Source organism: Physella acuta, unplaced genomic scaffold, assembly GCF_028476545.2.
Source record: "Physella acuta isolate Inbredline_101_S28 unplaced genomic scaffold, ASM2847654v3 ptg000248l, whole genome shotgun sequence".
NCBI lineage: Eukaryota > Metazoa > Mollusca > Gastropoda > Physidae > Physella > Physella acuta.
Genome location: NW_026731767.1, coordinates 1 through 132,500, shown reverse-complemented (window position 1 = coordinate 132,500; position 132,500 = coordinate 1). Strand labels below are relative to the sequence as shown.

At 39.7% G+C, this 132,500-nt stretch overlaps 8 protein-coding genes across 18 annotated transcripts; 5 read left to right on the top strand and 3 right to left on the bottom strand.

Annotated features, from left to right (window-relative positions):
* Positions 1-40,224: 40,224 nt before the first annotated feature.
* Positions 40,225-51,518, top strand: LOC131938572 (uncharacterized). 3 transcript variants are annotated; one of them, XM_059296660.1, is made up of 4 exons: positions 40,225-40,322; positions 45,851-46,076; positions 47,972-48,181; positions 48,959-51,518. In XM_059296660.1, exons 3-4 carry the CDS (start codon positions 48,032-48,034, stop codon positions 50,294-50,296), a joined length of 1,488 nt encoding a protein of 495 aa, XP_059152643.1. In that variant the 5' UTR covers positions 40,225-40,322; positions 45,851-46,076; positions 47,972-48,031; the 3' UTR covers positions 50,297-51,518. The 3 variants fall into 3 exon arrangements, with proteins under 3 accessions (XP_059152643.1, XP_059152641.1, XP_059152642.1); XM_059296658.1 differs by having other exon boundaries at positions 48,956-51,518; XM_059296659.1 differs by lacking the exon at positions 45,851-46,076 and having other exon boundaries at positions 40,249-40,322; positions 48,030-48,181; positions 48,956-51,518.
* Positions 51,519-54,473: 2,955 nt separating this feature from the next.
* Positions 54,474-54,992, bottom strand: LOC131938568 (tetra-peptide repeat homeobox protein 1-like). Its single transcript, XM_059296654.1, has one exon. It carries the CDS (start codon positions 54,990-54,992, stop codon positions 54,474-54,476), a length of 519 nt encoding a protein of 172 aa, XP_059152637.1.
* Positions 54,993-78,085: 23,093 nt separating this feature from the next.
* LOC131938567 (neurofilament heavy polypeptide-like) lies at positions 78,086-83,291 on the top strand. The gene is made up of 6 exons (XM_059296652.1): positions 78,086-78,090; positions 78,388-79,123; positions 79,173-79,453; positions 79,498-80,078; positions 80,126-80,251; positions 83,200-83,291. The coding sequence occupies exons 1-6, from the start codon at positions 78,086-78,088 to the stop codon at positions 83,289-83,291; spliced, it is 1,821 nt and encodes a 606-aa protein (XP_059152635.1).
* A 15,162-nt stretch (positions 83,292-98,453) lies between these two features.
* LOC131938566 (uncharacterized) lies at positions 98,454-99,893 on the bottom strand (the record flags this gene model as incomplete). The annotated part of the gene is made up of 3 exons (XM_059296651.1): positions 98,454-98,563; positions 99,654-99,721; positions 99,817-99,893. Coding segments are annotated over 3 exons (255 nt in total), but the record flags the coding sequence as incomplete, so codon positions are not given.
* A 9,369-nt stretch (positions 99,894-109,262) lies between these two features.
* On the top strand, positions 109,263-113,431 carry LOC131938560 (uncharacterized). Its single transcript, XM_059296635.1, has 3 exons — positions 109,263-109,402; positions 110,270-110,961; positions 111,164-113,431. Exons 2-3 carry the CDS (start codon positions 110,281-110,283, stop codon positions 112,964-112,966), a joined length of 2,484 nt encoding a protein of 827 aa, XP_059152618.1. The 5' UTR covers positions 109,263-109,402; positions 110,270-110,280; the 3' UTR covers positions 112,967-113,431.
* Positions 113,432-115,411: 1,980 nt separating this feature from the next.
* On the top strand, positions 115,412-119,880 carry LOC131938562 (uncharacterized). The gene is made up of 3 exons (XM_059296647.1): positions 115,412-115,470; positions 117,702-117,850; positions 118,268-119,880. Exons 2-3 carry the CDS (start codon positions 117,719-117,721, stop codon positions 119,498-119,500), a joined length of 1,365 nt encoding a protein of 454 aa, XP_059152630.1. The 5' UTR covers positions 115,412-115,470; positions 117,702-117,718; the 3' UTR covers positions 119,501-119,880.
* Positions 119,881-120,973: 1,093 nt separating this feature from the next.
* Positions 120,974-126,407, top strand: LOC131938561 (uncharacterized). Of its 9 annotated transcripts, none has more exons than XM_059296640.1 (3): positions 120,974-121,071; positions 124,065-124,228; positions 124,474-126,407. In XM_059296640.1, the coding sequence occupies exons 2-3, from the start codon at positions 124,100-124,102 to the stop codon at positions 125,851-125,853; spliced, it is 1,509 nt and encodes a 502-aa protein (XP_059152623.1). In that variant the 5' UTR covers positions 120,974-121,071; positions 124,065-124,099; the 3' UTR covers positions 125,854-126,407. The 9 variants fall into 9 exon arrangements, with proteins under 9 accessions (XP_059152623.1, XP_059152628.1, XP_059152625.1 ...); XM_059296645.1 differs by lacking the exon at positions 120,974-121,071 and adding an exon at positions 121,810-121,883; XM_059296642.1 differs by lacking the exon at positions 120,974-121,071 and adding an exon at positions 122,381-122,438.
* An 862-nt stretch (positions 126,408-127,269) lies between these two features.
* LOC131938563 (uncharacterized) lies at positions 127,270-131,595 on the bottom strand. Its single transcript, XM_059296648.1, has 3 exons — positions 131,511-131,595; positions 129,203-129,357; positions 127,270-128,942 (listed from the first exon to the last, which is right to left on the bottom strand). The coding sequence occupies exons 2-3, from the start codon at positions 129,350-129,352 to the stop codon at positions 127,977-127,979; spliced, it is 1,116 nt and encodes a 371-aa protein (XP_059152631.1). The 5' UTR covers positions 129,353-129,357; positions 131,511-131,595; the 3' UTR covers positions 127,270-127,976.
* Positions 131,596-132,500: the final 905 nt, after the last annotated feature.

Here is a 132,500-nt window from a genome sequence, read left to right as displayed (position 1 = left end):
CTCCCATGTCTTGTAGGTATATCTGTCTACCAGTAAGGTAATTCTCCATAATCAAATAATTAGAAACCTGCCACTTATACCTTGTCTGGCACCTATTTAAGCAGAGAACATCAGCACCTGATCCCGTTCAGCAATCACGTGATGGGGGTCTGTGTTGGGGTGGGGGTTACCTTATTATTTTCTCCCAACGATCGCCCCGCGGGTCTACCCGTTAGTGTCGTGTTCGTCTGTCACCGACGTATAACGAGTCAGCCCGGGTTTGATCCCCTCAGATAAACCTCGTTTAGCGCTGACCTCCCGCGACCTCTAATAGAGCCTCGTGCGGGCGTGTTGTCAGGCTCTCGTCACTGACGTGTCAGGGGGGAGGGGGTGAGAGGGACGTGTGCGGGTCTACCTGATCTGTCAGTGAGTAGGTCAAAGGTCACGAATAGATTAAGTGCGTTCGTTCTGTTTGTAACTTAGAGAACCAATCAAAGAAAGTATTTAAACTACCGCATTAAAACTTCTTCTTTAAAAACTTCCACCAATTTAAGCGTTGATTACCCCCCCCCCCCACTCTTTAAATCTGTTCTGACGCGATGATACATAAAAACCTACCTTATATTTCTTGACCCCCCCCCCCCCCATCTTCACAAATACTGTACCCCCAGTAAAAAGTGATCCATCTAGTTGACTAACGTGGGACGCTATTTATTTCCTATGGTCAACTTTTTAATTGGTTTCGAATACCATGAAGCGCCCAAAGACATGCGCTGACCACTAACATGGCGCCCCTTCTAGCACAGGTCACCTACCAACGTTGGTCGCTTTATGGCTTGAATTTGCCTAATGAAATCTATTTGTTATTTTAAACATTAATGAATCCCTAATAGTTTGGCGAAAAGCTTTCCATACTTATTTGTTTGTTGTTTTTTTGTGTCGAATTCGCTATAAAAGCGATCGTAAAAACAATTAATTTAAAAACTTGGGCTTGAAAAATCATTGTTGCAAAAGTTGCAAATCCAGAGAATTTAAATTAGTTTTTTTGCGTTTAAGGCTACATTTCTATTTATTTTCATCAAGACTAATTTGTAACCTGAATTTTTCTTTCGTATGACAAGCATTAATAGGCTGTACAAGAACTCCGTGGTTGATCCCACTTGGTAATTTGCAATCAGAACTTTGCCGATACAAATTTTTAATAAAATTATACTTTTGTTAATCCACATTACCTATTTATTCCATATTTATTCATATTTATTTATTCCATATTTATTTATATTTTCAGTGAGAAAAAAATGATTTTGGTTTTTTAAATTTTTATTTGTTAAGTTACCGAAAATACTAAAAACATCCAATGCATTAAATATATAGCAAAAACCGACAAAAACATCACCATACAATTTTTATAGCCACATTCATCATTTTAAGCACCGTAGAACATAAAAAAAAATACAAATGAAACATTCGAGACTATTTACATTTGGATTTTTTACTTAAAGTTATACTGCTCCATTTAGAAGGTCTACGGCTCTATCTATTGCTGGCAGCATTATTTAGTGGCTACCAGCTAGCAAATTCAGCATTAACTAGCTACCTACTCATTCAGTCGAATTCTATCCATCTAACTACCACCTCGCATACGGTGTGGTCGAATGGTAGAGCATTTGACTCCCAACTCGAAAGTCTCGAGTTCGGGTCCCTTGCTAGAGTTGTAGCAAGTCCATGAGTCCACTCCGCTCTATTTGAATTACGTAAAGGAAAGTAAATGCAGCTAGGCATTGTGCTGACCACACTATACCTTCATAAGCCGAGGTCACAGAAACAGGCGAACTCTACCTCACCTGCTCCGTGGGTCACCAGGTTAGAAAGGGAACTTTACTTAAACACCAACCCCTTCTGGCTAAATAGGCCTATTCTGTTTGGCTATGTGTTTTCTCAAAATGACTTCATCATTGCTTCAGCCTCCAGCTATGCATTAATTACTACTTCAAACGTCCGCACAAATCAGCACCGCACCAAAATGCGCATCAAAGCTGCGCGCCGTGTTTATGAAGACCATCCGCACGAAATAACGCACTCAAAGCAACAATAAATTCCTGTTATCTGGCATAACGGTACAAGGCGCTGACCATTAACCTGGCCAGTCTGCAAGCAATCAGGTCAAATTAATCCCGGCCAGCGTGGCCATCTTGACCCACACATCTTCATGTGTCCGTCACCACCCCAGCCATCATGCCCGTTACTTCAGTGGAGTTGTTTCCCATCATCGTCTGCTTTTAATAGAAAATGGGCATTAGCTCCCCTGTCTGATTATCGTTTGATCTCCGCGCGCTTGACTAGCAACACGGGCTTTCACCTGGCCAGACTGGGGTCAGCTGGGTTGCCAGGTTGGACAAAGAAATGTCAGTGAGAAAAACCAAGCCAAACCAAATTATTTTGGGCTGGTTTGTAATTTCTTTCAATACGTGCATGTGACATAGTTAATTACAATCCGCATATTCAGAAAACATTTAGAACTTTAACATTTACTTTTTCATGGCATCAAACTTATAACAATACGATCAATTTTTATTTTTGAAAACATAAAAAAGGAAAGTATAGGTTACTTTTTAGAACCAGACGGTCCATGGGGCAAGTGAATTAGAATTCACCTGTTTCTGTGACCCCGGCATATGAAGGAATAGAGTGGTCAGCACTATGCTCAGCCGCCTTTAATTCGTTAAATTGAGTTAGGTACCCTTCAGAGCTGGGTGGACTCATTCTACTGACTTGAACGCGGCGTCGAACCCGAGACTTTCTCGAGTTAGCAGTCTAGCGCTCTACCGCTAGACCACGCGAAACAAAACCGCATTTCACGATCTTTATCTAGAATCAACTTTGAATATGTTTTACTTCAATAAAATCACAAACAGGTAGGTATTTAGGCCGAAAACATGCACACTCCTACAATGCTGGGTACCGTGGGTTCAAAACCATCTGGGTATCGTCCAGCGCTATGCTTTTAGTCTCTTTGATAGTAAACCATTTCTAGAATATCTTGAACTCACGCCAGACCCGGAGCGTACAGATTTCCCAAGGTCACGCAGTATCCACAGGTAAAAATAATAACCCGTTATTGTACTGCACGGAAATGACCTTTCGGCTAATGAAATAATATCTGATATCAGAGATACGTGACCTTGACATTGCTACCTCAACCACTCAGGGGCTAGGCGGATGACTATGTTAAGTAGATCACTCTAGGGTCAAAGTGCAACAGTGAGTCCTGTATGGAGTTCACGTCAATCAACACTTGTTTGAATGGGATTTGAACACACGGCTTCCAGTCGTTAAGATATTGATGCTACAAACGTGAATTTTAGTATGGCTATCCTTCTTACATTGATGCATACACAAACAACAATACAATATGAAAAATGCAAAGGTTTCCTTCTACTAAAAATAAAAAATAAACAGAACACTCTTTTAATTTAAAGAACACTAATTCGTATAAATTAGACACAATTGTTACTGTTCTTAGATAGTGTATATTGTCAACTAATCAGCAAACAATAGCAAACACATTTCTCATGTAAAGCACAAACAAAAGTAACTTTCACAATATTACAATATTTGTTACAAGATTTAATTTTTAAAAAAAAAGTAAAAAAAAGAAAATAAAACAAAATATTGGAAATTGTTTATAATTTAAATGGGCAGAAAAACGGAGTGTTTTTTTTTAAAATGCATTTAAAATGCTCGTATACAAAAGAAAAACAGCTTTGGTCTTTTAAAGATTGTTTAGATAACATTTTCATTTATAATCAATGCTTCTCGTTCGAAGATCAATTTATTTTTAGTTTTAAGTTTATATTAAGAGTTAAATATAGTGTTTTTAAAGTTTTACCAAGCTATATTATTTTCGAGGCTATACAAGGGCGACTTGGCTGAAACCGAACTAACTCGAACCTAACCCTAACCTTAAACCTAACGCTAGAAGTAAATAGCAATTGACGGACCGTAACCGACTGTGTCGCGAATCCCCGCTTACGCCCCTTGTTGCCAAGGGCGACAATCTAATTTATGAGTAGCCGGTGTTGGCTTGGGTTGATTCCCACGAAGATAAGACCACGGGCTGACCACGGGGAACTCAGGGCTCAAATTTGTTGCTGCGGTAAATTTAAGGTCCATCTCGCGGTGTTGGTCAACTTGGGGGGAGATGGTTCCAGAGATTTGAGACCAGTGCCCAGTCAGAATGTAGAGTCACCGGGGTTATTTAGGTGCACGGGTATATCAGATGGCGTTTGCTGACGTGTGGGAGGTATATTTGACAGGATATACTGCATGATAGTTGAGGGACATTAACGGGGAGAGGATTCCCACGGAGTAATTTTAATTGTGGGAGGAGGGTGTGCGTTGGATGGGGGGGGGGGGGAGGTGGACTAAAAAAATAAAAATATCGAGGGTATATCGAGGACAAATGCAGTATGTCCACTTTTTTGTGAAATTGATGTATAATCATACTGGTTATGTCAATAATACAAACTACAAGAACACTCATGTATTATGTCAGAAAATTAGAATGCCAATATTTTATGAATATTTAAAAATAATATCTTGCACTATTTAAATATTGGAATGAGATTTATAAACTCATTTTTCTCGAGGTTGTGTTTTTTTTTGGACATACTGCGTTTTTCCTCTATACCCTCGATATATATACTTATATACTAGTGCGTTAGCATTATTGGTCGGCGTGGCCTAGCGGTACATAACTAGACTGCTAACCTGAAAATTTCGAGTTTGAATCTGGGTTCAAGTCAGTAGAACGTCCCTGTGTCCACCCAGCTCTGATGGGGACCTTACTCACGTTAGGGAAAGTAAAGGCGACTCGCGTATTGCTGACGACACTATCCATTTATATGCTGAGGTCACTGAAACAGGGGAACTTTACTTCATCTGCTCCATGTGTCTTGGTATTCCCGAAAGTGAGACAAAATGATGGAATATTTGGTATGAAACGAATTCTAAATGTCGAGGTGAGATGTGGGCTGAAATAGAATGTTCAAACCAGTCTAATAAAATACTTCCTTGTAGAATAACCGAAGCTTTGACCATCGAAATATAATGCACCCTTACAACCCAACATTGCTCAATGTAATAAAATACCTCCTTATAGAATAAACGAGTTTTGACCGCTCCAATAACTTACTAACTTGTAACAAAATATATTGAACAATCTGAAAAAGTACTCCCTTATAGACCAACCCAACATTGATCTATTTGATAAAACCCTTCCTTATATACAAACCAACATTGACTTATCTGATAAAAACCTTCCGTATAGACCAACCCAACAATGATCTATCTGATAAAACCCTTGCTTATAAACCCACCGACATTGATTATTCAAATAAAACCCTTCCCTATAGACCAAACACCATTGTCCTCTACAATAAAACCTTTCCGTATACAACAACCGAACATTGACAACTGTGATACAACCCTTCTTTATACAACAACCCAACATTGACAACTGTGATACAACCCTTCTTTATACAACAACCGAACATTGACAACTAGGATAAAACCCTTCTTTATACAACAACCGAACATTGAAAACTAGGATAAAACCCTTCTTTATACAACAACCCAACATTGACAACTAGGATAAAACACTTTTTTATACAACAACCGAACATTGGCAACTGTGATAAAACCCTTCTTTATACAACAACCGAACATTGACACCTGTGATAAAACCCTTCCTTTTTAGACCAAGCAACATTGACCACTGTGATAAAACCCCTCTTTATATACCAAACACCATTGTCCTCTACAATAAAACCTTTCCGTATACAACAACCGAACATTGACAACTGTGATACAACCCTTCTTTATACAACAACCCAACATTGACAACTGTGATACAACCCTTCTTTATACAACAACCGAACATTGACAACTAGGATAAAACCCTTCTTTATACAACAACCGAACATTGAAAACTAGGATAAAACCCTTCTTTATACAACAACCCAACATTGACAACTAGGATAAAACACTTTTTTATACAACAACCGAACATTGGCAACTGTGATAAAACCCTTCTTTATACAACAACCGAACATTGACAACTGTGATAAAACCCTTCTTTATACAACAACCGAACATTGACAACTGTGATAAAACCCTTCTTTATACAACAACCCAACATTGACAACTAGGATAAAACACTTTTTTATACAACAACCGAACATTGGCAACTGTGATAAAACCCTTCTTTATACAACAACCGAACATTGACAACTGTGATAAAACCCTTCTTTATACAACAACCGAACATTGACAACTGTGATAAAACCCTTCTTTATACAACAACCCAACATTGACAACTGTGATAAAACCCTTCCTTTTTAGACCAAGCAACATTGACCACTGTGATAAAACCCCTCTTTATATACCATACACCATTGTCCTCTACAATAAAACCTTTCCATATACAACAACCGAACATTGACAACTGTAATAAAACCCTTCCTTATATAAGAACCCAACATTAACCATTTCATAAAACCCTTCCTCATAGACTAACCACCATTGACCACTCCACCACAACACATCCCCACCCCTACACTGCAACAATGACTGGCAGCTTGGAATGGAATGTAGATGTCTAGCGAGACGTTGTTCTTTATTGTGAGTAATAGAGTGACAAACAACACCGACCCCGGCATCTCGGCTGGCACAACATAGAGGAAGACATTTGCCAGGGTGCGAGCAGTGGCAGCGGATCCTGGAATTCCTAAAGTGAGAATGATTGATTATTGTATCGCCTTGGATTACGTGCTTCATTTATAAGAAAAGTGGATTAAGTTTTATGTGTTATAACGTGTGACAAATTCATACCAGCCCCATTCGTTAGCATGATGAATGTTGCTGTTTTACATTTATTCTCGTTGATGTTCTTTTCTACCTTTTTTTTTATTTTGTTCTTGGTCACGTTGCATGATGTTCTATGACGCGTGTTCTAGTCACGTTTAATAACCTTTCTAAAATATGATACTTATGAAAAAGGTATAGGGGAAGCTGGACTTTCGTGGCGTGAATTATAAAGATACCACAAATAGTGTTGGTTGGCGAATGTCGTCCCGAATGTACGATCCTCAGGGAGCCTAACCCCTAAGGGGATACTAAGTTATGTCTGATGCTTGTGTGGGTATAAGCATTATAACTTCATTTATCAAGAACCAACAGTCGTCAAATTTTTTTCTTCTCAATCTGTAATGGAAATAAAAAGTTAAGGTAAATTTGGTCTTATATTTTACTTAAAATGACGTGTAGATTTGTTTTATTCAAATAAAATCTTTAGGCTGTAGCCTAGTCTTTTATTATTGTTTCCTAAAAGATAATGTCAAGGCGTCAGAGGCAATGTTGCATACGGTGACACAGTAAAATAAAGACACTCCACGATTGAGGAAGTTTGACACTTTGCGACACTCTAAGCCTAATCAATGGACACTCTATAAACGATGGAGATCAATGGACACTATGAAAGATGGAGTCCGATATTTATCAACATAGAGATTTGGACGCTCATCCAGAGATATGTAAAATTGACAATGTATTAGAGAGTGAATATGACAACCTATGACATACGAAAATGTGACATTAGGACACGCTATGGAAAAGTGAATGAGACACTTGACTACAAAAGGATTGTGACACTATGAATTTAGGCAAACCTGATGTGGTTTGTCTTCAAAACGGCGTTAAACATTTCAGAAGTTAACAGATTTTTGTCAATGTCTAATTGAGTCCACTCAGCATCCATTAGTTAAGGAATCTATAGAGACTGTACACACAACCTAACAAGGAAAGCCTTCATTCGTATTCATTACAAAACAAATAAACTCTACTTCATCTGTCCTGTTTTGTTTAGTATTTATCCGCGTTTTATTTTTTAGAATTAAACGTATGTCTGAAATTTAAATTTTAGGTGGGTTTGTTTTTTTGTAAGCTATCAAAGCATATAACTATATTATATATATTATATTATTATTAGTGTACTAGTCATTATGGAATTCTTATTTTTTAGATACATTACTATTAAACTTAACAATCGCTGTGTGAGTTCGCACAATCAGGCAAAGCCGAACGGCCCACGGTCGAAATATCCGGCTTGGAGAAAGTCGAACGGCCCACGGTCGAAATATCCGGCTTGGAGAAAGTCAAACGGCCCACGGTCGAAATATCCGGCTTGGAGAAAGTCAAACGGCCCACGGTCGAAATATCCGGCTTGGAGAAAGTCAAACGGCCCACGGTCGAAATATCCGGCTTGGAGAAAGTCAAACGGCCCACGGTCGAAATATCCGGCTTGGAGAAAGTCAAACGGCGTCCGGTGGCACCATCCGGCAAGGAGGAGGCAGCACGAGCAGCGTGATGGATAGAAGCTCTCATGACAGGCTGGCATCAGATGGAATGTCGCCAAGTATAGAGCTGCTTGCTCGGAAAATTGCCATGGGAGATCACTCTACCGTGTTTTGGCATCAATAGCATAAAGGGAAGGCAGCGAGGAGTAGGTAAAAAAAGGGGAGTTAACCAAAGCATAAAACAAGGGGAGGGGGTGAGGTAGAGGTGTAACTGATATACTATGGGATTGGGGGAGGGGTGGGGGTAGAAAACAAAGCCCAGAATGACGTTTTTACGGCTCAATTTCGCATGATAGATTCATCATGTTCTACAACTCTTGGGGAACAGGGGAAAGAACTCGAGTCTGTGACGTGAATCCTGGAAACAAGAAGAGATAATAGGGTAGGGGGCGGGGGGAGTACATTTAAAACATGACCGGGGGGTGGGGGAGAGTTTTGAATTTTTTTTTCTCCTTGACATCGTGGCGATGACTGGGTAGGTATTTCACGGTTTGCATACGACAGAAAAGATAGCGCGGCGCGGCATAGCGGGCCATCAAAAGTTGTTTCCCTTGGTCTATTCTATACGGAGGTGTCATAGGTCGCTCCGGTGCACACGTCACTAGGAGTGAGTAGAGACGTCGGGCACCCCCACCCTTCCACCCCCACCCTTCCAACCCCACTCCTCGACTCTGCGCTTCCACCCAGCCTTCCGACCCACACTCTTCCAACCCCACCGTCCACCCCACCCTTCGCCTCTACACTTACATCCCCACCCTTCCAACCCCACCCTTCCAACCTCACCCTTCCCACCCCACCCTTTCAACCCAACCCTTCCAACCCTACGCTTCCAACCCCACCCTTCCAACCCCACCCTTTCAACCCCACCCTTTCAACCCAACCCTTCCAACCCAACCCTTCCAACCCCACCCTTCCAACTCACCCTTCCAACCCCACCCTTCCAACCCCACCCTTCCAACCCCTTTCTTCAAACCCCACCCTTCCAACCCCAACCTTCCAACCCTCACTTCCAACCCACACTTCCAATCCCACCCTTCCAACCCCAACCTTTCACCAGCCCCCCCCCCCTCGACTCTACACTTACGCCCACCCTTCCACTCCATCTTTTTACTTCACGCCACTCCACTCTCCTCCACCCATCCACTTCTCAACTTTCACCCTCACTTCTTAGAAACAAGAGAGAAGAGGGGGTCGGGTAGATATCCTGCAGTCCATATTTTATTGGTGGTAGTGGTAGTGGTAGTGGTAGTGGTAGTGGTAGTGGTAGTGGTAGTGGTAGTGGTAGTGGTAGTGGTAGTGGTAATGGTAGTGGTAGTGGTAGTGGTAGTGGTCACATAGGAGACGTGTAACTAAATACATCACTCAACACACCACATCAAGTACCGGGTCCCCTATCTCTCAACAATATATGATCACGTGACAGTTAATCTACTTCTCATTCTTCGATATCAGTACATTCTATTTTAAAAAGAAGAAAATTGATTCCTCTATAGAACTAGCGATCCATAGAGTAGATGAAGGAGAGTGCATGTTTGACCTTTGCATTTGAAAAGAGTATGTTGTCAGCACTATGCCCAGCTGTCTTTATTTTCCCACGTAAGCTAGGTATCCATCATTGCTTGGTGGACTCATGGACGTTCTATGGACTTATATCCGGATTCGAATTCGAGACATTCGAGTTAGCAGTCTAGCGCTCTATCACTAGGCCATACCATCCCTTCACCTTATGTCTTATCCTCCATTCAAAATAATTCAATCACCACTCAACTTAATTGTGATGGAGGCGTGGTCGAGTCGGCAAAAAGCTCATTGTTGATAAATTCGAAAAAGTGTCGAGTTCAAAACCTCTGGGAGATAAGGCTCGGTCCCTTCCAACACTAAAAATTAAGAACGAAGAAGAAGACCACTCAACACTGTGTTCATGTTACTATAAATAAAAGCACGTTGACCCGCCACACTTAGAATACTGAACCTCGTTCTCAAGTTGAGTGCTGGATTGTTACCCGAAAATCTTTGAGTCCACTCAGCTCTAAATTGTACCCGATCCGAACCAGCTAGATATCTAAACATAATAATGCTGACCTTACAATCTTCGTTTTCAGCTCTAATGGGTACCCGATTCACGTTGGGGAAAGTAGAGGCGGTTTGGCATAGCGCTGACCACACTATCCCTTCATATGCCAAGTGCTCAAAAAGAGGTGAGCTCTACTTCACCTGCACAGTGGGCTGCCAGGTTCGACAGGGAACTGTACGATCTTTGTTTGGAGTTTCGCCATCTCTTGTCTTGTTAACTAGCACGTACTGAATACCTTTCATGCGCTGATGGATTGTTTTACACAAGGAACCTTCTTTGTCCTGATCGACTTTTTATATTTATATTTCTTTGAAATTACTTTTAACTAGTTTAACTTTCTAAAATGGAGGTTTAATTTTAGGGGAAGAGAAATTGAACCCAACACGTAGGCAAATAAAATCCAGAACTTCGTGGAAAAACATTTGTTACGCTGAAGTTTTACGTTTGGGTTATTGAACTCTGTCGTCTATCTTCAACTTGAATGTTTTTAGCACTAACGCTAACAAAAAGGAAAGATTGTTGTGTTCTTACTTTAATCTGGAAAGATCTTTTACTTAATCAATCAGCCGGGCGTTTAGACATGTGACTGAGACTCATTTTTGTTTTACTTCCATAAAATACATATCATTTAAGGGGATGGCGTGGTCGAGTCGGTAAAGCTCATGGTTGTTATTCCGAAAAGTCTCGAGTTTGAATCCTCGGACAGATGAGACTCGTTAGCTGGAGACAGCCACTCTTCTAGGAGAGACAACTCCAAAATCAAACAACTGCTGCCTTGTAGTGTGGTCTTGGTTGGACAAAGGCTATGGAAGCAAATCCAAAAAGAAAATTAGGCTGAAATTGGCGTCAACAAGTTTACTTATTATGTTGGAGGGAATCTCCTCCGCACTAGAATTAATAACGAAGAAGAAGAAGAAGATATCATTTAAGCATATTTAAAAATATTTGTTTATATTACTTACAAGTATGTTCCACATACGGGGCCACCAATCTGATGAGTGACATGCCTCCAATCGATCCAATCCTGAGACCTGCACTTTCAGCTAAAAAACTTGAAAGAGAAAAAAAAAATGGTATTATTTACCTTTAGTTCAAGTCATCTCCCTTTATCTCACCAGTTATCTCCCCTTGTAAACGAAAAAAAAAAAACCCTCGCCAAACGATAATGATCGCGGGGTATTGGGTTTCTTTGAGAGATGCGTTTTCACACTAATCGTTTAACTCGCATTCTACGGTTTGAAAAAAAAAAACTTAAAAAAAAACCCGGCGGTTTGATGGTTTCCATAAGAGTTGTGGTTCTTGAAAAAAAAAATCTCAGTGCTTCCCCTTTGATCGTTTATCTTTTGTTTGTTCTGATCAAGTTCCGATACAGCCTGTCGCCGGCTTTATTACACGCGTTGTTGAACATTGATACCCGGAAACGAGTTCCGACTACACCGGATATGATCTGTTTGTGTTTCCTAGTGATTAAAAACTGCCTTAGAAAACAAACAGTTTTTCAAAGACTGAAAACGTTAGTTATGATTTTATCAGTTTCTTGAAAATCATAATTCATTTTGAAATATAATTTACAATTATAACTACAACTAAAGGTTTAAATTTGTTTTAACTATTACTTTGATTTATTTCACGTAAATTGCTTGTTATTTATATAAAAACTTGTTGCTCCTAGCTAACAAATTATGTTCATGATTTCTTTATTGGTTATTTATTTACAAATTTGTATAACCATAAGCATAGTTCAAACTTCACATTGAGGGAGTGTTTCAATGTTTACATGGTTTTAACATATTATAGACCTATGCAGAGCCGGCGTTAGGGGTACGCGGGGCCTATGGCCAACCATCCGCGCGGGGCCTTATAATTTTTTCATTGGTGTATAATTAAAACATGTACAGTGAGGCGTTTTTTTTCTTCTTCTCAACGCGAATTAATATTTATAACGATATATATGGTATTTTTAAGCTGCTTATCAATGTCGTATTAACATTAAGACACTGATTAACAAATAATTTGTTTACTTAGAAGTGCTTTTGAAACGTTGCTTGTTTCTGTTAAGGCTTTTTTGTTTCAAAAGTAAAAAATAAAACAGATATAAGTTTGAGACACGCATTAAACAGACGATGAACGTCAGCTTCAAACCTGATTTTTTTTACATTTATGTTTATTTATGAAAATCTTACCAGTACGTTCACAAACGAAGATCTAATTTTCTTGCCTTTCGTGAGGAAAATTCCATTATTATATCATCATAGTCCAAACTGGAGGCTATGTCTTTTTCTATTTTTCTATCCTCGCTTTTGATGCACCTGATTCATACTTGCGAAATCTATCTCTGTCTCTTGTAGCCATGGTGTAGAGGAAAAATGGTGAAATCACTTTGAAGCAAAGTTAAATCGGTCCACAGTGGCGGGTGATAGTATCGATATTTTCTCAATTTATCGAGTGTTAGCAGTGGCATTCAAAGTGTGTGGATGCCGGGGAAAATAGCAAAACATTGATAGATTTCGGAATAAGCTCGAATCGTGAAAAACACTGTTTACGGCTATAGATATCCAAATGAAATGACTCTCAAATGTAATCACGGACGCTCAGTAAGGTGGAACACTGGGGGGGGGGGGGGGGGGGGTGACAGTTGGTGGGGTGAGGTAAAGGATAACTGTACATTTAAATCTATGGGATGCCAAACCCTACAAAAAATCAGTTCGGGTACTACGTTACTGGATCTCTGACCGCAGCCATTCAAGAGAAGGTGCGTGTTTATAGAGCGTCCGCGTATTATTACATTACAGATTAAGACCGCGTTCTCACAAGAGAAGGTCCGTGTCTATAATTAGAAAGTGAACTATGTGACAGCCAGCTTCATCTTATTTATGAGTTTCGCGACGGCATGCCCGGACTGCCGGTAATTTAGACGTTTTAGAAATCAGGAGAACTTTACCATAAAACAGTCTCGGCCCGATGTATCAAACAGTATAGACTTTATAATTTGTTTAGTGTGCCTACACTATTTTAAAACAAAAATCACTATGGCCTTAATTATTATACTAAATATCCCTGCACAGAGGCGTAGCGAGGGGAGGGGTGCGGACCGCACCGGGTGACACCATTTAGGGGGGTGACACCAAGGCAAAAAATAGCAAAATATATAGAAAAAAACTTGAGGGGGGTGCAAATTGAAAGTTTGAGGGTGGGGGGGGTGCAAATCGAAAATTTGAAAGTTTTTTCCCGGGAAGGGGCATGTCCCCATCCGCTCCCCCCTCCTCCTCTGCAAGCCATCATCAGGTCACTGACTGTTTACTACAGGCACCCCCGCCTGCTCACTAAAAAAAACGTCTTCAACGGTCCGCAAACAATAGGGTATCTGTTTACTTTTTTCCCGATTTTACCTCCAATGTCAGGTCGGGGGCTAATTCGCGACCGCCATCTCCAGTCACCTCAGGACAATAGCGAGTCGACCGTGTCAGCGATGTGTGACACTAATGTCTTTCTTTAGAATAACGGTCTGTCCCAGTCCATGTAGAGGATAACTCACTAACATCAGCCGTGGCCTCAGTTTTAACATCCAACAATTTCGGCCATTTAGTTGGGTTTTTTTTTTTAAATTTAATTCAGCAAAGATTATTTAAGTTTACAAACTAATTCAGGCAACAATGGCGTTGCTGAAGCGAGGAGCCCCTTCAAGCGCGGGGCCTGGGGCGACCGCCCCGTTTGCCACCCCTTAACGCCGGCTCTGGACCTATGCAACAGTATACAGTTTATTTAGTAATCGAAGCTATAGCTTCATCATACTATAACAAAATACGCAGTACTTAAACAAAATTGATATACACATTTTTCAAAAGTGAAACTGTTGCCTAAAACATTGCAATATAATCTAACAGTAGGTCAAAGTGGACTATGACAACGTACGTTTTTCGGGTTGTTCGTAACTCGGGTCGCTCGTAACTTAGCGTATTCGTCACTCGAGACGCTCATACTTTGGTGTATTCGTAACTCGGGACGCTCATAACTTAGTGTTAGATGGTGTTGAAAATCCGAATGCCAAATTTTCAGGATTGTAAGAATGAAAAGCAATGACCATCAAATACCTAATTCTCTCAACATCCTTCAACCCTCACCTCACTTACCCCTCCCCCTTGCTCTCACCTCAGTCTCTCTCTCTATCCCCTCCCAGTTTTTCGTTTCAGTAACTAAGGCAAACAGAAAGATTTAGACAGCATTTTCTTACCTCTATGATGCCGACGATTAAACAGAACGAAAATTAGATTAGCATAGCTATTATCTAAAAAAAAAACCTAATTAATTTGCGTCATTAATTTTCGTCCACAGACCCCCCTCAAAATATTTACAGCTTATTACCCACGCTTCGTTAACTCTATCACGTCTCGCATAATCACGTCTTCTACCCCCACAGAAAACGGACAGCGCGAGAAAAGCCGTCACGTGTTTGATATTCGTTCGCCGGAAGTGGGATCTCTTGACGGAGACGAATCGAGTGCGAGCCGACTGATGGGATACTCAGATGTGCTCCGTAATTCAATTCCGCCTTCTTAGAGCCCCGGGTATTTTTTTAAGGGCGGTGAGCTGAATATTACACCGCTTCTTCGCTTTTGTTTTCACTCCCAGTATTAATTGCTTGTCGCGGCGAAAGTTGTCGGGCGACGATAGCTTTTCAAGAGAGTGTCTTCCTCGCGGGCTATAACCAAACCGGGCCGACCGGCTCAAATTTTAGATTACAAGCGGTGTAGGGTTGAGGGTAATACACCCGTCTATGGCACTTACTCTGTCATAAAATGCAGATCTGAAAAAAGTGAGAGGGTGGGGGGGGGGGGGGGGGGTGAACTGAGAAAGGCGCCTCAGTCAGTGCGGCCCGTTTTAATGATGTTGTGTCTAAAGAACGTATTTGTTGTTCCACGCTTGGATGAACGGGCGGAGTGGTGGTTGTATCAAAGATGGTGTGTGGATGTAGGGGAATGACACAGTTTCTAGTGGTAGGGAATCTGTTTACATGGCTAAGTTAGGGAATCAGAGTTTTCATGGCTAAGTGTGTTAGGGAATCGCAAATATCGTGGCTAAGTTAGGAAATAACAATTTTCATGGTGATCTTAAAATCACAGTTTTCATAGCCAATTTAAGGAATCGCAGTTTTCAAAGCTTTTGTAAACTTTTAACTTTAAAATTCCTCTGTGGAGAAAGAACGTTCATTGGTAAGAATAGTTGTTTCTCAAATAGATACATCACTTGAAACCTTGTATTCTTGTTTAGATATTGATTTCTCCAAGCTTGTGGCTTGTATCCATACCCGTGACTGTAGGTCTACTTGACACTAAGTTGCTGACTCGGGTAGGTCAACTATTTGGATTGTGTGTGAGTTTATTTCGTCTCAAGCTCAAAGTCGTATCAGAAGTTTTCTGTATTATACTCTATTTCAGGACTGAACTTATTTTTTTCTTACTATCCACTTACACTTTGGCTAAGTAAAGGCGGCTGTTCATAGTGTTGACCACACTATTTCTTCATAAGACGAGGTCATAGGAACAAATTAACTCTACTTCATCTGTCCAATTGACCGCCATTTCTAAAATATAACAAAATACACTTTTTTTTCCAAATAACATTTTTCCAAGTCTAGAGAGAGAAAAAAAAATTAAGAGGTTTTATATACCCCATTCTATTTTAATCGCAGTTACGCGAACCAAGGTAGGAAAAAAAACAAATGTAAGATTACCTTGGCGATAAATTTCCTAAAAATTTTGTATTTTATCGTCTGCGTAAAAATGCCTGGCCACCGCCATGGTAGCATTGTTCCATCAACGCGGGGTCGGTGCTCATCGCTCAGGCGTCGCCTGGGACAGGCATTCCATCCATAGGCCTGCCAAGTTCAAGGTTGTCAGCAGTCGTTCCCGACGTCAGCATAAATTAGTCAGGGGAGGGAACCGAACTGTGACGTACTCCGGCGTGGAAACGACGCCTGCACTGGATGAGTGAAACATGACATTATCCTGTGGCAACTAGTGAAGTTCCCGTACCAAGGGACGGGACATTATCCAGTGGCAACTAGTAAACTTCACTTAGTAAGCCAAGTGGCAACTAGTAAAGTTCCCGTACCAAGGGACGGGACATTACCCAGTGGCAAGTAGTAGAGTTCCCGTACCAAGGGACGGGACATTACCCAGTGGCAACTAGTGAAGTTCCCGTACCAAGGGATGTTACATTGTCCATAGGTAACTAGTGAAGTTCCCGTTAAAAGGGACGGGACATTACCCAGTGGCAACTAGTGAAGTTCCCGTACCAAGGGACGGGACATTACCCAGTGGCAACTAGTGAAGTTCCCGTACCAAGGGATGTTACATTGTCCATACGTTACTAGTGAAGTTCCCGTTAAAAGGGACGGGACATTACCCAGTGGCAACTAGTAAAGTTCCCGTACCAAGGGATGTTACATTGTCCATAGGTAACTAGTGAAGTTCCCGTTAAAAGGGACGGGACATTACCCAGTGGCAACTAGTAAAGTTTCCGTACCAAGTACGGGACATTACCCAGTGGCAACTAGTAAAGTTCCCGTATCAAGGAACGGGACATTACCCAGTGGCAACTAGTGAAGTTCCCGTACCAAGAAACGAGACATTACCCAGTGGCAACTAGTAAGTTCCCGTATCAATTGACGGGATATTTCGCAGTAAGAACTAGTAAAGTTCCCGTAGCAAAAGGGGGCATTACCCAGTCGCAACTATTAAAGGTCTAAAGATCTAGTTATAAGGGATGCAAGAATCAAAACACTATGCTTTCAATATATACTTTTAATAAGACGAACGCACCAATTAGCCTCTACGCTAAAATTAGCATCTGCTGTTGTAACGAATATCTTAAAATTTTTCCAGGTTGTTCATAAAAAACTGACCGGTTCAACCCATGAACATTTTCACTGTAAAGTGTCCAGTTTCTCAACTATGAATCCAGTTTTTTAGAATGTTTAAAAATTAAAACACAATAGCGTGTCGAAAATCCCAATCTTCTTAATTTATTTAGCGTACTCCAGCAGAAAACTACTCCATTCAGGTAAACTAAGTTTTGAAACGCGCTACATCCCACCACAAGCTGGTCCTAGTTCTTGTACCCTAACCATCACAGCCAGTCACGTGATAGCAGCAACCCGCGCGCATCAACAAACTCCCCCGGCCCGGTGAGTCCACTAGGTGACGGAACAAATAAATCGACCAGAAAATCAAACAAAGCAAGCCCCACCCCCCTGGCCGGACACCTGGACACTGGTCAACGGCTGGACAGGTCAGGAGTGAGCACGGTATCCGCTTACACGCACGTGAGGCTGGAGCCGGCCCCGTGTGATATTTAGACGGCGCGCATTGTTTGGATCAAAATTAATTGGACGCGCGTGTGGCCGAAAACGTGTAGGTTCGAATCTCGGGGGGAAGTAGCATCGTCACATTTGTGATTTGTGAATGACATTAAAAATGTGTGAACATTTGATTCATACATTCTCTAGTGAGACCTTCTTATATCGTGGTGTAAATATATTTACTGAACATATACAAATATTGGACCGTCTTTTATGTAGACCGTATTTCACACATTGGCCGCTCCCTTAAATAGATACATAAAAGAGGTGAATCTTTCTTATTTTATTTCCATTGTGGTTTCGCTGACACCTTGACCCTGACATCTTGACCCTGATACAATGACACTGAAATCTTGACCCTGACACGTTGACCTTGAAAACTTGACCCTGACATCTTGACCTTGAAAACTTGACCTTGACACCTTGATCCAATGTGTAGGTGCCTATGTTCACTACACGTGAAGTGACGCGTCCTATTTAGCTAATGGTCAATGCAAACCTTTAAAGAACATCCTGCAACAAAAGTCATCTTATGGGGTAAAAATAATACAATATGCTTGTTGTACCTAACTGACGTTAATCTATTTAATCCACCTGACGACATTCGCAAAAAAAAAACAAAAAAAAACAGACCTTCTCCATTATCTCGTTCATGATACCATTACAGATTATCCCGCATGCCCCTGTACCAACTGTCGTAGTAAAATTGTATACGTTGTTGTCCCTCGTCCCTTCTTCTCAAAAGTTTACCCCCCTCCCCCCCCCCCCCCCCCCACCAATATCGGTATGTGCAAAACACCATTAAGGAACCACCCCTTGTGCATTTTATCAATGAAGCCGATTGAATTCCTTGAATTTCATTAGTCAATTAGTCGACGAGGCCTATACTGTACTGAAACTGATTTTTTTTATCTCTTCTCTTTTTTGCCTCAGTCATGTAATTTACAGCGTCAGTTGTGTGTGTTCGCTTTAGTATTACAGTTTTGTACTGAAACTGATTATTGCTGTTTAATAATTTGCATTTTCGGAATTAAGGGGAAACTTGTTAAAATCAGATATTTCAGTTCGACATTTAAATTTTAAATTGTGGTTTCGGTGACGGAGGTTATGGTCTGAGAACTATTCTGTTCAGGTTTTAACGCTGAGTCGAAAGTTCCAATCAGTTGTTGAGGGGAAGTAAACGCTGTGAGAAAACTCCCGTCTTTTTATGGCCCCTCGCCTGCTCTCTGGCGCCTCTCGTTCCGGTGACTTGCCGAATTGTGGTTCCTTGTTTTTATTCCCGCAGTCACGTCCCCTGATTTACGGCGACTCGACTTTGTAACACGTCAAAAACTAGCTAGGAAAATAAGCGAATCACGACCAAATTTTTTTTTTAAAAAGTACCTCGGTGGTAGGTGGAATATGGACACGAGGGATTTAATGAAAGACCAAGGGAGACAACCTCGAAATGTGATGACAACATAACTGCGGTTATTTCCCTTGTGTGAACAGTTTTAACTACGGGGAGATAACTCCGGCTAACTGGCCTTGTTGCCGCCCCGTCTTTCAGCTTGCGAGTTCTAACACAGCACGATCCCACATTTGGTTTCCTCGGCCACCCAAGGCCACTCCGGCCACCCCTTACGATTTTGGCCACCCCTACCATTTAGGCCATTCCTAACAATATGGCCATTCATCCAGTAAATTCGGCACGCAAGATATTTTGGCCACCAATGATATTTTATTTTATTTTCACATGTCCGTCCCAACTATTCACAACACCATCAGAGATCTTATAAGTCGAACTCAATTATTTTGTCTTGAGACATATTCTACAATATGTTCACAGACATATTCTACAATATTTTCAAAATTTAAAGTTCAGTTTAAAATGTTGTCAACGTTATGGTTAGGGTAGTCAAAAAATCCGGGGCGCTTACTTGTGCTATGAGAAACGAGTACAAGTAATATGATAGGCGTCAATTGGTGACATGAAAGACGTGTACCGGTGCGAAAAAAAAACATTAAAGGAGATGTTCAATATAAATGTATACAGATATAAGTAAAATATATTTTTAAATATATTATACAGTAATATTGAAACTTTAATTGTTTTATATTAATTGTGTCATATTGATTGTTCAATTATGTTAGTTACTATCAGTGGCGTAGCTAGGATTTTTGGGCCCCTATGCAAAAAGTGCTAGTGGGCCCCTCAGAGGCGTAGCGACCCTTCTCGGCGATCGGGGACACACTTTCAATTTGCACCCCCCCCCCCCCCCTCAAACTTTTGATTTGCACCCCCCTCAGACTTTCGATTTGCACCCCCCCCCCCCTCAAACTTTTGAAAAAGGGCCCCTATTTTACTTGGGCCCCTATGCCTTGCTTACGCTAGCTTTACGGTAGCTACGCCACAGGTTACTATTCACTTAAAACAATTGAACCGGAATCGTGTTTTACGCTTACTAACTTATGTATTTTAATATCACCAACAATGTAGATACTAGACGACCCATTTATCCAATGGATAACAGTCGGCAAAAAAGGTAAACTTGATATCCCTTTATCTGCTAAGCACGAAGGAAATGTTTTACCGTTTAGCTGAAAAAGATTATCTTCTTTTAATTCAATTTTATTATCGTGGATAAAGTTTTAACCAGCTAATTAAGCGGTCATATGAGTTCTCGTAAAACGGCTTAATTATAGAAGGACATAAGGTATTCACTAAAACAAATGTGACACTTTAATTTAGCGCCACTTACTGAGTTAACCAAAATTTCCTTTTCAGGAAAGTTTGTACAGAATGTTTTTTTTTTAATGAAATAATTAGAGTTGTGTCAGAATTGAGGACTTCAAATCTTGGGCCTCCCACTCCATCTTCTGCTCCCAAAAATGTTTCCTAACACCCACACACCACTAAACTACCCCTAGCTACACTACCCACACACCCACCAATCCTTCCCTAACTACCAAACCCACACACCACCAAACCTCACCTAGCGACCTTACACACACCCACACACCACCAAACCTCTCCTAACTACACTACCCACACAACAAACTATACCACAGCAGTAAAAAATAACTTGAGATGGCTATCGTGACGCCACTTGTTTTGTCTAGACTCTGCTCTCTATTACCCCAAGTTTTATGACTCCTTTCATCCTCTACCACATAGTTCAACTAACAAGCAGATAAAAGGTTTTGTAAAAGTTTTAAAGATGAAACAATTGCTAGACTAGTAGCCACTGTTTGTTCTCTACGATAATATGTTTCATTACGGCTTGAACATTAATAGTGTAGATGCAGTAGAGTTCATGTGTGATACTTTTTGTCTGGTATTGCCATTAGAATATGGTAGTTGTCACAGTGACGTTGTTAAATTGTCAGGAACTAGTGTCAGTGGTCGGGACCCGTGGTAGAGGGATGATTCCCCCCCCCCCTTTTCCCATCTCTGTAACAGTTAATTACATCATATTTAATTAGGTTATGTAAAAGATGTTTCATTTAATTTTTAATTTCCTTCTAGATTGTAATGATAACTGATTAATTAATTAGCTAAGTCTATATATCGTCAATGGCAAAGTGACATTGTTTGCTGCATCGATGTAGATAACTCATTACACCCCAGCTTACATGGTGACCAGAGAAGTAGAAACAGACGAACTAGAAACAGACGAACTAGAAACAGACGAACTAGAAACAGACGAACTACAAACAGACGAACTAGAAACAGGCGAACTAGAAACAGACGAACTAGAAACAGGCGAACTAGAAACAGACGAACTAGAAACAGGCGAACTTGCAACAGACGAACTAGAAACAGACGAACTAACAACAGGTGAAGAAGCAACAACCAAATTATCAATAAACAAACTAGCATTTGACATGACGAACAAGCAAATGACGAACTTTCATCAGACGAACTATCCACTGACGAATATGCAACAGACGAGCCACTAGCTGTAACCTGCCAATCATACCAGCGTCCAGCTTATCAAGGCGTGGAGTGGGATACATGGCTCCACGCATGCCGATGTCAGCAATTAATGGCTAAACGTCTCACGGCTCGGTGACCTCGTAACCTTGACATCCCTGTCAGACCAGCCAGTCACGCATGAGCAGACGACGGCAGCTCCTGAGGGAAAACTGCTCACATTTTTCTCACACACCGTATCGGAGATTACCGATAATGAGAACGGAAATTACCGATAATGAAATCGAATCAATTGTATCATTTTCACACTTCTTGCAATCTTAAAAGAACAGGTTTCTACATTATTCAAACCAGTGTTTCTTTCAGATATTTTTCTCCGGGTTGGGGGTGGAGGAGGGGTGGGGACACTGGTAAAAGTATATATTTTCTATATAAACTATATTTCGTTCGGAAAAGGGGGGGTGGGGATGGGGGGGGGCGGTAGATTCCCGAACAGATATTTCAAGATTAACGTATTTCATGGAAGTAATTAAGAGCCATGTGAAAAATAGATTTTTAAACAATTTTTTTGTTGTTGATTTTCGGAAAATAACAATTAATAGCTTAAAATTATACCCCTCTTCGCGCAATAAAACAAAAAAAAAATCCAGTTGGTTAAATCGACAAAGAATACTTTTTCAATTTTTATCATGCTTATGAAACTTTCTGAAGCAAAACTAATCAGTGATTAAAAAAATAAACAGGTAAAGAGAATTACAGGTATAATAAACGTTTCGACCAAAGGTCCTCGTCAGCACACAATAGTGTTTAACAAAACTAGTTTGGTACACTATTGTAACCAAATGACTATGATATTTAAGTCCCTAGCCAGCGGGAAAGTCCGTTACTTCTAAGTAGATCAAGTTCTACAACTCTTTTACTCTAAACTACTAAATAAAGCGTCGCCTCCCCTTAGCTGCCCCTTGGCCGGTAGACTCAAGACTAGACATATTGGCGCAACTGTCTGGAATAAATCACCCGTCCGCTGTGACGTCACGTCAACACTCCCCACTGACCAGACCGCTAAACGGAATAAATTATCGCCCCTTCTCGTCTGACACGTTTGGTAAAACGATCAAGTTGGCAAAAACTGACCGGAAAACACCGGGAAAAAAATCATCTAGTTGGACTATGGCTTGACCTTTCACTCACACCATTAATCAAATGTGAGTAGACGTTTTGTAGGGGAAAATAACAAAGAAAAAACAAGGAATCATCGATGAAATGCATCAGGCACAACTTCTGCACTAAATATTAACCAATGTACAAGATAGGTTAGTTTTGACAATTTTTTTAAAAATATCAATTCAACAAGGATTGTAATATATTGTAATGTTATATGATTGTAATATTATATATATATATATATATATATATATATATATATATATATATATATATATATATATATATATATATATATATATATTGTTGAATTGATATTTTAAAAAAATTTGTCAGGAACACTTGATCAGAACAGGCAATGGAAGCTATGTTTGTCACCATTGACGTGGCGATTCACTACAACACAATGGGCGTTTCATTAGCCCCCCCCCCCCCATCCATTTTTATAGAGGTGTTCACTTTTGTCACCATGAAAAGGATCCTTCTATCCCCCCCCCCCCTTACCAAATCAAGAAAAGTCAAGAACGATTATTTACCAGTTACTGCCCTTTAACGGTGGTTTTTTTTAAGTTGTGACACAGTTGGTGTAGAAAACATGTCAATACGTCCATAAAGCCAAGTATTAATTTAATACATGTATTCTTTTCTACCCCGTTGGGCGCCCCTTGATTTTGATACCTGCCCCACCCGCCCTCCCCTCCGGGTGTAATGAACGGTGACTGTGTTGGGTTTGAACCCACGACCTCCCCAAGTCAGCCTATTCACCATGTCGCATACACCCGTCCTAAAATTACACCACACGGGAGCCGAAACATGACGCTTACATATTTAGTCAAGGTCAGGTAACTCAAGACAATCAATGTACGGGGTTGTCGCTCTTGTAACCCAACTCTTTTTTTATGGCTAAATGAACTTCAACAGATATCATATATTTCATATTAATTATCTGCGATTCAAACTAATCAAGTTTAAATTATATTTGCAAAGTAAGCAATTACAGATTTATAACTTATATGTATAAAAATATTTTGGAACACTTTTTTTAATTGAACAATTTCTTTGCAAACTCAACGCTTCATATTTACCAAAAACAGCTAATTTGTGCGATGATCAGCTATTATGTCAGCTTAATAATCGTATTTAATTAACAATTTTTTTTTATTGTGCTCATTAAAAAAACCTTTTGTTTTTTTGTTTACTGTTGTCCTAAAGAAACGCAAGTTTGCAAATCACCCTTAGCAACCAGCGAAATATCATGGAGAAACCGGACACTTCATCACAGGTTAACAGAACTGGCCCTCGGTCTTTCAAAACCCAGACCAAATTACCCAGCAGATGAAAGAAAAACTATCGGCAAGTGGAACTGACCACTGGTCACTCTACAGCCGACCTGTATCAAGTGCCGCAGCAGGCGTGAGATCTCCCGCCTCAAGTGGGCATGTAGCAGACGAGAGCAAACAGCTGCAGACGGCGTAGGGTCCGGCGGAGATGGACGCTAATTTTCCAATTAAATGCCGCCCTGGGACCAATGATATGGGCGTGTCAATTGTAAGAGGTCAGGGGTCAGGGAAGGCATCACGACCCGGGTTGAGCGAGATTTATTTATTTGTAACGATTAGATTGGGAGTGTAGCCATCTTGTGGCATGTGGCGGAGGAGGAAGTTAGGTGTGTGTGTGTGGAGGGGGGGGGGAGGAGATTGTAATACACAAATATAAGTGGTATGGGATAATACAGTTGGGCTGTTGGGATTACAACACACATACTATAAGTAGTATGGATTATAACTGGGCTATTGGGATTAAAGAACACAGCTGTAAGTTGTATGGCTTATAAGTGAACTGTTGGGATTACAATACGCAACTATAAATAGGATGAATTACACCTGGACTATATACACTACACTGACAGGGTGGTTATATGTGACAATATTCTATTGTCAATACAAATTTAACCGGTTAAATATAGATGTTAAACATAAACTGGTCAAAAATGGTCGAGTATTTGTTCGTATTCAATATATGTGCCTGTTGTCAGAATGTTATCAGAATGTTCCTGTTGTCAAAATGTTCCTGTTGTCAGAATGTTCCTGTTGTCAGAATGTTACTGTTGTCAGAATGTGCCTGTTATCAGAATGTTATCAGAATGTGCCTGTTGTCAGAATGTGGCTGTTGTCACAATGTGCCTGTTGTCAGAATGTGCCTGTTGTCACAATGTGCCTGTTGTCACAATGTGCCTGTTGTCAGAATGTTATCAGAATGTTATCAGAATGTGCCTGTTGTCAGAATGTGCCTGTTGTCACAATGTGCCTGTTGTCAGAATGTGCCTGTTGTCACAATGTGCCTGTTGTCAGAATGTTATCAGAATGTTATCAGAATGTGCCTGTTGTCAGAATGTGGCTGTTGTCAGAATGTTCCTGTTGTCAGAATGTGCCTGTTATCAGAATGTGCCTGTTGTAAGAATGTTATCAGAATGTTCCTGTTGTCAGAATGTTCCTGTTGTCAGAATGTGCCTGTTATCAGAATGTGCCTGTTGTAAGAATGTGCCTGTTGTCAGAATGTGGCTGTTGTCAGAATGTGCCTGTTGTCTGAATGTTTCTGTTGTCAGAATTTGCCTTTTGTCAGGATTTGTCTATTTTCGGAATGTTTCCGTTGTCAGAATTTGCCTGTTGTCAGAATGTGCCTGTTGTCAGAATGTGTTTAAAACACCAAAGTGTTTGATAAACCTTAGGGAACACACAAATGACACAAGTCTCAACCTCAACATTTTGTCTATAAAAAAAATCTATTTCATTCATGTAGAAACCGACCCATGAAATCCAACATTGATCTACTATCACATATAGGTGTGAATGATTCAAGAATGTAGAATAAAGGTAAAATAAAAGACAGCTATTGGAGTATTGATTGTTCTTTTGTTCGTGGCTTAGTGTGTAGAGTTTCTAAGCCTGTGTTCAACTCGTTATAAAGGGAACACGCGGATTACGTAATGAAATAATTCAGACACAATGGAAGTTGACACAGGGGGCTAAGTGATGTCTCATTGATTAACGTGTCAAACGGATGTTAACAAAGGGCTAATTTGTGTCTCATTGATAAACTAGGCAAACGGATGTTGACATATGGCTATATTGTGTCTCATTGATAAACTAGACAACCGGATGTTGACATAGGGCTATATTGTGTCTCATCGATAAAACTAGACAACCGGATGTTGACATAGGGCTATATTGTGTCTCATTGATAAACTAGACAACCGGATGTTGACATAGGGCTATATTGTGTCTCAATGATAAACTAGACAAACTGATGTTGACATAGGGCTTAATGGCGTCTCAATGATAAACTAGACAACCGGATGTTGACATAGGGCTAAATGGTTTCTCTTTGATAAAGTAAACAAACTGATGTTGACATAGGTCTAAATGAATGGCAGGTCATAAGCTCAACTGTGGTAACCCCAACGACTACGACAAGGATCTAGTGATGATGATGAAATGTCGTGAAGGTTGACGACATAATACCGGATAAAAGTGTCCAGCTGGTCGCTAAGATCTGACTGAACAGAGAGATAAGCCGTTCATTACCTGCTGCTTAAAGATACACACGAATATACACTGCAGTCTTAAGTTATGTTAATTAGAACAGGAAGGGAGGGGAACATGTGTAGTAGTTAGGGGGGAGGGAGGTGGTATGTCGTTGACAGTGTGACGTATAGCCTTTATTCCAATTTAGTTCTTGAGAGATCAACGAACTATGGTTGATCTGTTAGTGTCGTATTACACACTGTTCTCAACACTCCAAGAATTTTTTGTTATCTGATGAAGACATGTGGTGTGAGCTTTGTCTTTGCAACTCATTGACCTACATTTTAACCCTAAAAATCCATAATGTTTGGGATTAGGAAAGTAAAAAAAAATCAACCGAAAATCGTACAGGCTATAAATAAATTTCGAAGATTTTAAATCTACAACGTTTTAGCATACTCATTTACTGTTTTTTTTAAAATACTTCTCGTTTAAAGATCTATGTACTATTATTTCATTTTTTTTTCCACATGTTCTTAATCTTGATTTTTAAACAAACGTTTAAATCTATAAACTGATTGCTTTTTCAGTTTACATTTAGACTGCAGAAGTAATAACCACAATTAAAATTGTTTAATACAACCTTCTATCAACTTAAAGGTCATGACGTCATGCGACCCATAACTGTAAGATTGTAGGAAAAAAAGTCACAGGAAAAAAAAACACAGGAAAAAAAACACAGAAAAAAAGTCACAGGAAAAAAAGTCACAGGAAAAAAAGTCACAAATATATATTTGCATGATATTTGTTAATACTTTTATGTATTAAATATTTAGAGAGTGCAAATTAACTTAGGATTAATTAAATGTAATGTAATGTGTGTAGGCCTTATACGCATGGGAATTTTTATAATTCATCTAAAATTATTTATTATGAAGTATGTAGATTGTAATTATTTTAAACTTAACATTAGTAGCATTTAATAGAATGCTCTAAAGTCCACGTTTTTCATCTTGTTTTTTTTTAAATACCAATATTAAATTACCGTGAAATGGTAAGTTCATCTGACTTGCTGCCCTCAACTCATGACAACAATAGTTATGTTTAGTTAAACCACCTTTACTGCCCACATTTATCACGCTCATTACATAACAAAACAGGATCAAAACAGAAAGCCGACAAGATTCAATGGCTGTAATTCACGCATAACGTCAACAACACACAATATGTTCGGACAATGCCTACTGAGGAGAGGCCGACCAGAGAATAGCCTACGGCAAAATGTGCCTAAATTTCTTTTATAATTAACTTTTCTACCGCGTATTTAACTAAATACGTAACAAAAGTTGAGATTGTTGTGTTAATTATCTTAGAGTATTTTTACTTACAATTGTTATAAACCATAATGCTTTTAACGTCTATAAATAATTTATGCTATCAAAAAATACAGCCCACAACAATAAACATACACAATTTTACAATTCTTAACAAATTAATAAAAATATTTCTAAAAGATTTTTGTGACTTTTTTTCTGTGACTTTATTTCTGTGACTTTTTTTCCGAAAAAATTTTTCAATTGTGACTTTTTTTCAGTGACTTTTTTTCCTAGCAAAAACTGTGACTTTTTTTCTGTGTTTTTTTTTTCCTGTGACTTTTTTTCCGTTTACCAACTGTAAACCTACATCATCAACTATAGCCGGTCTATAGCATGTTTATATATTTAACAAAACTAGCAGTCTATAAAACGTCAATACATCAACAAAACTAGCAGTCTATAACACGTCTAAACATCAACAAAACTTGCAGTCTATAACACTTCTATACATCAACAAAACTATCAGTCTATAACACGTCTATACAACAACAAAACTAGCAGTCTATAAAACTATACATCAACAAAACTAGCAGTCTATAAAAAGTCTATACATCAACAAAACTAGCAGTCTATAAAACTATACATCAACAAAACTAGCAGTCTATAAAAAGTCTATACATCAACAAAACTAGCAGTCTATAAAACTATACATCAACAAAACTAGCAGTCTATAACACGTCTATACATCAACAAAACTAGCAGTCTATAAAAAGTCTATACATCAACAAAACTAGCAGTCTATAACACGTCTATACATCAACAAAACTAGCAGTCTATAACACGTTTATACATCAACAAAACTAGCAGTCTATAATACTATACATCAACAAAATTAACAGTCTATAAAATGTCTATACATCAACAAAACTAGCAGTCTATAAAAAGTCTATACATCAACAAAACTAGCAGTCTATAAAAAGTCTATACATCTCCACTTCATCAGCTTAAAAAAAAAACCACTGCACTTTGCTGCTGAAAAAAATCTATTTTCCAATCGATTTCTTCATTTGCAATGGCGGTCACGTCTGTAACACAAAATATAAACAATAACCAGATTTGAGGTTGTTGGGCCGGTTCTCATTATGTTCTCATTATGTTCTCATTATTTTCTCATTATTTTCTCATTATTTACACTTTGAAAATAAAATATTGACTTTTGTAGCTTAGTGTGCCTGTTTTGATTTTTAATTGTTCTAACCTTGACATTTAAGAATCGTCTAGTAGCAAATCTCAGGCAAGGGACAGATTCTGCACAAAGTTACTATCACTTTATGGTCAGATATTATATTCTAAAATTAGTTATGTGTAAGTTTTATTTGTGCTTGACATAATGTACAGCTTATAGAGAGACAGAGCTCTTATCAGGAAACTCAATACGTATCAACCATCTTGATGACGTCAGTTAATTTACAACTCAACAACAACTTTTAAATTAAATCCAGGAGAACATTCTCCGACAGTTATGGCATAATTTCAACTATTGTCTTCTACCATCATTGGCATCAGATGGCTTTCTTTTACTCGTGGTCTTTCATTTCTTTATCGAATGGTATTCCTCTATTTTTAACTCAGTAATTAGTATACATGTTTTTTCTCTCTTGAATCCTGCATTTTTAAACGCTAAAGTCTTTCACGCAATTAGCACACAAACACACATACACGCACACACAGACACCCATACACATAACACACACACGCACACACAAACATACACACACATGTAAATACACCAGAAACACAGCTACATACACACAAACAAACACACATTTTCTACATAGAGAATAGGACACAAACTCATACACGCTCTTATAGATACACGCAGCCATGCACACATTTACACACACAAAAAAACACAGACACACACAGACACACACAGACACAAACACATACACACACATATGCACACACACACACACACACAAACAGATACATACACACACGCAAACAATTCCACACACAATTAATTTTTAAAATACTTATAGCACTGTCAACACAGTTATTTAACCTCATCAAGATTAGAATCGATAATATAACCGGCAGGACATTATTGGCCGCCCCCTCTACACCTCAGGGCCGACGACTTGTCAAAGATCGATTTCTGCTGATCGGGCCAGAGCTGATACCTCAATCAAAGTGTTGTTCAGGTAGCTGATGAACGTGCTGGCAGGCGCTGCTCAGGTATTTTGTAGCACCTACCCCGGGCGTTGTGGGGTGTGGCGTCAAAGGGTTTCTACCTCAGTCATGTAGAGAGCTGTGTTTCAAGTTAGTCTCAGTCATGTAGAGTGGAGAGTTGTGTTTTCTTCATCAAGTCTGTCAGGTAAGTTAATTTGCTATATGTTGTATATTATATCTCCACTCTCAGTCATGTAGAGAGTGTCGTTTTTATTTAGTCAAATATGTGACTGCATGGTGTGACTTTGACTGATCTTTAAGTCATGTAGAGAGTGTTGCTGTTGTGTTCAGTCATATATGTGATTGCGTAATGTGACTTTACATAACTGCTCTCTCAGTATGTAGAGGGTAGCTCTTGTGTTCAGTCAAATAAGTGACTGCACAATGTGACTTTACATAACTAATCTCAGTTCACATCACAGGGACAAAAGTTGTGTGAAATTCACACTTCTAATTCACATTTAGCGGTAGGCGGAAAATGGCATTAATAATTGATCGAATTAGCAAAACTGGTTTAAATTGTTAAAACAATCGATGTTTACATCTAATAGGAGTAGGTTTACTTCCATACATAAAATCTAAAGTTATGCTAACTGGAACAAAAGCGTGCACTTTTCCCAACGTTTAACTTGAAGGTATTTTTTTATCGTGTTCAAAATAGTAGGTGTTGTTTATACAAGGAAGGGACATAACTAACATGTGTCGTATAAGATCCGCTGTTTCAAATAAACATCTACATGCCCTACAGCAATACTTTACCGATTCTTTTCTTATTATTGTAGTTATCAAATATTTTTTTTTAACTTTGTATTTTAAATTAAATGTTGTAAATTAAGTTGATATCAATATCCATCATCATCTTTTCCCGTTTGTGCTCAAGACACATGGGTGACAGATGAAGTAGAGTTCATCTGTTGCATCAACCTCGGCATATGAAGGGAGAATGACTGTAGTCAGTACTATGCCCAGCCGCCTTTATTTTCCCTAACGTTTGTTAGATACCCATCAGAGCTGATATTAATATTAGCGCTGTTTTATTTTTATTACGATATTTCATTCTACTCAGTTCAGATAAAGCCCTACGTTAGAAACTTTACAACTTCATTAAGTCTTGGGTTGGAATTTTCTTTCTATCATTTTTTAAAAACTATTTAAAATTGATTTCCATTGTTAAAAAACCAAATATTCCAACTCCAAATTCTCTCCATGTTTTAAGAAGAAAAAAAAACGCATACATTTAAAACAAATATCCAACACAGCAAATGTTTACAAAAATCAAATACGAACAAAGCCAATATTTGTCTACACTTAACAAAACGGCGCCACAATTTTGCAACAACTCTCCTACAACAACTTCCCCATTCATGACACAAGAGCTCTTCAGAATTTAAAAACACCCCACTGTTCCATTGTCTAGCACAACCTAGGGTTAATCCGGCAGAAACTCCAATACAAATCCCAGGCCATTTAAACTATTCGATAGTTTAGCTAACAGCGCCAGCAGTACAAAACTATGGCTGGTGTTCGGTGGTGGGCAATAGATTGACGATTGATTAGCGTCGTTGTGCAGATACCCCGCGATAGTGTCTTTGTTATTTTATCGATGTTGTCTAACGGATTCTGTCAACTTAAGCTAAATTTTACATCCGTTTTCTAAAACAAAACCGTTCCAAAATATAAACTTTCAAAACAGTAAGCCTACTTCTTCTATGTAAATGTGTTAAGAAGAATGGTTTATGCCGCTTTGCTTTATGTCAATGAAAGTTTTTATTTTACCACTAGCTCAACGGACACTTTTGGTCCGCTTGAGTCCATAATCAAACTACCCCAAGGTCAACACGTGATACTTAAAAACAAACACAATTTAAAAAAAAACGTTTTAATATATCTGTTAAACAAAATCAATAACTTAATTATTTCAAAACCTTTTTACCCCATTCACGGCCGCGCATTAAATACACGAATCACAGGTCGGTACTTAAGTGTGCTTCACACGGCGCCGTATACAATCACAGCTAGAACTGTCTCTTTGATGTTTGGTCGGCTATATCGACCATATACCCTTATTTCAACCTACAGGTTCCCGTCATACCTTATATCAACCTGCGGGTTCTCGATATACCTAATATCACCCTACATGTTCCCGGCATACCACATATCAACCTGCATGTTCCCGATTTACCTCATATCAACCTGCATGTTCCCGTCATACATTATATCAATCTATAGGTTCCTGACATACCTCCTATCAACCCTGCTATATCGACCATACACCCAAACCCCACACAAACCCTACAGGTCCCCACTTCACGCGTCATAAAGTTCAATATTTTTGATTATCATTTCTAGGAACTGAACCCGTATTTTTAGCGTTACAGTTTTCTTTATATTATTACCTGGTAAAACACCTTAACGATCATTACATGAATATGTCTAATTATAATTAAATCTCATTGCAAACTGTTCAAATAATCAATGTATTTGGTTTTGTTTATGTCAGTTAGTTTAGGAGGAATTGATTTTGTTCTTGGCATTGTAGGCGGGGTGGGGGTAGGGGTGGAGCTATTGAAACCTTCAAAGGTTCTATTTTATAAACGAAACAATGTTTGGTACTATGGTCAACTATGGCCAGGTTGATTTATTGGTGGCCAAGGTGATCCACTAATGGCCAAGATTTTAATGGCCAAACGTAGGTTAGAAGAAATTTTTTTTACTAAAATGATCGCTCAATATGTCAGTGCTATGTGCTAGTCTAATCTGAGGGTGTTTTCTTTAAAGAAATTACGGTCAATAGTTACAAATCATTTAGTCACTTATTACGTTGCGAAACTAATTTTAAGAGAATTTTACCATTCTCTCTCTCTCTCTCTCTCTCTCTAATAACAATGATAAAGATAATTCAAATTAAACACATTGTATGAGGTTTTGTAGAAATATATTGTTAATACAACTTAACCGTCCAATTACTAAACTGCATCTAAATCTCTATGCAAAGTTTTCCATCTAATTGCTAAATCTGTATGGTATGTTATACTCTATTGTAAACTTATTGCTTTTGAATCTCTATTAAACGTCATCATCTATTGTAAATATACTTTTAAATCTTCATGCAACGTTACCATCTATTGTAAATATGCTTGTAAATCCTTATGTAACGTCACCATCAATTGTATATGTACTTGTAAATATGTATTTAAAGTCACAATCTATTGTAAATGTACTTTTAAATATTCATGCAACGTTACCATGTATTGTAAATATACTTGTAAATCTTAATGTAACATCCCCATCTATATAAATGTACTTATAAATATTCATGCAACGTTACCATGTATTGTAAATATACTTGTAAATCTTAATGTAACATCCCCATCTATATAAATGTACTTATAAATATTCATGCAACCTTACCATGTATTGTAAATATACTTGTAAATCTTTATGTAACATCCCCATCTATTGTAAATGTACTTATAAATATTCATGCAACCTTACCATGTATTGTAAATATACTTGTAAATCTTTATGTAACGTCCCCATCTATTGTAAACGTACTTGTAAACCTCTATAAAACGTTGCCATCTATTGTAAATTTACTTGTAAATCTCTATGTAACATTACCATCTATTGTAAATGTACTTGCAAATCGTTATGTAAAGTTAGCACCCACCCATTAAATTAGAACTTATTGATTACTTTGTTCTGTATTAACGAACCATTCAGTGTGATCCAACCACGCCGAACATACCTAGTAATGGCCGAAAACAACACAAGTAGGAATTGATCGTGTCCTATAGATTTTTGTTTTAAATCATTGAAGTAGAAGTAATTTCTTTTCACAAGAGTTCTTTTATATTTTTATATATGAGAGTTATTAACAAGCAAATGGAGAATGTGTGTAGAGGGATGTGTTAAAAATGTTTTATTTAATTACAAAAAGCGATACAACACATACAAAGAAAAAGTTTACAAAAATGTAAACAAACACTTACATCGATTTTTTTCATTAAAGCCTGCACTATTACTCAAACAAGCGGAAATGTTATTTTCATAGAAAACAAGTAATGATTCGAATAAGCTTTCTAAACTCGAAACTTCCGTATAACAAACATGAGCTTTACCGACTCGACCACGCCGACCATTTAATTGACTTAATGTTTATTTAAAAAAAAACATGCCTGAAGAATAGAGAATCTACTTTTTCATGTATGGAGTTTGCGTCCACAAAGAGTTATAGTTACAAATAAATAAATGTATATATATATATATATATATATATATATATATATATATATATATATATATATATATATATATATATATATATATATATATTTATATATACATACATACTATTTATAGGCCTATATCCACACAAACACACACACACATATACATACATACATATATATATATATATATATACTAGCCGTCCCGGCCAGGCCCTGCTCTGGCTTCTGTGAAAAACCTTTCCGTTAAAGACCATTACCTGTGTGTTTAGTAATCATCATAAACCCGGCATTGCCCACCCAAACCACAACCAACCAAAACAACAAAACGCAAACATAACGCTAACACAATTAGAAATACAAACGAAAACAAAAACCTAACAACAAACCCAACCACAACCACAAACACCAATACAAACACAAAGAAAAAACAAACGAAAACAAAAACCTAACAACAAACCCAACCACAAACACCAATACCAAAAAAAAAACAACGAAAAAGCAAACGAAAACAAACCAAATCCAAACGCAAAACCAACCAAAAACACAAATACAAACCCAAACAAAAAAAAAACACAAACAAAAACGAAAAAAGAAAGAACAAAAACGAACCAAATCAAAACGCAACCACTAACGCAAACCCACCTAAACACAAAGAAAACACTAACGCGAACATAAACGCCCGGGGCAGAATCGCCTGTTTTAGCTTAATAAACGACTATAGTACCCCAACTTATTCATAGTTTTTGCACTCACTTAAACGAACGCGCCTGTTTCAATTTAATGAACAATTATAATACTCCAAGCTTATCCGTAAAATACCTAAAACATTTGCACTTGATCAATCCCCGCTAATTATGTAATTATTTTTTTCCCAACACCAAAACAAAGTAATTAAAAAGTAAATGCTTTTCAACTAATGCGATGATTTCATAAAGGGAAGTAATTGTGTTTTGCCTAATTTATCAAAGGGAAGTAAGCGCTATAGGACTAAATAAAAACATAATTAGAATTTTTGTAAAAGATGATATTTTTTTTAAAACTTGTGTTTAATGAACATGCCGACAATTATTACTATAATTTGAAAAATGAAAATGATTTCCCAACACTTTTAATAGTAATTTTTAACTCATAAATTTAGACAAACGCGCACGATAATTGATCTAACACTTAAATCCGTAGAAATGCCAACGACAAACATATGCGTTACAGAATTGAGCTTTATATATTAGATATATATATATATATATATATATATATATGTATATATATATATATATATATATATATATGTATATATATATATATATATATATATATATATATATATATATATATATATATAAAACAGTATGTCTACCGTACACGTATAACATGACTTTATAAGTACACCAATTTACTATTTCTTCTTCAGATGAGCTGCAACGACTGTAGCCATCCAAGGTCACGCTTGACTTCACCCGATCAGATCTATTGATTGGTGACTGTGTCGTACATCACCACTTACACGGGCGCTGAACAACAGATGACGTCACACACCTGACCCACCCGTCGTCCTGTATGGCACCTGGATGGAACAAAACCTTATCATGTGATCTGCAAGAATAAGCTTTAGTGTCGGGATTAACGATATAAAACCTTCATTATTTTGTTGTGAACGAAGTTTGTTTTTTATTTACTCGCATAACAGTCCGTTATGTGAAAACACTTTCGTTTTTGCCTGCTTTCATATATAACGATACATCATTAGAAACCTTTCGACTTGTATCCTATCTTTTGGGTTGTGTTTTAATATTTATATTAACTAGACATAGATTCACCATTATGTTTTATACATGGTTTAGTCCTTATAAATCCCCATGCGAGTCATTTACTTTTCTTCCAATACAGCAATGGAAACTGACATTTTTATTGTTGATCCAACGCTTTTAAAAATGAAAACGAAAACAGAGTTGTCTTTCTCCAAATGACGTCACACTTCAAGGGAGACCATCACTATATCCCGAATGGAGGCGCGACGTTCAAAATCGAAAATTTCGGGAATTTCCACTCCAGCTCAAAACGAAACCGAAACACGTACACTTACCCGTTCTACCCGCGGGGCGCCGCGTTTTGCCGGACCCGGGTCAAATTCTGGTTCGGCCTGGACGACCAACTGCGGGTAGGGCTTCTGGTGTCGCCCCACCCAGAGACAGGAAACGCCCGGTGGCCGCTGGCCATGTACACCACGGGCCACATTTATAACATGGCCACCAACAACTTTGACGAGCTGTGGAGCTGCCGATGTGTCTTCCCTAAACAAGCTGAGACAGGGGAACAAGAGCACAACGTTCCCGTCTGTCTCAAGACAAACGGCCGGTCCGTCTTGACCTTGACCTACGAGCACATTCACCGAGAGGGTTATGTCAAGGACGATGAGGTCATCCTTAAATGGGACGTAACTGTGGATAGCACACAGCAGCCGAATGAGCAACACGTCGCCTCGTTTTGAACTCACATGACCTCAAATATTACAATATGATATATAGATATTATATGATAATATATAGATTTTATATAGCAATCTGTAAATATCTGTGTTGATGTAAAATGTAATCTAACGCCAAAAAAGCTTCTAAATAGCAAGCTAAAATATTGCACTATAAGTAATATATATGAAAGTTGTTAATTTATTTTGTGACCACAGTTTCTATTGTGTATTTGTGTTGGTTTTTTTTTGTTCATATTAAATAGATTTGTTTAATTGAGTGATAAAGATGATCTATTGTCAGAAAATACATATTTATCTTTTCTTCTCGGCTATTTTAACCCCAAATCTAGGAATTAGAGGCCTGTCTTAGCTCCAAATCAAGGCTTTAGAGGCCTCTCTTAGCTCCAAATCTAGGCATTAGATGCCTGTCTAAGCTCCAAATCTAGGCATTAGAGGCCTGTCTTAGCTCCAAATCTAGACAGTAGAGGCCTGTCTTAGCTCCAAATCTAGACAGTAGAGGCCTGTCTAAGCTCCAAATCTAGACATTAGAGGCCTGTCTTAGCTCTACTTCTCGACATTAGAGGTGTATCTTAGCTCCACCTAATCCTAATCTTACACAGCTTACTCACAACACATCTTGTACAATAAATGACGTCACAAACCTTTACCTCCACCCCCAATAGTCACATTAAAGAACAAACAAACAAAAAAAAACATCTCAAATGATAATTGACGTCACAAAATTCTAGCGAACCCCTCCTCCTATAATTCCTACAATTAGATGTATGTCATATTGAAAAAATATAAAAAATTTACAAAAAAAAAAATTAAACGTAACATGTTGTCTATAATCGCTCAGGATATGTCCCATCCTCCCCATCAATTTTGTGATGTCAATTAATGACGACACCCCCCCCCCCCCAACCAACCTGACATCTTATCGTGTCGGATTTATTTTTCCTCCCCCCCCCCCCCCCACCGCCATAAGACGAAGCAAAGCGCTGACCATAAATACGCCCCTGTTTTACCTGACATTACACTATGATACTTGGTTTTCTGTATTTATTATTCCATTATTACAAGTTTTTATTATAATGTACCAACATATTTATATCTTTTTGTTGATAACTATTGAAATAAAATATCGATAAATATAATGACAATTTCAATATTACTTGTGTTTACAAAGTCTAAAGTCTCGGGTTTATTTCAGTTTGAACTAATGTGTGCAGAATTTATTTTTGCTTTAGTCCAGTGATATAGAAGCGACTCCTGGCTTACCTTGTAACACACAGTGGTGGTAAAAAAATAGACACACTCTACTTCACCTGCATGATCTTCAAGCTTTGGCAGTAGATTTTTTTTTGTAACAATAAGGGAAGGGTCTAGTAAAAAAAATTATATGTTTCGCTAAATACTTAGCATGAATCAAATTGTAATCTAGCTATTTATCACCATACATAGTATTGTGGTCAAATATTTAAGTCACAAAGTACACAAATTACGACACTAGGAATTTACAATGTTATCTTTTGGCTTAGCTTATCCACGGCATTAAAAGTGGTTCTAAATCTAACAAGATTACAAGGCCAGATTATCAATTACTTTATATGATAATTTTAGTACAAAAATAGACACTTAAAATCAGTCCAATATTGAAAAATATTAATGAATCTGCAAGAAACATAAAAAGTTTGAAAGTATGTTCAACCTAACGCATGGCGAGATAAGTGAGATAGGTGAGATAGGTGAGATAGGTGAGATAGGTGAGATGGACTTAATGACCCAGTTAACAATATGCACACAATTATTCACATTCAAATATGTTCAAAGTATTCACAATCTAAGTAAACAGTTGATCAGGGTAACACACCACCATGAAAAAAAAATATTGACGAGTTTATAAGCTAAATGTAGTTCAAACCTTAGAAGAACAGATTTTTAAAAGTAAAACAGATTTTTTAAAGAAAAACTTACATTTAGGAATAGTTAGTAGATTTTATACAATAAGAAACAATATTTTCTTAAACCGATGATTGTTATGTAAAAATTACTCCAATGTTGAAAACAAATTAAGTAAATAATTTAAAATTAATCAATTAAACAACCTAAAAAAAATTAATTTAATAACCTAAAACGAATTAATTTTATAACCTATCAAAACAAACATCTTTGAAGAACGCCCTAAAAATCACGAACAGAAGTGCTCCAAGGGGAGGGAGGGTGGGTGGGGGCGGCTGCCAAGGGCGACGACCCTGAGTGAGCGTTAAACGGGGAAGAAAAAAAAACTCATCATGAGCTGCATATTACACAGTTAATGTAAAAATAGACTACAGCTAGGATCTATGCGCCCCTTGAACTGTCTTATACACAGATTGTTGTGGTACAACAGGCGGTGAACAGTGTCCCTACGGTTATAAGATGGTGAGGGGGTGGGGGACCTATTCGAATAACTATTATTTTAGTGGATGGCGCAAAACTGATTGTTCTATCGGGCTACTGCATAGCAGGCGTAAACAAGGCGTAAGTGTCCTATAACCAGAGCGGCCCTTTTTTCAATATCACGATTATAAAATATCCACTTAAGTAGTGCTCTATATTTTTCGCTGATCACGGTTAACTCCCTTGAAGCCTAAGGTGCCCATTAATAAGTTTGCATAAGGGCCCAAAAATCCTAGCTACGCCACTAGTCGGAATGAGTCGTTACACCTCCGATCTTGACCGGCAAAGTAATAAAACTAACATTACTAGCAATACGAACTGGGAACTGTAATGTAGTAATGTTACTATATAATATTAATGTGTAATGTTACTGTGCAATGTTACTGTGTAATGTTACCGTGTAATGTTACTGTGTGATATTACTGTATAATGTCACTGTGTAATTTTACTGTGTAATGTTACCGTGTAATGTTACTGTGTAATGTTACCGTGTAATGTTAATGTGTAATATTACTGTGTAATGTTACTGTATAATGTTACCGTGTAATGTTACTATGTAATGTTACTGTGTAATGTTACTACGTGTAATGTTACCGTGTAATGTTATCATGTAATGTTACTGTGTAATGTTACTGTATAATGTTACTGTGTAATGTTACCATGTAATGTTACCGTGTAATCTTACTGTGTAATCTAACTGTGTAATCTTACTGTGTAATGTTACTGTGTTATGTTACCGTGTAATGTTACTGTATAATGTTACCGTGTAATGTTACCGTGTAATGTTACTGTGTAATGTTACTGTATAATGTTACCGTGTAATGTTACCGTGTAATGTTACCGTGTAATGTTACTGTGTAATGTTACCGTGTAGTGTTACTGTGTAGTGTTACTGTATAATGTTACCGTGTAATGTTACTGTATAATGTTGACGACAGCAAATTTATTTCCTGACCTCTCTCGTGGTTATCATGTCTAAAAATAAACGTCGGCTAACCACAATTTCGTGTTTACATCGCTCGGGGAATTCCCTGAAATGACATAAGGCCACCTGAATAAAACGAAGAGCTAAAAATAGAACGACCTAATTATAGCGGATCTCCACAACACTGTAGAGTATTCAATCAACACAACGATCTATCAGAGATCATGTTCGCTGTTGATTACAGTCTGAGGGTTCATTAGGAGGCGAATTACTGTAGGTATGTACAGATTTTAAGTTCATATTATCCATTTTTCATAAATTATAACCTCATTATTCCATTTTTATGTTCGTTTCTAAGAACTAATTGGTTAATGGTATCACATTTTTATTTCTATACTAAAGAGTCAATTTACTAATCACGTTTTTAACAGCTTGTGCTGTTAATTTAGCCTTTTTAAAAAATACAACAGATTGTAAATACAAACACACATACACACACACACACACACATATATATATATATATATATATATATATATATATATATATATATATATATATATATATATATATATATATAGGCTATATATGTATCCATTTTTATACGTTTAAAATTGATACTTCTAACAATTGAGATTTTACATAATTATAGGAGGTAAAAGTATGTTTACCTTAATAAATTTTCTCCAGGTGTGGGGGGGGGGGGGGGGGGGTCGATATGCAACGCTAGTTAATGGGAGTGGGGTGGGCCGGTAGACGCACTTTAATTTCCGGGGCCGGACACTGGTTAGAGTATATATTTTTTTCTTTATAAGAAGAAAACTCTGAATGAACTTTATCATAACTAATAGGTTACTCGTGTGCCGTAGAAATAAACCGGGAGTGATCTCCCCTAAACTTTCTCGAATATTCTTATATAACACTACGGGGGATGGCATCTTGGGATATCGACATGATTTTAAATCCATTTTTAATTACTTAAACTTTTAATAGAATAGAATCTCGTAGAAAAAAAAAGTATTGCGCACCAAGTGAATGGCAAACATTATAAGTATATGAGCTGACCCGCGACGTAGCATACGCCGATATCTAGTTGTTTTACTTTCTGCTTATCAACAATTCATAATTTGTGAATTCGACACTACCCCACCCCCTGTCAAATTATTTTTTTTGCACGATTACAATACTTTCTCTATACTTCTTTGGCCTTTACGAGAAAGTAAAAACAAGCCAATATCCATAATGGGGATTCCCTAAATTATACTTTCGTTTAAGAATTAACCAAGAAGTTTAATGTTTTAACGTTTTGAAATGGGGTTTACCACACCTTAAGAATGTTATAGAAATGTACTTTCAGGCTCCCCTTTTAACTTTCTCGTATACAGAGTAGGCCCTATAGAGGAAGTATTGTACAAATAGGCTCCTGTCAATTTGGCTCCCGACAAAAGAACCACTGACAATATGGTTTCCGTAGAGACTAAATCTCTAGGCAAAACGGTCTCATTAAATATGACACCTGCCAGTGGGACACCTTCATCAATATTCTTTAGAGTTAGCTTGTCCAACACTCTTAAGACGTACATACACTACTGTTATTGTAACCGCTAAAACTATTTTAAAATTATCTACGAAGATGAGCAGTTATTGTTGCAACTTTATAGCTGTAGAACTGGTAAAAACGTCTATTGTTTAAATAGTGTGTTTGTATAACAATAAAATACATATAATCATTAATTAATATTTATTCTACATCAGACGACATATTTGTGTACGTTTGCTCCTGCACCTTGTTTATTTTGTGTTATATTTTCGTCTTCGGCTAAAATTTCTGATGTATCCTAACTTTTAAAATCATGTATCTATGCATAAAACATATCATTGCGGTTTCATTTTATCAAACTAGAAATGTGAAACAATTAATTTATTTATGAATGTGTACTTTTATAAAAAAAATGATAGTAGTATAAAAAACACAGTTGCACCTGCTATCGGTACCCTATATTTAAACACGGTTTAAGCACTGACGGGGACACTTAACTCAATGATAAAACCAAAACTAGGTATTTAAGGGATGTTAATCCTAGCACTAATCCTAACAGTAACGAGCTCAACATAATAAAACAAGTCACGTTACTGTATCGCCAAGTCGTCGAAAACAGACGACCAAATAATGTTTGTGTGTGTGTGTGTGTGTGTGTGTGTGTGTGTGTGTGTGTGTGTGTGTGTGTGTGTGTGTGCGTGCGTGCGTGCGTGCGTGCGTGCGTGCGTGCGTGCGTGCGTGCGTGCGTGCGTGCGTGCGTGCGTGCGTGCGTGCGTGCGTGCGTGCGTGCGTGCGTGCGTGCGTGCGTGCGTGCGTGCGTGCGTGCGTGCGTGCGTGCGTGCGTGCGTGCGTGCGTGCGTGCGTGCGTGCGTGCGTGCGTGCGTGCGTGCGTGCGTGCGTGCGTGCGTGCGTGCGTGCGTGCGTGCGTGCGTGCGTGCGTGCGTGCGTGCGTGCGTGCGTGCGTGCGTGCGTGCGTGCGTGCGTGCGTGCGTGCGTGCGTGCGTGCGTGCGTGCGTGCGTGTGTGTGTGTGTGTGTGTGTGTGTGTGTGTGTGTGTGTGTGTGTGTGTGTGTGTGTGTGTGTGTGTGTGTGTGTGTGTGTGTGTGTGTGTGTGTGTGTGTGTGTGTGTGTGTGTGTGTGTTGTATTCTTAGGCCGTATGGTCCAGATGAGCTATAAGTATGATACACATGTAATTCATAAATATCTACTTTTTTGTATTTATTTTTAGCTGATAATACGTGCCGTGATTAAAAGTAGAATCTCTAGCGTATTGTACACGATGTCCAATCCACGGACTTGTTGTGTCAACTATGTTAAAAATAAACCGGGAGTGATCTCCCCTAAACTTCCTCGAATATTCTAATATAAAATACGAGGGATGACAACTCAGGATATAGACAATATTTGTAATCCATTTTTAATTACTTAAACGTTTTATAATAGAATGGAATCTCGTAAAAAAAAAAGAATTGCACACCAAGTGAACGCCTAATAAAATGTGTATAATAGTGCGGGATATTATTAGTACTTTATAAATTTACATGCGTTTTTTGAGAAATCGGAAATAGCGTAAATTAGTACTTCCGTTCAACGGAAATTACTTAAAATTTGACAGAAGGTAGAGAATTAAATCTTTTACTTACGTGTGAAATTTCATTTATCTATCTGAAATAGTACTCAAATTATAGGCTTTTGAAAAATTCAAAGTAGAAAAAGTACCACTTCCGGTTATCGGAAATCGCTCAAAAGTTGATCAGGGTCTGCGATTTTGATGAAATACTTATATATGAAATTTGATCAATCTAGCTGTAACGGTACTCAAGTTATCGTGTTTACACACCAACACACACACACACACACACACACACAGACATACAGACAAGATTGCAAAATTATGTTTTTCCGTATCAGTGAGGTGTAAAACGTCGAGATTTGCAAAAATCTCGATTTTTTTTTGCACGATTACCAGACTTTCTCTATTCTTCGTATATACGAGAAAGTAAAAATATGTTTATTAGTTATGATGAAGATTAAAAGGTTTTGTTACTTCCCATTTAGAAAATCTATTTATTAAAGGTAAATAACTTATAATTGTGTACAAAAGTTATCAAGAATTGAAAGTAATAAAACAGATATAATTTTTAAAAAGTTGCTTTTAATTTTTACATTACTAAAACATTATTGTTATAATTCTATAATATGTGTTAGAAATAAACTCAATATTTAATTTTTTAATGTAAGTGATTTACAACTACACAACTGTTATCTTATGAGATACCTAATTTGAAAAGTAGAGATCGTTTCCAATTGGCATTGTTAGATTGTACGACAGGCTAGCTCCCTGTCAATAATATTTCACTTTTCGACTTTTTTTTAAAACTGTTCTATGATTCAGCTTAATGCTTGCCTTTTTATAGATATAATTCAACTATTTTCTACAAACAGAAAGTGCTGATATCTGAGGCGTAGCGACCCTTCCCGGTGCCCGGGGACAAACTTTTCGAATTGCACCCCTCCCCCCTCAAGATTTCGATTTGCACCCCCCCCCCCTAAAACTTTCGATTTGTACCCCCCCCCCCCTCAACCTTTCAATTTATTTTTCCAACCCATTTTGACATCTGTCCGTCCCCCCCCCCCCCCCACCTCGCTACGCTACTGCTAGATACACGATAAAATTGTAAATAGGCCTATATAGATAAAAAAAATAAAAAAAAATTCTCTTTCATTTACCAAAACAAAACCCTTTTAAGATAAAGGTAAGCTCTCATAAATTACGGGAGAGAAAAGTAAATAATGTTTAATAGAAGGTAAAATAAGAGTGTGTAAAAATATGTTCTTTTCATAAAAGGCTTAAACAATGAGAAACTTTGGTTCCATTAAGAGAGGAAGGGGTGGAAAGGCTGTTGCTTTAAAAGTTGTGTCTAATGCGTTGTTTTTTTCTGCCGAGGAAACCAAGGGATTTAAATTCTCGTAGTGTAGAGCATGTATATTGTAGTCGTGCGGCGTCAAAACGGCCGATGACAAAACGGCCCCGTCAAAAGGGCCAGCGACATATGGACCCCGTCATATAGGCTCCTGTTGTATAGGCTCCTGACAAAAGGGCTCCAGTTAACAAGGCTCCCCGACATATAGGCTCCCGTCATTTAGTTTTTCGACAACACGGCCCCCGTCATTACGACTCCCCACAAATAGGCTCCCGCCATTTAGTTTAGCCACAAAACGGCTCCCGTCATTATTACTCCCGACAAATAGTCTACTGTCAATTTGGCTCCCGACAAAAGGACTACTGACACTTTTTATAAAAGTTTATCTATAATAAGAAATAGTATGTTTTAATGTAAGGTTCATCTATCTGTGACTTCCATTAGTGAGTCGGTTATAGGCTGTTCCAACTCAGTGTGTGGGGAGAGGGGTCCATGCTGTACATTCCTACTTGCAGTATGCGTGTAGGTTATCAAAACGAAATGTTATCCTGTTAACATCACGTGTATCATTCATTTAGACTTCAGTGCTCGCTTTTAAGCAACAGATCTTTACTTATGTAAATTAAACATAAAAAAAATAGAATTGATGGAATTTAGCTGTTAAGGGCTCGATTTGTTTGTGAATTAATGTTGGTTCATGAAAAACAATTTCATTCAGGCATTTAAAAAGTGATTATAGTGGTAGTGGAGGCAGGACAAAATGGTTACTTTTATGGCAATAGTGTTCATGAGATTCATTTGTATGGAGCCAATATGTCGAGAGTCATTTTGTCGTAAGCCAATATGTCGGGAGCCAATATCTCGGGAGACCATTAGTAAGGAGACTAAATGTAGGGAGCTCATTTGTCGGGAGCCTTTATGTCGTGAGTCTATCTGTCGGGAGTCAAAATATCGGGAGCCCATTTGTCGGGAGACTATATGTCACGAATCAATATGACGGGAGCCTATTTGACGGGGGCCAATAAGTCGGGGATTTTTTGACGGGGCTATTTTGACCGGGTCGTTTTGTCGGGGATCGATTTGACGGGGTCATATTAACGGGGCCGTTTTGACGGGGCCGATTTGTCCCAGGCTGTGTCTGTATAGCCTGATGTCATTTTAACTGTCTATCCGTCTAGTCTCTGATGTGTCCCTCAAGATTTTGTTTCATTCAACTCTCATCCAATCACGTGAGATCATCGGTCCCACGTGATCCCAAACAGATGTCACGTGGTCGCCATATGTTCACAACACAGTGCCTGATCTTTCTATTGATAATATCTTATCGATTTTACTTGACAGGATTTGGCTAATTTTCATCGGAGTCGTTGATGGTTTAAGATACCTGTACACAGGCCGTACACATACCGTACACAGGCCGTAGACAGGACGTACACATACCGTACACATACCGTACACAGGCCGTACACAGGCTGTACATAGGCCGCACACATAGCGTACACAGGACGTACACAAGACATACAGAGAGTGTACACATACAGAAGGAAGTTATCATAGAGATCTGAAGGTATTAGTTTTCTTTATTGCTATGACGCTTTTCGTTATCTTTGCCTCCCATTTTCAATAAACTAAATCCTAACACTGTCAGTTGATGGTACACACTAGCTGGTAGGGTTAAGATTATAGCTGGATGTAATAACCAGGGTACCATTAACCGTGTCGCTACTGTTATAATTATAACCAAATATAATCCTATAATCTGTATACTTTCATAATATAGCCCATCCTCCCCCTCCCCACCAGGTGAAAAAAAGTGTAACATTTAAAAATAAACATTACCAGGGACATAGCTAATTCTGTTGTTGAGGGTAGTACCATACGTGTCTGAATTGGGTTTAGAAACAACGTTTTTTATGTCTACTTATAAAGATTTTTAAAAGTTTCTCATGCAGTATGTAACACCTGTAGGATGTCCTTGAGTCCACTCAGCTTTAATGAGTACCTGACTCACGTTAAGGTAACAAATACAGCTGAGCGTAATGCTGACCACACTATCCCCATATATGACGAGGTAAATGAAAGAGATGAACTCTACTTCATCTGCCCCATGTGTCTTTGGCACGAACGGCATAAGATAATGAAGAAGAAAAAATAAATCAAGTAAAGTTTGTGCTTGGGATTTTTAACACTAACGAATACAAATTTTTATTGGGTTTTTTTCATGTTCCCCTGTTACACGAAAGAGCAAAGAAATTTTTGACGAAAATTATCCACATTTTGTTCTAGGGCTTTGCGACTTTGGGAGTAATGTCTAAAAATAAAAATTTAATTATCTTCATTCAATGGAAATAAGTCAGACAACGAGACAGACAATAATTCAGACAATACGTCAGTGTGAACAGCTTGCTGAGATATCTCATTCGGTCTTTTGATCTCATCAAGTTGCCGCACAGCACAATACGGCCATCACGTGACTGGCTGTGTGCTCACAAACGTATTTGCCAATCTAAACTTGAAGCTATAACCTGATTTTAGTTGTGTCAATGTGGGACTTATTAAGCTGGGGACAAAATCTAACGGGAGAAATATGATGGAGACAATCTCTAAATGGAGAACTTTGATGGGGACAATCGCCTACTGAATTGGTGCACACCAGTAAAAAATTATTCTCTCCTAATAGTTTTTACATCAGTGTAATTGATTTTTTAATAAATTTATTTTCTGTGTGTAATGTGTAATTTTTCTGACTAGATTGAGCACCCCTAACTCCATAAGTACAGCAATATAATCGTGTCACCATCTGAATGTGCTGTAATCGCCTATCTTGCTGGCTACAGATATAATTGTTTCACCACCCTGCTCTCTTACAGACTAGAGACATAATTGTGTCACCACCTGCTCTCTTACAGACTAGAGACATAATTGTGTCACCACTTGCTCTGTTACAGACTAGAGACATAATTGTGTCACCACTTTGCTCTCTTACAGGCTAGAGACATAATTGTGTCACCACTTTGCTCTCTTACAGGCTAGAGACATAATTGTGTCACCACTTTGCTCTCTTACAGGCTAGAGACATAATTGTGTCACCACTTGCTCTGTTACAGGCTAGAGACATAATTGTGTCACCACTTTGCTCTCTTACAGGCTAGAGACATAATTGTGTCACCACTTTGCTCTCTTACAGGCTAGAGACATAATTGTGTCACCACTTGCTCTGTTACAGGCTAGAGACATAATTGTGTCACCACCTGCTCTCTTACAGACTAGAGACATAATTGTGTCACCAACTGCTCTCTTACAGACTAGAGACATAATTGTGTCACCACCTGCTCTCTTACAGACTAGAGACATAATTGTGTCACCACCTGCTCTCTTACAGACTAGAGACATAATTGTGTCACCACTTTGCTCTCTTACAGGCTAGAGACATAATTGTGTCACCACCCTGTTCCATTGCAGGCTACAGCCATAATTGTGTCACCACCCTGTAACTGTGTCACCACCTGCTCTCTTGCAGACATGGAGTTCCTACAGCAGCTACAGATCGCTGCCAAACTTGGGATACCCCGCGAACAGTTTTTTGCCATCTGGGAGGCCGAGGCACAGAACGCCCGACTCAACGCTGAGACCCGCATCCTACAGCTGGAGAAGGAGAAACTGCTGGCTGAGGTAAGGGGGGGGGGTCGTCCTAATGACGCCACACTTCTGGGGGGGGGTCGTCCTTATGACGTCATACTCCTGTAGTGGGGTCGTCCTTATAGGACGTCACACTTCCAGGGAGGGGGGGGGGGTCGTCCTTATGACGTCATACTCATGGGGGGGGGGGGGGCGTCCTTATATGAAATCATACTCCTAGATGGGATCTGCATTATATGACGTTACACTCCTTGAGGGGGGGTCGTCCATGTTTGACGTCACATTAATTGGGAGGGGGGGTCGCCTTATATGACGTCACACTCCTAGATGGGATCTCTATTATATGACGTTACACTCCTTGAGGGGGGGGTCGTCCATGTTTGACGTCACATTAATTGGGAGGGGGGGTCTCCTTATATGACGTCACACTCCTAGATGGGATCTTCGTTATACGACGTTACACTCCTTGAGGGGGGGGGGGGGCTATATTTGACGTCACATTGCTTGGGAGGGGGGGGCTCGTTAATAAATCCCACACACCCTGGTGGGGGTCGTCATTTAAAGACGTCTCACTCCTAGGGGGATTCGATCATAAATGACGTCACACTCGTTGCCGAAGTCATTTATAAATGACGGCAAGTTCCTGCAAGTGGGCGGGGGTCAGCCATAATCAGGATTAGAGATATACCTCAAATATTGTTTAAAGTTTTATAGATGGCTAAATTGTACCTTAGTGATCACCTAGTTTGTAAAGTACTATGTATACACTTATCTAATGAAAGAATGAATTTCTCTCCTCCCAATCAGCAGTCCATTCACTACGCGGATAAGGAAAACATCAGCAAACAGCACCACCCCATCCGTGTCAACAACGAACTTGTCAACAAAAAACGCGAGGCGAGACACAACGACACAAAACACGACGAAACCGATAACTCAGTTCACGAACAGCTGATCAAACTTCAGACCCAGATCAATGAGATCAAACAGGTCAGCGACGAGAAAATCAATCACCTGCACCTAATCAATAACGAGTTGAGAGAAGAGGTTTTCAGGATACGGAACTTTCTGGTGGAAATGTTAAACCATAAGGATTTCCAGACCCATCTTCTGGCGCCGTGGAATTTACATCACCTTCAAATCAACGAAGCTCCTAAACTAAAAACATGGGACCCACACTCAACTCAGCTAAACCAAAGAGACGACGTTGAAAAATTATTCATTGAAAACGAAAGTAAAAGTCAGGTGGATGAGGAACCGGATGTGGGGAGTTTCCCGGAAATGAGCGAATACAGCTACTCGCCTTCATCCTGGGCGTCTGACGTCACTAACGATTTCGAAAGTGTTTCGTGGGAGCGTGTAGGGATCCGCGGGAACAAACCGAGACCGACCCCGGGGTCGACAGTCGCCACTGGGATCTACGCCGAAGCCATCGCTCTCCAAATGTCGAAAGAGTACCAGGAGGCAAGGGAGGTCACCGAGGTTCAACAAAAGCGCCACAAATCTGGAGAGTTACCCGCCCCTGTCGTTAACCAACGCAAAACAGATAAAAACCAGTTTCCCGATCAGTTTTCCGGCGCTGTTAAACCAGGTCGTGAGGTGGTTAAACCGGGTCGCGAGGTGGTTAAAATCGCCCCTCTGGTTCCCCAAATAACCGTCATCCCCCAGGACGGGCATAGATTCACCGTCAACAAGGTGGACAAGTTCTACGCCACCAAGAGCAAATTCTACACAAATTTCCTCTACACCCGCTCCAAGGAGTGCAAGCTCCGGCTCATGACACGCTTCAACGCCCACGGCTTGCTGGACGTCCAACTCCTGGTCTCCGTGGCACCGGACAACAAATCCGTCCGCTGGCCGCTGACCCTGCAGGGGTTCGGGAAAATCTACAATCCCGAGTCCAAGAAGCACACGTCGATCTGGTCCATCGACCCGACCGTGTGCAACAGACCGGAACCGGGGAAGGAGCTGGTCGTCCCCGCCGTCGTCTGCCTGACCACGCTGAGGGGGAACTACAATGACGTCACGTACGAGCTGCTGGAATCGAAGCACTACGTCAAAGAAAACAACTTCCGGTTTGTTTGGAATGTCTCCACGGGGGATGGGATTTTAACTGAAACATGGTCCTGCGGCGAAACCGTTGAATGAAACTATTTTAAACTAATTAGCAATTAAGATACAGTACCGCTGTACCGATGGTTTATCTAATAAATTGTATATGTAAAATAATTGATCTAAACTCAAATGTCTTTCGCGTTTTATTGCATAATGTGGACGGTTTAGTTATTCACAAAAGATTGTATTATTCAGAAATAATGATATCACAAATTATTTTACCTGATTTATTCGAGTTGTTCTTGTCTCCACTTTCTCTTTCAGTCTTCGGACTGCCCATATTTAAAAAAAATAAACTATAACGTTTTAAAGGAATTTTTTTTAATAGTGGGGTATTTTCTTTATTGAAGTACCAACTCCACTGGTATGTGAGATATTAGTAATTTAAAACTTTAATTTAACCTCGTTTTGGTGATGTCTCAAGTTATTGTTTATTATCGTAATTCTAATAAAACAGCGATTGTGTTTTTCTTCCACCAACTGTGGAGTATCTACGTCAGATATGGGCGAGGGACGGTCGCGTAAATGGTGTCATTTGACAGTCACGTCAATTGTGTCATGTGACAGTCACGTCAATTGTGTCATGTGACAGTCACGTCCATTGTGTCATGTGACAGTCACGTCAATTGTGTCATGTGACAGTCACGTCAATTGTGTCATGTGACAGTCACGTCAATTGTGTCATGTGACAGTCACGTCAATTGTGTCATGTGACAGTCACGTCCATTGTGTCATGTGGCAGTCACGTCAATTGTCTCATGTGACAGTCACGTCAATAGTGTCATGTGACAGTCACGTCAATTGTGTCATGTTACAGTCACGTCAATTGTGTCATGTGACAGTCACGTCAATTGTGTCATGTGACAGTCACGTCCATTGTGTCATTTGACAGTCACGTCACTTGTGTCATGTGACAGTCATTACGTCACTTGTGTCATGTGACAATCACGTCAATTGTGTCATGTGGCAGTCACGTCAATTGTCTCATGTGACAGTCACGTCAATAGTGTCATGTGACAGTCACGTCAATTGTGTCATGTTACAGTCACGTCAATTGTGTCATCAGACAGACATGTAAGCAGTAAAGTCACATATCTTGTTATGACTTTTCATAAAACTGCTTCACACTCAAATCTGTTTTCCCGATATTTGTAAAATTATTTTTGAAATAAAAACACATGTTAGCTATGTACATATTGCATGTGTGTACGTGTACATTAGAAAACTGTACTCCACTGCTGATTTGATGCTATTAAAAAATGACATAAAGTAGAACATTTGTTGTTTTGTCAGTTTTCTTAGTTTATGGACCATTATCGACTTGGGAGATACAACCCCACATCTTACAAAACTGACTGTGTCTAATTACAGTTAATGAATCGTCTCATCTCCATACTAATGCATGAATTTTGATAAATTAATGATTAATATACGATATATATATATATATATATATATATATATATATATATATATATATATATATATATATATATATATATGTATATATATATATATATATATATATATGTATATATTTATTTATTTATATATTTATATATTTATATATTTATTTATTTATATAGTTATATATTTATATATTTATATATATATATAGCGAGGTTAAGAGGGTAGGACATTATGTGATGCTGCGTGAAAGTGGGTAAAGATTATTTGATTGCCGAGGGTTTACTGAACGTATTATAACGTACGAGCCGGCCCGCGGCATAACATACGCCGCTATTTAGTTATTGTTTTTTCTACTTTTCAGTAATTCATAATTTGTGAATTCGACAGTACCAACGCTGCCACTGAAAATATTTCTTTAAAACACTATAAGTAGCTCGTTAAGGACCATAAACCCCCCCCCCCCTTCCTCCCCCCCCCCCCCCTACGTTTAAAATCGTTGGCTCTGCTTGTAAACATTTAGAGTGAACACAGCTCACTAAGACCATGTAGGGGTGGGGAGGTAGGGAGCGGGTTTACAGCTTGTTTTCTAGCAGCTCCCAGAAAAGAATTATATATATAGATACAAATTTTTTTCTCTCAACTTCGTCCGTACGAACCACGAACTGCTGCCATTGCAGTACAACTGTAATACTATAAATACACTGGCACTTGATTGGGGATAGGGCCTATTGGCAACTTGCCGAGTTCAAACATAGGTCTGATATAAAAAATTTTTTACTGAGACAAAGAATCAGAATGTCCAGTTATTGAAGTGTGTTAAATCATGATCAAGAAATATTTCAGGTACGGGTACTGTTATGATCTAAGCAAGTTTTTTTTCCTAGTATAAAGGCTTAAGGGAAATGTCTTCGGTTGATTTTCAAGAAAATAATTGTGTTGGCTACACTAATCGAGCTAGCCTGATCTTATAAATCAGCTGAATGCAGATTTGGACTTCGAGAGTAGGACACTGGTAGTAAGTTGTAGAGGACTTTTAGATCTAATTTGCAGATGGTTCTTCTTTCAACGTTTAAAAATTAGTTAGCAATTGTTACTTTTAATAGAATATTTTTCGTTCTACATTTACAAATCAGGGTAGCAAGACTTTGATCTACTCTCTACATTCAAAGAAAAATAAATTTCTTATACCTACTTAGTGAACAGTTTTGATTAAAATAATTATATACTTGGTTTAAGTATATTTCTGTAATTTTAGGTGTTTACACCGATTTGAAGAAAAGATTCATTCATTCCATCATCGTTCTATACAGTGTTGTGTGAGTTCGAGTCTTCAGTCATGGAGTTTTTAAACGGTCTCCAGCAGGCGACGGAACGTGGTCTGACAAAAAATGAGTATCAAATCATCTGGGAGAAAGAGAGAAAACTTTCAGAGGCCAAGACAGAGGCGGAAACTCTAAAACTAAAACTGGTGGGTAACGAACTCTGCATAGGTTTATGTTGCATATATGTACACCAGGGGCGGAACTACCATACCGCCAGACCCCGCAATGCGGGGGGGCCCAGGACGTTTAGGGGCCCAGTTCCGACCAAAAAACAATGAATTTGTTTTTCAAAAATTATGTTTTTCATGCATCTTAAAAGTGGTTTTGTAAAAAAAAAAAAAAAGGTCTACTATAGCAGAGATTGTTGCGTAGAAAAATATTTTATAATCTACAAGAGCTATAGTTTGAAATGGTAGGCAAACATTCACACTACTTCCATGACTTACTGCCCTTCTTTAAAACAGGGATGCCCACAAAGCTCATTTAAATAGTTTTGTGCTATGTATATTAAAAAGCAATTAAATTCTCTGAATTATTATTTAAATAAGACGTAATAAACAATGGTATAGCCATAAAAATCAATGTTTTCAAAATTGATATTATAAAAGCCAAAAATGAAAAGAATAAACATAACGCGAGAAACCATTCACGAATCAAGCTTACGTCTTTATATATTTTTGACCAGCATGTTTAGAAGTGACGGTGGTAATTTCTAGCTTAAGATGAGTTTGGACCAAATTTGTCTGGATTGTTCTCCCAGAATGGTTTTATATTGCAATGAAGTAGACTAAATTACTCAGTTAGGATATAGATATTATATATATATATATATATATATATATATATATATATATATATATATATATATATATATATATATATAGGGGGCCCTAATTTTTTCTTTGCGGGGGAGCCCTTTTTTTCTAGTTCCGCCACTGATGTACACAGCCTATAGGAGTTAGTTATCTTTTACTTTTTCAAAATAACATTTACTCGTAATGATTATTCTTAAAATAATAAACGATATATATATATATATATACACATAATTATATTCAGATATCAAAGGGCATTTTATTGGACGACAAAACACCGAATGCAACACTGCTGGAAATCAGACAAGAAATTGACAACCTAAAAAAACTTGTGGCAGAAACCTCTGTAAAAAATCTGGAACAAATAAAATCCTTCATTCAGAATGCTGCCGAGTGTGGAATTAACGACGGAAGGCGAGTGCACCAAGCCCCCACTGACGTCACAACCGATCATTCTGCAGCTTCGGATGAGAATCCGGAAATAAGCCCACTGCATGTGCGTCAACATCCGGCAGTCGAAAATGGTGATCGGCAACTTCAGACTACAAAGCTTTCAGACGTCAACCTCACTCAGCAAGCGGAGGGTCTGTATGCTGATGGAATCAACAAGTCTAGTTCCTCCATAGCACCCTCCCCTGGACCACAACTCGGCTCCTCCATAGATCAGTCACCTGTACTCCCACTTCGTCCCTCCTTAGGTCCATCTTTAGGTCCCTCCCCTGGACCCACTACCTCCTTAGGTCCCTCCCCTGGACCCACTCTAGGTACCTCCTTAGGTCCCTCCCCTGGACCCACTCTAGGTACCTCCTTAGGTCCCTCCCCTGGACCCACTCTAGGTACCTCCTTAGGTCCCACTCCTGGACCCACTCTAGGTGCCTCCTTAGGTCCATCTTTAGGTCCCTCCCCTGGACCCACTACCTCCTTAGGTCCCTCCCCTGGACCCACTCTAGGTACCTCCTTAGGTCCCTCCCCTGGACCCACTCTAGGTACCTCCTTAGGTCCCTCCCCTGGACCCACTCTAGGTACCTCCTTAGGTCCCTCCCCTGGACCCACTCTAGGTACCTCCTTAGGTCCCTCCCCTGGACCCACTCCAGGTGCCTCCTTAGGTCCCTCCCCTGGACCCACTACCTCCTTAGGTCCCTCCCCTGGACACCCTATCGGTACCTCCTTAGGTCCTTCCATCCTCTCCACGCCTGCAACAGGCAGCTATGCTGATGCTGTAGCCCAACAGTTTTCACAGAACCATCATCTGTCCATCCCACCTTCTAACTTTAAGATCAACGATGTATCAAAACACACCTCTAAACCAGGACTGACTAACTTTATCCAAGACATCGACATGCCAGACTCAAGTCTTGAGAACAACGAACAAGCTACAGCAGAAGTCAGACCAACAACACGTAGACAACGTAACGCCGAACTCGCTTTAATGACGGGTGGCGGGATTGGTTTTATTATAAAAAACGCGGAAAAATTCAACGAATTGGGCAAAAAGTTTTACACCCTACCAGTGTTGACTGGACCTGGCATATGTAGAGCTCGCCTTGAGATCCACTTCTACAACGCGGACCGCCTAGAAGTCAACCTGCTGATATCAACAGTACCTGACGATGACCCGACCCAGTGGCCGTTGACGTTTACCTGCGTGGGTGAAATTCTGAACCCCGAGTCACACATGTACACTAAGCTGTTTGAGGTTGATGCAGTTAGCAAACACAGGCCCAAACCTGGGAAGGAGGCGAGGATCAAAGCGAGCGTGTGTCTGCAAACTGCTCGCGCCCATCACGAGCAAGTCTCTTATGATATTCTGGAATCTAAACATTACCTGAAGGACAACAATATCCACATCCGCTGGTATCTGACTGCTGGTGGAGCAACTTTTGACGATCAATTAATGGCCGCGATCCTGGATAGCGAGGATTTGTAGGAGAGATGTGCCAATGTATGGGACAAGTTCTAGATATAGATACAAATGTACAAGGGACAAGTTCTAGAGGTAGATACAAATGTACCAATGTGTGGGACAAGTTCTAGAGATAGATACAAATGTGCCAATGTACAGGACAAGTTCTAGAGATAGATACAAATTTGCCAATGTATGGGACAAGTTTTAGAGGTAGATACAAATGTACCAATGTGTGGGACAAGTTCTAGAGATAGATACAAATGTATCAATGTGTGGGACAAGTTCTAGAGATAGATACAAATGTACCAATGTGTGGGACAAGTTCTAGAGATAGATACAAATGTGCCAATGTGTAGGACAAGTTCTAGATATAGATACAAATGTACCAGGGACAAGTCCTAGAGGTAGATACAAATGTACCAATGTGTGGGACAAGTTCTAGAGATAGATACAAATGTGCCAATGTACAGGACAAGTTCTAGAGATAGATACAAATGTGCCAATGTATAGGAAAAGTTCTAGATATAGATACAACTGTGGCAATGTGTGGAACAAGTTCTAGAGATAGATACAAATGTACCAGGGACAAGTTCTAGAGGTAGATACAAATGTGCTAATGTATGGGACAAGTTCTAGAGATAGATACAAATGTGCCAATATATGGGACAAGTTCTAGAGATAGATACAAATATGTAAATGTTTGGGACAAGTTCTAGAGATAGATACAAATGTGCCAATGTATGGGACAAGTTCTAGAGATAAAGACACATGAGACAGTGTATAAGTCAAGTTCCAAAGATGATAACAAACGAAGCAAGGAGTTGAACACATGCACACCATTCGGCAACACAGGACAATCTTACAATCACAGAGGTTCATTAGACATTAGAACAATGATAATTAAATACTTAGACAAAATAAAATCCAAAGACTAATTAAATAAGTAAATATCTATCTCGTAGTCTGGTAGACCATTAGTATACAACCACAGTCATCTTCTTCAACTGAATGTCCTCAGTCATCTTCAGCGTTAAACATGATTAATGTTATCTGCCTATATATATATATATATATATATATATATATATATATATATATATATATATATATATATATATATATATATATATATATATATATATCGTATAAGTATGGCTACTTGCCATTTAAAATATTAAGTTATTGATTAGTAGGATCAATGCCAAACAAATCTTTACACATTCAAAATTTTCTCAGGTGGCTTAATTCGTTGCTGACGTCACTCCCGGGAAGTCTGACCTTGTCTACGTCTCCCCATTCCCTAGAACCCAATTATTAAAGCGTTCAGAGACTAATTCCTGGCTCAGATAACAAGTTGAATCAGTTGAAATATGTTTATACGACACTGTTAATTTGAAATCTGATATCTGTCTTTTCTTCGTGTACATTATTTTGTTATGTTTATTATTTAAAACTTGCACAGATAAGATTATAACCATCTGTCTATGTAATCCTATATCAAGTTATAATGTCCACATACTTAATTATTTAATGCACTGTAAAAAAAAACCCAGGATCTAATGGAACAATATGTTAATGTAATATTTATATACATTTTGTTAAATTAGTGATTAGTTTCACTATTATCCTTGATAATTCTTATTACCAATTTTAAACCTTAAGCATTCGTGATTACCTTTACGTACTTTAAATTTTTAAAGATTATTTTTTTACTATTTAGTTTTGATAAATTAGTGATTAATTTCATTATTATCCTTGATAGTTGGCAGTATCACGTTTTAAAACACATACGTGATTATTTTTAGCTGCTTTAAATTTTTTTTAGATTCTTTCTCAGTATTTAGTTTTGTACCCAATGTAATATAGAAGGTGTGTTTAAACTGGTGCCTGCCTTAATTAAATAAAAATAAAGAAGAGCTATTACCAAGCGTTAGTCTTTCTATAAAATGTATGTTGTTAGCAGTTGGGGTGTTATATGTGCCACTATATTGAGGTGATGCACAATCTAACTCACGGTGACACGCACCTTTATACCCAGGTACAACACGTTCAGGTGTTCCAGCATTGGGCAAAGTGCCAAGTCCTGATAGTTGTCTACAGACAAGAATTCTTTTGATAGGAAATCACGGGAAAGTTTAATTTAGCTTATATTGATTTTTGTCTAGGGTAACTAGCAGGAAGTTAACTGTGTGGGAAAACTAGCAGGAAGTTACCTGTGTGGGTAACTAGAAGGAAGTTACCTGTGTGGGTTAACTAGCAGGAAGTTACCTGTGTGGGTAACTAGAAGGAAGTTACCTGTGTGGGTAACTAGAAGGAAGTTACCTGTGTGGGTTAACTAGCAGGAAGTTACCTGTGTGGGTTAACTAGCAGGAAGTTACCTGTGTGGGTTAACTAGCAGGAAGTTCCCTGTGTGGGTTACTGGGGTAACTAGCAGGAAGTTACCTGTGTGGGGTAACTAGCAGGAAGTTCCCTGTGTGTGGGTTAACTAGCAGTTAGTTACCTTTGTGGGTTACTGGGGTAACTAGCAGGAAGTTACCTGTGTGGGGTAACTAGCAGGAAGTTCCCTGTGTGGGGTAACTAGCAGGAAGTTCCCTGTGTGGGTTACTGGGGTAACTAGCAGGAAGTTACCTGTGTGGGGTAACTAGCAGGAAGTTACCTGTGTGGGGTAACTAGCAGGAAGTTCCCTGTGTGGTGTAACTAGCAGGAAGTTCCCTATGTGGGGTAACTAGCAGGAAGTTACCTGTGTGGGGTACTGGGGTAACTAGCAGGAAGTTACCTGTGTTGGGTAACTAGCAGGAAGTTACCAGTGTGGGGTAACTAGCAGGAAGTTACCTGTGTTGGGTAACTAGCAGGAAGTTCCCTGTGTGGGTTACTGGGGTAACTAGCAGGAAGTTACCTGTGTGGGGTAACTAGCAGGAAGTTACCTGTGTTGGGTAACTAGCAGGAAGTTCCCTGTTTGGGGTAACTAGCAGGAAGTTCCCTGTGTGGGGTACTGGGGTAACTAGCAGGAAGTTCCCTGTGTGGGGTAACTAGCAGGAAGTTCCCTGTGTGGGGTACTGGGGTAACTAGCAGGAAGTTACCTGTGTGGGGTAACTAGCAGGAAGTTCCCTGTGTGGGGTACTGGGGTAACTAGCAGGAAGTTCCCTGTGTGGGGTAACTAGCAGGAAGTTACCTGTGTGGGGTAACTAGCAGGAAGTTCCCTGTGTGGGGTAACTAGCAGGAAGTTACCTGTGTGGGGTAACTAGCAGGAAGTTACCTGTGTGTGGGTAACTAGCAGGAAGTTACCTGTGTGGTGTAACTAGCAGGAAGTTCCCTATGTGGGGTAACTAGCAGGAAGTTACCTGTGTGGGGTACTGGGGTAACTAGCAGGAAGTTCCCTATGTGGGTTAACTAGCAGGAAGTTACCTGTGTGGGGTAACTAGCAGGAAGTTCCCTGTGTGGGGTAACTAGCAGGAAGTTCCCTGTGTGGTGTAACTAGCAGGAAGTTCCCTATGTGGGTTAACTAGCAGGAAGTTCCCTGTGAGGTGTAACTAGCAGGAAGTTACCTGTGTGGGGTAACTAGCAAGAAGTTCCCTGTGTGGGGTACTGGGGTAACTAGCAGGAAGTTCCCTATGTGGGGTAACTAGCAGGAAGTTCCCTATGTGGGTTAACTAGCAGGAAGTTCCCTATGTGGGTTAACTAGAAGGAAGTTACCTGTGTGGGGTAACTAGAAGGAAGTTCCCTGTGTGGTGTAACTAGCAGGAAGTTCCCTATGTGGGTTAACTAGCAGGAAGTTCCCTATGTGGGTTAACTAGCAGGAAGTTCCCTGTGTGGTGTAACTAGCAGGAAGTTCCCTGTGTGGGGTACTGGGGTAACTAGCAGGAAGTTCCCTGTGTGGGGTAACTAGCAGGAAGTTCCCTGTGTGGGGTACTGGGGTAACTAGCAGGAAGTTACCTGTGTGGGGTAACTAGCAGGAAGTTCCCTGTGTGGGGTACTGGGGTAACTAGCAGGAAGTTCCCTGTGTGGGGTAACTAGCAGGAAGTTCCCTATGTGGGGTAACTAGCAGGAAGTTACCTGTGTGGGGTAACTAGCAGGAAGTTACCTGTGTGGGGTAACTAGCAGGAAGTTACCTGTGTTGGGTAACTAGCAGGAAGTTACCTGTGTGGGGTAACTAGCAGGAAGTTACCTGTGTGGGGTACTGGGGTAACTAGCAGGAAGTTACCTGTGTTGGGTAACTAGCAGGAAGTTACCAGTGTGGGGTAACTAGCAGGAAGTTACCTGTGTGGGGTACTGGTGTAACTAGCAGGAAGTTACCTGTGTGGGGTAACTAGCAGGAAGTTACCTGTGTGGGGTAACTAGCAGGAAGTTCCCTATGTGGGTTAACTAGCAGGAAGCTCCCTATGTGGAGTAACTAGCAGGAAGTTACCTGTGTGGGGTACTGGCAGGAAGTTGTCTGTGTGGAGTAACTAGCAGGAAGTTTCCTATGTGGGTTAACTAGCAGGAAGTTCCCTGTGTGGTGTACTGGCAGGAAGTTGTCTGTGTGGAGTAACTAGCAGGAAGTTCCCTATGTGGGTTAACTAGCAGGAAGTTCCCTGTGTGGTGTAACTAGCAGGAAGTTCCCTATGTGGGTTAACTAGCAGGAAGTTCCCTATGTGGGTTAACTAGCAGGAAGTTCCCTGTGTGGTGTAACTAGCAGGAAGTTCCCTGTGTGGGGTACTGGGGTAACTAGCAGGAAGTTCCCTGTGTGGGGTAACTAGCAGGAAGTTCCCTGTGTGGGGTACTGGGGTAACTAGCAGGAAGTTACCTGTGTGGGGTAACTAGCAGGAAGTTCCCTGTGTGGGGTACTGGGGTAACTAGCAGAAAGTTCCCTGTGTGGGGTAACTAGCAGGAAGTTCCCTATGTGGGTTAACTAGCAGGAAGTTACCTGTGTGGGGTAACTAGCAGGAAGTTACCTGTGTGGGGTAACTAGCAGGAAGTTACCTGTGTTGGGTAACTAGCAGGAAGTTACCTGTGTGGGGTACTGGTGTAACTAGCAGGAAGTTACCTGTGTGGGGTAACTAGCAGGAAGTTACCTGTGTGGGGTAACTAGCAGGAAGTTCCCTGTGTGTGGGGTAACTAGCAGGAAGTTACCTGTGTGGGGTACTGGGGTAACTAGCAGGAAGTTCCCTGTGTGGTGTAATTAGCAGGAAGTTCCCTGTGTGGGGTACTGGGGTAACTAGCAGGAAGTTACCTGTGTGGGGTACTGGGGTAACTAGCAGGAAGTTACCTGTGTGGGGTAACTAGCAGGAAGTTCCCTGTGTGGGGTACTGGGGTAACTAGCAGGAAGTTCCCTGTGTGGGGTAACTAGCAGGAAGTTCCCTATGTGGGTTAACTAGCAGGAAGTTACCTGTGTGGGGTAACTAGCAGGAAGTTACCTGTGTGGGGTAACTAGCAGGAAGTTACCTGTGTTGGGTAACTAGCAGGAAGTTACCTGTGTGGGGTACTGGTGTAACTAGCAGGAAGTTACCTGTGTGGGGTAACTAGCAGGAAGTTACCTGTGTGGGGTAACTAGCAGGAAGTTCCCTGTGTGTGGGGTAACTAGCAGGAAGTTACCTGTGTGGGGTACTGGGGTAACTAGCAGGAAGTTCCCTGTGTGGTGTAATTAGCAGGAAGTTCCCTGTGTGGGGTACTGGGGTAACTATCAGCTCATTATAGTGTGGCAAGGAAAAAACATACTTTCTTTAAGCTACATATGAATTATACCTTTCCTGTATGATTTTTATTGTTTCTGAGGAAGGTGGGGGGGGGGGGGGTATGGGGTTCTTGCACACATCTGTAGTTGTTTTTTTTTTGTTCTATACTAATAAAAATTGATTATAATTAACCGAATTGATTACTTACTTGGGCATGTCACTTTACATGCAGCTGAATCCAGACAACTGCTTTCCCAATAAGGTTTTTTCGCTTGTGTTGTATCTTAGGGTATTTCTTATACCAGCGTACGATAATAGAATATTCTTTAAATAGGGTGTTATGTTACTGGAAGATAACTAAACACTACATACGACTTTCTAATGTCAATGCTAACCGTATAAGTAGTCCTAACTCAACCCTACCCCTACCATATGCCTAACCCTCATTTCTAACGATAAAACTAAACAAGATCACAACACTACTAACGGTGGCCGGAAAGAACCGCAACGGAAAAAAGCGCAACGGAAAAAAGCGCAAAACAAAAAGCGCAACGGAAAAAAGCGCACACGGAAAAAAGCGCAAAGAGAAAAAAGCGCACACAGAAAAAAGCGCAAAGAGAAAAAAGCGCAAACAGAAAAAAGCGCAAACAGAAAAAAGCGCACACAGAAAAAAGCGCAAACAGAAAAAAGCGCAAACGGAAAAAAGCGCAAAGAGAAAAAAGCGCACACGGAAAAAAGCGCAAAGAGAAAAAAGCGCACACTGAAAAAAGCGCAAAGAGAAAAAAGCGCACACAGAAAAAAGCGCAAAGAGAAAAAAGCGCACACAGAAAAAAGCGCAAACAGAAAACATGATTGTTAGGGCTGCTGTTGTGTTTGACCTGACGCGATATACTACCACTTAAAGCATACCACTACCATGTGCATTCACATCACCGCGATTCAGACAATAATAGCTTGACACAACGTCTATTTTTTTCTTGTTCACTATTTATTCAACGAATATTCTCGAATAAATAAACATAAAACTATCCTTGATATTGGCATTACACGGAGTATCTCGTACTTGCTCCCTAGTCCCAAGCTTGCATTCTTTAACAACCCGTTTCTATCGCAAAATTTCACTCTCTTTCTTACGAGTCATCAAACATGCATTCGCTATATCTCTCGCACCAACATTCATTCGCACAAAAATACCCTGATAAAACACACATCATAATCATTATGTATTTAATAGTATTTCATCATGATGTACCTATATCTACCTACCTACCTACCTACGTATCTTCCTACCTACCTACCTACCTACCTACCTACCTACCTACCTACCTACCTACCTACCTACCTACCTACCTACCTACCAACCTACCTACCTACCTACCTACCTACCTACCTACCTACCTACCTACCTACCTACCTACCTACCTACCTACCTACCTACCAACATATCTCCCCGGGCGCCGAGCTTAGGGGGCGCCAAAATGGGTTGGAAAAATAAATAGAAAGGTTGAGGGGGGTGGAAATTGAAAGTTTGAGGGGTGGGGGGGGGTGCAAATCAAAATCTCGAGGGGGAGGGGTGCAAATCGAAAAGTTTGTCCCGGGGCGCCCGGAAGGGTCGCTACGCCTCTGATATATATATATATATATATATATATATATATATATATATATATATATATATATATATATATATATATATATATATATATATATATTTAAATATATATATACACGGGTAGGTAGGTAGGTTAGTTGGTGGGTTCGTGGGTAGGTAGATTTTTTGGTGGGTGTGTGGGAAGATGTGTTTGTGTGGGTAATTAGGTGGTTGGGTGTTTGCGTAGAAGAGAGTTTTATCCAGACATCAGTTCGGGGTTGGGGGGGGGGGGGTCTCGGCCCGAAGAGAGTCTACCGTCTACCCCCCTTCCCCCCGAACGAAATGGAATTTATTTTTTTAGATTATGCACATTTCCTACTGAGCCAATAGAGCACTACATCAAATAGTTAATCAGTTTAACAATGTAGACACCATTGAATTAGGTCCGAGTCAAAGCCTGGTGTTATAATAAAACTACATCTCTCTTTGTCCATTATGCTGTTCAATACATGCTTTGGTTGGTGTTAGGATTGTTACATATAAGTATTTGCGTAGATTTAGAGTAGCGTCCTATTTGTTTACATGTTTTCATTACCCTTCAAACTATAGTCTATTTTAGTTATATTGAGATTAAAGAATGTAAATAAATAGTACAAACAATTATGTAGCATAGAAATGATTGGTATGGAAGTGACATAAAGCGCAGAAAACTTAGAGGTTAGGTAGGGAATAAAAGGTGGGGTTAGGAAAGTTTGGGGGTCCATTCTCTAATAGGCAGTCTATGTCTCGTTCGTACTTTCAAACAATAAAGACGTTAATTGTATACAGAATTCGTGTTGGTTAATTGTCGACCCTGTCCTCACCTCACAGCACAACAGTTGGGTGACGCTTACCTTGTCATGTTAAAATAAGTAGCATGTAATTGATTTAGTTCGAAGTGATGTTTCATACAAGCCCAACGCACTAATTAAGGCTGTCGCAAAAGATGTAACATATGTCAATGAATTTTCATGTTTTTATACCATTCTATATGATCATTCTCTTTTATTCTAATAGTAAAAGATTATTAAAATTCATACTTAATATCTAACACAGCTTATCAACATCTCTTGTTTTGTTTTTTTAAGTATAACTACTGCAAATAAATAAGATGATTTGTGTTATAATGTGACGTCATAAGCTGACTAGTGAACAACGTAAACACGCTTTTCAATTCAATTGGACAATTTTAAGAATACAGCGTCCATAAAATGTTGAGCTAAAGAAATCTTTTCTTTTGCCGGCCAGTGCAAATATATTCTAGAGCCGATATGATAACCATATCGGATCATATTAGTTAAGTTTAAAGCATAGGCATATAGAGTCATTTCAATATCCCACTAAATCAACTTTAAAGGTTAGTAAAAGTTGCAGAATTAACAAACCAACACGAATGTTTGAACAATACGCATATAAGATGCTTGAGATTCTGTGTGCCGAAGAAATGCCTGGTTGAGAATCTGATCTACACAAACACACAACCACCTAATTACCCACCCACAAATCTTCCCACACACCCACCAACTAACCCACCTACCCGTGTATATATATATATATATATATATATATATATATATATATTGGGTAGGTAGGTATGTAGGTACGTAGATAGGTGGGTACGTAGGTAGGTACGTAGGTAGGTAGGTAGGTACTTAGGTAGGTAGGTAGGTAGGAAGGTACGTAGGTAGGTAGGTGCGTAGGTAGGTAGGTACATAGGTAGGTAGGAAGGTACATAGGTAGCTAGGTAGGTACGTAGGTAGGTACGCAGGTAGGTAGTTAGGTAGATATAGGTACATCATGATGAAATAATATTAAATACAAAATGATTATGATGTGTGTTTTATCAGGGTATTTTTGTGCGAAAATGGCTCTTTGTGCATTTTTCGGTGTGCACAGTTTTCTGTGTGCTTTTTTCTGTTTGCGTTTTTTTCTTTTTTGCGCTTTTTTCCGTTGCGCTTTTTGCGGTTTCGCTTTTTTCAGTTTGCGTTTTTCCGTTTGCGCTTTTTTCTGTGTGCGCTTTTTCCGTTTGCGCTTTTTTCTGTTTGCGCTTTTTTCTGTGTGCGCTTTTTTCTGTGTGCGCTTTTTTCTGTTTGCGCTTTTTTCCGTTTGCGCTTTTTTCTGTTTGCGCTTTTTTCCGTTTGTGCTTTTTTCCGTTTGCGCTTTTTGCCGTGTGCGCTTTTTTCTCTTTGCGCTTTTTTCCGTGTGCGCTTTTTTCCGTTGCGCTTTTTGTTTTGCGATTTTTTCCTTTGCGCTTTTTTCCGTTGCGGTTCTTTCTGGGAACCACTACTAACAACCTATTACACCAATTTTCGGAAGAGTCTATTATCGTAAATCCCCCTTTCTCTCTACTACGTAAAAGTCATCACAGTGGCCGTACAGAAGTGAACATGCTTCAGCCATTGGACTCCTACATGCTGATGGGCTGGTCTAAAGAGGAACTCATCCAATTCTACCAGCTGGATGTTCAGAGGCTGGCAGAACAGAGGCAGGTTCTAGAACTACAGGCGCAACAGGCAGGGAATGTCATTGGCCAGGTGAGAACACGTGACTCGTCACACATAGAGCTAAGTATACATTACGCCGTGATTTTCTTACAGTTTCTAATACTGTTGACTCTCTACAAGCTCCCTAATAAAAGTCAATAGTATTATCTAATCAATAGTAATATAACTTTTACTTCGGCGCCCCACGTTTTTCATCGCTTATAGTAGAGTGATCGCTTGCATTATTGTGATAATGTATAGCATTTATTTTCTACTTTTTAGTTCAACGTGGTTTTTTTTAACTTTTTACTTTCTCGTATATACGAAGTATAGAGAAAGTCTTGTAATCGTGCAAAAAAAAAAATCGAGATTTTTGCAAATCTCGACGTTTTACATCTCACTGATACGGAAAAACATAATTTTGCAATCTTGTCCGTATGTCTGTGTGTCCGTGTGTGTGTGTGTGTGTGTGTGTGTGTGTGTGTGTCCGTGTGTAAACACGATAACTTGAGTACCGTTACAGCTAGGTTGATGAAATTTCATATACAAGTATTATATCAAAATCGTAGATCCGTATCAACTTTTGAGCGATTTCGGATAACCGGAAGTGGTACTTTTTCTACTTTGAATTTTTCAAAAGCCTATAACTTGAGTACTATTTCAGATAGATAAATGAATTTTCACATGTAAGTAAAAGATCTAATTCTCTACCTTCTGTTAAATTTTGAGTAATTTCCGTTGACCGGAAGTAGTACTTTACGCTACTTCCGATTTCTCAAAAAACTAATGTAAATTTATAAAGTACTAATACTATTGCGCACTATTATACACACCTTTATTAGGCGTTCGCTTGGTGCGCAATTGTTTTTTACTGAGATTCTATTCTATTTTTAAAAGTTTCAGTATTTAAAATGGATTAAAGATCATAACTATATCCCCAGTTACCATCCCCTGTTGTTTTATATAAGAATATTCGAGAAAGTTTAGGGGAGATCACTACCGGTTTATTTTTAAAAGAATAATCCTCTTACAGACTTAGTATTTCATAATTAAAATAGACAGCTAATTTCTATAGTTTTTTGTTTTTAATTTTCTAATATATTCTCAAATAAGCTTATTAGACCGAGTTCACTTTAATTGCACCGAATTATTATTTCCGTGAAAATGTTAGTACACGAAAACTATTTGACGCAACAAATTATCGTTTTTACTTTCTCGTATATACGAAGTATAGAGAAAGTATTGTAATCGTGCAAAAAAAAAAATCGAGATTTTTACAGATCTCGACGTTTTACACCTCACTGATACGGAAAAAACATAATTTTGCAATCTTGTCCGTATGTCTGTGTGTGTGTGTGTGTGTCTGTGTGTCTGTGTGTCTGTGTGTCTGTGTGTCCGTGTGTAAACACGATAACTTGAGTACCGTTACAGCTAGGTTGATGAAATTTCATATATAAGTATTATATCAAAATCGTAGATCCGTATCAACTTTTGAGCGATTTCCGATAACCGGAAGTGGTACTTTTCCTACTTTGAATTTTTCAAAAGCCTATAACTTGAGTACTATTTCAGATAGATAAATGAAATTTCACATGTAAGTAAAAGATCTAATTCTCTACCTTCTGTTAAATTTTGAGTAATTTCCGTTGACTGGAAGTAGTAATTTACGCTACTTCCGATTTCTCAAAAAACTAATGTAAATTTTAAAAGTACTAATAATATTGCGCACTATTATGCGCTTTTTTATTGGGCGTTCACTTGGTGTGCAATTAATTTGTCTACGAGATTTTATTCTATTTTTAAAACTTTAAGTATTTAAAATGGATTAAAAATCATGTCTATAGCCCGAGTTCCCATCCCCTGTTATTTTATATAAGAATATTCGAGAAAGTTTAGGGGAGATCACTCCCGGTTTATTAATGATTATTATTACAGTCCTTCTCCAGTTATTTAGACGGGCCCACTTTTCTTTTCCCGCGTTCATCTCTTCACACCGCGTTTCTGATCCCCCCCCCCATCCCCCCTCAATTTGTGTGCTTTAATGTTCCTATATATCGGCTGTTGTTTTGTGATTCGTCACATTTGACATATCGTCGTTTGACATTTTATGCTCCCTATTTATCTGAAGGTTTCGTCATAGGCATCTACTTGTGAACGACTGTGGCCTGTTCTTTATTTGGGGTTCAAATACTGACGTTAATAGAACCGTTTAAAATTAAAAAAAAAACGTTAAAACTACCAAAAATTTTTTAACCCTTACAATCAAAATATTGTAATTATAAACAAATACTGAATATCACTTTATCAGTTGTTTATGTTTTTTTTAAATTTGTAGGCGACTCGAGGCTTTGACGCGCATGCGCAGTTCCCTACATCATGTGACGTACATCTTAGAGACGTCAGCCAACACCACTCGCCATGTCAACACAATAGCGAGGTACTGGCAGAAATGAAGAAAGAAATCGAGGGTTTAAAGTTAGCGTTAACAGAAGCTATGACCCACAACATGGAGATAATGAAAGATTTCTTCAGAAAAGAATTACAGGCGATAGTAGTTAATGTAAACAAATTACAGGTGGAAAATTTGGATGAAGTTGAACCTAAGCTAAACCAAAATATACCGTCTCGTTATGATGGGCAAGACCAACGACCTACGATCGCTACTGGATGTGATAAAACACTCACACCACCCTCAGTGTCACAAGGATCCGAACCTCGACCGACAAGTTCAAACACTGACTGGTGTTTTCCACCCCGTCTACAACCGCCTCGACCACGAATAATAAAATCAACCGAAGGACAAGAACACACTCAAAGCAGACAATTAAACAGATATATAGTAGACAACCAGACCAACCCGAAAGTACCGAACTTAGAGGACATACTTGCCAACCCGAAAGTACAACATGTAGGGGACACACATGCCAATCCGCCGATACCAAATGTAAAGGACACACATGCCAACCCGACAGTACCAAATGTAAAGGACACACATGCCAACCCGACAATACCAAATGTAAAGAACACACATGCCAACCCGCTGATACCAAATGTAAAGGACACACATGCCAACCCGACGGTACCTTTTACTTTTCTGGGACCCATAGCGGAACACATCGCCTTTCAAATGTCCCGCGAATCTAAAGAAATCCAATCCAACACATGCGTAAGTTCCAGCAGTTTAAAACCACATACAAACAAAACAGATGGCGGGGCTTATATAGGCAACTCAATCTCTCGCCAACACAAACTTACGCCCCCTGGCGTAAACCCCACCGCTAACAAGGGGTTCAGGTTCAGAATCAACGACGCAGCAACGTTTTTCCAATCCAAACAACCCATTCTATCCGACTACCGCCACATACAAGACCAATCATGCATTGTAAGGTTACAGTTCTGGGTCAATGTCAAGGGCGCTCTACAAATCCAACTGAGGGTGTCGTCCAGTCCACAGAACCCACGATCTCAGCAGACGTGGCCTCTGGCACTGAGCGGACACGTCATGGTTCATCACGCCGACTCCAAGAAACACACCCGGCTCTGGAGCATCTCGTCCATGATCTGCGACCAACCCAAGTACTCTGAAGAGGCGGTCGTAGAAGGGGACGTGTGTTTAATCACGTCTAGATCACGTGACTGTGACGTCACGTACGAGCTCTTGAAATCAAAGCGTTACGTCAGAGATGATACTTTGAAGTTTGTATGGTCAGTCTGGACTGACCAGAGCAGCTAAGGTTAATGTAGGCCTTGTTGTAAAAACTTCTGTAAAAACTGTGCTTAAATTTTACAACCTCATTATTATACAAGCTTTTAGAATTTGTTTTTATCACAGAACACTCTTGGGGATTTCCCCTTTTAACTTGAGCCTTATATTAAGAAAATATTCTCAAATTTTAACGTGAGCTGATTGGTAGAGTCTATAACGTTCCCGCTTCCGAGCACTGGATTCGAGGAACGAAACTCTCCTGCTCCGACTATCTTTAATCCACCCAATGTGTGATTAATGTGTGATTACTCTACGGTTGAAAATAATAGAACCAAAGTAATCAAATAATAATTCTTAAATATCAAATGGTGTAGCTTTATGAACATGTGTGGTTATTCCTGTGTGAATACAAGTGTATTTGGCAGTGAAAGCAAAGCACAGCCGACATTTGATATTTGTTGCCAATATAAAGGAATCTGTGGACAATTGTTTCCTCGTGCATGCAAGGTCAAATATATTGTCAACGATAACGTCTGATAGAGTCGTGACGTCACCGTTCGTTTTGACGTCGACGTCCACTCATTGTGTGATTAATGTGTGATTACTCTACAGTTGAATATAATATAACCAAAAAAATCGAAATATAATTCGTGTATTTATTTTGTCTGATTCAGATTCACGGAATTCTTCAATTCTTTGTGTAAGATAAGATACGCACTTGATTCATTTTTTTTTATAAATGATGTAGTATTATATCAAATATTATAGCTTTTTAAAAAGGTACATTGAAATAAAGCATTTTCATCTTTCATTGTTTTTTTTTATTTTTCACTTTTCTGTTTTACATTTTCATTCCACTGTAACTGACCTTCTCTGTTAAATCGGCCTTCATCACTTTTATATCGGCCTTCATCACTTTTATATCGGCCTTCATCACTTTTATATCGACCTTCATCTCTTTTATATCGGCCTTCATCACTTTTATATCGGCCTTCATCACTTTTATATCGGCATTTATCTCATATATATTTTCTTTATCTCTTATATCGACCTTCATCACTTTCATATCGACCTTCATCACTTTTATATCGGCATTTATCTCATATATATTTTCTTTATCTCTTATATCGACCTTCATCACTTTCATATCGGCCTTCATCACTTTTATATCGGCATTTATCTCATATATATTTTCTTTATCTCTTATATCGACCTTCATCACTTTCATATCGGCCTTCATCTTTGTTAACTTGACCTCTTTCTCTGTTAAATAATTTGGCCTCTGTTAAAGTGACCGTACTTGATTTGGTAGAAACTAGCAGGTCAGTGATGTGTGCGGTGCCGTCGACGTGTTTAGTGACGTCAGAGACTGTAATGACCTACTGCAACGTCATCCTAATCATTGACGTCACGTCATGCAATAGCCAATGTACACCAACTTAGATCGTCTGCTGCGGTCAGCAAACATTGCAAGCCAACAGACAGCGTCGGGTGATCAAAGAACCGACGCCCACATCACAAATGATGGTCACTGGCTTCCAGTTTTTCTTCCAGACTTTTTTCTCCGGGGGGGGGGGGGGGGGGCACTTGAAATCTTCGGGGTGGGGGGGCGGTAAACTTTCTACGGGGGGGGGGGGACAGACACTGATAAAATTAGATATTTTCTATATAAATTATATAAATGTCATTTCGTTCGGGGGGGGGGGGGGGGGTCGGCGGTAAAAACATTTCGGGGGGGGGGGCTTTGTTCCCCCCCCCCCCCCCCCCGCCCGAAGAGATGCCTGGAAGAAACTCTGCTGGCTTCAAACAGGTAGGTGAAGATCTACCTCACTCACACCAAGTAGCATACATCATTGTGGAACTTAATGCTCAGGATTGTGACCAGCCAAAATATTCGCGCTAGACTGCCACATGTGTGTAGTTTGTTTAATCGTCACATTGATACTCTGGTTCAGTGGTTTTTTTCAATACCCAACGTTATAGAAGGAACAGCGTGACCTACGGGTAGAGCGCTAGACTGCTAACCCGAAAGTTTTGAGATTGAATCCGGGTTCAAAGCAATAGACCGTCCCTGAGTCCAAACTCACCTTACGGAAAATAAAGATGGCTGGACATAGTGTTGACTACACTATCCCTTCAAATGCCGAGGTTACAGAAACAGATGAACTCTACTTTATCTGCCCCGTGTGCCTTAGATACGAAAGGAAAAGTTGATGAAAGTCAGAATGAATAACAATGCTAAAATCTTCATCATCCCAGAACTACGATGCTATAATTCAAACACCTTTTGCAACGAATAAGATGAATTTCTGCTGAAACAATTTAGTAAGATACACTGTTATGTTGCACCGTAAAGGTAGCACTATGAGACCCCAAATACCACAGCATAAGCAAATGATTTCCCATCATTTAACAATACAGCCTGTGGTTTACCTATGACCAAGTTTAAGGGGGTTGGAGAGGGGGGGGGGGAGGGGGGTCTAAATGAGAATAGATCATAACCTAGACAACTGTCCATGATTTTCTACAGTGGGTGGAGATAGCTATTATCCTCTGAACAAGTGACAACCAGTTACGTCACATCCGGGGGGGGGGCGAGATGCCAGAGCTAGTGACGTCGGAGGGAATTGGGGGGGGGGGGGGGTGAGGTTAATTTATAAGATGATGATGGGAGAAAACGTCAAGCATCATGATCATAGTTTATTTGACTCGTACATATTCATATTTCAAAGCAAAAAAAAATACACGACAATAAATTTATATTTTGATATTTACAGAAAAAATTAATAAATCAGAAAAATCAAAAGCGACAGGACAAATAATTTTTAAACACCAAGCTGTCATTTTCCTCAAACCCTCTCTTGACCACAGATTTATAAGTGAGTGGTTTGTTGTATCTGTGGGTTTTAAGTCTTACATTTGTCGGCAGTAAAACTTCACTTTCGCTTTTAAAACACCTGACTGGGCTTAACTTCCAGACGGGCGAAAGTGTCAAGTTTCCGCGGTGTCTTAAAAAACCTTGACCGGATATCGTTACAGGCCACCTCACAGTAGAAGAGTCGAGACTTTGTATCCCGACAAATATGTCCAATTCGTATTTGGCGGTGAAAGCAAAGCACAGCCGACATTTTATATTTTTTGCAAGTATAAATGAATCCGTGAAAAATTGGTTCCTCGTGCAGGCAAGGTCAAATATATTTTCTACAATAACGTCTTTCCCGTTGATAGAGTCGTAAAACTGAGGAAAAAACAGTGGTGTAGGGTTATGTGGTATATCACGTGGACCACATGCGTTCGTCTTGACGTCACCGTTGGTAGTGACGTCACCAAGCACAGTGACGTCAGCATTCGTCTTGACGTCAGCGTTCGTCATGACGTCACCGTCCGTAGTGACGTCGACGCCCACCACCTTGTTGTGGAGCCTCTCGCAGCAGAGCCGCATGTCCTGGAGCATGGCGCTGGCCTGGCTCAGACTCTCCAGGATCTGGAGCTTTCTCTTCATCTCCTCCACACCAGACTGGAGACTTTTCTGGAGCTGGTCCATCTCTTTTTCTACCCCAGCCATGGCGCTTCAAGCTGGCACCTGAAACAAATGTGATGCATCATTAGATCGGCGTAGACGGGTACATCAAGCATTAGAGGCTGAAGATATAGACGGCCAGGACCACCAGAATTGGGGCTCAAAGTTGTGTGAACATGAATTAATGCTCGTTAATAGAATAATTTAGCTGTTTAAATTAAATGGAACGCTAATTTGGACGGCCAAGACCGCCCGTGTGGACGGCCAAGACCGCCCGTAGACTGCCAAGACCGCCCGTGTGGACGGCCAAGACCGCCCGTGTGGACGGCCAAGACCGCCCGTGTGGACGGCCAAGACCGCCGGTGTGGACGGCCAAGAACACCCGTGTGGACGGCCAAGACGTTTATCTTCCCGGCCATACCGTATATGTATACGTTGCTACCAACAGTCACCTAACAGTCTCCAATGTTAACAACGCTATCTTATACTACACAACGACAGTGTGTTAAAATTGTTTGAATAACTTGGCTGTGTACATACTATTCGGCGCCACTATGGCAACAATCAACAGCTCTGTTAAGCCTCGTATGCCAACAGGAAATGGATAGTATACAATGTTAAATTACTGTAGTAAAAACATGTATATATACACTATATTATATTACTACCATATATAACATAGAACGGCATATATTTTACAGCTAACAAACAAAAATTCTAAATGTATTTAACAACCTATTATCGACGATAAATTATTTCAACATTTAAACACATTCTGAATGTGTGTGAAACGCCTTAGGTTCTCAGTACAACACATCATCTTACCTGTTTGTTTAATTGTCAAAGACGTACTCTACTTCAATGGTTTATTCAATACTCAACGTGATAGAAGGGAAAACGTGACCTACGGGTAGAGCGCTAGACTGCTCACCAGTAAGACGTGAGTTTGAATACGAGTTCAATGCAGTAGGACGTCCCTGAGTTCACCAAGCTCAGATGGGGTACCAAACTCACCTAAGTAAGGGAAAAATAAAGGCGGCTGTGCATAGTGATGACCACACTAACCCTTCAAATTCCGAGGTCACTGAAACAGATTAACTCTACTTCATCTGCCCCATATGTCTTGGGCACGAAAGGGAAAAAAAATGAAAGTCGTAGAAACGGCTTAGATTCGCAGTACAACAGATAATGTTACCTGGACCTTACAATCTATTAAAGCTGTCACCTGATTCTTGTAAATTATTTACGCTTTCACGTGGACTTGCAGGCTGTTGATCCTATCACTGGACTGTAAAGGCTGTTGATCCTGTTACCTGGACTGTACACACTGTAATGACCCAAACCGCGGACTGCTGGGAGAACTACAGAGTTTTCGTGTCGCTTGTTCCAACGTCCTTCAAGCTGTGACAGACCGGGCTTTTGGCTGGCTATTTATAGTATATAGAGGGGGGGGGCTAGACTACCCCCCCCCCCATTGTTACCTTTGTATTGTTCGAGTCATAAGTCACCCAGCGGCCACTCCCCACAAACAACCTGAGACTTACGTGCAGGAATAACCTTGAACTTTGTTAGTGAACACACGTTTCAACACGTTGGAGGGTGTGTGGGGGGAGGGGGAGGAGAAGATACAGCTTTTAATAATTTAAAATAACTGTATCAATTATGTTACCGAGTACTGTATACATCATGATAATATTATCATTAGCCCTGTATCGAGTTGTATAAATGGTCAGCTTCAGATTAGGGCTAGGTTTATTGATTAGGGTTGGAGGTTAGGAGAGAATAGAAAACATACGTTTGGGATATGTTATCCACCTTCTTCCTCATATAGTTTTCTATATAATTTCTATACATAGCTACTTGTTATATCTTATAACCACTGTACCCATCTTCCTCCAAGTCCCTCTCCGCCAGAGGCGTAGCGACCGTTCCCGGCGCCCGGGGACAAACTTTTCGATTTGCACCCCCCCCCCCTCAAACTTTCCATTTGCACCCCCCCCCCCTAAAACTTTCGATTTGCACCCCCCTCAACCTGACAATTTATTTTTCCAACCCATTTTGGCGCCCCCTAAGGTCGGCGCCCGGGGACATATGTCCCCCCCCCCGCCCGCCCCCCCCCCCTTTCGCTACGCTACTGCTCCCCGCCCCTCCCTGAAACACAAACCAAAGACAACCAAGAGAAATGCTTGATATAAATTTGAAATAGATGCACATTCTTATTCCGAAAATTTAAAAAAAGAAAAAAAAGATGCGTTACAATATATTTATATCGTCATGAACTTTTACAGTCGAGTGTAGTGTAAGCGTTCAACATTGTCCTTCAATGTTAGCTGTGCTAAAATATAGGTGTGTATCAACATGTGTATGTATGTAAAGTGTAGAATTAATGAAGCACTATTCGAGGCTTTGAGTTTAGAGTTAGTATAGTGTGTAGTGTGGTTACCTTCGATACGTGAGGATATGGGGTAGGGCCAATGGACGAGCTCCGTCATGGTCAGTTGAAGGTGACAGACCGTGTTAGCCCATACAGAAATTGTATGTTTAGTACCTGCTTGACCTTGTAGTCCGACCCCAAAATGGCGATAGGGATCTTCAACTATCGTGTACACGCGAGGTGGGGTGGGGTGCTGCAGGTAGGCAGGGTGGGGGATAGGGTGGTGGGTTGCGGATCGGAAAGTTGGTGGGGGGGTTAGTGTGAGAGATTGTTGGTAGGTAACGTGGAGTGTCGTGGAGTGTATGCTTCTATCCGAGTGGTTTAGTCCACGATCGCATGTTGTACAGATTCTGCAATAGCTCGCAACTTCAGGCGTCACGCGTACTTTGTCCACAAGCTTGACCAGTATAAATTATACCAAAATAAATTATACCAGTATAAATTATACCAACATAAATTATACCAGTATAAATTATACCAACATAAATTATACCAGTATAAATTATACCAACATAAATTATACCAGTATAAATTATACCAACATAAATTATACCAGTATAAATTATACCAGTATAAATTATACCAACATAAATTATACCAGTATAAATTATACCAACATAAATTATACCAGTATAAATTATACCAACGTAAATTATACCAGTATAAATTATACCAACGTAAATTATACGAGTATAAATTATACCAACATAAATTATACCAGTATAAATTATACCAACATAAATTATACCAGTATAAATTATACCAACATAAATTATACCAGTATAAATTATACCAACATAAATTATACCAGTATAAATTATACCAGTATAAATGCTACCAGTATAAATTATACCAACATAAATTATACCAGTATAAATTATACCAACATAAATTATACCAGTATAAATTGTACTAGTATAAATTATACCAGTATAAATTATACCAACATAAATTATACCAGTATAAATTGTACTAGTATAAATTATACCAGTATAAATTGTACTAGTATAAATGATACCAGTATAAATTATACCAACATAAATTATACCAGTATAAATTGTACTAGTATAACTGATACCAGTATAAATTATACCAACATAAATTATACCAGTATAAATTATACCAACATAAATTATACCAGTATAAATTGTACTAGTATAAATGATACCAGTATAAATTATACCAACATAAATTATACCAGTATAAATTATACCAACACAAATTATACCAGTATAAATTGTACTAGTATAAATGATACCAGTATAAATTATACATATATAAATTGTACCAGTATAAATTATACCAGCATAAATTATACCTGTATAAATTGTACTAGTATAAATTATACCCGCATAAATTATACCTGTATAAATTGTACTAGTTTAAATTATACCAGCATAAATTATACCAATATAAATTGTACTAGTATAAATTATACCAGCACAAATTATACCAGTATAAATTGTACTAGTATAAATTATACCTGTATAAATTCTGTGGGGTAGGTAAGGTGGGATGGAGTGGTGGGCCGCCGATCGGTATGGTAGGATGGTTGGAGTGTGGTGACAGGCTTCGTGTAGGTAAGTTACGCCTCTACACCAGAGGCTTAGTCCACTATAGCCTATTGTACACACACACAACAGGACGATACTACCCCCACTGGCGTTACACGTACATTTGTCCATAAGGTGGTCAGTAAGGTCATCTTGACTTTCTGATGACGTGTTCATATGACGGACGGTCAGAGGGGGGAGGGTTATATAACGGACGGTCAGAGGGGGGGGGGGGGACATATTACGGACGGTCAGAGGGGGGGGGGGGGACATATGACGGACGGTCAGAAGGGGCGTTATATAACGGACGGTCAGAGGGGGGGGGGACATATTACGGACGGTCAGAGGGGGGGGGGACATATGACGGACGGTCAGAAGGGGGGTCATATAAAGGACGGTCAGAGGGGGGGGGGGGCATATGACGGACGGTCAGAAGGGGGGGACATATGACGGACGGTCAGAGGGTGGCGGGTCATATAACGGACGGTCAGAGGGTGGGTGGCGGGTCATATAACGGACGGTCAGAGGGGGGGGGGGACATATGACGGACGGTCAGAGGGGGGGGGGTCATATAACGGACGGTCAGAGGGGGGGGGGGTCATATAACGGACGGTCAGAGGGTGGCGGGTCATATAACGGACGGTCAGAGGGGGGGGGGGTCATATAACGGACGGTCAGAGGGGGGGGGACATATTACGGACGGTCAGAGGGGGGGGGGACATATAACGGACGGTCAGAGGGTGGCGGGTCATATAACGGACGGTCAGAGTGGGGGGGGGACATATGACGGACGGTCAGAGGGGGGGTCATATAACGGACGGTCAGAGGGTGGCAGGTCATATAACGGACGGTCAGAGGGGGGGGGGGTCATATGACGGACGGTACTAAATAAGAATTAATTATAAACAATAATATATTTTAAAATGAATTGAATATTAGAAAATTAAGTAAACTTTCTTCAGTAGAAGCAGTGGACACTCATTAAATCTCTTGCTCAATATAGCAAAAAAAAAATGCTTTTATTGAAAGAAAGGCACGTTTATTTGATTTCACTACTGTATCTTTGAGCATATTACAATACGAGGCTTGCTAAACTTGTTTTACCAACAAATTCTTTTATTTTTTTTCCTCTTTAGTCTAACCTCTATTTCAAATACATTAAACATTCATGTTTTATCGTGAGCCCGTTAGCAGAGTTGATATTGTTCTGGTTAGGAAGAAAAGAACCGAGGAACGAACCTCTCCGACTCCAGAAACACTTTCCTTATTGCATTCACTGATCAGCTCTGGAAGCTCATTGAATTGATCTCAACAATCTAATATAACTTGGTAGTGTACATATGAAACAAATGTCACCACCTTGTTGTAGAGTTTCTGACAACAAATTTTCACATGATGTTAGTTGTCGGTCGAGTGGTTGCTTTTGTTTGTCTGACGTAGGAACTCTTCACGGTCTGGTTTCTGTGACGTCAGAATATAAGAATACTATATTTTAGAGCAAATGAATATTTTACTATGTTATATTTCTTACTAGATCTATATTCCTATATTTAAGTTGTTAAAACTTCATTAAAATCAAACATTTTTAAGATCACTTTGCATTTGTTTCAATTTCATTTACATCTACGCGCTGTTGACGAATTCACAATAGAGTGTGTATTTGTGAGTGTATGTGTGCGTGTGTCAATTTTTAGTTCTCTAAAGTTTAAACATGAATTAAACAAATTAGAGTGGACGTCCAATGCCGCCGGTGTTAAAGTTCCCAGTAAAGTATCCAGCCGTGCTAAAGCCTCCAGCCGTGCTAAAGTCTCCAGCCGTGCTAAAGTCTCCAGTAAAGTCTCCAGCAGTGCTAAAGCCTCCAGCCGTGCTAAAGTCTCCAGCCGTGCTAAAGTCTCCAGCCGTGCTAAAGTCTCCAGTAAAGTCTCCAGCAGTGCTAAAGTCTCCAGTAAAGTATCCAGCCGTGCTAAAGCCTCCAGCCGTGCTAAAGTCTCCAGCCGTGCTAAAGTCTCCAGCCGTGCTAAAGTTCCCAGTAAAGTCTCCAGCAGTGCTAAAGTCTCCAGTAAAGTATCCAGCCGTGCTAAAGCCTCCAGCCGTGCTAAAGTCTCCAGCCGTGCTAAAGTCTCCAGCCGTGCTAAAGTTCCCAGTAAAGTCTCCAGCAGTGCTAAAGTCTCCAGTAAAGTATCCAGCCGTGCTAAAGTCTCCAGCCGTGCTAAAGTTCCCAGTAAAGTCTCCAGCCGTGCTAAAGTCCCCAGTAAAGTATCCAGCCGTGCTAAAGTCCCCAGTAAAGTATCCAGCCGTGCTAAAGTCTCCAGCCGTGCTAAAGTTCCCAGTAAAGTCTCCAGTAGTGCGAAAGTCTCCAGCCGTGCTAAAGTCTCCAGTAAAGTCTCCAGGCGTGCTAAAGTCTCCAGTAAAGTCTCCAGCCGTGCTAAAGTCTCCAGCCGTGTTAAAGTCCCCAGTAAAGTCTCCAGCCGTGCTAAAGTCCCCAGTAAAGTCTCCAGCCGTGCTAAAGTCTCCAGCCGTGCTAAAGTCCCCAGTAAAGTCTCCAGCCGTGCTAAAGTCTCCAGCCGTGCTAAAGTCTCCAGTAAAGTCTCCAGCCGTGCTAAAGTCTCCAGCCGTGTTAAAGTCCCCAGTAAAGTCTCCAGCCGTGCTAAAGTCCCCAGTAAAGTCTCCAGCCGTGCTAAAGTCTCCAGCCGTGTTAAAGTCCCCAGTAAAGTCTCCAGCCGTGCTAAAGTCTCCAGCCGTGCTAAAGTCTCCAGCAGTGTTAAAGTCTCCAGTAAAGTATCCAGCCGTGCTAAAGTCCCCAGTAAAGTATCCAGCCGTGCTAAAGTCTCCAGCCGTGCTAAAGTCTCCAGTAAAGTCTCCAGGCGTGCTAAAGTCTCCAGTAACGTCTCCAGCCGTGCTAAAGTCTCCAGCCGTGTTAAAGTCCCCAGTAAAGTCTCCAGCCGTGCTAAAGTCCCCAGTAAAGTCTCCAGCCGTGCTAAAGTCTCCAGCCGTGTTAAAGTCCCCAGTAAAGTCTCCAGCCGTGCTAAAGTCCCCAGTAAAGTCTCCAGCCGTGCTAAAGTCTCCAGCCGTGTTAAAGTCCCCAGTAAAGTCTCCAGCCGTGCTAAAGTCTCCAGCCGTGCTAAAGTCTCCAGCCGTGCTAAAGTTCCCAGTAAAGTCTCCAGCAGTGCTAAAGTCTCCAGCCGTGCTAAAGTCTCCAGTAAAGTCTCCAGCCGTGCTAAAGTCTCCAGTAAAGTCTCCAGCCGTGCTAAAGTCTCCAGCCGTGTTAAAGTCCCCAGTAAAGTCTCCAGCCGTGCTAAAGTCCACAGTAAAGTCTCCAGCCGTGCTAAAGTCTCCAGCCGTGCTAAAGTCTCCAGTAAAGTCTCCAGCCGTGCTAAAGTCTCCGGTAAAGTCTCCAGCCGTGCTAAAGTCTCCAGCCGTGTTAGTCTCCAGCCGTGTTAAAGTCCCCCAGTAAAGTCTCCAGTCGTGCTAAAGTCCCCAGTAAAGTCTCCAGCCGTGCTAAAGTCCCCAGTAAAGTCTCCAGCCGTGCTAAAGTCTCCAGCCGTGTTAAAGTCCCCAGTAAAGTCTCCAGCCGTGCTAAAGTCTCCAATGTTTTTTTTTTTTAAACTTTCTCTCTAAATCTGTTTACTGCCGAGAACTGCAGGATTTTTGTGTCGCTTGTTCGTTTTGTCCCAACAAACAACATTGAGCATTATATTTAGTACATGCTACATAGGCATAGCTTATAGGGCAGTGCGTGCTGTGTAAGGAGGGGGGGGGGGGGTGAGGGTGGTAACAATCTGTATCCAATAAAGGCTGATAACGGATTGCGTCAGAAAATAAAGGAACTGAGTGGTTGCAAATTAATTGTGTAGATGGGGTGTGGGGTGTGGGGGGGGAAGAGCATAAATTAAAAGGTCAACGTGACATTGGTTCAAAAAGGCCGCGATGTTTGCTGTGTTGGTGGGGGGGGGGGGAAGAGAGAAGCGAGATAAACAACGGAACATGTTCATGTTCGCGTCCTAACACTACACAGTCGAGGTCACATTGAGTTCTACTCACAATCAATCACGTTTGTCGATTTTTTATTTTATTTGCATATTACGTTTCTGGGGTGTATTTTTTCTTTTAAAACTACATTACATTTTACACGATCAAATCATAACCTCAGATTTTCTATAACAAAGAAAACAATCTTATATGTATATCAAAATAGTTCATCTAACATCAAAACGCCTGTAGTTCAGTAATTCAATTCAATAGCATATTAAACTATAACTATTTCAGCTTTACTTGCATGTATGATGGGCACATAGAGGAAAAGATAATGAAACTACAGATATACATTTCACAAAAGCCAGATTTACATTTGGTCAAGCAATTGGTGTTTAGAGAAAAAGAATATACATCAAGACTCATAAGAACCTTGCTAATATGAAGGGGGATTTTAACTTTATTAAGATTAAATAGATAAATAAGTTTCAAATTTAAGACTAAGATTTGCAACATACAGTTACAAGCTATAACAGCTAGAGGACCAGTTGCATCCACTCCTGAACTCAATAGAAAGTTATTAGAAATTGTATACTTTAACCAGTTTCCAGACGTCCCCTCCCCCCGCCTCCTCTCACTGTAGAAAAATGTCTGAAAGAAACACTGGTAGCAGCAAACTCAGAAGAAACCGGCAGTAATGTAATCTGCCTTGTCAGCAAGATTTTGTTTAGTACCTGCTTGACCTTGTAGGTCAAAGTTCAGATCAACGGTAAACGTCCAGAGATATATCGGACATGGACCATTAACATTGGTATGGTGGTGTATGTTGGGGGGGGGAGGGACTGAGGGTAGGTTGTTTGTAGGGGGGAGTTGCGGGTTAACGGGTGGCGGTAGGTGACAGGTAATGTTAAATGGAGGAGTGTCGTCGGTAGGTTCAGTGAGGGTGGTGGACTGTGGGTTCGTGGGGTGGGGGGGGGGGGGATGGTGGACTGTGGGTAGGTGGGGTGGGGGTGGTGGACGTGTGTAGGTGAGGTGGGGTGGGGGTGGTGGGCTGTGGGTAGGTGAGGTGGGGGTGGTGGACGTGTGTAGGTGAGGTGGGGGTGGTGGGCTGTGGGTAGGTGAGGTGGGGGTGGTGGACGTGTGTAGGTGGGGTGGGGGTGGTGGGCTGTGGGTAGGTGAGGTGGGGGTGGTGGACGTGTGTAGGTGAGGTGGGGGTGGTGGACTGTTGGTAGATGAGGTAGGGTGGGGTGGTAGACTGCGGGTAGGTGAGTTGGGGAGGTGGACGTGTGTAGGTGGGGTGGGGGTGGTGGGCTGTGGGTTCGTGGGGTGGGGGGGGGGGATGGTGGACTGTGGGTAGGTGAGTTGGGGAGGTGGACGTGTGTAGGTGGGGTGGGGGTGGTGGGCTGTGGGTAGGTGAGGTGGGGGTGGTGGACGTGTGTAGGTGAGGTGGGGGTGGTGGACTGTTGGTAGATGAGGTGGGGTGGGGTGGTAGACTGCGGGTAGGTGAGGTGGGGGTGGTGGACTGTGGGTAGATGAGGTGGGGTGGGGTGGTAGACTGCGGGTAGGTGAGGTGGGGGTGGTGGACTGTGGGTAGATGAGGTGGGGTGGGGTGGTAGACTGCGGGTAGGTGAGGTGGGGGTGGTGGACTGTGGGTAGATGAGGTGGGGTGGGGTGGTAGACTGCGGGTAGGTGAGGTGGGGGTGGTGGGCTGTGGGTAGGTGAGGTGGGGTGGTGGACTGTGGGTTGCTGAGGTGGGTAGGGGTGGTGGACTTTGGGTAGGTCAGGTGGGGGAGGTGGGTAGGGCAATTATATTTGTCGCTAGGAATCATCCATCATACGGTCAAGGGCGGTTATCCTGGTTTTTGTCCATTTTTTTTATAGGGTCAGATGGTGGACTACAAAAAGGAAGGGGGGTAAATTACTATTTGTCCAGGGAGTTCAGTTAGGAAAACTGTAATATTCCTCATTTGTGGACTCTTCCAAAAATAGGTGCCCAAAGTTTAGTATTACAACATCAGGGTTTGTGTATAATATTTAAAATAATAGCATTGGGGTAGAAGTTTCAAATTAAATATGGGTTTGGGTTTGGGATAGAATTAGCTTTGGCCCAAGCAAGTTATATTAGATTTTTTACTGTCTGACACCCCATTTGAAAAAGGTAGGATTATTGTAGGATTTTAGTGCTAACTGTTAATACATCATTATATTAGTTCTAGCTCTCAATGTTGCTGTAAGGTGTGGTTGTTGTTGATGTAGTTGTCAGTGTTGGTACTGGCAGAGCAGAAGTTCAATTGTTTTATAGAGGGAAGGGGAGGAACTCTTTTTTTTTCGTTATGAGTGCAGGTGACTAATTACTTCTAAAGGAGGTGGGGGGGGGGTATTTATAGGAATTAGTTAAGCATATATTTTCTGTTTAAACTATGTTTTTATTAGTCCGGTAGTTAGGGGGAGTTATCAATCTTGATTTTTTAATAATCTTCCTTGTAAACAATCGTGTATGTTTACAATTAAGTATGTTTATTCTTTTGTTTTAGAATGGGTCCACAAGCTGACCCAAGCTTTTAGGCAGGTAGATGAACATCAGTATACTGAACCGTGGTGGTTTGTAGATAATGAGATAATTTGATGACCCTAACTCACACGGTGGATGGGGGAAATGGTGGGTGCGGCAAAATGTTTTAATCTTGGTGTAGCAATAGAATATTTTACTATTGTAGCATGTAGATAAGACTAATTATAAAATGTATGTCTTTCACAGCGGACTTGGGCGGGTGTATTACTAAAAGTCATGTAACAGATAATGCAATAGATGTTATAGCCAGTTATAGGTCTTGATAGTCAACATTATGTCTAATCTTATGTAGTACACATAAAGCACTCAAGATAGTAATGATTAACATATATAGATTTTAAAAATATTTTAAAGAGAGGACGGGATGTTCGTATAACACATTTACTCCAACTAATTGAAGTACAATTTAGTCAATACTAAGGGAAATAATCTAGTTGCAGCTATCTTTTGTCAAACTGGATAGATGGTACTGGATTGGCTTTAGTAGCAAAAAATTAATCAACTAAGTGAAATTGATCTGAAAATTACATACATTACTCTATTGATATAAAAGAAAAGAAAGTCAATGTGAATTTAAAGTGTGATTTATTCGTGCAGCTGACCAGGTTTAGCATGGCTTATCCCAGAATACAGGCAATGTGAATAAACTACAAATCTAGCAGAGCTAATTAACATAATTACATATATTTTATCAAATAAAATAAAAGCAACATACTTCATATTTCTAATACAATGACAGTTAACTTAACAAACAGAAGATAATGTAAACAAAGACGAAAGTAAAAAGTAAAACAAGACTGATAAAAACATTTGACACTTATAAAAATTTAAAAGAAGAATAAAAAAACATTTTTAAAAAATCTTTGACAAGGGAAACCATTCAACCAGATGATCCAAAAGTTATCTACCCATGAGGGCGTGAGCGTAACTCTTGCGAAGGGTAGGAACATTCTTGTAGATGAGGGCATTGGCATTATTGTTAGCATCGGCTGGCTTTGGGTAATTCTTGTTAGCGTCGACTGGCTTTGGGTAATTCTTGATGGCATCGACTGGCTTTGGGTAATTCTTGTTAGCGTCGACTGGCTTTGGGTAATTCTTGATGGCATCGACGGACTTTGGGTAATTCTTGTTAGCATCGACGGGCTTTGGGTAATTCTTGTTAGCGTCGACTGGCTTTGGGTAATTCTTGTTAGCATCGACGGGCTTTGGGTAATTCTTGTTAGCATCGACGGGCTTTGGGTAATTCTTGTTAGCGTCGACTGGCTTTGGGTAATTCTTGGCGCTGAAGCAGTCGAGGTACCACTTGAAGACCATCCTGTTGTCCAGGACGTACTTGCCGTCCACCAGTTTCTTGTAGTTGACCTCACGTTTCCCGCGTCTTGTCTCCAGGCACACCGGCACCGGCACGTCAACTTCCGATCCGGTTTCCGGCCTTTGACAGTCCTGAGGCTTGAGATCCCACAGGTGGGTGTAGGCCCTAGAGGCGGGGTTGAAGATAAGTCCATGGCCAAAGATTTTCACGGGCCACTGGATGTTGGACTGGGATGGTTCAGAGACCAAGATGCTGACTTGAAGCAGACCTTGGGTGTTGAAACAAAACTTGAGGCGGTATTTGAACTTTTTGGAGCAAGCGATGAAGTGTGTTGTGAAGAAGTTCTCCCTACGGCAGGCTAGCTGTGGGCAGTCTGGGACTGTGTATTCGATCTCACCCCGGCTGTTGATGTTGGGGACAGCGATTGGTTGTGGTGGCGCCGCTTTACCACTTGATGACGTCTGTCTTGATGATGCTGTTTTCTCTTTGCGACGCGATGACTTTTTCGTTGATTTCCTCGTCTTGGCCATCTCTTTAGGACGTGAAGATGTCTTCGTCGATTTCTTTGACTGTGTTGACTTTTTACGACGTGATGATGTATTTCCAGACTTGGTCTGTTTCCCTGCCTGTGATGCTGTAGGCTTCAGTGGAGAAGTCGGGGTGATTTGACTTTGTGTTTTTATTAGAGCTGCTTTAACATTTCTTGGGGCGTTTCCTTTTACTGAAACTGATTGCAGTGCTGAACCAACGTCTTTGTGGGCAGATTTCTTGTGAGTTGGCTGAGAGGTGAACATCTTAACAACATCAGCGAATGAGATTTTTGGCTTTTGTTCAAAGAGGGGAGCCGCAGTGACATCTTTTGTTTCATCAGCTATGACATCTTTTGCTTCATCAGCTATGACATCTTTTGCTTCATCAGCTATGACATCTGTTGCTTCATAAGCTATGACAGCTGTTGCTTCATCAACAATGACATGTTTTGTTTCATCAGCTATGACATCTTTTGCTTCATCAGCTATGACATCTGTTGCTTCATCAGCTGTAGTTAAGTAAGAATAGTTCACCATAAAGTCGTTGAGTAAAACTTCAGTAGGAGTTAGTTGCCAGATGCTGGGCTTAAATAAGTTTCTTGCAGCCTCAGCAGGAGATGGCTCTGGAGTTGGTGGTTGCGAAAGGTTTGTCGTGAATTCATTTGTTTGCACCTCGACATACAAAGGTGTCGCCACATCTGAGCAAAGACTGTGTGCTGCGGGGCTCGGCTGAACTGTGTCAACCTCCCCTTGTAGAGCGAGAAACTTGCGGTGGACGATACAGGCCAGTTCGTTGATCTGGTTCTCAACGAAGTACTTGAACAGCTCAGTCTTGCTGAAGGTGGGCTCCACCTCCACCAGAAGATCAAACGAGCGGCAGTAGGTCTGCACCAGACTCAACAGGACGTGACGTGTCAGACACAGCTGCGTGAGGCTATCACGTGACAATTGTTGAATTTCTCTTTCAACTTGCCGCTTGTGTTTATAGAAGTACACGGCAATCTGGTCGATGGTACTGAGGTGCTTCTGCGCTTGGTTCTGGAATAAATTCATATAAACATGAGGCAAGGGGTGGGTTGAGAGGGTTTTGGGGAGGTACTAAGATATCACTGGAGACGAAGGGATAATTTTTTAAACCAACCTTGTTTTTAAAAAACATACAGTTTTGTCAGTAACTTAGTTTAAACTATAGTAATTCTACACTAAATAAACTGATATCAAATAGTTAATAGCTCTATGACAGAGGAAAGACATTAGAAACTAAATGCTCTAGTAAGAAAAATAACGACTATTTTATAGCTAAATGGAGTACTCAGTAAACATGGTTTCCATATCAAGGTGGCGATAAAAAATAAATTAAGTACTCAGTAAACATGGTTCCCATATAAAGGTGGCTATAAAAATAACTTAAGTACTCACCTTCTTGACATAGCCAAGTACCCTGGACTCCGTGATGGGGACATATGGTACTAGTATCTCTGGTTCTGCTGGTGCGGGCGGTGGTTGTGGTTTTGGTCGTGCTATTGGTCCAACCGTTGGTCGGGCAATCGGTGGTAGTCGCTGGAACTCTTTTGGTCGTGACGGATCGTAGTCCGGCATCCAGAACCTTCTTGCTTTATCGATGGCTGTCAAGAAATCCATGACAGATTTACAGGCTGTGGATAAGTTCACGAGTTAAACATCAAATGTATAAACTGGATTTAGAATGATTGAAAACTTTTTGTAGAAAATTTCATATGTTAACAATTATTGAAGATATCAACTGAACACACAATGACAAGCTGACAGGCTTTAAAAAATGTTAACCATTATCCAATGTATAAACTGGATATATAATGATTGAATTTGTTTTGTAGAAAGTGTCTCATGTTAACAAGTATTAATGTATAAACTAAACACACAATGACAACACTACACATTCACATTATTGAATGCATAAACTAAACCGACAGCCTAAAAAATGGTTAACCATTATCAAATTTATAACCTGGATATCATATAATGATATAAAGAGTTACTTGGTGTAGAAAATTTTCCATACTAACAATTATTGAAGGTATCGACTGAACCCACAATAACAACCTAAATAATGAAGTTGACCAGCACCAAATGTATAAACTGGATATACGATGAAAACTCTACTCGCTGTGAAAAGGTTGACCATTGAATGCATCAACTGATAATACACAATGACAACTGGACAGGCTAAATTTATTTATTTGATTGAACTAGACCGACGCGAAGATTTGAACATATTCATAAGACATTCAATAAGTTCCAATACGAAATAACACAAAATCTTATTTAAATGTTAAAAAAAACTTAAAACAAATTCCGGTTCCATGCATGTACCTTTATTTAACACAAGCAAGATTCCAAATCGAGCACGCTACAATTGTCTTTACATCCAATTGTGATGTATCAAGTCACTAGCCTAGAAAACCTATGTATATTGCACAGGCCTAACACTTTTATCATAGAAACCCTTAGTTACATTAAAACCCTTTTAAAATCAACGTTACATATTTTAAAATCAAACTCCTTTTTTAAATTTAAAACACTGAAAACTTTAAATATAAAATTGGTTAATCCTTGAAATATTTATGAAACTTACTTTTCTTTAAAAATTGTTATGAAACATTACTAAATTTATATAGAACATATATGACATCAAAATAAAGGTACACATACCTAGTCTCTTAGAGAGATGACGAAGATAATGAATTTAACTTGTAGATCGGAGAGAGAATCTTTGAGTGACTGAAATCTAGCGCTGCCAACTTTATAGACGGTGAAATGTGGGGGACATCCCTGATCACGTGCCCAGAGACCGTCCATTGTTGGAGATCTTTGACGTCATAGACGTCTGAAGACAGTATGACGCGCCGGAGGCGGCTCGCGGTGTATCAATGACGTCATGTCGCATTGTTGTCGCGTGATGGGTGCCGTGAGATCACAAACAAAAAACACAAGGTGGATTCAAGAAGGTGACGCTAGGTGCATGGCGTCAGGGGACGCTAGGTGGGGGGTGTCAGGTGGGGCTGCCCAGGTGTAAAAACTGGGCTCATTAGATCAAACTTCATTCTTGGAGAATCTTTTCGTCACGGGTCATTGATGCCACCAACACAACAAAAACACAATCAGAAAAAACACCGCCTCTACCCAAGTACCCTGGAGATATGCCTGTGGTGTGAGACTAGTCAATACAAAATAAGGTGCTTTTTGTATAGATAGTTGATACAGAGATCCTTTATGTTTATTATGGTCTAGATCAGGGGTCTCCAAACGTTTCAGTCCGAGGGCCGCATTAACTATCAAATTTCAGTTCGGGGGCCAGTTTCTTCCAGGCATGTCTTTGATTTTTCTGGCCAAAGTTCCTCAGCCATCAACAACAAACGTTTTTTCCGTGGACAAAAAGATCTCCGCGGGCCGGATAAGAGGACCTCGCGGGCCGCATCCGGCCGCATCCGGCCCGCGGGCCGTAGTTTGGAGACCCCTGGTCTAGATAACTTATTTTCTCCGGCAGGGTGGGGTGGGGGAGGGGGGGGGGGAGGGGTCTCGCAGCTCTCATGGAGTGTAGGGAGCACTGGATTAAGTATACATTTTTTGTATAAATTGTAAACCTTTTTTATTTCATACCGCGGGGAAGGGGAGGGTGAATATGAACGTGCTTCAACAACCCCCCCCCCCTCTCCTCCCCCCTCCCGCCATGTTGGATTTGCCGGCCGAAAGAAAGATTGGCTTTGGTCAATAGTGACCACTATAATACTTTTGTAGCACATTCAGAAATACCACCTATCCACCTACAAACATGATGCGATGTTCACAAAACTGGATCTAAGCACTCAACAAAACTTATCCCTTTTCCACCCCTCCCCCTCTCCCCCATCAGTACACAAATGTGATCATTACTTAATTACTGTTTGGGTGCGGGGCTTTCACTTTGTGTGTCCTGTAGTTGACAGTTTGACGCTTGTAACAATAAAACAAACCTGAAACGTTCAAAGTCTAGTGTGTTTACGTAATGATTTATACCGTACAAATATTCACTGAATATTGCTACGCTAATTAGTGTGATTGTTTTCAAATTCTCACAATAAAAAAGCCACAGAAAAAAAAGTGACAAATGTATTGTTTTTTTTTAATGGACATTTTTTAAAATTGTATGTTTTCAGAAATTGAAAACAAGCTAAGATTTTAGATATATGTGCGTAAGTTATATTTGTATGGTAACGTGTAAAAATTATTTAGTCTGAAGTATGTAGGTTTTAAATTCGTTATAGAATACAATTGAGGAGAATGTTCTAGTCTACTCAGTCTTCATCGTGTTTTTTAAAATACAAACTTTGAATGAAATGTTAAGAATATATAGTTACGTGGTTAAGATGATTCATTCATTTCAACTCGTCGCAATTATAGTTAAGCCACCTTTACTGCCCACAATTATCGTACTTATTAATTCACGAAGCATGGGATCAAGCCAAAAAACCGACACGGCATAAAGGCAGTCGTTGAAGCAAAACGTTAACAATACACAATGTAGACGGACAAAAAACACACATACACACACTAAACAGCGATGTACCTACATTTCTTTTATAATTATTTTTCTACCAGGTATTCAAATAAATGAGTAACAAAATTTGAGGCTAATAAGTTTACTATTTTGAGGCTGCTATGTAAATTATCTAATAGTACTTCACACATAAGCCTCAAGTAAGCAAAATTACCTCATAGTATTTTTACTTATTGTGATGTTCAAATTTGGATTATAATTAAAAACCATAATGCTTTTACAGAATATAAATGTTACTAAAACACCACCCATATTTACAAACACCAAAAATTATACAATTCACAGTAAGTAAACCAAAATGATTCTTATTAAAAAAAAAATTCTTCGTTCTTCAATTAATGTTCTTTAGTTAGTCCGTTCATCAATTAGTGTTCCTTAGTTAGTCCGTTCATCAATTAGTGTTCCCTTTTCCGTTCCCCAATTAGTGCTCCTTTTTCCGTTCATCAATTAGTGTTCCTTATTTTAAAAATAAAAACAATCACCGACTAAACGATAAATATACTGTCTTATTAGATTGAGTTTTGGTCTAGAGATATTTGATGTTGTGTAGGACAACTGAAATATTTCCACCTACAAAAGGTGTATATATATATATATATATTATATATATATATATATATATATATATATATATATATATATATATATATATATATATATATATATATATATATATATATATATAAACATCTTTACATATATCAAAGTCAATGTGCTGTTTGTTTTTAACAATATGCGCAAAAAAAACAATTAATAATGAAGTGCTAGTGGCAAAAAAACAACAACTAAAAACCAAACTAAAGCGAGAGGGAGGGGGTTGGGGGTCACTGGGGTACTCAAGACACTCAAGACATAACCCTGAGACACACAGACATACAATGACCCACATACCCACAACGTACATACCAAAATTTATTGTGCTCATACCCGCCACACACACACATAGACACACACAACCACACACACAGACATACTCACGAGATTGTATCACTTCCGCTTACCCTACCCTAATCAACATCCCCACATCATAATCTCAATTGTACACAAACCTAACCCTACCCCAATTAACAATATCCCCACTCCATAATCTTAATTGTATACAAACCTAACCCTACCCCAATCAACAATATCCCCACTACATAATCTTAATTGTACACAAACCTAACCTTACCTCAATCAACAATATCCCCCCACTATTTTTCCTACCCCACCTCCCCTCCCCTCAGTCGTAGGGCCTACTCTCTTTGTTACATTTAGTCAGTATTTCCTCCCCACCCCCCACCCCACTTTCTTATATAAACTCTACCCCTCAAATCAGTAATCAATTGAACCTGTGACTTGCCTGATCAAGTCCTCCCCCCCCCCCCCGTCCCTCCCTCCCTTCACGGTCCGCGTCAGGCGTTTACCTGAGGAAACAAGGGGGGAGAACTTTTGGTCTCATTGTTATGAAAAGGGGAAACAACCGGCGAGACGTCATCGACGGGGTGACATTTTATCACGTGATCTTCACATTAGTACAATTTGTTTCCAACATCATCAACGATTCCCTCATTGAGAGGCGAATTAAACTAAAGACAAAATATGAACTAAACAACACATAAATGTGGATTAAGGTATAGGCAAACATGGATTATACTAAAGATCAAAGTGGATTATTGTGAATTCGACTAGTGACAAATGTGGATTAAACGAAAAATGAATGCAGATTAATCTAGAGTTTAAAAAAATTAATAAAAGGTTTCAGAATCTAATCGAATCAGGATCAGTTTTTGGCGGAGAGGTAAACCTAATTTTGTATATATATTTATATATATGTGGCGGGGGCCAGAATTTTTTTTTTGCGGGGTGGCTCTTTTTTTCTAGTTCCGCCACTGCACTGACTAAACGATAAATATACTGTCTTGCTATATTGAGTTTATATATATATATATATATATATATATATATATATATATATATATATATATATATATATATATATATATATATATATATATATATATATAAGTGTACTCGAGACTTTTTTTAAAAATAATTTTATTTTCAGTATATAACACGTACATCAACATCATTTGCATAACTTCAAACATTAACTGAAACCAGAAGAATTTACAACTGTACATATATCAAAGTCAATGTGCTGTTTGTTTTAACAATTTGTGCAATGATGATAATAAATAAACAAATAATAATGAATTGCTAGTGATAAAACAACTCGAAACCAATACAGAAAAAAAAAGGGGGGGGGGGGGGGTCACTAGGGTGAACGAAAAAAAGTCACAGGAAAAAAAAACACAGAAAAAAGGTCATAGTGGAAAAATTTTATCGGAAAAAAAGTCACAGAAATAAATTCACAGAAAAAAAGTCACAAAAATCTTTTTAGAAATATTTTTTATTAATTTGTTAAGAATTGTAAAATTTTGTATGTTTATTGTTGTGGGCTGTATTTTTTTATAGCATAAATTATTTATAGACGTTAAAAGTATTATGATTTACAACAATTGTAAGTAAAAACACTCCAAGATAATTAACACAACAATCTCAACTTTTGTTACGTATTTAGTTAAATACGCGGTAGAAAAGTTAATTATAAAAGAAATTTAGGTACATTTTGCCGTAGGCTATTCTCTGGTCGGCCTCTCCTCAGAGGCATTGTCCGAACATATTGTGTGTTGTTGACGTTATGCGTCAATGACAGCCTTTGAACCTTGTCGGCTTTCTGTTTTGATCCTAAGTTTTGTTATGTAATGAGCGTGATAAATGTCGGCAGTAAAGGTGGTTGAACTAAACATAACTATTGTTGCCATGAGTTGAGGGCAGCAAGTCAGATGAACTTACCATTTCACGGTAATTTAATATTGGTATTTAAAAAAAAAAAAAACAAGATGAAAAACGTGGACTTTGGAGCATTCTATTAAATGCTACTAATCTTAAGTTTAAAATAATTACAATCTACATACTTCATAATAAATAATTTTAGTTGAATTATAAAAATTCCTATGCGTATACAGCCTACACACATTACATTAAATTTAATTAAACCTAAGTTAATTTGCACTCTCTAAATATTTAATACATAAAAGTATTTACAAATATCATGCAAATATATATTTGTGACTTTTTTTTCCTGTGACTTTTTTTCCTGTGACTTTTTTTCCTGTGTTTTTTTTTTCCTGTGACTTTTTTTCCTACAATCCCGCCGCCACGGTGGTGTACACCAGACGTAAACACAATCAGCTGTTCACAATCAGCGCTGGACGTGTTCACTGTATGTAAAGAACCGCACGCGCGGAAAAGGAAAAATACGTTTAAAAACTTGAACGCTTAGGAATTGAAGATCCTTATATTGTTATTGACGGTTTCGTGGATAATATAAATATTTGGCCGAAATTTCTAAATAAAAATACTGTTAGTAATACTGTTTGCGTTTAGAGTTTAAGTAGACGAATCTGATCAAATGTAGTAATATATTATAGGTTATCTAGATCTGGTTAATGTAGATTCTAGATTCTCTGTTAAGTACAAGATTTAGTAGCAATAGATCTAGTACAACCACACTACTGTAGCAAACGTTAGACCACTTAACTCCTACAAAACTCACACTACAACGGCTAATATAATTCATGGGTAATAACCACTGCTGTTCTTAGATCTGGGTAGCGTGTTATACAATTTAAGACCCTTAAAATCCAGCAGGGAAGTGATCAGACACATTAATACTGATGTTCAACCCTCATGATGGCCAGCCCCCACCTTTTTCTAGCCCACAATAAAACCAAAGAGGAGTCAGTACCACTGCTCTCCCCTCAACATTTCTCACCTCGATGTCATGTTATGTCATTTATAGCACACATGGGTTATCAGGGGAAAGCATCCCTTTTTACATCCAAGAATCTTAACTCTGGACAGCTACACACTAGTATACAATCTACAAACTAGGTGCCTACAGTAAACTACTCGACTGTAGGCCTTATGTAGACCTGCAATTGTATCAATTGTAGACTGGGTCCATTGTTATTATTCTAAACCATCTCACTTATAAAGTTTCTAGCTTGATTTGTTTCTTTTATAAAAAGTTGATTTTTTAAAAAATTAGCCTAATCATTAACCAAATAATAATAATGTGGTTATTTGTTGTTGGCTGGTATGATCTAGATTCTACTACTAGGCTACATAAACTTATTGACTTTTGAGCGATTTCCGATTTCCAAAAATGTAATTACTTCCAGTCTCTTAAAGGCAGATAATGTAAGTACCTTTAAAGTTAGGTAGACGAAAGTTTACGTGCTAGAATTAGATTGTATGCGCAGGTTTTTCTCAACATTTGAACGATTTCCGATTCTCGGAAATGATTTTCTACTCTTTTTTCCTTTGGACCACAATAACATCCAAACTGTATTTTACTTGATATTTTATATATAAGTAAAGAAAATATCCTATACTTGGGTCACTTTCAATTTTGAGTGATTTTCGACATCCGGAAGTGATACTTAACTCTATTTCTTGTTTTCGAGAATTATATCATATCCAATCGCTTGAGAACTGTTTCAGTAAGCTAAAGGAAATTTCAGGCTTAGGCATATGATCTTATTCGCGGCTAATTGATTTCCGGTTACTGGAAGTAATATTTAAGCTTTTTCTTATTTCTAAAAAAAAAATAAAACAATGCAATTAATGTTTCCAAAAGAACGTATAAATTATTTTCCGCTCTATTATACTTACACTGGTCATTAAGTGCACAATTTTTTTTTCTGCTTTATTCTATTTTGCTTATATAAATAAGTATTAAAACTATTGCCATGGGAGAGCCACCCCTCCAACTGTAATATAAGAATATACTTGAAAGTTTAGGAGAGATCATTCCCGCTTTATATTTTTAAAACGTAAGGTATTATATTAAACTTTTAGCTTTATATTAACTTTTAAGCGATTTCCGATAACCGAAAATGGTAATTACTCCCGGTCTCTTAAAATCGGATAACTGATGCACCCTTAAGTACCCTATAGAATATAGAAACATTTTTTTAAATTAAAAACGTATAAGAAAAATATGAAAATACCAGATAAATGCCCCTTTGATGGAGAGATACAACGGTCGCTAGGTTGATAATGGTGTCTTTTTTTTTAAAAATCGAAATAAAAAAGAAAATCACCACCTCAACTCCAAATTTAACCGGAAATGTCAAGTGTCACTGAAAACGGATTTCCGACTAGTATCCCGACTAACTCTCCGCCACCTTAAAAAAATTTAGTCCACCCTCACCCCCGAAAATTTAAGACCCCCCCTCCCCTCTTGGGAGGAAAAACTCTGAAAGAAACACTGGTCGCATTTGTAGATCATACAAACTAAAGGTAGAGCCCACTTCTATAATATAGACCTGTTTCCTACTTTCGACCGATAAATTTTACTCACGCAGACAGTGTTCGTTTCAGGCTTTTTTTCCGTGGGTGGGGCACTTGAATTTTTTCAGGTATCGGCATAGACGTTCTACCGCCTATATTAAATATATTTAGTATATTTAGTATAAATGCGCGATAACTACGTGTACATCAAGCCCATCTCCCGCGTAAGAACGTCCAAGCCGCACCCCCCCCCCCCCCGAACTCAAAAGAAATGTCATCGATACTCTATAATAAAATTGCAGCCTGATTCATGTGTCTAATCTAAAGAGTGGTTTGCTTGCAGAGTTTCTTTCATGCATCACTTCGGGTAGGGGCGAAGCCCATTTACCCCCCCCCCCCCCCCACCCTCCCCTCACGATTGAACGTCTAATCCCTCCGCCTGAAAAAAAAACGAAATATAATTGATATAGAAAATATATTGTACTTTTACCAGTGTCGTTCTCCCCCGCCCCGGATAATTTTATTCGCCTCTGCAAAAATTCAAGTGCCCCACCCCAGAAAAATATCTGAAAGAAACACTGTCTGCAAGTGTGAGGTTTATCGGCCAAAAGTAGGAAACGATGTAACGAGTTTGAATTATAGAAGTAGGCTCTACCTTCAGTTTGTATGATCTACAAATACGACCAGTGTTTCTTTCAGACTTTTTTCTCCCCGGAGAGGGATGGGGGAACTTGACATTTTCTAATCTAAAAAGTGTTTTGCGTACACAGTTTCGTTCATGCATCTCTTCCGGTAGAGGCGAAACCCCTCCCAGGCTCTACCTTTAGTTTTTATGATCAACACAAGCTACCAGTGTTTCTTTCAGACTTTTTCCTCCCCAGAGAGGGGTGGGGGTGCTTGAAATTTTCGGGAGCGGGGTGGAATTTTCTGTGAGTGGACGGACTGGAAAAAGTATATATTAATATCGTTGAATGGGACGGTAGAGGTGCTTTGGTGTGTGTGTGTGTGGGGGGGGGGGGTTGTGCGGAGCCCCTACTTTCCAAGTAGTTGCCTGAAAGAAACTCTAAATGCTACTTTTGTCATGATTGAGCTTAAGTGCATGGTTTAGAGGTATGGCTACGACTATATTTAATATATTTAGTATATTTAGTATAAATGCGCGATAATTACGTGTAGATCAAGCTTAAATGCGATAAAAATGACAATTCTGGATAAAAATCCGTTTTCAATGTCATTTTTCGTTTCCGGTTAAATTGAAGTAAGGTGGTGATTTCGGTTTTGGTTTTAGCTTAGAGAAAATAGACAGCACTATCAACCTAGCGCACGTTGTATCCTTCCTCAACGGGCCATTTTTCTCGTTATAGATATTCATCATTTTTTAAAAACTATAGGCCTGTAATAAGATATGAAAATGTTTTTACAATTTGAAGAATCCGTTTTTAAAAAGTGAATTATTTCAGCAGTTCACCAACTGTACAGAACAATCTACTGGTGAAACAAGAACGGTAACTCGTTAAAGATGGACAACTACGAGGAGCTGGTCGCTGTCTTTGGGCCGTTAAGTGAAGATGTACGTATCAAGTTAATTGATTGTTAATGAATACAATGTATTATATATCCGTTATTAGCCCATAATTAGCTAATCAGATTTAACAAGATGTAAAAATGTATAACCATTTTCTTCACATGTACAGAGATTAAGTGTACGAGTTTTAACAAAGTTGTCAATGAAGTTTTAATACTTTTTAAAAATTCAAACAAATTTTAGAGAACAATTTAAAATCTATTTTTCAGCTACATCTAGATGACGAAACTGTGGATACATTATGGCGTCAGAAAATTAAAGAGTTAGTGGAGGTCAGGCTAACCAGTGCCGACCAACACCAGAGCACGCAGCAGATGCAACATGTGGTGGGGTCTATGGTGGAGAAGTTCCAGAGCTGCATCATACAGGCTCTTGTGGAACAACGCGGGCAGGAAGTGGACACGGTCCAAACTTTGGTCAAACACGAGCTTCGGGAATTCACTGATTTGATAGATGAATGTACTTCCCTTGGTGTGGTGGGAGATACTGTGGTATCTGTATCTGATGTTGCAGTAGCAGATAATGTAGCCACATCTGATGTAGCAGTAGCAGATAATGTAGCCGAATCTGGTGTAGCAGTAGCAGATAATGTAGCCACATCTGATGTAGCAGTAGCAGATAATGTAGCCGAATCTGGTGTAGCAGTAGCAGATAATGTAGCCACATTTGATGTAGCAGTAGCAGATAATATAGCCACATCTGATGTAGCAGTAGCAGATAAGGTAGCCACATCTGATGTAGCAGTAGCAGATAAGGTAGCCACATCTGATGTAGCAGTAGCAGATAATATAGCCACATCTGATGTAGCAGTAGCAGATAAGGTAGCCACATCTGATGTAGCAGTAGCAGATACTGTAGCCACATCTGATGTAGCAGTAGCAGATAATGTAGCCACATCTGATGTAGCAGTAGCAGATAATGTAGCCACTTCTGATGTAGCAGTAGCAGATAATGTAGCCACATCTGATGTAGCAGTAGCAGATAATGTAGCCACATCTGATGTAGCAGTAGCAGATAATGTAGCCACATCTGATGTAGCAGTAGCAGATAATGTAGCCACTTCTGATGTAGCAGTAGCAGATAATGTAGCCACATCTGATGTAGCAGTAGCAGATAATGTAGCCACATCTGATGTAGCAGTAGCAGATATTGTAGCCACATCTGGTGTAGCAGTGGCAGATGATGTAGACACATACCATGTAGTAGCAGATGATGTAGACACATATGATGTAGATGTAGCAGATGATGTAAACACAAATGATGTAGAAGTAGCAGATGATGTAGACACATATGATGTAGAAGTAGCAGATGATGTATACACATATGATGTAGAAGATGCAGATGATTTAGACACATATGATGTAGAAGATGCAGATGATTTAGACACTTATGATGTAGATGTAGCAGATGATGCAGACACATATGATGTACAAAATGCAGATTATTTAGACACATATGATGTAGAAGATGCAGATTATGTAGACACATATGATGTAGAAGTAGCGGATGATGTAGACACATATGATGTAGAAGATGCAGATTATGTAGATACATATGATTTACAAGTAGCAGATGATGTAGACACACATGATGTAGATGTAGCAGATTATGTAGACACATATGATGTAGAAGATGCAGATGATTTAGACACATATGATGTAGAAGATGCAGATTATGTAGACACATATGATGTAGAAGTAGCGGATGATGTAGACACATATGATGTAGAAGTAGCAGATGATGTAGACACATATGATGTAGCAGTAGCAGATTATGTAGACACATATGATGTAGAAGATGCAGATGATTTAGACACATATGATGTAGATGTAGCAGATGATGTAGACACATATGATGTAGAAGATGCAGATTATGTAGACACATATGATGTAGATTTAGCAGATGATGTAGCCACATATGATGTAGAAGTAGCAGATGATTTAGACACATATGATGTAGAAGATGTAGATGATTTAGACACTTATGATGTAGATGTAGCAAATGATTTAGACACATATGATGTAGAAGATGCAGATGATTTAGACACATATGATGTAGAAGATGCAGATTATGTAGACACATATGATGTAGATGTAGCAGATGATGTAGCCACATATGATGTAGAAGATGTAGATGATTTAGACACTTATGATGTAGATGTAGCAAATGATTTAGACACATATGATGTACAAGATGCAGATGATTTAGACACATATGATGTAGAAGATGCAGATTATGTAGACACATATGATGTAGAAGTAGCAGATGATGTAGCCACATATGATGTAGAAGTAGCAGATGATTTAGACACATATGATGTAGATGTAGCAGATGATGTAGCCACATATGATGTTGATGTAGCAGATGATGTAGCAACATATGATGTACAAGTAGCAGATGATGTAGCCACATATGATGTAGAAGATGCAGATGGTTTAGACACATATGATGTAGATGTAGCAAATGATGTAAACACATATGATGTAGAAGTAGCAGATGACTTAGACACATATGATGTAGAAGTAGCAGATTATGTAGACACATATGATGTAGAAGATGCAGATTATGTAGCCACATACGATGTAGATGTAGCAGATGATGTAGACACATATGATGTAGAAGATGCAGATGATGTAGACACATATGATGTAGAAGATGCAGATTATGTAGACACATATGATGTAGATATAGCAAATAATGTAGACACATATGATGTAGAAGATGCAGATTATGTAGACACATATGATGTAGATGTAGCAGATGATGTAACCACATATGATGTACAAGTAGCAGATAATGTAGCCACATATGATGTAGAAGATGTAGATGATTTAGACACATATGATGTAGATGCAGCAAATGACGTAGACACATATGATGTAGATGTAGCAGATGATGTAGCCACATATGATGTAGAAGTAGCAGATGTTGTAGACACATATGGTGTAGAAGAAGCAGATGATTTAGACACATATGATGTAGATGTTGCAGATGATGTAGACATATATGATGTAGAAGATGCAGATGATTTAGACACATATGATGTAGAAGATGCAGATGATTTAGACACATATGATGTAGAAGATGCCAATGTCGTAGACACATATGATGTAGATGTAGCAGATGATGTAGACACACCTGGTGTAGAAGATGCAGATGATATAGACACATATGATGTAGATGTAGCAGATGATTTAGACACATATGATGTAGAAGATGCAAATTATGTAGACACATATGATGTAGATGTAGCAGATGATGTAGACACATATGATGTAGAAGTAGCAGATGATGTAGACACATATGATATAGAAGATGCAGATTATGTATCCACATATGATGTAGATGTAGCAGATGATGTAGACACATATGATGTAGAAGATGCAGATTATGTAGACACATATGATGTAGAAGTAGCAGATGATGTAGACACATATGATGTAGATGATGCTGATGATTTAGACACATATGATGAAGAAGATGCAGATTATGTGGACACTTACGATGCAGATGTTGCAGATGATGTAGACACATATGATGTAGATGTAGCAGATGATGTATCCACATATGATGTAGAAGCAGCAGATGATGTAGACACATATGATGTAGAAGATGCAGATTATGTAGACACATATGATGTAGAAGATGAAGATGATGTAGACACATATGATGTAGAAGTAGCAGATGATTTAGACTCATATGATGTAGTAGATGCAGATTATGTAGACACATATGATGTAGATGTAGCAGATGATGTATCCACATATGATGTAGAAGCAGCAGATGATGTAGACACATATGATGTAGAAGATGCAGATTATGTAGACACATATGATGTAGATGTAGCAGATTATGTAGACACATATGATGTAGAAGATGCAGATGATTTAGACACATATGATGTAGATGTAGCAAATGATGTAGACACATATGATGTAGAAGATGCAGATTATGTAGACACATATGATGTAGAAGATGCAGATTATGTAGACACATATGATGTAGAAGATACAGATGATTTAGACACATATGATGTAGAAGATGCAGATTATGTAGACAGATATGATGTAGATGTAGCAGATGATGTAGACACATATGATGTAGATGTAGCAGATGATTTAGACACATATGATGTAGAAGTAGCAGATTATGTAGACACATACGATGTAGAAGATGCAGATTATGTAGACACATATGATGTAGATGTAGCAGATGATTTAGACACATATGATGTAGAAGATGCAGATTATGTAGACACATATGATGTAGATGTAGCAGATGATTTAGACACATATGATTTAGAAGTAGCAGATGATTTAGACACATATGATGTAGAACATGCAGATGATATAGTAGCAGATGATGTAGACACATATGATGTAGAAGTAGCAAATGATGTAGCCACATATGATGTAGAAGATGCAGATGATTTAGACACATATGATGTAGAAAATGCAGATGATGTAGACACATATTATGTAGAAGATGCAGAAGTAGCTGTTACAATTAACGTAACAATTTCTGACATATCAATACCAACTATGATAACACCAACTTATGTAGCTGAAGCCATTGATGTAGCCAACTTTGCTGGTTCGTTAGACCCTGATACATCAGCAGCTACCGAGGTAGCACCACAGCCACTCACGTCAGCTACAATGTGCACCAGAGCCGTCCAGTCGTTCCCACAGCTACCTCACGGCTACGTCTACACCACCAGCTACGGTGAGATCGAACACGCCATCACCAACTACCACATCACCACCGGCCGTCATGTCACCTTCACCACCCCGCCCATTCTCATCGAGTCGAAAATGATAGAGTACACTCTCACCTTCTCCTTCAACACTGCCGGTCTTCTCAAGATCCACGTGACCGTATACCGCACGGAGCCGGCACACGACCGGTGGCCGGTTCAAATCTTCGGCTACGGCCTGGTATACGACCCCACCAGCCACACCCACACCAAACTCTGGAATCTCAACAAGGTCCAGTGCTGGGAACCGTTCGACGAGATCGGAGTCAAAATCTCCGTGCCCGTCTGTCTGACGTCATCGGACGGCACTTGTTATTCAACCGTGAGCCACCAGGAACTGGTTAACCGGCAATACATCTGTAATAACCGGTTGGTGGTTAGGTGGTGGGTCGGGTGCTACAGCTCAAAGAAATAAAAGAATGGGCAGTGTGTGTGGAATACAGTGTTATGTTATATGTAATACTGTACCATGTTATGGTATATGTAAACAGTAGGAAGTTTTGCTCAAAGAATTAAAGGACTGGACAGGGTGTATGCAATACAGTGTTATGTTATATGAAAAACTGTAGGAAGTTTTGCTCAAAGAAATAAAGTACTGGACAGAGTGTATGCAATACAGTGTTATGTTATATGAAAAACTGTAGGAAGTTTTGCTCAAAGAAATAAAGTACTGGACAGAGTGTATGCAATACAGTGTTATGTTATATGAAAAACTGTAGGAAGTTTTGCTCAAAGAAATAAAGTACTGGACAGAGTGTATGCAATACAGTGTTATGTTATATGAAAAACTGTAGGAAGTTTTGCTCAAAGAAATAAAGTACTGGACAGAGTGTATGCAATACAGTGTTAAGTTATATGAAAAACTGTAGGAAGTTTTGCTCAAAGAAATAAAGTACTGGACAGAGTGTATGCAATACAGTGTTATGTTATATGAAAAACTGTAGGAAGTTTTGCTCAAAGAAATAAAGTACTGGAGAGAGTGTATGCAATACAGTGTTAAGTTATATGAAAAACTGTAGGAAGTTTTGCTCAAAGAAATAAAGAAATTGGCAGTGTGTACGCAATGTAAAACTGTAGGGGTTTTCTAAAAAATAATGTAATATGTCGACTGGCAGTATGTATACAATAACCAGTGTTGTGTTGTATGTATACAATAACCAGTGTTGTGTTGTATGTATACAATAACCAGTGTTGTGTTGCATGTAGGGGTTCTCTCCCAAAAGATGAAGCCACTATTTAAGGACAGTGTATTCAATATGTTTCTAAAAGTAGTGCCTGTCTTTCATACCATATGTTTACATTTAATTAACAAAAATGTCAGTTTTTTAAAATTATTAAACACCCATATTTGTCTTTATTAGCTGCCATCTCTTTAGCTGCTCTTGTAGTTAATGCTTCATTTTGTTTTTCTTATTGTTTTTCTTATAGATTTTCTTATTGTTTTTCTTATAGATTTTCTTATTGTTTTTCTTATAGATTTTCTTATTGTTTTTCTTATTGTTTTTCTTAATGTTTTTCTTATTGTTTTTCTTATAGATTTTCTTATTGTTTTTCTTATTGTTTTTCTAATTAAAAGTTTAAAAATGTCATCATGTATGCTTTTTATTGTATAACTATTTATTCTAAACCAAAATTACCACCTCAACTTCAAATTTAACCGGAAACGAAAAATGTCATTGAAAACTGATTTTAATCCAGAATCGGCACATAGTTACTACACATTGATACTAAATATAGTCTTAGTCATACCCCTAAACCTTGCACCTAAGCTCAAACATGACGAAAGTCCTATTTAGTATTTCTTTCAAGCGACTCTATGCAGTAGCGTAGCGGGGGGGGGGGGGGGGGGGGGGAACATACGTCCCCGGGCGCCGACCTTAGGGGGCGCCAAAATGGGTTGGAAAAATAAATTGAAAGGTTGAGGGGGGTGCAAGTCAAAAGTTTGAGGGGGGGGGGGTGCAAATCGAAATCTCGAGGGGGGGTGCAAATCGAAAGTTTGAGGGGGGGGGTGCAAATCAAAATCTTGAGGGGGGATGAAAATCGAAAAGTTTGTCCCCGGGCGCCGAGAAGAGTCGCTATGCCTCTGACTCTATGGGAGGGGGTGGGGGAGCCCACCACCCGTAACTCACCCCGAAGCTGGTCTGCCGCCCCCTTCAACGAAATAGATTGGTTTCTGTTATGTATGTGGTAGGGGCAAAGCCCCCCCCCCCGGGTCAACGTCTAAGACACCCCCCTCAGTAGAACGTCTAAAACCCACCCCCCAAACAAAATACAATTTATATAGAAATAAAATTTTTACCAGTGTCAGACCCCCCCCCCTTCCCTCAGAATAATTTAATCCGCAACCCCCTCCCCAAATGCCCCCATCTCCCGTAAAAAAAAAGTATAAAAGAAACACTATCTCTATGAGGCCAAAAGTATGAAACGGGTCTATATTATAGAAGTAGGCTCTACCTTTAGACTGTATGTTCTACAAATGCGACCAGTGTTTCTTTCAGACTTTTTCCTACCCGGAGGAAATGGGGGTACTTGACATTTTTCGGAAGGTGGGGCGTTTTCCATGGAGGGGTAGAACACTGGTAAAAGTATATTTTCTATATAAATTATGTTTCTTTGAAGGGTGGGTGGTATGGACAGATCCCGCCCCACAAACCCCCCTCCACTCACCATCCCCCCACATAGAGTCGCCTAAAAGAAACTCTAAATGTGACTTTTGTCCTATTTGAAATTAGGTGCAAGGTTTAGGATATGACTACGACTGTATTTAGTATGAATCTGTAGTAACTATGTGCCGATTTTGGATTAAAATCCGTTTTCAATGTCTGTTTTCGTTTCCGATTAAATTTGAAGTTGAGGTGGCGATTTTGGTTTTGGTTTCGATTTAGAGAAAAAGGCAACAATATCAACTTAGCGCCCGTTGTATTTCTCCCTCGACGGGCCATTTATCTTGTTATAGATGACTGTGATTGACATTTTCCACATGGTTAATTAACTAATTTAGATTAATGATGCTAGAAATAGAATTATGTAGACCTACAAGAATACTGTCTGTAATTTTTTTGTTGTAATACTTTACTTATACTAAACATCATCAGATTAAGTACAGTTCATATTCTTCAGAGACCTCGGCATATGGAGGGACAGTGTGGTCAGCACTATGCCCAGCCGCCTTTGTTTTTCCTAACGTGAGTCCGGTACCCATCAGAGCTGGGTGGACTCGAGACTTTCGGGTTAACAGTTTAGCTCTGTACTGCCAGACCACGCCGTCCCATATATTAGACAAACAGAACAGAAATCGTAATGAAAAACTCCTCCAAGAAACGTGTTAATTGCATCTAGTAATAATGCTCCTTGCTTTTATCTCTACAAATATATACTTTGACCAGTGTACCCCCCCCCCCCCCCCGAAATAGTAGTCAACCACCCTACCCGAAATTTCAAGTGCCCCCCCCCCCCCGAGACAAAAAGCCTGAAAGAAACACTGCTTACAATTTGTGTTAAATACATATAGCCACATGTATTAAATATTTTTCTCAAACTTTGTTTGATGCATTCAGCCTTCATGTATTATGTTTTATTGATGCATGCTTAAAATCTGTATCGTGTACACCTAGGCAGTGGCGTAGCGAGGTCGGATGTCACCCGGTGCGGCACTTAATGGTGTCACCCCCCCAGAGGCGTAGCGACCCTTCCCGGCGCCCGGGACAAACTTTTAATTTTCGATTTGCACCCCCCTCAAAATTTCAATTTGCACCCTCCCCCTCTAACTTTCGATTTGCAGCCCCCCCCCCCCCCCTTGTCGGGATTTGTCAAATTTGCTCTTAAAAACACTCGAATTAATCACTTAATTAAGTGGAATTATCATTTTTCTCTTTATATTTTGCTATTTTTTTGCCTAGGTGTCACCCCCCTAAATGGTGTCACCCGGTGCTGTCCTCAGCCCCCATCCCCCTCGCTACGCCACTGCACTGAGGCCCATGTATAGATACTCTTCGCTTTACAACACTAAGGAAAAACCTGACTCAATCCATCCGCAATAAATAGTTACGGCCCCTCATTGTCTTGTATGGTATTACAGAAACAGTAAGCTACTGGTATATATATATATATATATATATATATATATATATATATATATATATATAAACTGATGCTAGAAAATTATTTACAAGACTAAAGTGTGTCTAATTAATCTTAGTTAACTTATTGAAGACGGAAGCTATAACCTCAACAACACCCCTCCCCCACCCTTCCCGGGCCTGAGACTGGATTTCTCTATCTCTCTCTGTCAACAATTGTTGTGTAACTAGCTGATTGCTTGTGTTGACAGACAGCACTAATAGAGCAGTGTTCCGTTGATGATAGACATTACGTGACGTGTAGTCCCCCCCCCCCACCCCTCCTCTCCCCTCACCCCTCCTCTCCCCTCACTAAAACAACATACTCGAATAATTCAGCTAGTCTCAAAAATCAGTGAAATTGAAATGTATATTGTGGTAGAAAGAGACAAGTTGACTTTACTTTTTTAAAACTTGAGTAAAGTTCACTGTCGGCCTTGACCTACCGTCTTGGTGTGTTGTTTATCTTTCACTGTGTTGACCTTTAACCTAAGCCTTTATACCGTGTACATTTAACTTTTAAAAGGCAATAAAGACAGTTTATTTGTCCTTTAGAATCATGGAGTAGGCTGGTAACTCTAGATCTTGTCCCCATGTACAGTGTTTCTTCCAGACATTTTTCTCGAGGTGGGGGGGGCGCACCTGGTGACACCATTTAGGGGGGTGATACCAAGGCAAAAAATAGCAAAATATATAGAGAAAAACTTGAAGGGGGGGGGGGGGGGAATCGAAAGTTTGAGGGGGGGGGGTGCAAATCGAAATCCGGGTGACACACGACCTCGCTGCGCCACTGACCAATGGGCAGTTGTGGACTTTTGTAATCTAAAGTTGTAACTTTACCTGTATAAACACATCAATATTTCAAGCAAGTTTCAAATGTTTGATGATTTTTAGAGTGTTAAGGTTTAAGTCATGAGGAAAACAAAAGAAATTCTCGGACAATCAGTATCGATACATTTGTGTGTACTGTGGCCATATTGACCAGTGCTTAGTTCTACCTTTCCAATCGTCACCTGAGGTGGAGGGGAGAAAGTCAAGGAGGTGAAGAGGTATTAACCAAACAACAAAGAAAACAAAATCTGTACCTGTGTGTGGGGAGAAGGGGGGGGGGGGGAGACTACCCTTAAGCCTACAAACACACTATAGGGGTGGGGGTTGTAAGAAGGGACCATCTATTTTCTATTTGTGTTTTGTTGCATCAACACCCTTAACCATCCAGTGACCCACCTGACCCCACCCACCTAGCACCAGTGACCCACCTGACCACACCCACCTAGCACCAGTGACCCACCTGACCACACCCACCTAGCACCAGTGACCCCCCTGACCCCACCTACCTAGCACAAGTGACCCACCTGACCCCACCTACCTAGCACAAGTGACCCACCTGACCCCACCTACCTAGCACAAGTGACCCACCTGACCCCACCTACCTAGCACAAGTGACCCACCTGACCCCACCTACCTAGCACAAGTGACCCACCTGACCCCACCTACCTAGCACAAGTGACCCACCTGACCCCACCTACCTAGCACAAGTGACCCACCTACCTAGCACAAGTGACCCACCTGACCCCACCTACCTAGCACAAGTGACCCACCTGACCCCACCTACCTAGCACAAGTGACCCCACCTACCTAGCACAAGTGACCCACCTGACCACACCCACCTAGCACAAGTGACCCACCTACCTAGCACAAGTGACCCACCTGACCCCACCTACCTAGCACAAGTGACCCACCTGACCCCACCTACCTAGCACAAGTGACCCACCTGACCCCACCTACCTAGCACAAGTGACCCACCTGACCCCACCTACCTAGCACAAGTGACCCACCTGACCCCACCTACCTAGCACAAGTGACCCACCTGACCCCACCTACCTAGCACAAGTGACCCACCTGACCCCACCTACCTAGCACAAGTGACCCACCTGACCCCACCTACCTAGCACAAGTGACCCACCTACCTAGCACAAGTGACCCACCTGACCCCACCTACCTAGCACAAGTGACCCACCTGACCCCACCTACCTAGCACAAGTGACCCCACCTACCTAGCACAAGTGACCCACCTGACCACACCCACCTAGCACAAGTGACCCACCTACCTAGCACAAGTGACCCACCTGACCCCACCTACCTAGCACAAGTGACCCACCTGACCCCACCTACCTAGCACAAGTGACCCACCTGACCCCACCTACCTAGCACAAGTGACCCACCTGACCCCACCTACCTAGCACAAGTGACCCACCTGACCCCACCTACCTAGCACAAGTGACCCACCTGACCCCACCTACCTAGCACAAGTGACCCACCTACCTAGCACAAGTGACCCACCTGACCCCACCTACCTAGCACAAGTGACCCACCTGACCCCACCTACCTAGCACAAGTGACCCCACCTACCTAGCACAAGTGACCCACCTGACCCCACCTACCTAGCACCAGTGACCCACCTGACCACACCCACCTAGCACAAGTGACCCACCTGACCCCACCTACCTAGCACAAGTGACCCACCTGACCCCACCCACCTAGCACCAGTGACCCACCTGACCACACCCACCTAGCACCAGTGACCCACCTGACCACACCCACCTAGCACCAGTGACCCACCTGACCCCACCTACCTAGCACCAGTGACCCACATGACCCCACCTACCTAGCACAAGTGACCCACCTGACCCCACCTACCTAGCACAAGTGACCCACCTGACCCCACCTACCTAGCACCAGTGACCCACATGACCCCACCTACCTAGCACAAGTGACCCACCTGACCCCACCTACCTAGCACCAGTGACCCACCTGACCCCACCTACCTAGCACAAGTGACCCACATGACCCCACCTACCTAGCACAAGTGACCCACCTGACCCCACCTACCTAGCACCAGTGACCCACATGACCCCACCTACCTAGCACAAGTGACCCACATGACCCCACCTACCTAGCACCAGTGACCCACATGACCCCACCTACCTAGCACCAGTGACCCACATGACCCCACCTACCTAGCACAAGTGACCCACCTGACCCCACCTACCTTGCACAAGTGACCCACCTGACCCCACCTACCTAGCACAAGTGACCCACCTGACCCACCCACATGACCCCACCTACCTAGCACAAGTGACCCACCTGACCCCACCTACTTAGCACCAGTGACCCACATGACCCCACCTACCTAGCACCAATGACCCACCTGACTCCACCTACCTAGCACCACTGACCCACTTTACCCCACCTACCTATCACCAGTGACCCACCTGACTCCACCTACCTAGCACCACTGACCCACTTTACCCCACCTACCTATCACCAGTGACCCACCTGACCCCACATACCTAGCACCAATGACCCACCTGACCCCACCTACCTAGCACAAGTGACCCACATGACCCCACCTACCTCGCACAAGTGACCCACCTGACATCACCTACCTAGTACCAGTGACCCACATGACCCCACCTACCTAGCACCAGTGACCCACCTACCTAGCCCCACCTCCGTGACCGACCTGACCCCACCTACCTAGCACCAATGATCCACCTGACCCCACCTACCTAGCACCAATGACCCACCTGACCCCATCTACCTAGCCCCACCTCAGTGACCCAACTGACCCCACCTACCTAGCACAAGTGACCCACCTGACCCCACCCACATAGCACCAGTGACCCACCTGACCCCACCTACCTAACCCCACCTGTTGATAGATTTCTTACGATCTCCCACACACACCATGGCGTTATTCAACCATCGCTCACAACATACACGCCTGAAGCCTACACGTCTGAACAGCCACCCATCACCTTGGGTGACCAGCACGTGACCGGGGTGTCTCCCACAATTCACCTGTCTGAAAAACTTGAAATTTACCTCACAAGGTCACCACACCGTCACCGTTGCACAACGCAGCAGGTTTTTAAAATCTTCGTAAGTTTTAAATTTGTGTTTTAAATCTCTTATTGCATGTAGCAACTGTTTACATTTATACATTACATATTTATATTTATAGCCTTTATGTTAAGATGTGTCTTAACATATATTATGTTTTTATAAGTATTTTTTTTTTTATACTGCATTCAAAAAAAGGTAAATTCTAGGTCCACTTAAAGCAAATAGCATTTATCTTTTTAAATTTGAATACGTTAGTGCTGGTAGTTACTAGATCTAATACCAGTACTGGTAATACTTGCATTAGGTTGATAATTATTTTAGACAAGCTCAAAAAATGGTCTAATTTAATTCTTTTTTTTTTTCATTTAAATCTTATGATTTAAAATCAAATAAAACGATAAAACATGATCTAGCAAATCTATGTCGTGCTTATATAAGTTATAGTGCTAGCTCTGCTAGTAGTATGTGTCTTCTGTGTATGTTAAAGGGCGACTGTGAATGTCGCATACTACACATTTAGTATGTGTGTCATACCATACCGACTTGTCCATACTACACATTTAGTATGTGCGTCATACCATACCGACTTGTCCATACTACACATTTAGTATGTGTGTCATACCATACCGACTTGTCCATACTACACATTTAGTATGTGTGTCACACCATACCGACTCGTCCATACTACACATTTAGTATGTGTGTCATACCATACCGACTCGTCCATACTACACATTTAGTATATGTCATACCTTACCGACTCGTCTATACTACACATTTAGTATGTGTGTCATACCATACCGACTTGTCCATACTACACATTTAGTATGTGTGTCACACCATACCGACTCGTCTATACTACACATTTAGTATGTGTGTCATACCATACCGACTCGTCCACAGGCGGAGCTGACATGGACTTCATGGCAGGTATCGCTGATGCGATATGGACCCATCATCAGATGTATCGAGCAACTACAACAGCAGCACCACCAAGTACACCATCAGCATCAACAGCATCATCACCAACAGCAACAGTACCAACAGCACCATCAGCACCAACAGCAAGAGCACCAGTACCAACAGCAGCACCAGGAGCACCAGGAGCACCAGCAGCACCAGCAGCACCAGCAGCACCTGGAGCACCGGCACCAAGAGCACCAGTACCAACAGCAGCACCAGGAGCACCAGCACCAACAGCAGCACCAGGAGCACCAGCACCAACAGCAGCACCAGGAGCACCAGTACCAACAGCAGCACCAGGAGCACCAGCACCAACAGGAGCACCAGCAGCACCTGGAGCACCGGCACCAAGAGCAGCACCAGGAGCACCAGCACCAACAGCAGCACCAGGAGCACCAGCACCAACACCAGCACCAACAGCAGCACCAAGAGCACCAGCACCAACAGCAGCACCAAGAGCACCAGCACCAACAGCAGCACCAAGAGCACCAGCACCAACAGCAGCACCAAGAGCACCAGCACCATCAGCACCAAGAGCAGCAGCGCCTGGAGCACCAGGAGCACCATCAGCAGCACCAGGAGCACCAGGAGCACCAGTGCCTGAGCCCAGGATCTTCGCCTTTGTAGAAAACGTAAGCACTTTTTTTTATTGCAGCCACTGAGTCTAAGATCCAGTCTCCCCCACATAATGTTTTAGCAATACATTTTATCGAGTCCCATGTATCTCGCCTCAGTCTAACACAGTCTGTGATGTACTCTACTATCCATACTATCCATTATTTACTGACCAGTTTCAACATGTGCCACATAACATTTGACCCAACTTTGTTGCAGACACGAGCAGAACAAACCGTGCGGACCGTCGAGAGGATGGCCAACTACTTCCACGAAAACAAGGCGGAAATACGCCAGGAGATCAACGAAGCCCGGCTGGCAAACTATGACGAGCTAGTCTACATTCGCCAAATCCTTTCGCACCTGATCGTGACCTACAACGACGCTAACCTTCGGCTGCTCAGTGTTCACCTCCCGAGTAGCTGTCCGGGTATGAGACTTTTTGTGGAGAGGGAGATTCAGCAGCTGTCTAATTTCATCCTTCAGAAGCAAAACGCCCTGCGCGAGGAGTACCAACGTCAACAAAGAATGGCAGAAAATAGGTACATTCTTGATTATTTGGATGACGCTTTAGGGCCAACAAATGGTGCGACATATGCGACCATGGTACGGTTTGTTCCTGTGCATGATTTAAGGAATATTCCAACGGCGAACCCTACTCAGACCCCCGCTACTAGCCATATTGATGCTTTAGCTGATATTTTCGCGATAGCACTAGATGAACCCATCACAGCTGGTGGTGCGTGGGTTACACCTCAACGGCCAACTCAAGCTTCTAACGTGAATGGCCATTCGGCTCCTAGGCCACCTACTCAAGCTTCCAACGTAAATGGCCATTCAGCACCTTGGCCACCTACTCACGCTTCCAACGTAAATGGCCAATCAGCTCCTAGGCTAACTCCTGCTGAAACTATGCATGTCGTCTCAATTCTCGAACAATGTTACAATGAATTTAGCAATGTCCATTCAGCGTCTCAGCCATCTCGAATTGAAGCTCCAAACGTTAATGTCCATTCAGCTCAACCCCAAACATCAACTGAAGCTAGAAATGTCTATTCAGCTCAACCCCAAACATCAACTGAAGCTAGAAATGTCCATTCAGCTCAACCCCAAACATCAACTGAAGCTAGAAATGTCCATTCAGCTCAACCCCAAACATCAACTGAAGCTAGAAATGTCCATTCAGTTCAACCCCAAACACCTACTGAAGCTAGACATGTCCATTCAGCTCAACCCCAAACATCAACTGAAGCTAGAAATGTCCATTCAGCTCAACCCCAAACATCAACTGAAGCTAGAAATGTCCATTCAGCTCAACCCCAAACACCAACTGAAGCTAGAAATGTCCATTCAGCTCAACCCCAAACACCTACTGAAGCTAGAAATGTCCATTCAGCTCAACCCCAAACACCTACTGAAGCTAGAAATGTCCATTCAGCTCATCAGCTGTGCCATAGCGAAGCCGCCAGTAAAAAGCCTCCTAGACATCCTCTGGAGGCTGGAACATTAAATCAGACAAGCGAGACGTACAGAACGTTCTCGCGCCGTCTGGAATCTTCACGTCGAGGCGGGTACTGTAGCCGGGGTGAGATCGAATACACAGTCCCAGACTGCACACAGCTCGCCTGCCGCAGGGAGAACTTCTTCACAAGATACTTTGTCTGCTCCAAAAAGTTCAAATACCGCCTCAAGTTTTGTTTCAACACCCAAGGTCTGCTTCAAGTCAGCATCTTGGTCTCTGAACTTTCCCAGGCCAACATCCAGTGGCCCGTGAAAATCTTTGGACATGGTCTTATCTTCAACCACGTCTCTAGAACCTACACCCATCTGTGGGATCTCAAGCCTCAGGATTGTCAAAAGCCGGAAGCCGGATCGGAAGTTGACGTGCCGGTGCCGGTGTGTCTGGAGACCAGACGCGGGACTCATGAAGTGAACTTCAAGAAACTGGTGGACGGCAAGTATGTGACGGACAACATGCTGGTGGTCAAGTGGTACCTTGGGTGTAGCAAGAGCAGGCCATAACTTGCATCTTGCCCAAATACAGGCCATAACTTGCATCTTGCTCAAATACAGGCCATAACTTGCATCTTGCTCAAATACAGGCCATAACTTGCATCTTGCTCAAATACAGGCCATAACTTGCATCTAGCTTAAATACAGGCCATAACTTGCATCTTGCTCAAATACAGGCCATAACTTGCATCTTGCTCAAATAAAAACTGAAAAAAAAAACTTTTTACATAATCAAAACTGAAAGAGACTAAAATACCCATTTACCAATGTACATATTTTTAAAATTTTACTTGTATACACATTTTAAACTTTTATTTTTTTTAATTTGTCAGTTGTCGTCGCTAGTTGTATCACTGTTTTTGTCTACCGTTCTGGTCAAAAATTAGGTTGTGGTTGTAATATTGTCATTTACTTAGTCAACTGGAAACTTCCAAAGTACATGTGTAAATTTTTAAAATGTAAATACATCACTTTTAAAAACAAGATTTGTTTTCTGTTGTATGTATTTTTGTTCATGGTTAAATGTATAAATAAATCTCACACACAATGTTTTGATTTCAGTTGTACTGAATATTCAGTATTAATTGACCATGTTCATGTGGGTGCTATTCAGATCATGATACAAAAGTCTCAATTTAACAGATTTTTTTGTTCACCCCTTGTAGTTTCACAGCCAGCAGTGGCGTGGTGTCACGACTGGTGGGCGGGGGGGGGGGGGGGGGGTGTCACGGCTGGGGTAGTGTCACGACTAGGGTGTCATACCTCTAACCAGTCTGGTGTCACTGTCAAAGTTGTCACTATTAGAGTGTCACAAGTGTCACTGGTGTGGTTATACCTGTCGCTGATGTGGTGTTATACCTGTCACTGATGTGGTGTTATACCTGTCACTGTGGTTATACCTGTCACTGATGTGGTGTTATACCTGTCACAAGTGTGGTTATACCTGTCACAAGTGTGGTTATACCTGTCACTGATGTGGTTATACCTGTCACTGATGTGGTTATACCTGTCACTGATGTGGTTATACCTGTCACTGATGTGGTGTTATACCTGTCACTGATGTGGTGTTAAACCTGTCACTGATGTGGTTATACCTGTCGCTGGTGTGGTGTTATACCTGTCACTGATGTGGTGTTATACCTGTCACTGATGTGGTGTTATACCTGTCACAAGTGTGGTTATACCTGTCACTGATGTGGTTATACCTGTCACTGATGTGGTTATACCTGTCGCTGATGTGGTTATACCTGTCGCTGATGTGGTGTTATACCTGTCACTGATGTGGTGTTATACCTGTCACAAGTGTGGTTATACCTGTCACAAGTGTGGTTATACCTGTCACTGATGTGGTTATACCTGTCACTGATGTGGTTATACCTGTCACTGATGTGGTTATACCTGTCACTGATGTGGTGTTAAACCTGTCACTGATGTGGTGTTAAACCTGTCACTGATGTGGTTATACCTGTCGCTGGTGTGGTGTTATACCTGTCACTGATGTGGTGTTATACCTGTCACAAGTGTGGTTATACCTGTCACTGATGTGGTTATACCTGTCACTGATGTGGTTATACCTGTCGCTGATGTGGTTATACCTGTCGCTGATGTGGTGTTATACCTGTCACTGATGTGGTTATACCTGTCACTGATGTGGGGTTATACCTGTCACTGATGTGGTGTTATACCTGTCACTGATGTGGTGTTATACCTGTCACTGATGTGGTTATACCTGTCACTGATGTGGTTATACCTGTCACTGATGTGGTGTTATACCTGTCACTGATGTGGTGTTATACCTGTCACTGATGTGGTGTTATACCTGTCACTGATGTGGTGTTATACCTGTCACTGATGTGGTTATACCTGTCACTGATGTGGTTATACCTGTCACTGATGTGGGGTTATACCTGTCACTGATGTGGTGTTATACCTGTCACTGATGTGGTGTTATACCTGTCACTGATGTGGTGTTATACCTGTCACTGATGTGGTGTTATACCTGTCACTGATGTGGTGTTATACCTGTCACCTGCTACAAGCAAGCCAACTCCCATAATATCATCCTAACCCCGATAAAATTTTACTACAGTCAATACAATCAGCCGACTCCTGCAATACATAGTACTATAGCCATTAGCCAACCCATGTTGCTTTATCTGTCAATGTACTTTAGTTATTTTTTATTTTTGTGTACGATGGAAAATTGGTTAAAATACTGGATCAAGGACATTCAAGGACGAATAGATAAAAAGGAAAATTTAAAGAATTTCATAAAGAAAACAGTTGACACATTACATACAAAAAAATACTAGTAAATGTTTTTGTTTCAACATACGCTTTCATGTTAGGAAATTACCGTAACCTTAAATAACCGGAAAATCCCGTCATTCTAATAATGAGCCTATCGTGGTCTGCCCAAAGGGAATTACCGATTACTAAGTAAATGACCTGTAACTATCACACAGTCAATCGAAAAGCTACAAGACAGTGTTACAAAATATCTGATAAAAACTGTAAGTAGTGTTAATACTTTTTAAATATACATAAGTCTATTGTTTTTTTGAAACTGTACTTATCCTCAGATTATAACATAAACACGTTAAAATAAGGTTCGATCGCGTTTAAATGACGTTAAAACAAGATTTTGATAAGATAATCTCAGTCGCCATTAAATTTTAAATAAGATTTGGTTAAAATTATTTTAGTCACCTTTTAAAAAAAAATGCTTTAAAATCTTGTGTTAGTCACCATTACATAAGATTTCGTTAAAATCAGCACCTTTATTCGTTAGAGTCCCCATTAAATAAGACTACATGATGTTATAGCCTCACCAAGTCAACCCTCCATGTAAAACTATTCCACCCAACCCACAACCCTACAACATTTGAGACCAAAATCAATGAGACCAACTTGACCTTTAAAGACATTACCTCAGTAGCTTATAGATCTACACGTCGGGACCAGTGGCGGAACTAGAAAAAAAGGGCCACCCCGCAAAAAAATTTTTTAGCCCCCCCCCCATATATATATATATATATATATATATATATATATATATATATATATATATATATATATATATATATATATATATATATACAACCACAAAATACGAACATGGGATACTCATTGCTGGCCTGTTCGGGATTTGAAAAACATCAATTTACAAAATTTCAATATCATGTCATGTGTGTAAGTGCATTCGTGTTTTGTGAAAATCAGCTTTAATTAATTTTTTGGTAAAAGCCCACTTCAAACCTTGTCGGTCAAAATTATAAAAAACATGAAAGCTTTGTATAAGTAATGGTGTCTCGTGTTATGTTTATTTTTATGATTTTTTTGTAATTATACTATTAATTTTTTAAATATTATTGATTTAATACATTTCCTTTTTATACAATATTATTGTTTAGTAATTACTTATAAAAAATAATAATTAAGAGAAGTAATTGCTTTTTAATTTGTTTAGTACAAATCTATTAAAAGGAGCTTATGATCACCCCTATTTGACTATTTTTTAAAAAAAAAGGGAAATAAGTCATGGAAGTGGTTTGAACATTTGCTTATCTTTGATAAGTTTAATTGTAGGAGAAAGACTCGGCTTTCACAGTGGTTTAAAAACAAAGGGAAAAAAGGATATACAAGAGCGTGGGGTGGTGTCTATAGAATAAAGATAATTTAACGCAGCTACGGTAATTTTTTACAAAACAACCATCAAGTCAAAAATGAAAGAAAATTTACTTTTTTTAAACTATAAAAAATGTACTATGGTCGGCTCTGGGCCCCTAAATGGCGTGGGCCCCCCCGCATTGCGGGGTCTGGCGGCACTGTAGTTCCGCCCCTGGTCGGGACGGAGTTGTGATTATTAGCGCAGCGCTCGCTAGACAACATGCAATCAAGCTAATTATAGACTTTCTCGAGATGTTCGCTCTTTTAACTGCATGTAGTTATACAATTAAACAGAAAACATTTACTGTTTCATGACAGTCTATCCATGCTAATGTAATTTTGTTTCTAGTTCTTTCTTAGCTAAATCAATACAAATTATTACAACTAACAAAATATACAGCTAGTACAACCTCCGACTTTTTAAGTTAAAACTTGACAAGAGTTTCTTCCAGGCATCTCATAGGGGGGGGGAGGGGTGGACACACACACGTGGTTGGGTCTTTCCCCCCCCCCCCCCTCAAAGAAAGTATATTTGGAATATATGTATATGGAATGTATATAGAAAACAATACTTTTACCAGTGTCCGCCCCCCCTTGGTAATGTTGTCCGCCCTCCCCGAAAACATCCGTTTCCCCTCCCCCCCCCCCCCCCCGGAGAAACGAGTCTGGAACAAACACTCTCAGCAATCAACCTCTAGTAGAGTTTCTTCCAGGCATCCCTTCGGGGGGGGGGGGGGCGGATTTTATATAGTAAACATACATTTTTACCAGTGTCCGCCCTCCCCCCCGAAATATGTTGACCGCCCCCCCCCCCCCCGGAAATTTCAAGTGCCCCCCCCCCCCCCCCCGGAGAAAAAAGTCTGGAAGAAACACTGACCTCTAGGTCTACCTAGTTTATATTTGTTTCGGTTGTTTTTTTTTGTAATTCGTATTTTATAGACTCCTTGTATAATCGAAACACATTAGAAAATATAAAACTCAATAAATCAATATAAATCAATATTAGAACATATATATAACTGTCGAATTTCCGATATGTTTTAATGTAACGTTTGATAATTCCTATGTTGTGCAGATCTCGAGACGTGTGAAATGGAGTTTTTGAGTTGCCTCCAGCGAGCCCTGGACTGTGGTGTGACAAGAGAACAGTTCCTGCGTGTGTGGGAGGCTGAGAGGAAACTTCTACAGCTGCAGGCGGAGACCAGGAGGCTGGAACTGGACCAGGTAACACAGGTGTGGTCCAGGTGCCAAGATCAATGACCTGGGTAACATAGTGATGGGTCCAGGTGACATGAATAAGTCATTGACGTGTGAGCCATAATTTAGAGGACAAAAATAGATTGATGGTTTGGTTACCGAGATATGTCCAGACTTTTGTAGAACTGGGTCCCAATTATCAATACTCGACAAAATAGAGCTACATTCTAAAACGTGTGAATGAAAATAGTGATATTTTAATAATTTGATAAGCACACACAAAAAAAAAAAAATAATAAAGAATAAGAAAAATGGGTTTATTCTTCCTTTTATTACATTATAAATAATATTAATATTCAGGCATCAAATAGATCTATTTTCTATAGAAAGCACCAAAATGTATGCTAGTCTTAATTCGTACGATAATTGTCTTTGTTTCCCTAGCTGCCCATAACAAGAGCTCGTGAACAACCGGAAGTTTACGCGTTTCCCTGGCAACAGTTTGAGGAACTAGTGGCCAAAACAAATAAATTACGCCAAGAAATGAAGAAAATTGGCAGAGTGGAAGAAGAGGTGAAAAATCTACGACGAGATTTCCAGAACTGGAAAAATGAAGTAAAAGAGGAGCTGATTAATTCGTCGTGCTTGAGAATTGGTGAACTACTCGATCCGGTCAAAGTTCAGATCAAAGATCTTCACACTCAAAACACGAGTCTGATGAAAGAGACGCGGAAGTTAAACGAAAGCACACTGCAAGAAATTAGAACTCACACAGAGAACGTGAGGCGATACATTCATGAGCTGGGGGTGACAGGGGGACACTGCACTGACCAGGGGGAAGCTGGACAGGAAGTGACGACACAGAGTTTAGATACAAGCAGAGAGGTATCTGACCTAGCAGATACACGCCAAGAGGTATCTGACCCAGCAGATACAAGCAGAGAGGTATCTGACCAATCTGGTCTGTACACAGACGAACTTACAGATGAAGAAAACGTAACTCAATCGCCATCCTATCCAGAAGAGTTCTATCCATCAGAAAATGCGGATCAGTTGCTATGGCAATCTCCTGATCTTCAAGAAAACCAAAGTTCACTGGTCCCGTATTGTACACAAGACTTACCAAACGTTTCTCCACATATCTATGGGTGGTCTGGTACAGGGCCTAACCACGTGGATAGTATCTTTTACATACCGTCCGACGGGTTGGATGTCATCATCCCTGACTGCGACCAACTCACCAAACACAGACACGATTTCTACACGGAATTTTTCTACACCCGCGGCAAACTCTGCAAGGCCAGGTTCAGAATTTGGTTCAACAAACGCGGTCGTATGGGCGTGTCTGCCCTTCTCTCCCAGGGCATCATGGACGACCAGCACCAGTGGCCGCTGTCTGTCGCGGGGTGGGGGCAGATCTACAACCCCACGTCCCGCAAGTTCAGCAAGATCTGGGAGGTGGAGGCCCAGGAGTGCCAGAGACCGCAGCCCGGGATCGAAACCCCGCTGGGCGCAGCCGTGCAGCTGTGCACGAGCCGGTCGACCTGCGATGACGTCACGCAGGCCGTGCTGATGAAGCGTCGGTACCTGGATGACGCGAAGACTCTGACGTTCAGGTGCTTTTTATGGGCTGAAGAGGTCAAAGTTCAGCTCGATCCACTGCAGCTAGCGATGTGATCCATCCGAAGTTTTATTTTTAGATTTTTATAGTTCCCCGGTAACGTCATGAGATTTTATTTCATAGGTTTCTCCACACTGTAGCTAAAGCAAAATACACGCGTCTAATCAAAACACATTTTTACACGAATAATTTACACGAATACATTATTTACGGGTGATTTTTATTGCATACTTAGTAGTGATTTTTAATTTGGTATAGCGATTAAGTGTATTTACATTAAACAGTAGTTCAACAAGTATATCGTTTATAATACACGCAGTTTACAACTCGAAAGCTGCTAAAATTGTATTGAAATTGTAATGAAATTGTATTAATTTATGTCAACATTGTATTTCATTGTGTAGATAGTAAGGATTATTAAAAAATCACGTCTTTTTATGATTTTTATTTTGTGTTGATGGTAATAAGGGGTCGGCGTGGTCGAGTCGGTAAACCGAAAAGTCTCGAGTTCAAAAACTGCTGCCTTGTAGTTTGTTCTTGGTTGGACAAAGGCTATGGAAGCAAATCCAAAAAGAAAAGCAGGCTGAAATCGGAGTCAATTGCCTCAATGGCGCATAACGCATACTTAATTCCGTTGGAATACAAAAATTAAGAACGAAGAAGAAGAAGATGGTAAATTTTATACAACGTCTGGCGGGCAGACCATCTCCCCGTAACAAGTTGTTCTGTATATTCATATATATATATATATATATATATATATATATATATATATATATATATATATATATATATATATATATATATATATATATATATATATATATATATATATATATATATATAACTGTGGTTTTCGTCACCCCACCCTTCAGCACCTATACACACCCCGCTCCGCTTACTGCGTAGATCCCTTTCCCACCCCCACCTCCCAATATCCACTCTCTTCCACTACGCAACCCCCCCCCCCCCCCCCAATAGGCCATGGACAATGTTTCTCTCAAACTTTTTTATCGAAGAGATGTCTGAAAGACTGAAAGAAACACTGCTCATAGACCACCCCACTTTCCTAATGATCTCTGACACACTGCACCTCATAAACCACCCCACCTCCCTTCCGACTCGTCTAAGACACCAACACGTATATAAGAATGGTGAACTATTATAGCTGTATGTTGAACTATACTATAGCAGTATGGTGAAGTATAGTATAGCTATATGGTGAACTATAATATAGTAATATGATGAACTATAGTACAGCAGTATGGTGAACTATAATATATCAGTTCTGTGAAGTATAATATAGCAGTATGGTGAAGTATAGTACAGCAGTATGGTGAGGTATAGTTTTACCACATCACAACACCCAACACCAGCACTGCACTAGGCAAACAACGACCAGATTACCACTGAACGACGCTCACCTTGTTACCCAATCGATCACGTGACATTTCCCGTGTGTTCGCGTCTGCTTCTGGCCAGATTTCTATGTTATGATAAAGAAATGTCACTAGAATAGCACAATGTGTTGAGAAAATGTTTTCATCGGGAGTGTGCATAGGACGATAGATGTGCTTTTTGTTTATTTTCGTGACGTCCCTCTGATTATTTTATTTTCAGGAAGATGGTAATTGTTTTCTTTATTTAACAACATGATAAATTACTGGGCTCGAATTACTACTTTGAGAACGCATCTCTTCTCGTTGGTGCTCTGAATGTAATGTGCTTGATAATAAATGTACCTAAACTTTATTGTGCGAAAGGATTATACTCGAAGCTACACATCTTACCGCCCGGGGCGCTACGGGTAAATTTAACTAAACTTCATTGTTAGAGAGCATCTATTGGTTTTGGCTACACATCATGGCGCCATGGGCATTCATTTGATTTAGCCACCCTAGATCAACTTATGTATCGCCCGGATCAGTAGCTTTTGTTGTCTGACACTTTAGCCAAATGATCTGTCAACAGTCCTATCCTTCTCCCAACTGCCCGCCCCCAACTACAACCCTCTCCCATCAACAATCAATACCCCCCCCCCCCCGTCCTGGACCCCACTTCTACCACCTGGGCTAACAATACAAATACTCACAGATCCTATACCGAAGCAACAAGAGATCAAATTAGGCTGTATTTATTTGTCAGCGTACATCGGAGAGACCTTGACCTAATGACCTATCGAAGGTTGGCTATGCTTGTAGTGTATATAAATTCACCTGATAAAGCTGGACTAAACCTATAAATAAAGAAGCGATTTCTTTTATGTGAAATTTTTAGTTTCTCCCATCTCTGTGACATAGCCTGTTCTCATTATAGTTTTTTTTTTTTAAATAGTTATACTTAGGCTATACCCACGAGGAATTTAATTAAAAAGCTTTTCATGTAACTATTGTATTTCTTAATTTCTATAGTCTAGATTTCTGCGCATTTTAAATGCAGGTAAGTGAAATGCTCGGTTGGCCTATATCACGTCTTAAAACTATAGGCCTAATTAATTTCTAATTATTCTCAAAACTTGTTTTTTTTTTGTCTCATGCTTGGTTAAGGAAAACAACACTGTTACAGCGGTCAAAATAAATGTCAACTTGGTGTTGCTGCATTTGCTGCAATATATGCCTAAGAATTAAGGCCAGCGCTTCTTTCACACTTTTTTCTCGGGGGGGGGGGGACGATGACTAAAATTAGCGATTAGATCCATGTAGGTCTAAAAAGTCTAGATAATTGATTATTTTACATAAAGCGTGATTTAAAGGTAAATCGTCCGATAATTCAAATCGTGAACATATTTTGGTAAAATTACCAATATTTAAAAAATACAATAGTCTAGGCCCTAAGGGTTGAATATTATTTTTATATTTCAAGATTTAAACATATTTTAATTTTAGGCCTAGAGGGCATATCGGAAGTTTAAAATTTCGAGTTTTCGTCACTCGACAGCAGTTTAAAGCAGTACAAAATCCAACCACTGTAATTTTAGGCTAGACTACTGCGTTTGTAAAGTTACCCTTCATCTTCCTTGTGTGTGTGTTTTTTTTGTACTAGATTCTAGATTCTAACCAAGTTCAGGATTGACACATTGGTTTATTTAATGATTGCTATAAATATTGTACAATAGAAAATTAAGTTAAGAAAAATTTAGCTTAGAATCTAGATCTAGATCTAGATCTAGATCTAGATTTCTCTAGATCTAGATTCTAGATTCTAGTACTATTTTATTTTTTAAACAAATAAAAATAAAAAAATAAAACGGCTCACAAAAGAAAGTGATCGAAAAGTAAAAAGTCCACTTCCAGCAGTCACTCTCTTGGTTGGTAGCAACTGGTGGACGGTCACATTTCTAGATCTAATAACTTATAATCTAGATTTAATATAGATTATCTAGATCGTTAAATATAGAATCTATATCTACTATCTAGGCCTAATGACCTAACCTAATGTTACATGTAGGTAGGTGTAGTGTAGAGTGTAGACTGTACTGTAGTTCTGCCTACCAGGAATTAGATTATTTTTATTTTAAGTAAATTTAAGGAAGAGTCTTTTATTTGTCTACACTACACTTAAAAAATAAACACTAGATCTAGATTTCTAGATCATTTCAGTAGATCTATTCTTAGAACACTAACTAGATAGGCCTAGATATTCTAGATTTCTATAATCTAGTAGTAGTATTCAATTCTACTTACTTAGCTTAGGGCTTAGAGTAGAGATCTAAAAATCTAGATCTAGACAGATTCTACTATCTAGATCTCTAGATCTAATTTTAATATACAGAAGACTAGAGAATTAGAATCTAATCACCCTATTCACACTCAAGTGATTCACTCCTACTCACAAGTCTTACTCATTGAGTCATTGTCCTATACTGGACCTACACTACACCAGATTTGTGACTATCTAGATCTAGTAGCTAGGACTATATAATAGTATATTAATATAATAGGCCTGCCTACGATACTTATTGTTTATAAAAGTGTGTGCCTAAACAGTAGCCCCCCCCCCCCCCCCCCCCCCCATTGTAAAAATAAAGTATTAATTTATTAGGCCTAGATCTATATATTATTCTATAGCACCCTCACCCTATAGATCTAGTATAAATTTTAAAAAATAATGTTAAAATGTATGAAACTACTAAATTAGGTCTACTGTACAAGTTGTCATTGATAAATAAACTATCAATAGATAATAGAGACAGGCCAGTCTATAAAAATATAACAAAACGTTAGAATAAAATATAACAAAATATTAGGCCTATACTTTAATCTTATTAAATGCTATATTGAAGTAACCTATTTATCCATTTAATTGAAAGTTATCCTATTTTAAAGCCTTTTGACTACAGGCTGACACATTTTAAGGCTAGTTAACCTGACAATACCATCAACCTTGTAACGTGAGTGGACAGTATCCCAATATAGTGCTTTCAGCTCTCTATATGATACGATTTGTTGATAGGGCCTAATGAACAAACAAAAAATAATTAAATATAATAAATTACTAATAGTTTTAGTAGATGTATTTTTTTAAAGCCTACATGTATTTATATAAAAGAGTCTAATTTCCTTAGCAGCTGCTTCTAAAAAAAAAATTATATTATTTAAATATTTGATTTTAATGTTCCAGTTATACCCAGTTGAAAAAATACTGGCCTTGAAAGAATGGAGTTTCTGAAGGGTCTAAAGGAAGCTAGAGACAAGGGTTTATCTAAGGATGAATATGTTTATGAATGGGAAACGAAGATGAATGAACTTCGGCATAATATTGAGACTAAGATAGTTGGCCTCCAGGTAGACACTTAAGATCTGTGTTCATTAACTAAAACACAAGTTAACATTTATTTTGTGCTGTCAATTTGCTCTTATTTTTAACAGTCTGATTATATTTTTGATCTGCTTGAAACACATTTTTGTTCAAATATTTTTTATTAACAAGTCTTTAAGAATTTATGTATCTGCAATAGCATTATATACTGTGTGTAATCTTATTTATTTCTGATTTTGTAATTGTAATAAATTTTTTTCTTTCTCTTTAGTCAACCATGCAGCCTGAACTAAATCCTATGAAGAATTCTTCAAATAACATGATAAACCAAAATAAGAATTATTTAGAGCAAACTGTGGCTTGTTTGCAACAAGAGTTTCATCAACAGTTGGAGGAAATGAAGAAGTCTGTGAAAGAAATGTGCGAAGAACAGCATCGCGTTCTAAGGAAGTTTGTTGAGGATGAGTGTGTGATGAATTTGAATTCCATGAAACAGTATGTCCAGAATGAGATGCAGCTCATGTTTGAGAGCATAGAGAAGAAATTAAACTGTTCTAAGGCAGAGGATCCCTTCAGCTACCACACAGACAATCTGAATGGTGATCTATTCAACAAACATCAAGGGATAGAAGCAGCTTTTTCTTCTGCCAATTTTTTTCAACCATCCGCACATAATTATCCACAACATATTCCATTTGATTATCCTCAACAAATATTATTGGATTATCCCCAGCAAAAAATTTCGGATTATATTCAGCACATTCCATCTGACATTTCTCAGAAAATACCATCAAACACTCAACAATTGCCTTTGGATAACGCTAAGCCCTCACTATCCACTCATTCTCAACAACCTGCAACTCAGAGCTTTCTACCTCACAATTTCTCCTCCGAAAAGGCTTGGGATAATTCACGCATGTCCTACGCAGCTGTAGCTGCCGCCATACCACTGGACGATGATTATGAACAGATTCTACTGCCAGGTGTTGAAGAAGATTCAGGTTCTGTTGGTGTCAGCTCTGAAGGGACTGAGAGCAGTGACCCAGTACATGCCACTGGACCAATAGCTGAGATTATCTCTCAGCAGTTATCTCAGACAGGATTAACTTCCTCAGGTAGTCAAAGCTCTGTATCTCGTTCAAGGCCAGCCAGTGCCCTGGCATCACGAAAGCCTAGTGAAACACAAATAGGTGGTGTGCAGACTAATGAGATCAGGTGTGTGATACCCAACTGTAGTGAACTAGCGAAGAATAGAAAAATTTTCTACTCGAAATACGTTTACACTCAACCTAAAAGATGCAAAGTGAGACTGGGTGTGCACTTCACTGAGACCAGTGTTCTCAGTGTAAACGTGCTTGTCTGTGCGGACGCCATTCATGATGAGTTGTCCTGGCCAATCACGTTCTCTGGGCGTGGGGAGATCTACAACCATGGGTCCAAGAGGTTCACCCAGATCTGGGAACTGAAGCCGCAGGCATGTCTGAAACCCAAGCCAGGGTCTGAGGTGCGGCTTAGAGCACATGTTGCTCTGGTCACCAGCAGAGCTACCTACACTGAGGTCAGTTTTGAGCAGCTCTGCACTAAACGTTATGAAAATGAGAATAAACTTTCTATGAAGTTTAGCATTAAAGCATCTGATGATCCTCAGTGAAAGGTGTGAATTTATAATTACTCAATTTCTGATTTTAGATGTGTTTTTTTTTTTTTTAAATTCTGTTTTGTTTAACAAATTCCAATTTTTCCAGTTCGTTTTGTAATTAATTTGAAATTAATAATTACAAAACATTTAAAAGCTTATTGTATTAGTTGCATTATACATTTTATTGCATTTATCTTTATTTTGTTGTAAATTGTTCTTAATTAGTTGTAAAAGTAGAAAAACAAATATTTTGTTTAAAATGTCATTGTTTTAGCTTTTGATTCCTGTCTTTTAATTATTGTATTAAGTTGTATAATTTGTGTGGTTATTCAAAATCCCATGTCTACATACAGGATGTTCATATTTTAAATGCACATTAAATTTAAATATGGGGTTTACAACACTGTTTTCTAGATCTACAAGATTCTGGGAAACATATTTTCTTTTAAATATCTGAATTCATGATGCTAAAATTTTGTTCATTTTTTAATGCTTAAGTTTAGTGGAGTAATTTTACTATTGATGCTAAATTGCTTTTGCAAATTTACAATTACCTGATTTTTTTTTAAGAAAAAAAAAAATTAATCTAGATTTGTTACTTATTTGTGCTAGACAATTAGATCTTGTGACCTTCATTCTATTATGCCCCATGATCATGCTGTCTTGAAATAAAATAAACACTTGGCTTTTGAAGGTTTATAGTACAGGCCCTGCTAAAGTTAGCACCAAATATTGGGATTTATAAATCTGCTATTATGAAACTGATGTTGAACATTTGTTTTTTAATTTTAACATTCCAAATTTGATTTCCTTAGCTCAGTGAAGAAGTTTTATAGAGGACTAGTCACAAATATTTGTTTTTCTGTTCTAGTGTAAGTCTTCTTAACTTGACTGTATTTGTTGGTGTGCCTTATAAATTATTTTAACTTGTAAACCTTTTCTTGTTAGTATATCAGTTTCCTGTTCTTGATTGCACAATGTGTGCTTTTAATTTTTGGTTGTGATGTGGATGCTTTGAGGATTCAATAAAAGTGTTCATGTTATACAACACAGCTTGTTTCTCAATGTTTTTACTTTCTGAAATCACTGATCAAATTCAGTCATTATCTAATAAATTATATTGATCAACTAAATGATATAAAATGACATGTTGGTTGGTAAGCACAGACCTAGTCTTATAACATCTCAAGAACTGCTTCTGCACTAATCAAGTACATACCTACACCTGCAATAAATTCTGGACATCCTTAAGTTAATTGTGAACATGGGCTGCATACATGGTATATCATCATTACTTGGCCAGGTATATCTAGTACTAGTTAACTTGATGCAATTTATTCAAATAAGCTACAACTTTTATACAAGTGTTAAGTTCATAGTTTTTCTTTAACACCACTTACTAAAACATGAGTGAAGACATAAAACTGGTGACAATCATGATTTTAATTATTGTGTTCAGTCATACAATAGATCAGTTGTTAATACAATGTCATTTTCAACAAGCCACTTGGATAAATTAAATCAATTTAACAAAATTGTGGCATTTAATACAACAAAATTAAGATAACTTTCATTCAGCAAACAAAATCTTTTATCAAGCTAAAAATAGCAATTAAAAAATTAAATGAAATATATCAGGAGAATTACAAATGTGATAGTTAATGGAGATTTAAAGAAAATAGTTGATGAAGTTTACAAAAGTTAAGAAAATAATTACAAGTAGAATCTTATAATTACAGCCCTTATTCTCAGTGGCATTACAGATTCAGATCTGGAAACAACCAGGTTGAAATAAGTGGGGGTAAGAAATGTGTTGGAATAGTAACTGTTACTGTTACTTTGTTAATAATTGAGGTTACTTGTAGTCAGCTATGCAGTGTTTTAGTCCAGGTCTAAACATTTTTACTTCATTGTGCTAATTCTTAAAAGCCAACACCCAGAAAATAACATTTCCAATTTCCAACCTTTTTTCTTCAAATATTTCACAGTACCAAAATTATGACAAAATTAACATAATAATAATATTGTTTGTCTTCTGTTTAAGAAATAATATAAATTTTAAAGTATTAAACAATACAAAACAATTACTCATATACAATGCATTGATTGCATAACCATTTGAGCTCAGTATTAGGCTAAGTTTTGTCAATTTCTACAGTTTCTCCTTCAGTCTTCTCAACTACTTTGGGAAGGAATTTCCTAGAACTCACATTCCAATTAATGGTGAACGAGTCATCAACTATGAACCCCATACTCTCCAGCTTGGCATAGCTAACATCCTTGGAGGCTCCGGCTGCTGTCTGAAGACACACAACAGCTTTAAACTGTGTCTCTGTCAGCTTCACTCTCCTGATAGGGTTGCTCTTCACCTCAAAGAGTTGGGAAAAGGTTCCAGTGCTTCTGTCTGCTATGAAGCCTACACAATCAAACACATGGGCCATGTTGAGCACCTGCTCCTCAGTCCCACTGATGGACAGGTAGACAAACAGCTGTGCCTGGGCACCAAACCAAACATTCAATCTGGCTTTGAGGGGAAAGCCTGTTAGGATAAAATACTTGGAAACATGAAACTTGCCTGTGTTGGACATAAGCTGAGCATCCCTGACAACAAGCTCAGCACCCTCAGGTGGAAGAAACTCCAATTCACTCACATCTACTTCTTTACTGTCATCAGAGTTTGATGCTGATTTCATTGGTGTCATTTTGTTCTTGCGTCGTGGACGCTTAGCTTTAGGCTCTAGAGCCGTAATGCCAGCATTGTTGGTAATGTTAGGGAAAGATGTGCCATAAAGCGCCACACTTGGATGGTTTTGATCAAGTCTTATACTTAACGAGTCCCCCAACATGTTGGAATAAGATAATCCTCCACTTGTTACTGATGGCTGCAAGTTGGATGAAAATCCATGCTGTCTGAAGGCAATGTCCAGCTCCCTTCTGACTACTGGACCTGTGAGGTTGGCTTGGCTTTCAATAAGTTTCCCTACCTCCTGGAACTGAACTTGGAGTTGTAAAACCAGGTCATTTTTTAGTTGCTGGAGCAGCTGGTACTGGCTAGAGATGAACTGCTGTAGGGTGTCGTCCATGGCGTGGGGGTGACCTTCCTTGAAACAATGTTTAAAAATTAATAACACACCTACAATCAATTACATAGTAAATATTATAGAATTAAACAAGATAACTGAATGTTAAATTAGAACCACTTAATATTGTTATAATAATTTGTGATATTTATTTTATTCAAATACTGAAATCTAATTTAAAAAGTATAAAATATACACAACAATTGCATGTTTTACAAAATATTTAAAATTATTATGCTACTGGGATAAAACATTTTAAACTTTTCTTATTGTAAACAAACCATTTGTTTTGCACAAGCTATTTTAAGCTCCAGTGTTCTGGCCTCAGCTTTCTGAAGTTTGAGCCTGGTCTCAAGGTCCCAGATCTTGGCAAAATCTGTACTTGAGATGCCTTGCTTGTTGGCTTCATCCATGGCTTTTAGAAACTCCATGATTTCTGTTTGCAGATAGAGAAACAATTAACATTCCTTGACAGTCATTTAACAATATAAATAAAGGTGTTGAGGTTCACAAAGTGTTAGAGTGACAACAGTAAGATTTTAAAAAATATGGTTTTCAATTCAGGCATGTATGCTTCATTGGATAATTTTAAAAGACTTTCAATACTAAAGCCCTTACTAGTCTGTTCCAATTTTTCACAAGCTTCTAAGCATTATTTATTTTAAAATACAGGAGAGCTTTGTGCAACCAGCCAATGGATCTATACATGCTAAGAATCAGAGAGGATTAAAACATTCCATTTTACAACAAAAATAAGTTTTTAATTTTAATTATCCAAGATAGTTACTAAATAAAAATTCTTTAAACAGGATGCTTTATAACCTGATTCATCTTTTTCATTATTTAAAAATAGTAATTGGATAGTCAGTTGGGGAAAGTTAGGGTGCACATCACCTGTATAGTTGCCGTTTATGTTTTGATTTTTTTAATGTGGATTAGCTAGTAATATTTACTTAATTTTATTAAATAGAATATAAAACTCAAACACAAATATTTAAATAAATAATTAATAAAGATCTAACAATTGTCATGCGTCAGCCATGCCAAGTGTAAGGACTGTCTGACAAAGTCTGCGCTTGTCTTTGTTCACCGTGCACATGATCCAGCCATGGGTCTAATTAGTCTGCAGGATTTGGATGGCTAGGGCGGACATTTTTTTTTTCTCTATAACCCACCTTCCTGAAATTGTTTATTTATTTTGAAACAAGCAGCACACACTTTAAATGCAACAGCTTTGAATATTATTGACATCATGTGTTAAACCAACTTTCAGTATTTTTTAACTTTGTAATTATATAGACCCTTTATATTAAAATGATTGTCTCTCTGTGAAATGTATGCATTACTACCAGTAGCTTAGCGGGGGGGGGGGGGGGGGGGGAAGACGACGACACATGTCCCCGGGCGCCAACCTTAGGGGGCGCCAAAATGGGTTGGAAAAATAAATTGAAAAGGTTGAGGGGGTGCAAATCAAAAGTTTGAAGGGGGGGGGGGGGTTGCAAATCGAAATCTTGAGGGGGGTGCAAATTCGAAAGTTTGAGGGGGGGTTTGCAAATTGAAAAGTTTGGTCCCCGGGCGCCGGGAAGGGTCGCTACGCCTCTGATTACTACACTATTATCATTCTGGAATCAGCTACTTATTCAAGATTGTGTGAGTTAAGAAAAAGTATTTACACTGTCTGCCTACAATGCCCAATGGGTAGGATGATGAGGTGTTAAAGAGTGTTAAAGACTGAGTGATACAATAATAAGTTTGTGTTGGTTTCATTTTCCATGTGTCGTTTCTCATCTAAAATAGCGTGTTGGTAGGTAAACATTAAGTTTATTAGGCCCATGTATTCAGATATTGTCTGAAAGTATTTAGATCTAAGTTAATAAAGATTTATTTAATACAAAAAACTAGACCCCCCTAATAGATCTAGGAAAAAGTCAAAACGTAATAATTAAAAGTACATCTAGATCTAGAATCTATGTGCCTACATTTTAAATAATTTTAATACAGGTATTGTGTAGCTATACTATAGACTATAGAGTATAGAGCAAACTCAAAACAGGGTCTAAATACAGTATAGAGATCCTGGATAATGACCAGGCTCCAAATAGCGTCATCCTTTATGTTTTAAAGTTTAAGGGCTATGTTTTTATTTAGAATCTATGTGAATTCTAGATTAGTTCGATTGGCGATAAGCAGGTCTATTCTAGATTTCAGGCGAGCTGCAAGTGCTAGATCTAGAATCTAGAGTCCTAGCTAGATCTAGATTGATCTAGGGAATCTAGACTAAAGTTTCTAGACAGTAGTGACTAATCCTAACTAGAAGATATTAGATTCTAGATATAGGCTAGGGGTATTCTAAACCTAAACAAACCAACAATCTCAAGTTCTCAACTTCTTGTCAACCGACAAGTCAGTCTCGAGTTTCTCAAGACTCAAGACTCACTCAAGCAAGAGTCAAGAAAGAGTCTTAGTCTCAACTCTCAAGTGTGACATTGACACAGGACAATTTCGTTATTAGATTACAAATCGGATTCTTATTGATATGTAGATCTAGTAAATCTATCGGCAACTTATGGTTTCAACACCAACTGTCACCTGTAAGAAGAGAAGCTGATCTGTGCTTGCCGTCAAAAGTCTAAGATGTGTCTAGTCTAGACACTAGCCTAAGATTAGGCCGAATGATTTTAATATTTTGTGTAGTTAAAAGAAGAGACTATACGTTCCTGTCTGTTTGAGTTTATCTGTTTTCTAGTAATAGGCCTAGCCTAAAATAATACAGAACAATACAAGTAAATTGCTTATTTCGGTCAATTAAACATGAAATAGACAACGTGCGTTAAAAAATAAATACAGTAAATGGCGATCTAGATCTAGATGCAGAGGCGTAGCGACCCTTCCCGGCGCCCGGGGACAAACTTTTCTATTTACGCCCCCCCCTCAAGATTTCGATTTGCACCCCCCCCCCTTCAAGTTTTTCTACATAACAGTAGGCCTATTCCATTAGCGGACATACGCGCATTGCGTATATCGTCTAACGATGAATGAAATAAGCCTAAGCTAAAGCTAAAAAAAAAAAAAAAAAAGCTATGTTCACGCACAGTTTACAATAGTTTTAAAGAAGGTAGGTTCAAGATATTTAATATATAATACTAATAAACGTTTAATTTGATAGTATTTTTAATTGAATTTGTAAGCAGTGTTTCTTTCAGAATTTTTCGGGGGGGGGGGGGGGGGGGTGGGGGGCACTTAAAACAAATTTGTGTATGAGGGAGGACGGACACTGGTAAAATAAAAAAATAAAAAAAATAAAAATTCGATTTCGTTCTGGGTGTGGTGGACTGGAATTGGCCATAAGGGTTCATCCATAAATGACGTCACGCTTTTTTGGACGATTTTTACCTCCCCCACTCCCCTCCGTCACACGTCGTTACAAAAAGCCAGACGCCCCCTAAAATGACGTCACCCCTCAACCTACAACACCCCTCAAAATTGCAGTTGGATTTTTTTTAAACATCGATATTTTTTCTAAAATCTTGTCTAAACTATTACAATTTATTAAAACAGTTATCTAAAACGCGAAATAAT

Bases quoted from the DNA above. Each gene is read 5' to 3' on its own strand.
- LOC131938572 (XM_059296658.1), top strand. From the start codon at position 48,032: ATGGAGTTCCTACAGCAGCTACAGATCGCTGCCAAACTTGGGATACCC. The intron at 48,182-48,955 runs GTAAGGGGGGGG...CCTCCCAATCAG, and splicing joins AGGAGAAACTGCTGGCTGAG to CAGTCCATTCACTACGCGGA.
- LOC131938568 (XM_059296654.1), bottom strand. From the start codon at position 54,992: ATGGAAGGACCTAAGGAGGTACCGATAGGGTGTCCAGGGGAGGGACCT.
- LOC131938567 (XM_059296652.1), top strand. The intron at 79,124-79,172 runs GTCTCCAGCCGT...GCCGTGCTAAAG, and splicing joins AAGTCTCCAGCCGTGCTAAA to TCCCCAGTAAAGTCTCCAGC. The intron at 79,454-79,497 runs GTTAAAGTCTCC...TAAAGTCCCCAG, and splicing joins GTGCTAAAGTCTCCAGCAGT to TAAAGTATCCAGCCGTGCTA.
- LOC131938560 (XM_059296635.1), top strand. From the start codon at position 110,281: ATGGACTTCATGGCAGGTATCGCTGATGCGATATGGACCCATCATCAG. The intron at 110,962-111,163 runs GTAAGCACTTTT...ACTTTGTTGCAG, and splicing joins TCTTCGCCTTTGTAGAAAAC to ACACGAGCAGAACAAACCGT.
- LOC131938562 (XM_059296647.1), top strand. From the start codon at position 117,719: ATGGAGTTTTTGAGTTGCCTCCAGCGAGCCCTGGACTGTGGTGTGACA. The intron at 117,851-118,267 runs GTAACACAGGTG...TTGTTTCCCTAG, and splicing joins GGAGGCTGGAACTGGACCAG to CTGCCCATAACAAGAGCTCG.
- LOC131938561 (XM_059296640.1), top strand. From the start codon at position 124,100: ATGGAGTTTCTGAAGGGTCTAAAGGAAGCTAGAGACAAGGGTTTATCT. The intron at 124,229-124,473 runs GTAGACACTTAA...CTTTCTCTTTAG, and splicing joins CTAAGATAGTTGGCCTCCAG to TCAACCATGCAGCCTGAACT.
- LOC131938563 (XM_059296648.1), bottom strand. From the start codon at position 129,352: ATGGAGTTTCTAAAAGCCATGGATGAAGCCAACAAGCAAGGCATCTCA. The intron at 128,943-129,202 runs GTTTGTTTACAA...CATTGTTTCAAG, and splicing joins TAGCTTGTGCAAAACAAATG to GAAGGTCACCCCCACGCCAT.